This window comes from Felis catus, chromosome D1 (assembly GCF_018350175.1).
Source record: "Felis catus isolate Fca126 chromosome D1, F.catus_Fca126_mat1.0, whole genome shotgun sequence".
In the NCBI taxonomy this organism is placed as follows: Eukaryota; Metazoa; Chordata; class Mammalia; order Carnivora; family Felidae; genus Felis; species Felis catus.
In genome coordinates this window covers 108625381-108740144 of record NC_058377.1, presented here as the reverse complement: position 1 = coordinate 108740144, position 114764 = coordinate 108625381, and the positions used below count along the sequence as shown (strand labels likewise).

The following is a 114764-nucleotide window of genomic DNA, read 5'->3' as shown; positions in this document are numbered from 1 at the left end:
CAGAAATCTGAGCTGTCTCTTGTTTTCTTGCATCCATGCTGGCCTTTCCCGTTTTTGTGCCTTGCTCACGCTGTCACCTGCATTTGGTGTGCCTGAACTTCACCCGCTTTCCTGGCCGAACGCACCTCAGACCTCCCAGCTCATCCTCTTGGATTTCTTCTTCCCCGTTCGTCCGCACCACAGGCTCCCGTCACACCCACCCACCTCTCATCTGTATGTCTGGGGCCCCTCAAGGACAGTGGCCACACTTGATCCCGCAGGGTATCTTCAGTGTCCAGCATAGGACCCGGCCTAGCACAAGTGCCAAATAAATGTTATTGAATAAACGAGCGATTGAACGAAGTCACTCTCTGTCTCTGGGCCTGTTTCTTCATTCTGTTCGTGAGGAGAGCCAGGCACCGTGCGGAGTGTTTCCATACGCCGTCTCATCGAAGTCTCACCTGGCTCCATCGTTATTGCCATTTTTCAGAAGAGGAAACTGAGACCCAGAGACGTTCAGTAATTGGTCCCAGGCTGCAAAGCCATAAGTGTCAGAGCCAAGATTTGAACCCAGGTCGTGCAACTCCAGAGCACCTGATGCGTTGCTGAGCCCCCACGATAGAAAGTGCTGATGTGGTGGGGGGCTACAAGTCCCAGCAAGGACTTGGGATCTGATTTGTAAAGCACACAAGTCGGGGCCTCGCAACTGCTGGAGAGAGAGCCTGGGCCAAGACTAAGATTCCCATTTTACTGGTAGAGAAACTGAGGCCCAGAGAGTACAGTGACTAAGCCTACTTGGGCAGGAAGGATCTCCCAGGCCTGTGGTAAGGACTGCTTCCCTACCAGGCCGGGGGCTCCCCAAGGCCCACCCCCTCAGGCCGACAGGGGATTCTGCCCTGTTTGGGGTAAGGAAGCAGCCCGGGCCCGGGGTGGGCCAGGCTGAGTAAATTTGGAGAAGCCTCCGTGCTCAGCTCTCTTTTACACAACCATGGGAAGGATGACAGAAGAGGGCAAGGAGACTCCCCCTCCCCACCTCCCATTCACCTGTCCCGTGAGCCCCAAACCTCAGGGAGGAGGCTCGAGAGGGATCGGCCAGGGAATGGAGAGACTATCTACCGGACCCCTGATCTCAGCCGGGGGCTAGGGGCTAAACCAGGGAAGACAGGAAATGGCTGAGTTGGGAGAAAGTTTCAGCCAGGGCTTTGGCGAGGTTTTGGGGATTTTCCCAGCAGGGCAACTGCACCCCTCTCCCGCCCTCTGGGAGGGGCCCTGGCAGGGACACAGCTGATTCATCCTGGGAGGGAAACTCCCCACTTCTCTGACGCGCATCCCCCAGACACAGGGGTAAGCTGAGGGCGCCCGGCCCAGAAACCCACTGAACCCATTTTCCCTTGATTTATTGGCTTCCCAGCAGATCATGAAACCCCCCAGGTTGGAAAGACGGACAGAGTCAGGCAGTGGGAATGATCTCAGAGACTAGAGCCAAAGCAATGGCCGGACAAGGGATGCCTCTGGCCCCCTCCCCTCACCCATTTTTTAGATGAGGCCACCGAGGCTCAGATAGTAAGAGCAAAGGGGCGCAAAGACCTGCTCTGTACCAGGCACTGCGCCAAGCAGTTTGCACGCATTAGCTTTTTGGTCCTCGCAGCCCCTGTTTTGCTGAGGAGGAATCTGCAGCCAAAAGAGGTAAAGTCACGGGGCCACAGTCAAGGCTAGAAAGGCTCTGGCAGCTTCCACAACTCCCCAAAGTGCTTGTACACACCCCTGTGGCAGGGAGCTGTGTCCCTCGTCCCGGAGCAGCTCTGGCTCCTGGGACAGACTTGTTACCCACTGGGCCCTAGCTCCTCCCAGGCTAAAAAAGAGAAAGCTAGTCCCGCAAGAATAAAAAAAAAAAAAAAATCAGCCAAACCCCCAGAGGCCAGAAGAGGGCAGAGAAGCATTCCCGCCAAAATTGTCCTCTCTAGGGCTTTGACTCCTTTCCAAACCCCAATCCTTTCCTCCCGAGTCACAGCCTCTGTTTCCGGTCTGCCAGCCTCACTCCCGACGCCACACATTCAAACAGGAACACACGGGCACAGGCGTGCTCACTGGGAGTCCAGCCTCCAGACCCTGTCCCTCGGCGAGGCACGCTGGGGTCCTGCCGGTGTTGGAGGGACCCTGAGAGCTGTGACGTTATGAGGCATGGCCAGCGGCCCTCCGCAGGCAAGCTCTGCCCTATCTGGCTCCCACTCACAGGCTCCATGAGTCACCCCCTTGCCCCCCATGACTCAGTTTACATGGGTGCCCAGAGGACCTCCCAGCGAGGGTGGGGTGGCTTACTGGCCCAGCCCAGGCCCGCCAGCCTTTTATCCCAGGATGAGCGTTTCATCCCCGTCCTGGCCCAGAGCAGGAACTGGCACCCAAGAGCCCAGGGGTGGGGGTAAGCCTCAGGTCTGGGAGGGTCAGGAGAGCTCCAGAACCGGGTGACGAGCCCTAACTGCCCTGGGCTTAGGGCTACAGAGAGCGGGAGCTGCTCCAAGAAACCTCAGGAGAGAGGCTGAGTGGGCAGAGCCATCCTGGGCACTGGCAGCACAGCCCCTGATGCCCTCCATTCAGAGGAAGTTCCACAGGGCACAAAACATCGCAGCAAGAAAATGCTCACTCACACCTACTGAGCTCTTCTTGTACCACTCCTATGCTAAGTGCCATCCACGCCATGTCTCATTTACTCCTCCAACAACCCTGAGAAGCAAGGACAATTGTTATATCATCTTTACAAATGAGGAGACTGAGGCATAGAGGAGTTAAGAGAACGGCCCAGGTCCCACAGTCAGAAAGTGGCTGAGCTGGGACTCGAACCCAAGCCATCTGACTCCAAAACTCATGTTGTTATCCCCTGCTGCTTCTCCAAGCTGTGCTGGTTGGAGCAGGGAGAGGAGCCCAGGGGTCTGCCCTGTGCCCCTCCCCCAGGTGGACCTCCACTGAAATTTCTGGTTTCAGGGGTCGCAGTACGTAAATCGCTCGTCTGTAAGAAGAGAAAACTGAAGCTCCCAGAGGAAAAGGGACTGGCCTGAGGTTGCATCACAGATCAGAGATGCACTGTGGTTGCGGCCATGTCTCTGAGGCTCCCCAGGATGCCCTGGGCTGGAGAGGTGGCTGGTGGGAAAGGGAACCCCAGGACAAGAGCGGGAAGATGATGGCCTTGTCCCCGACTCCCCCTTAACCCAGCCCCTTTCCCTCTCTGGGGCCCCAGGGTCCTCACCTGCCTCATGGGGACAGGACTGCCACGGCAGCAGGGTGGCATGACCCTCAAAGGACAGCAGAGAGGACAGGCACCTGTGCATGCTCAATTGGCGTCTGGGGAATGGGGAGAGAGTGATACCCAGGCCCTGGAAACAGCAGCCCAGCAACCCACCCCCCCCAACACACACACACACACACCTCAACCTCTTCCTCGCCCAGGCCCCACCATATGACTCCCCTGACCTCCAAAGCCTGGATGGCCGGGCCCAGAAGACCGTCCCACAAGGGACCCGGCTCCCTCTTCCCTAGACTCCAGCCTCAGCAAACCGAGCACGGGTTACTTCCCTGTCCAAACGCCACTCAGGGCTCCCTTGTCCCCCAGCCCAAGTCAAGCTCTTCGGCCTGACATTGCAAGACGCCGGCTGAGGCCTCACTCCGTCCACCCCCAGGCCTTTTGTACCCACCGACTTCAACCCCGGGAATGTCTCCCCCCACCTCCAATACTCCTCTGCCAGGAAGGCTGCCCTCCTCCAGTGGGAAAGAATCCTTCCTTCCCGGGGGCTCCTGTAGCGCCCCCCGGTGCCGCGCCTGTCCCCAGCATCGGCGACCTATTGCTTTCTTCAGTGTCTGACGACCTCTCTGCGCTGTGAGCGCCTGGGGGCCAAGAGCAAGTCTTTGATCATCCCTACCTTCTCCACAGCCGGCTCCGTTCCACTTTGTGTTCCGTTAATTCAGGAGGATGGATATAGAAACCGGCCCATCATGCAATGGGATTGGACTCAGCGATCAAAAGGAGTGAACTAGCACTCCGCACATCTGGAAGAGTCTCACAGACATAATGGTGAGAGACAGAAGGCAGACACAAAAGAACACACGCCGTGTGATTCCACTGATGTGAAGTTCCAGAAGGGGAAGAACCGATCTATGGCAATAGAACTGAGACTGAGTGACTGCCTGGGTTGACCGCAAAAGGGCAGGAGGGAACTTGCTGGGCTGATGGAAATGTTCTGTAACTCGATTGGCACGTCGCTCACAGGTGTGTGAAATGGTCAAACACCCGGCCAATAAATCGGATTGAATGTTAAATATACCGCAACGAAGTAGGTTTTTTTTTTTTTAGGTTTATCTACTTACTTTGAGACAGAGTGCAAACAAGGGAGGCGGGGAGAGAGAGAGAGAATCCCAAGCAGGCTCAGTGCAGAGCCCTATGCAGGGCTCGAACTCACAAACCACTGTGAGATCATGACCTGAGCCAAAATCAAGAGTCGGACGCTTAAACCGACTGAGCCACCCAGGCACCCCAGATATTTTTCTTCTTATGAAGCAGAGCTACATGTACTCAGTGGAAGGATTTCCAAGATATAAGGAAAAAAGCAAACAAAGAGAAAACAGGACGTAGCGCAGGCTACCTTCTGGGTAAAAAGATACGCAAGAAACTGGTCACACCATGGAGTGTAGTTTTCACTGCATACCCTTGTGCAGCTGAAGCATGGAAATGCATTACCTGGTAGAAAAAGGAAGGCAATGAAAAATTTTAAAAATAGAAGGCAAAGTAAAAAATAAAGATCATGTTTTGAATTTTTTTAACGTTTATTTTTGAGAGAGAGAGAGAGACAGAGGGCAAGCAGGGGAGAGGCAGAGAGAGAGAGAGGGAGAGAGAAAATCCCAAGCAGGCTCCGGGCTGTCGGCACGGATGGCGGAGCTCCATCTCACGACGGTGAGATCATGACCTGAGCCAAAATCAAGGGTGGGATGTTTCACCAACTGAGCCACTCAGGTGCCCCAAAATGCTCAGAATTTAAAAGATTCCCTCAGGCTGCCAGGTGGGAAATGGACAGGAAAGAGCCAAGCCAGCGGCTGTGGACAGCGTCCAGGAGAGAGAGGATGGGACCAGGACCGGGGGACAGAAATGTTTGTTGAAGCGAACTAAAATGTCACCTCCAGCGGTGGGGCAGCCAGAACTCTTACCCACTGCTGGTGGCATGGAAAAGGGTACAACCCCTTTGAAGGACTGTTGGAGAAAGTCAGAACTTGGGCGCTTCTTCAGGGGAAATGAGTGTGATTGGCCACCGAAGGGTATATCCATTTATACCAAGGTCAAGAACAGGCAAAAATCATCAGTGATGAAAGAAGTCGGGATAATGGCACCTATGGGTGGGGAGTGGTGACTGAGAAGGACACAGGGAGCTTGTGAGCTGCTAGAAACGTCCTGGATCAGCGCAGTTGCTACGTGGGTTTGCATACATGTAACGAGTCATTGAGCTGAGCGTGTTGGATCAATGCACTTCACTAGATGTGTCTTAAACTTCAATTAAGTCAAGAAACTAAATACAAGAATGAAAATTATAAAACAGAAGAAAACATAGGGGTAAACATCCATGACCTGAAGTTTGGCGGTGGATTCTTAGATTTGACGCTGGAAGAATGGGCAACAGAAGAAAAAACCCGAGAAATTGGACTTCATAAAAATTTTAAAATCTTTTGTGCATCGAAGGACGTTATGAAGAAGGGGAAACGACAACCTACAGGATGGGAGAAGATATCTGCAAATCCTATTTTTGATAAGGGTTTGGGAGCCAGAATATATAAAGAACTCATAGAATTCAACCACACACACACACACACACACACACACACACACACACAAAACATCAACTCAATTAAAAATGGGCAAAGAGGGGCGCCTGGGTGGCGCAGTCGGTTAAGCGTCCGACTTCAGCCAGGTCACGATCTCGCGGTCCGTGAGTTCGAGCCCCGCGTCGGGCTCTGGGCTGATGGCTCGGAGCCTGGAGCCTGTTTCCGATTCTGTGTCTCCCTCTCTCTCTGCCCCTCCCCCGTTCATGCTCTGTCTCTCTCTGTCCCAAAAATAAAATAAATAAATAAATAAATAAAAACGTTAAAAAAAAAAATGGGCAAAGAATGGGGCGCCTGGGTGGCTCAGTCGGTTGAGCGTCCAACTTCAGCTCAGGTCATGGTCTTGTGATCTGTGAGTTCGAGCCCTGCTTCGGGCTCTGTACTGACAGCTCAGAGCCTGGAGCCTGCTTCAGGTTCTGTGTCTCCCTCTCTCTCTGACCCTCCCCATTCATGCTCTGTCTCTGTCTCAAAAATAAATAAACATTAAAAAAAATTTTTTTCATTTCCTTTAAAAAAATAAATAAGAAAAATAAGTAAAACATTAAAAAAAATTTTTAAAACGGGCAAAGAACTTGAATTTTGTCCCCAAAATATATACAAATAGCCAACAAGCACATGAAAAGAGTTCACTGATCATTAAGGAACATGACCAGTTATTAAGGAAGTGAAAATTGAAACACGTCACACTCTCTAGGATGTCTTTCATTTCAAAAACAGAAATAATAAGCACTGGAAAGGATGTGGAGAAATGATAACCCTTATACACTGCTAGTAGGAACATAAAATGGCACAACCACTTTGTAAAAACAGTCTGGTAGTTTCTCACAAGGTTAAACAGAGACTTGCTATAATACCCAGAAATTCTACTCTTAGATACATACCCAAGATAAATAGAAATATATGTCCACACAAAAACTTGTACACAAATGTCTGTGAAACATTCCAATGTCCATCAACTGAGGAATAAATAAATTGTGGTATGTCCATACAATAGAATATTATTCAGCAGTAAAAAGGACCTGACTATCAATACATGCTATAACACAAATGAGCCTGGAAAACATCGTGGTAAGTGAAAAGAAACCAGACGCAGAAGACCACGGACTGCAGGATTCCACATATATGAAATGTGCAAAATGGGAAAATCCATAGAGACAGAAAGAAGGTGTGGTTCCCAGGAGATGGGACTGGGAGTGATTTCTTCATGGGAATGGGGTGATTTTCTGGGATAATAAAAAAAAAGAAAAAAAGTCTGGGAAACTAGAGGGAAGTAGTGATTGCACAACTTCGTGAATTCACAAAATTCTATTGAACTCTACACTTTAAAATGGTTTAACTGTGGGGGCGCCTGGCTGGCTCAGTCGGTGGAGGGTGCAGCCCTTGAATCTCAGGGTTGTGCGTTAGAGACCCACGTTGGGTATAGAAATTACTTTAAAAAATTAAATTCTTGGGGCGTCTAGGTGGCTCAGTTGGTTAAGTGTTGGACTTTGGCTCAGATCATGATCTGAGTTTGAGCCCTGAGTTCCTGAGTTTGAGCCCGAGTCGGGCTCTGTGCTGGCAGATCAGTGCCTGGAACATGCTTCACATTTCTGTCTCCGTCTCTCTCTGCCCCTCCCCTGCTCGCACTCTCTCTCTCTCAAAAATAAATAAACATTAAAAGAAATAAAGTAAACCAGTGCTTTCTCAAATATATACAAAAATTAAAATATATAAAAAATTTAAAAATTAGGGGCACCTGGGTGGCTCAGTCAGTTAAGCATGTGACTTTGGCTCAGGTCATGATCTCACGGCTTGTGGGTTCGAGCCCCGGGTCGGGCTCTGTGCTGACAGCTCAGAGCCTGGGGCCTGCTTCAGGTTCTTTGTTTCCCTCTCTCTCTGCCCCTCCTCCACTCTTTCTCTCTCTCTCTTTCTCTCTCTCTCTCTCTCTCTCAAAAATAAGTAAATATTAAATTTTTTTATTTTAAAAATTACAGTCTCTTAAAAAAAAAGTTAAATTGGTGAACTGTATGTTATGTAAATTTCAACCTCATTTTTAAAAATAAATACTTTGGGGCACCTGGGTGGCTCAGTCCGTTCAGCGTCAGACTTTGGCTCAGGTCATGATGTCACAGCTTGCGGGTTCGAGCCCCGTGTCGGTCTCTGTGCTGACAGCTCAGAGCCTGGAGCCTGCTTTGGATTCTGTGTCCCCCTCTATCACTGTCCCTCCCTCGCTCACGCTCTCTCTCTGTCTTTCAAAAATAAATAATAAATCAATGAATAAATACATAAATAAAAATTAACTTTGATTTAAAAAAGCGAGTGAAGGGGCGCCTGGGTGGCGCAGTCGGTTAAGCGTCCGACTTCAGCCAGGTCACGATCTCGCGGTCCGTGAGTTTGAGCCCCGCATCAGGCTCTGGGCTGATGGCTCAGAGCCTGGAGCCTGTTTCCAATTCTGTGTCTCCCTCTCTCTCTGCCCCACCCCCGTTCATGCTCTGTCTCTCTCTGTCCCCCCCAAAAATAAACGTTGAAAAAAAAATTAAAAAAAAAATAAAAAAGCGAGTGAAAAAATGAAATGCATCAACATCACCTCCAGTGTCCTGGGGGCACTGACAGAACGTGTTGGGTGCAAAGCACACCATCGATCGCCTCTTTTTGCTTTGCTGCAGCCCCAGGAGGTGGACATTCTCCGGGGCTCAGAGAGGGAAGTGACCCAGCCAGGCTCACACAGGCTGCCAAGGGACAATGCCCTGGTTCCTCAGACCTCTGGACCCCCAGACTCTTGCAATCACAGTGGCCCTCTGGGATTCTTGCCAGGCCTCCCTGGGTGGGAGCTGGTGAGGTCAGGGGCCAGGAACGTTTCTGCAGCCACGAAGCAGGAGTTGGTGACTGAGGAGCTTGGAATGTGCCTGTCTCTGAAAGGGCCTCCTTGTGGCTCCACCAACGGTTAGAGCAGGAAGGGACTTTCAGAACCATGTAATCACACACATACGCGCACACACATGCACACATTTGAGACCTGAGCCCCTGCTCAGTCGCTGCCCCAGGATGCTGGGGGAGTGGGACAGGGCGGTGTTTCTGGATCAGGCGGATGGATGGACGCAGTCAAGGCTGACCTGTGTCATCCTCGAACGTGCCACCACCTGGCCGCCTTCGGCACCTTGACCCCTCCAACTTGGGCTCAGCCCAAGAGTGCGCATGTCAGCGCGTGCGCCCTGCACGATTGCCTTAGCGTGTGATCAGAACCCCAAGGGCTCCCACCTCCGGAGCTTTTTGTTAACATGTGTATTTATTTTGGCTACTGGTCAAGTTCTTACTGTATGCTGTGCCACACGTGTGATATTATTTCATTTCTATTCTCTAACAACCCTGAGCTGTAATTATCATTATGTTTCCATTTTACAGACGAGGACACAGAGGCTCCGAGACATCGTGTGCCTCACCTAGGCTGGCGAGCCGCCTACCCAGAATTCCAGGATTCAAACTCCAGGACCCAGAGTTGTCTGATTCCAGCATGCGTGTTCTTGTCCATGGATCACACTGCCTCAAAAGCCTCTCTCCCTCTCCCCTCCCCCACCCTACACATCTCTAGTTCTAATTCTGGTGAACCGATGTTGGTTTCTTTTCTTTTCAGAGAAGGACAAGCATGGAGTCGAACAAGGCAAGGGAGAGGCAGCGGGCTGAGTGCACAGCACTTTATAGCTCACAAAGCACTTTCACATTTATGATCTCATTTGATCCTGCGGGAACCCCACGAGGTCAGCACGAGGCTCAGTTGTTCCCACTGGGCCCGGGACTCACAGGGAAGTGACCCACCCAGGGTCACAGAGACAGAAAATGGTAACTCTGGCACCGGAAGCCCAGGCCCAAGCTGGCCTTCTGTCCCTGAGTCCTGAGTGCCCCCACAGACACCTGGCCCAAGGAAGACGGCCCAGGAACCCGCTTCCCTGGAATCTTCCTTCCCTGAGAACAAAACTCGAGCGCATCAAATGGGGGTAGCAGTGGACAACAGGAGAGCCCAGCTGTCTTTCTGTAGTTGTGTGACACTGGTAGCCCCTTACTCTCTCTAGGCCTTAGTTTTCCCATCTGCACAGTGGGAGGAAACAGAGAAGCTTTGGGGTGGTCCTCTCAGCACAGACCTTCTGCACCCGTGAAAACGCGTCCGTGAGCCTTTGAGAGAGCTTGTCTGAGCCTGGAGCTCCCACAGCCCTGGTTTGGCAAGCTGCGTCAGCCACTCGATCAGTGATATTAAGTGCTTCATTTCTTTTTTGTTTTAAATGTTCATTTATTTTTGAGAGAGAGAGAGAGGTGTGCGTGAGCGAGCGGGGGAGGGGCAGAGAGAGAATTTCAAGCAGGCTCCGCACTGTTAGTGCAGAGCCCAGTGTGGGGCCTGAACTCACAAACCATGAGATCATGGCCTGAGCCGAAATCAAGAGTCGGACAAACGCTCAACGGACTGAGACACTCCGGCGCCCCTCGCCACTTCATGTCAACACCTGTTGGCCTCGGTTTCCCCACACGTGAAATGGGGATGCTGATGGTACCTACTCCCCAAGGTTGCTGGCCTTTGGTTGTTGAAATCTGGCCCTGGCCTCACGTTCACACAGACCTTGGACATAATCTCCAAACAAGGCTGGTGACCACACAGTTCCCAAAGAGCAGTGGTAGTATTTAAACAAGATGGCACTGGGGTGCCTGGATGGCTCAGTCCGTTGGGCTTCCGACTTAAGCTCAGGTCATGATCTCGCGGTTCATGGGTTTGAGCTCCGCATTGGCCTCTGTGCGGACAGCTTGGAGCCTGGACCCTGCTCCGGGTTGTGTCTCCCTCTCTTCCCCTCCCCAGCTCATGCTGTCTCTCTCTATCTCAAAACCAAATAAACATTAAAAATGTTTTAATAAAAATTAAAAAAAATGAAAGAAGATTGTATTTGTCAGACCACTGGATAACCGGGGCCCCCCGCGGCCTCTCGCCGTTTAGAGAAGCTCTGAATTAAAACTTGCTCTAAACTTCGGAAATTATCCTGCCAGTGGCACAATTCTATGGCCTTGGTTTTGTGGGCAGTTCAAACCACGAACTTGCTCGTTGTCAGCGTTTGAAGTATATCGCCCTTTCGGTAACCCTGCTCTGTCGTTTATCCGCTGTTTAGTGTGCCTGAACCTTAAAACAAGGCCAGCAGAGGCGCCTCGGGCCACCACCGTGAAGCCTGGGACGCCAGTAGCAACGGTCCCTCGCAAGAAATAAGCGTCCGGTAAGTAAACCCGTAGCAACAAATGTCTCCGGGCCCCTTTCTCATTCTTCACCCCGATCTCCCACGCGCCGCAAGGCAGCCAGGTGATGGTTTCGCCCCATCTGACGGAGGCAAAAACTGAGGCCAGCCCGGGCTTCGCGGCGCGGGCGGCGGGGAGGGCGACTGCGGGCCCGAGTCGGCGGCCCCGGGGCGGGGAGGGGGGTGGGGGGGTGGGGGGGTGGGGGGGCGGGGCGCCCAGCTGCTCGCAGGTGCGTCAATCCGCGGGGGAATCCTCGGCTCCACCTGGGCGCGGCGAGGAAACCGCACCATGTATGGGCAGCTACGTCAGAGAGGGCGGGCCCGCCGCTGCCGCGGGGGACGCCAGGTCCGTCCCTTTCCCCGCACGAAAAGGCGGCCACCGGACGGTAGGAGGCGTCGAAAAGTTCGGGGCGGGCTGGCAAAAGGCGGGGCGTCTGGAGAGGTGGAGCCCCGAGGTGTCCAGCGCCGGAGAAACGCCCGCCCCCCCTTCCCAATTGAAGTGGTTCAGCCCGAGCTCTTTTCATTCATAAAAGAAAAGACTCCGCGAGGAGCAAGTGAGTCAGAACCGAAGCCGCCGACGCGGACCCCACAGAGCAGCCAGCCAGGGCATGTTCCGAGACTTCGGGGAACCCGGACCGAGCTCCGGGGCCGGCGGTGCGTACGGCGGCCCGGCGCAGCCCCCCGCTTCAGGCCAGCAGGTGAGAGGGACCCGACGCTTGGGGATCCCGGGTGGACAGCGCCTGGGACGCTGCGGTCGGCTCCTGCACACTCTGGGATTGGGACCGGGAAGGGGAGTAGGGACTGGATCTGGGGCCGTGGCTGTGGCTGTGGCTGTGGCTGTGGCCGTGGCCGTGGCCGCGGATGCTGCCCGTTCTCCGCGGTCCAGAGGCACATTTCCCCCCCGCAAGCCCAGGGAACGCGCGCGGTGGGCGCAACAAAGATTTACGAGCGTCCCCTCTGTCGCTCACCCCTTTTCCTCCGCTGTCTGCCATCTGTCCCTCCGTCTCTGTTACCTTCCAACTTTTCTCCCGTCCACGCTTAATTTTGTCCTGTCTGCGCCAGAAGGGCGCCCCTTAGTCCGGGATTAGTCCCACCTCGGACTGGATCAGAGGGTCTGATCCATCTCGGACTAAATTCCTGGGAGGCCGAGATGTTCCCACACAGGAGGGAGGCGGGATCCACCGGCAGGCTAACTCCGACAGACTGGGGATCCTCAGCACTGTCCGTGACCGTCTGTGTGTCTCTCCGTTTGTCTGTCCCTCTCTCCCCCCGTCGCCAAGTCCCTGTCCCCTTCTTGACGCAGTGGAATCCGTCGGGCTCCGGGAGACTGGTTTTTGACCCCTTTACAAGCTGGGGCCCGATGGAGACTGCGGGATGCCGGGACGTGCGCGGGGTCATGCAGCGGACAACTCCCGCGCCCCTCGGCTCCCGGCACCAAACGGCGCCCGCTGCAGGCTGGGGGGACATGGGTGGCCGCAGGTGCCCATTTCCTGTCGGCGGGCAGCGCGCACGTGTCGCTCGGCGTCCGTTCCGCCGAGTCACAGCGGCCGAGTCACGGTGGCTGACTCACCCGCGGCGCCCCTCCCTTCCTGGCCCGGAGCGGCCCCGGCCCGGACAACCTCGGGAGAGAGAGATGCCGCCGGCGGTACCTCCGTCCCGGAACTGGGGTCCCTGGGCCACTGGGCCCGCAGAGCTGGGCCGGGGACATCGCTGTCTGGACTTGCCTGGGCTTGTGCGCGCTTCCCGGAGGACCGGGCACCCACACCCAGAGCCCAGCCCCAGGGCTTGAACCCAGTTCTCTTCCCCAAACACTGAGCCCCCATCTCAACCCCTTCCTCAGATTTCTGGTGGAAAGAAAATCTTGGCAGGTAATACAGGCAGAGCAAACAGTGCAGCCAGAACAGCGGTTTCTACCTCATTTACCGTATTTCACAGAATCTAAGATTTCATTGGTTTAAAAACCCATCATTTTGTGCCACTAAATTTTTCTAAAGTTGCCATTGAACTATGATTTCAGAGCTACTAAAGGGCATTTCTTAGCATCAAGGAGATGTCATAATCCTCACCTAGGACAATATTAAAAGACAAGGAGGGGCACCTAGGTGGCTCGGTCGGTTAGGCGGCCAACTTCAGTTCAGGTCATGATCTCACAGTTCATGAGTTCGAGCCCCGCGTCGGGCTCTGCGCTGACAGCTCAGAGCCTGGAACCTGCTTTGCATTCTGTGTCTCCCTCTTTCTCTGCCCCTCCCCCATTCACACTCTGTCTCTCTCACTCTTAAAAAAAGGAATGTTTTTTTTTTTTTTTAATTAAAAAAGGGGCGCCTGGGTGGCGCAGTTGGTTAAGCGTCCGACTTCAGCCAGGTCACGATCTCGCGGTCCAGGAGTTCGAGCCCCACGTCAGGCTCTGGGCTGATGGCTCAGAGCCTGGAGCCTGTTTCCAATTCTGTGTCTCCCTCTCTCTCTGCCCCTCCCCCGTTCATGCTCTGTCTCTCTCTGTCCCAAAAATAAAAAATAAATAAATAAATAAAAAAACAAAAACAAGGAAACTAATGTACATTGAAGTTCAATGACTTGCCCAGAGTCTCGGCCAGTAAGTGGCTGAGCTAAGGAGCTAGCTGGGTCAGCCTAAACCCAGGGTAGTGGTTCTTGCCCACCACAGCCCCTGTTCATTGGGCACCTACCTGCCACTTACCAGGCTCTGTCACACACATTCTTTCATCTGACTCTCACAGCCACCCTTGGAGATAGGAACTGGAATTATCCCCTTTGCGCGGATGAGACTCAGGCAGAGTACAGGAGTAGTTAAGAGCCTGACTGCCTGGGTCCAAACTCCACTTCCCACTTGCCGGCTGTGTGTCTGTGGACAACTGTTTTCCTGTCTGAAAATGAAGACGCTGTTGTGCAAATTATGACTCAGTATTTGTAAAGTGGTTGGGACTGTGCCTAGAATTCATACTTTATTGTAAGTATTAGTTCTGATGGGGAAATGAAGGCACAGCAAGGTTATGAGACCTGCCCCAAGTCACACAGCTCATGAGCAGGGATTTATCGCCAAGTTAGTCTCTCTGACTGCCCAGTTGTGCTCTTTCTGGGCTCTCAGAACCGACAGCTGCATCGAGGGTAGATGGCGGTGTGGCTTCTGTCCAGCGGAAGCCCCTCAATCCACAGAGACCTCATCCTTGGCCCCTCCGTTTCTCACCCCTCAGAAGTTCCACCTCGTGCCGAGCGTCAATGCTGTGAGTGGCAGCCAGGAACTGCAGTGGATAGTACAGCCTCACTTCCTGGGACCCAGCAGCAGCTATCCCAGGCCCCTGGCCTACCCCCAGTACAGCCCCCCCCAGCCCCGGCCAGGAGTCATCAGGGCCCTAGGGCCACCTCCAGGGGTCCGTCGCAGGCCCTGTGAACAGGTAAGTAGCAGAGGCATTGTGGTGCTGGTTCTGATGCCTACCGGGGTGCTGAGGTGCAGAGGACAAGTTCTTCCTTAAAAGAACACAGGCTTAGGCAGGTGGGTGGGGCCGCTGGTGACTATTGGCCAAGGCAGAAAGTGATGGGAGGCCCTGGGGTGATCCAGCAGAGGGCAGAGGTCACCCCTAGATCAGGGAACGCTTTCTGGAACTGGAGGTACAGTAGTGTAGAAGGATGGGTAGAATTTGCATGGATCGAGATGAAGAAAAAGACATTCCCGGGAGAGAGGAAGGGACGAGCAAGAACGGAGGTAGAGGTGAGAATGTGTAAGGGGTTCGTGTGGAAAGGTGTGTGGACGGTAGAGGGGCTCCACCTGCTGACGTATATGGAGAGGCTGAGCTAATGAGTCAGTGTAGCTGGGGAGAGAATGGAAAGAGAGGGTTCTCTGCAGCTACTCTCTGGGTTTCAGCTTCCCCATCCTATTTAATCCTTACAAAAAGCCTCTGGGGAACGCACTCCGGTTTTGTCCAATTTATTGCTAGGGAAATAAACAGAGGTAGTCACTTGCCCCAAATCCCACAAGTAGTGAGTAATGAGACAGGTCTTTTCAATTCTAAAGTCAGATCCTAACCATCAAGCCACACTGTCTCATCCAGAGCGAACAGAGGCTCGAAGCAGAGTGAGCTGGGAACTCTCGGCTCCCCAACCGGGGTTCCTGCCTTTACACTGCTAAGAAAGTCTTTACCAAAATAAATAAGAGAGGGTTATTTATTTGTTTGTTTGTTTATTACTTGTGAGAGAATGAGTGGGTAAGGAGCAGAGAGAGGGGTGGGGAAAGAGAGGATCCCAAGCAGGCTCTGTGCTGACAGCAGAGATCCGGAGGGAGGGCTCGAACTCATGAACTGTGAGATCCTGACCTGGGCCAAAGCTGGACGCCTTAACCGAATGAGTCACCCAGGCGCCCCAGAGACAGAGGGTCTTTGAAGGGAGTGGCCCATTAAAGAGCTTGCCCTGACAGCAGGGTAGAAGATGAGGAGAGAGGTCAGGATCTTGGGAAAGATGTGCAATTAGACAGGGGTGGTTTTCCCAGAAACAGCATGGTTGCCCTTTGTGACCAACTGGAGAAGAAGACCGTGCTGGGCCCCAGAGGCAGGCTGCTGGACTTCCCTCCTTCAGTCCCGTCCTGAGGGTGGCTCCTTGTTCCTGAGTCCTCCTAGACTGGGGCTGTAAGCTCCCCTTTTGGGGGAGGTGGTCTTCATCTGTGGGCCTCTCAACTTTATGTTGAATAAAGTGAGTGGATTTTCATTTCAGCTCTGGGACCATAAACGAGTTATTCATCATCTCCGGGCTTTAGTTCCTTACATGGAAAGTTGGGTTCAGAATCTGTGTGAAGCTCTTAGCTTGTATGTAATAGGCTCCCAATAAATAATTTACTCAGCGGCAACACTCATTAACCCCTCCTAGTGCTTACAGCCCCTGGGGAAGAGCACGCTTGGTTATCAAGAGACTGAAAAGGATGAGGGTCTTTCGAAAAAGAGAGGCTGGGTCCCAGGGGCTCAGAGGAAGAAAGGCCACTTCTGGCCAGGGAATGAGAGAAGGCTTCCTGGAGGCGGGGGTATCTCAGTGGAGTCCTGAGAGATGGGGGAGGAGGTTGAAGGTTTGTGGCGTGTGTGCGTGTGTGGGGGGAGCATTCTGAGAGGGTAATCAGAGGAGGCAAAAGCTGGGTGCGAGGAGGAAGTGTGATTAATTCAAATTTACTAAAGCGTGAATGCGGGGAGCGGGTCGCGGTGCAGTGGTCCCTGAAGCGCAGCCTGGGGGCGCCCCACGCTGCTATGTCCTCCGCTAGGGTCCCAGCACTGGGCCACCTCAAGAGGCGAATGCCGGGCAAACCAGTGGCCCAGGGTCTACCTCACTGATCCTTTTACCCCATCCCCGACCCCACCCCCACCCCAGATCAGCCCGGAGGAGGAGGAGCGCCGTCGAGTGAGGCGCGAGAGGAATAAGCTGGCCGCGGCCAAGTGCAGGAACCGGAGGAAGGAACTGACCGACTTCCTGCAGGCGGTGAGCACTGGCTGGTGCGGAGGGTGTCGAGGCCCGGGCCCACCGAACCTCAGAGGGGCGCGGCTCCCCCGAGCCTGCCCGGCCCCAGGGGGCGCCGGTGTATGAAGTTTCCTCCCCCCGCCCCCCCCCCAGCACCCCGTCGGAGGTGCAGCCCTTCGGAAACAACAATGACGAAAAAGCGATTAAATATTAGTTACAGCGCGTCTCACTCCAGCAGAGCAGAAGAGTTAAAGCTTCGGCCAACCATCTCCTAAAATGCTCCCGGGCCTGATGGGAGTCGTGCCGGATTTCTCCCAAGGCCTCATGGGAGTTGTAGTCCAGACTCGCTGGAGACCCAGCCCCGTAACCGCCCCCCCCCCCCCCCCCCCCGAGGCTACGCGGTATTCCGCCCTCCTCTTCTAACCCCTCTTCCAACCTTCTACAGGAGACTGACAAACTGGAAGACGAGAAATCTGGTCTGCAGCGAGAGATTGAAGAGCTGCAGAAGCAGAAGGAGCGTCTGGAGCTGGTGCTCGAAGCCCACCGTCCCATCTGCAAAATCCCGGAGGGGGCCACGGAGAGGGACACTGGCGACACAGGCGGTACCAGCGGCACCAGCAGCCCACCACCAGCCCCCTCCCGCCCTGTACCATGTATCTCTCTTTCCTCGGGGCCTGTGCTTGAACCTGAAGCATTGCACACTCCCACGCTCATGACCACACCCTCCCTGACTCCTTTCACCCCTAGCCCTGTCTTCACCTACCCCAGCACCCCTGAGCCCTGTGCCTCAGCCCATCGCAGGAGTAGCAGCAGCAGCGGGGACCCATCCTCCGACCCTCTGGGCTCTCCCACCCTCCTTGCCTTATGAGGCAAACTAGCATCCCTACCCACGGGTGCCACCCTAGCCAATGCCTTCCCACCCACTGGTCCAGCTGGTCTGGACCATATCCCATGCCCAAGCCCAGCAGGTTCTTCTCCATGCCTCCAGATGAGACTGAGCATATTTTGCTTCCTAGTAGAGCCAGCTTGGGGCCACCAGCGCTGCCCACGGTTTTTCTAGAGCTGGCTTCTCTAGCAATTTGCACTAAATCAGAGACAAAAGATTTCCTATTTGTTCGCGAGAACTCCTGGCAGCCCAAAAGGACTTTGTGACTCCCTAGAGGTCCTCTAGAGCCCTAACTCCCTCCAGACCACACCTACAGTCTTCATCACCCTCTTCCTGCGATCCACCCAATCCTACTCTGACGGGTGATACTCTACCAGCCTAGAACACTAACTCACCTAGCCCCACACTGCCAGCAGCACCAAGTGATTGAACCAGGGCATTCTGCTGGCCCCTCCTGAATGGCAGGAGGGTGTCAGAGGCTTCTGTGATGAGCTGACCTGCAGCCCCCAGCTCTGAGAAGACTTTAGCTCCAGGGAATCCAAGCCTCCACAACGAAGGCAGCTGCTATTTATTTTCCTACAGAGAGTATTTTTATACAAACCTGCCAACATGGAATAAAAGGCTTGAAGCTCTGGCCTGGTCTCATTGAACCCAGAGGCTAAAGGGAGAATCTTTGAAACCAGAAGCCCTAGGCTCCAGTCTCAGCTCCACGGACTTACTGCATGACTTTGGACAAGCTATTTGATATTTCTAGACCTCAATTGTCTTACCTGACAAAAGAGGTTACATCTGCTCTGCCTCATCTCCAGCATTGAGAGGAGGAACAGAGTGCTGCTGTTGGGTGCAAGCCAAAGGATTATCATCTTCCTCCGGATGCGGGCCCACAGCGCTCCTGCGTGTGCCACAGGAGGGCGCTCTTATGCCCCTTCCAGCCTCAGGGGAGGTCGCTGAGTGGGTTCTAGGCCCCCAACACCTGCTTCCTGCCCCATTGTCTTGGACAGGAAGGAGCCGGGAAGGGAGCTGGAGCCACTTCAGGGGCCAGAATACGGCCTGTTCCGAGGCCTGATGGGGGGAGCCAGTGGTTTACCACGGTCCCACATCCCGTCCCAGGCTTGAGGTAGCGAGGGTCGGCCACGTTAGTTCTGCAGCCCCTCCGGATGGGAATGGTACCCCGTCTCAACGTCCCCGCCCTCGTCCCCACCACGGCGAGTCCCAAAGAGACGCTGCCCAGGCCAAGGGCTCTGCTTCCGTTCCAGTTTATTAGCCCCCACCCCGTCCCCGGCAAGTCCCTTCTCTCCAGCATCCAGTTCCCCTGCCGCCACACCAGCGAGAGCAAGGGGCCCTCCTCAGTGCCAGAGTTTCCAAATCCATGCCAGCGGCCCGTCGTGCGAGGGGGGACGGCGTCTAGGTCCCGAGGTCCACCGCAGTCCCTGCGCTTTGGGAAGCAATCTGGTCGGGCGTCGACAAGAAGGAAGCTGAGCCCTCAGTCATCTGGGGAGCAGGCCAGGGGCAATTGGTCGGGACTACCCACGCTGCCCGTGCTGGAGCTTCCATCGCCCAGGTCGCGGGGCCCGCAGGGGGGCAAAGCGAGCTCGGGTGTCGGCCCGGCGCTTGAGCCCCCCGCGCCGCCGGGGCCGCCCCGGGGGCCCCACTCCTCGCCCAGAGCCAGGCAGAGCTCCTTAAGCGCCAGGTTCTCCCGCAGCAGCTCCTCCTGGCGGCCCTCCAGCTCGGCCAGCTTCTGCCAACAACCGCCCAAGTCCTCGCGCACCGCTCGGGATGCTTGGGTCCCGAAGAGCTGCCACTGGCGCGCGGCACGCCGCCCGCGCTGGCGCTCCGAGTCCAGGAAGCAGCAGAGGTCGCGCAGCTCGCGGTTTTCGGCCTGTAAGCGCCGGTTAAGCTGCTTGAGCTCGCGGATCTCGCCCAGGTGACCCTGCAACTGCCGATTCACCTCCTGCATGAGGCGGCCGCGCTGCACCAGAGCCGCCAGGCGCGCCGCCTCCTCCCGTCGCAGGCGCCGCACCAGCTCCTCTTTGCCCAGCGCCGCCATCTCCTCGTCCGTCAGCTCCTCCAGGCCGCCCGCCTCGGCCTCCATGGCTGCTCAGGCCTCTGGAGCATCGCCTGCCCGCCGCCGCGGCCCAGGAGCCCCACGTCCAGCCCGGCGCGCTGGGGCTTGGGCTCCGGCTCCGCGGGCGGCAGGCTGTGGTCGGGCAAGCGTAGGCTGCACCAGCCGCCCAGGGGTGGGCACGCGGCGGGGCGCGCGCCGGGGCGGGGCCGTGTGACGTTAAGGAAGGACAGCCAATCCAGGAAGCCTCCCCGGAAAGGGGCGGGACTTGACCGCAGAATAGACAGAAAGAGAGAGGGAGACCCTTCTCTGCCCCTTCCGGACCGCGGAACGACTGACCCTCGTGGACACTGGGTCCCAGCGCCACCACCTTCCCCGACAGTCACCCCCAAACTAGGCGCTTTGTACCTCCCACTTCCAAACCTCCTCAAGCCCTAGCCTAGGCCTCTCGGCTCCTCCCCAGGAACCAAGACTCCGGCATGGGCCGTCGACTCTTCGTGTCCACCTCCCGACGGAACCCAAAAGGATCTCGTTTCCATCTTTCCTGGCTTAGTTCATACTCGAGAGTCTTGGCTCACTGAACATCGCTCCCAGCTCTTGGGAACCCTGAGTCCAAATGTGCCTGGCTCACCGATCAGCCTACCCTCTCATGGACCGGTTTCCTGCCTCGGGGGAAGGCACATACAAGGATTCATTTGTTCAATAAACTTTTATTGTGTGCAAAAACTGTGCAGAAATAAACTTGACTGAGAGTCTGATCCTGTCCTCAAACAGGTTGTAATCTAGCAGGGGAGACAGGCTGTGTTAAACAAGAAGCAAACGGGGGAGGTGCATGGTCTGAGGGACCTCCACCCCCCCCCAAAAAAGGTTTTCTCGAAGAGGTGATAATCTGTGGGGCCTTGAAAGATGTATAGGCCTTTGCCAAATAGAGCTATTTCAGGGAGTGGGAAGAGCATGGTGAAAGACATTGGGGGCCAGCTGCTTCGGGAACAGTGACAGTAGCTCGATGTTTTCGAAAGGTACGTGTGTGGAGAAAGTGATAAAGTGAGGGAGAGAAGCAACAAAGGTAGTTGACCGGAGTGTTTCCACAGGCCAGTAAAGATTTTAGGCGGGGGATTAACATTTTAAATAAGTATGCATTGGGGTACCTGGGTGGCTCAGTCTGTTAAGCATCTAACTCTTGATTTCGGCTCAGGTCACGATCTGGGGGTCATGAGACTGACCCTTGCCTCAGGCTACAAGCTGAGCCTGAAGCCTGCTTCAGATTCTCTCTCTCTCTCTCTCTCTCTCTCTCTCTCTCTGCCCCTCCCCTGCACACGCGTGCACTCCCTCCTTCTCAAAAAAAAGTAATTAAACTATAATACGCAATAAAAAATTATTCAGGCTGCTCTGTGTGGGATGGACCTTGGGGAAAGGATGCAGGCAGGGAGATTAGTAAGAACACTGTATCAATGGGAGAGACAGAGCTACGCAGGACTGGACTGGGACAGTGCCAGTGGGGATGGAGAGGACAAAACATCCCAGAAATATTCAGGAGGCAAATCAGCAGAACTAAATGTGAGGAGAGATGAGTCTGGGAGAAAGCTCAGGTTTTGTGGCATGAGAACTGGGTGAATGTTGGGACTTCACTGCGATAGCAACGCAGGAGAGAAACAGATTGGAAAAAGGTCGGTCTGGCTTTTGAGGGGCCTGTAGGGGGGAGACAGCCTGAAAAGACCTGCGGGTAGACGGCCCTCCTGATGTGGACTTCCAGGCAGAGCTCTGAGCTGCAGAGTGAGAGAGGTCATCAGTGGGGGGGGGGGGGGGGGGGGGGGGGGGGGGTTAAAGCCATAGGAAGAAATGGCCCATGCCCGGAAGAGGTGCTCATCGGCAGGTTGGCCTGAGGGACTCCCAGTAAGGGCCCTTGGAAGTCAGGTCAGACCTATTTTTTGCACAGAAAAGATTTAGGAGAGAGACCTGTGAAACCACCACATTTAGGATACGGGTCAAAATAGGGAGGCCCGGAAAAGGGCAGAGAAAGTGGGAGAAAAGCCTGGAGGAAGTGAGAGGGAAGGTTACAGGGGCAAGGGAGACCGGCCGCTGGCCTCGACTCCCAACGTCTTCCTGCAAACTGGGCCAGGATAGGATGGGGGGTTGGGACAGGGGGCGGGGACAAGGGACCTGAGATTGCCCCTCCCGCCGGGGGGAGGAGCCATTCCTCTTCCTTCGCCGCTTCTGCCCCCACCCTCTCTGTCCCGGAAGTGGTCCTTCTCTGGCTCCGGGTGCCGGGAGACGAATCCCCGCGTTCCCGGAAGTAACCCGCCGGCGGCGCGCCCGGCCCGGGGCAGTGCTCGCTCCAGCCGGGGCGCTGCAGCCGCGCCCGGGTCCGGGCGTCGCCATGACCAGCGAACTGGATATCTTCGTGGGGAACACGACGCTCATCGACGAGGACGTGTATCGCCTCTGGCTGGACGGTTACTCGGGTGTGTGGGGGGCCGTCTGCGGAGCGGCCCAGAAGGGGCGGTTGTTTGGGCTGGGAGAGGGGGCGGAGCCAGGACTCGGGCGTCCTATGGGGAGGTGGGCGGAGAGAGTAAGGGATGTGTGGGAGTTGGAGCTGGGATCCCGGGAGGGTCTGTGGGTTCGGCCGAGCCGGTCCTAATGCTAGCTCCGACTCCCTAGTGAGCGACGCGGTGTCCCTGAGGGTGCGCTCAGGAATCTTGGAGCAGACGGGCGCGACGGCAGCGGTGCTTCAGAGTGACACCATGGACCACTACCGGACTTTCCACATGCTCGAGCGCCTGCTGCACGCGCCGCCCAAGCTGTTGCACCAGCTCATCTTCCAGATCCCGCCGTCCCGACAGGCGTTGCTCATCGAGAGGTGTGGACGCCCACCAGTCTGACCCATTTTGCAGGCCGCAACTGAGGCCCGGGCCGGGATGGAAAGTTGAGAGCAGGAGGGGCCAAACCTAGGCCCTGCCAGACCCCCTTTCCCCTCCTATATGGAAAGTCAGTGGTGTCCTCTGCCCCCACGCAGGTACTATGCCTTTGACGAGGCCTTTGTGCGGGAGGTCCTGGGCAAGAAGCTGTCCAAGGGCACCAAGAAAGACCTGGATGACATCAGCACCAAAACAGGCATCACCCTCAAGAGCTGCCGGAGACAAGTGGGCACTGCACCCCCCCTCCCCCGCTCCCTAACACAACATCCATGTCCAGTCTGCCCCTTCACTCCGTCCGTGTGGTCACCGCCCCAGCGCCTTTCTCCTTCCCCACCTCTGGTTGTGGCAAGGGCTTCCTACCCAGTCTCCTCTCGCATCTTTTTGCAACTTCCAAACCATCTCCTACGCTCTGCGGGAGCTGTTCTTTCAGAAGCTCAGATCTGAGCATAGCTTTCCCCTCCTCATAAACTTTAATTGGCTCCCACTCCATCCTGGATAGTGGCCCTACTCTTCGGCCTTGACCTTCTTACTCTGGTGTGATCTGGTCCCTGCCAACCCTTCTTGGCTTACATTTTTCCAGCCGGTGGCTTTCTTGCTCATGGTCCTCCTACTTCCAGGGTACTATTCTTGACCTTGTCTCCCCCTTGAAGTACAAAGCAGGGGGATTAGATGCCGCCTCCTCCACAAGCCTTTCTGGCGGTACAGGGAGAAGTAACCCTTCTTCTGGCCTTTAGTATCTTTTCTCTGTGTCTCTTGTTCACTCCCTCTGTGCAGCTTAGCATTTGTTCATTTTTTTTACTTCCTGGACCTTAGCCAAGGGGGTCAGTTCCAGCACAACTCCTGGAGAACTGGAGAGCATGATGCTAAAATAGGGGGAATTCAGAGGTAGGAGTGAGGAAACATTTATCCAACATCCTGGTTGAATGGACAACAGGTATTAACAATTAATAGTTTACTGAAGAATACCACAGGCTGTGTCGGCCTCCGCTGACTGGATAGATGGACAGATGAGGGAGGGATGTTCAATCAGTTTATTGGGTGACCAGCCTCTGACCAGTCCTCCCTCCTCCCCTAACTGCCCTACAGTTTGACAACTTTAAGCGAGTCTTCAAGGTGGTGGAGGAAATGCGGGGCTCCCTGGTGGACAACATTCAGCAACACTTTCTCCTTTCTGACCGGTTGGCCAGGTGAGGGGCTGGGCAAGGAGCCAGCCGTCTCCCCTTCCTGCACACTCTCCTTGGGCCATGAGGCGGCTCTACCTTCCCCACCCCAACCCACTTGATCTTCTGGCTGTACTGGGGATGATTATCCTACTTTTAGTCTGTGCTTTGGATCAGATTGGCTTGGTTTCAAATCCCAGCCTGGCCACTTACCAGTGGGGTTGTTGTGAGATGCTACATATGAAGTCCATGATGCCACCCCTGGGGCTTAGGGAGTACCCAGTAAATCGCAATTCACCCTCGTGGTCTCCTTCTGTATCCCTTAGCAGACCTGGGCTGAAACTTTCTCTTTAGGCAGGTGAGGAAGCCCAGGGAGAAGGGACTTGAAACTTGTCACATAGTGAGTTGGGGCAGAGATAGGCCAGAACTCCAATGCCCAGCCAGTGTTGCAGGTGGGAGCTGCTTGCTAAAAAGGAATCTCAAACCCTGACAGGCCCCCTCTCCCCTCCCTGCAGGGACTATGCGGCCATTGTCTTCTTTGCCAACAACCGCTTTGAGACGGGGAAGAAAAAACTGCAGTATCTGAGCTTTGGTGACTTTGCCTTCTGTGCTGAGCTCATGATCCAGAACTGGACCCTCGGAGCCGTCGGTGAGGCCCCCACTGAACTTGGTGCCCAGATACCTCCCCACCTTCGCAGGGCCTGGCTCGCCATCAGCAGTTTCTCCTGCAGGCCCCAATCTCCAGCATCCTTTCTCTTCAGTGCCCCCACCGCAGCCACCTCTGGACACAGTCCAGTGTCCCCATGCACACCTTGTCAGCAGACAAAGGGCCTGCTACTTCTCTGTGGCCTGGGACAAATCACTCCACCTTTCTGACACTTCCTCTTTGTGGGGTTCACTGAGGTGGTGGGTGTGGGAGGCTCAGGAGATCCCTGGAGGGGTTTTTACCCCCTGCCCCAACTCCCTTGCTGGGCCTCCTCCAGACTCCCAGGTGGCTGACATGGATGTAGATTTAGACAAGGAGTTTCTCCAAGACTTGAAGGAGCTCAAGATGCTTGTGGCTGACAAAGACCTCCTGGACCTGCATAAGAGGTGACCCTGGGGAGTCCACAGGGTGGGGCCCGAGTGGGGGCCCAGGCGGCTCTGGGCTTACCCTATCTCCCTACAGCCTGGTGTGCACTGCCCTCCGGGGAAAGCTTGGTGTCTTCTCTGAGATGGAAGCCAACTTCAAGGTCTGTGGCCCAATCCAGCCTCTGTCCTTTGGGCATCATCGGCCTCAGTGCCCTGTCCCCATTGGGCAACTCTGCTCATGCCGGACATTGACCGGCAGGTAGTCGGCCGCCCCTTCCACCCACCTGGGAGGGGAAAGTCAGCTCCTAGACATTGGGGAGTTATTTGATTGAGGGAGGTGGATAGATTTGGGAAGGGCCCTACCCCTCCTCTAGCCTCTGGGCTCAGCCTCCAGGCTCTGGGACAGAGGGAAGAACTCCTAGACTCCTTGCCCCGCAGAACCTGTCCCGGGGGCTGGTGAACGTGGCCGCCAAGCTGACCCACAATAAGGACGTCAGAGACCTGTTTGTGGACCTCGTGGAGAAGGTGAGCTGTCCTGCTTGCCGTCCTCTGATTCCCCAACCTGGCCTGTCCCTGGGCTGTACCAATCCTAGATGTTTCCTTGGGCCCACAGTTCGTGGAACCCTGCCGTTCTGACCACTGGCCACTGAATGACGTGCGGCTCTTCCTGAATCAGTATTCGGCATCCGTCCACTCCCTGGATGGTTTCCGGTGAGAGACCCCAGGCCTCCTTTCCAGCTTGTCCTTGCCGTAGCCAGCCTTCTGCCAGGGCCTAGCCCTCCTGCAGACTCAGGGTTCTCTGTTCTGTCCTAGGGGTGGAAGTCTCTCTGTGGGCTCCACCTCTTAGAAGCTGTGACCTGACCTTGGGTAGGTTCCTTAAGCTCTCCATGTCTCCGTTTCCCCCATAGAACCTGGAGATGGTGATGATAACGATCATAAGAATATTATGAGGCGTGAAGGAGCACTTAGGCACAGGCAGCTCTCCGAGCAGTGCTCAGAAGCAGTAGGGATTCAGTAGAAGGCAGCCGTCACTGTTACTTTTATCATTACAGGCACCAGGCCCTCTGGGACCGCTACATGGGCACCCTCCGTGGCTGCCTCCTGCGCCTCTATCATGACTGAGGTCCCCTCCCGCCACCCTGCCCCCGCTGACAATAAAGTTGCCATGACTTCGGAAGAGCCTGTGCATGGGAGTGTGCGTAGGTGAGCACGCATCTGTCTCTAAGGGTCAGGTGAACGAGTACACGGCTGTACGTGTCCGTGGGCCCCACAGAGACTAGGATGGGTCGGCGCACGGTGTCGGTGCCCTCCCCACCCATTTCCGCACCCCAACTGAGTACGCTTGGAAGCCAGGGAGCTTATCTTGGTTTATTCAAGCCGTAGCAAGATTAAGAGGACGGGCAAAAGCCTTGGGTAGGGCTGGCGAGGAGACAGCTGGCATAGCAGGACAGAGCTGAGGGTCAGTCGTGCAGGCTCAGGGAGGGCAGGACACTGGGCGCTTCTTCGCTGGTTGGTCCACACGGGCAGTGAGTGGGTACTTGGTGATGCCACAGGTGTTATTCCCTCGGTACAGCCGGAAATACCCCTAGGAAGTTAAGGGGACCTCAGGGCCAGAAGGTAGGGGGAGGCCTACCCTGCCTCGTCCCCCGAGTAGGTCTCCTTCTCACCTTCTCACCCCATTTGGTGCCCCAGGAGTTCTTCAGGATCCAGAACGGGATTGAGCGGCGAGATTGAGGCTGGGCTCCGGCTGCCCCTGCCCGCCTGTCCGCCACTGACTCGCTCTTCCCAAAGCCCACAAGCAGGACAGAGTGGTCCACGAGGAAAGGGTCACAGGAGGTGGGCGTGGCCTCGATCACACCCTTCTTGTATAGCTGCGGCGGCAGAGGGGCTGAGTCTGAGGCCACCTGCCCTAGATGCCTCTCCCCACCCCCACCCCCATTCCAGATCCTGTCCCACCTTCAGGAGCTTCATATTGATGGTCACGGTGATGGGGCCTTGGGTGGCCAGGTACCAGGCGATTTCTGGGGGTGGAAGGTGCCGTTAGGCCTTGCTTGCTCTGTGCCCTTTGTTCTTGGCCTCCCGTCCCCGCCCTCCACCTCTCTGTCCCTCCATCTCCGTCTGTAGCCCAGTCTGTCTGTCTCTATCCTGGTCCGTCTGTCCCTGTCGTTCTCCCCCGTGCCCGCCCTTGTCTCCCCTCTGCCCGCACTCTGCTCGTTGTCCGGCAGCATGATGAAATCCTGGATCCAGGCCACCTTCGTACGCTTCTTGGCCAGGCACCGGTGGGGTTTGACCTGCCCTTGGAATGGGTAGTCCTTTTCGCTGGCCAGCCCACCTGGAGACGAGCAAGGCCAGGGAGGAGGCTCAGCTCCTGAATGTGGCTCCCCCCTCCCCCCTCCCCCCACCTCCACCGCAGCTGCCCGGAGAGGCAGGGCGCTCACTGTTGTTGAGGACGGTTATGAACGCATCCCAGACGAAGCCACCCCTGCAGCCGTCCCCACAGCGGCCACAGTCGAGCAGCTCTGGTGCAAGAAGAGACAATGGGGGTTGACTGTGCCCTGGCCCCCCGCACCTCCCTCTCCCCCGTCACTTGCCCCACTCTGTCAGCCATACCCTGCACGGAGAGTTCTACGGACTGGCGGTATTTGATGCCCCACAGGGCCTCGATGTTGCCTGCCGCTGCCATGGCCCAGCAACAGCTGCAGCTTTCCTGCACGAGGGGGGCAGCAGAAGAGATTTCTGGGCCTTGCCCCCACCGTCCCTCCACCCCCAGGGCTGGACTAGGCCGGACTGGGGCAGGTACCTGCTTCTTGACGGATGAGATGACTCCATCCAACTTCCGCCAGTCACAGGTTGGGGGCACTGACTCCCCCCACTCTTCGGACCCTACCTCTCTGCCCACTTTGGGAGCCTCTCCATCCATCCTCCGATGCCCGTAGAGCCGGCCAAACTCCTCCTCTGGGGGTATAGACGGGACCACCAGGGTCACAACTTAGACCCCTTCTCCCCCACATCCTGCCTTGCATACTCCACCCGTCCACATCCTCGGTTATTTGAGTCCCCATAATACCCTGGGAGACCGGCGTGGATGTCGAGGCCCGGAGAGCAGCCAGATTTCTTCCTAGGATGCGTCCCCGTGCACTTGCTGCCTTGCCCCTGAACTGGGCTGGGGCCCAGACCTGACCCTGCTCTCTGTGGCTTGGGGCAAGCAACCAGGCCTCTGGCCCTCAGGGTCCCTCTCTGGGAAATGAAAGCTGAACGTCTGCCCCGTCCATCTGCCGGGATCCCTGGAGAAGTCACTGCTTCCCCACCTACCACCTAGGGTCCAGGAAGTGTCCATTACCTGTGAGGTCACTGAATGGAGTCACCCCAAACTCGGCTGTGCCTAAGTCTTCCTCCTCCAGCTGCTGAGCCTGGGCCAGGTTGTGTGCAAAGATGTCCAGGCGACGAGCATACTCTGGACCAAAAGAGAGTTGTCTTAAGCTGCCTCCTAAGCCCCCGGGGGCAGGAAGTGGCCGCTGGCTGGGCATCCTACCACCCACACTCACCCAGGTGAGCGTTCACTCTTCTCTTGTGGCCGCTGCAGGCCAAGGAAGTGGCTCCCCAGCCTGTCTAGGGTTGGGTTTTCCCCGGAGGCAGCAAGGGGGACATCTCTGCCCACCCACGGAGAAGATAAGTGAAGGGTCTGAAGGAAGGCAGAGTGACTCAGAAAGGAAAGGTGGGTGATCAGAGACTGGCTTCCTGCCAGGTTACATTCTCCACCTCCAATTCACACCTCTGATTGCAGGTTCGGAGCCGAAATATGATGAAGGTGGGGAAGGAGTGGGGGTTCAGGCCCATGGCATGGGCAGCTTGGCCAGAGAGGTGTCCACAGACCACTCCCCTGTGGAAGATGAGACCCAGAGAGGGCAGGGACAGGGCTGCGACCTCATGTGCATGGAGAGCGAGTTCCCAGCTTGGTGTTTCTGGGTGAACTCATGGCAGCAGTCAGCCCGCTGCCTGGAGGCAGAGGAAAAGTGGCTGTGGAGGCGAGGGATCCTCTCCGCCCAGGGCAGACCCCCGACAGCTGCTGCCTGCCCTCCAAGTTCATAGCAAGGAATGATTAGGAATGATGGTACGTTTAGGAAACCAGGGAGTGCACCCCCAGCTATGCCACTGTCCTGCTGAGTGCCTTTGGCCAAGCCGATTCCCCACCCTGAATCTTGATTTCCTCATCTATTAAATGGGAGAAGGGGGTTGGGCCGGAGATGTACATGCCCCGTGATACCTTCTGGGTTTGAGTAACTCCGGTTGTACTGGATCTGGAACAGTGTGAAGGCCTGTTTCAGCTCCAGCGGCTGGGGTCCTGGGTCCTAGCAGGGAACCAAGGGGGTGGGGAGTGGGAGGGGAGAGCGGGTGAGGAGTCATTGCTGGGACCCCACCTCACCCCAGCCTTGCAGGGATTGGGCTGGGGATCAGCAGCTTAGCCTGCTCTGTCTCCCTGAGCATGTCAATCACTTTTCCAGCCTTAGTTGCTCCCCCCTGAGAAATGGGAATGAGGCTGTTGTTTCTGAAAGGGTGAAACCCAGGCACGGGATTTGCGGGAGGAAGGGTATGGGAAGCAGGTGGGGGGCACTTACCTGGCTCCTAAGGGAGCTCTTGATGCCTTGAGCCAGGCCGGCCATAGACAGGACCAGGAGGCAGGAAAGGTAGACAGTAATTGCCATGATGCTGCAGACAAGAGTACTGGGAGCAGGAAGCTGTGCAAACCAGGCTGGAGGGGCCGAGGGGGCGGAGCTGGAGAAACCACGAAGGGGAAACCAGGTTGGGAGGGGTGGACCCCTCCACACAGGAGCTACCTCAGACCTTCAGGCTTTTGTCCTATACAGCCCTCTGCCTGCCTGTTGCCCACTCCACCCTTCTTTATTCAGCAGAGGCCCTCTGTCCACCCTGTTCTGGGCAATTCCAGGGATACAGAGGTGGATCTGTCCTTAAGGAAACAGGAATAGACAGATCCTAAGTGAGGAGTGACCGTGTACGGCCATCAGTGTCATGACGGGAAAATCCAGGGGGCTATGGGTGCCACAGGCTCCTGACACCTGGGTCGGGGTGGCGGGCGGTCAGTGCCCCCTGGAGAAGTGCTCTTGCTCATCCTGGGAAGCTCAGTCAGCTCAAGGGTCACCCTCCGAAAAGCCTTCCCTGTTGCCCTTCCTCTGATGTAACCAGCAGCCCCTTGAGCCCCTGCTGTGCCTGTGCCCGGCTCGGCATCTGCCTCCCAGCCTCACAAGAAGCGTCTGATACACCTGTGTCCTCAGCACCCAGCACAGGGCTGGGCACAGAGCAAGCTTTATGGATGTTCGTAGGCCGAACAATTGGTTGTTGGCGGGTTTGGAACAGGAAAGTTCAGGCTCTAGGGTACAGTAAGCGGCAGCTACTGCCTTCTAGTCCTCATTCTTATCACAGTCTGGGGGTGGGGATGAGGGGTCTGGGTGGGCCTGAGGGGCCAGATGGGGTGCAGAAGGGGTGAGGGCAGGGGAAGTCTGTGCCCTGGAGGTCAGGAGAAGCGTTGCAGGGAGGCAACTCCGAGTGGCAGGTGCACTGAGGTCTCAGCACAAAGATGGAGGCTCAAGTCTGGCCGCCTGCGCCCCCAGCCATTCCCCTCTCAGCCTCGGAGCCTCATCTCGCAGTGGCAGCAACAATTCCTTTGAGTGGGATGACCGTGGGGCACCTATGACCCCGGCTGGCACAGAAGAGGTGTTCAAAATGGTGGGCTGTTAATACTCTACTCTGGGGCAAAGAACCCAGAGAGTCTTGGAATCAGAGTGCCTGAGTTCAGATCCTGTCCTTCCCACTCTGGCTGTGCCTCAGCAAATTTCAGCCTCTCTCATCTGTGAAATAGGGTGATACCGGTACCCCTTCCCTGGCTGGGCAGGAGGATTGCATGAAATGCATGCTGGTGCCCAGAAAGGTTATATATCTTAGTAATAACTATTCTTTTTTTTTTTTTTAACGTTTTTTTTTATTTATTTATTTTTGGGACAGAGAGAGACAGAGCATGAACGGGGCAGGGGCAGAGAGAGAGGGAGACACAGAATCGGAAACAGGCTCCAGGCTCCGAGCCATCAGCCCAGAGCCCGACGCGGGGCTCGAACTCACGGACCGCGAGATCGTGACCTGGCTGAAGTCGGACGCTTAACCGACTGCGCCACCCAGGCGCCCCGTATTCTTTTTATTTTTTAATGTTTATTTTTGGGAGAGAGCACAGAGGAGGGGCAGAGAGAGAGAGGGGGACAGAGGATCTGAAGCGGGCTTGGTCCTGACAGCAGCAAGCCCTATGCGGGGCTTGAACTCGTGAACTGTGAGATCGTGCCCTGAGCTGAAGTTGGACACGCAACTGAAAGCCACCCAGGCACCCCATTTTTTTAAGTTTATTTATTTTTTAGATAGACTCAGGAGGGGCAGAGAGAGAGAATTCCAACCAGGATCCGCACCGAGCCCAATGCGGGAACTCACAAACTAAGAGATCGTGACCTGAGCCGAAGTCGGCCACTTAACCGAGCCACCCAGGTGCCCTAAGAACTATTACTTTGGTTATTTTTTAATTACCACTTTATTGAGACATAATTCAGATGCCATAAAATTCACCCTTTTAAAGCGTACAATTCAGTGGTTTTAGTGTATTTGCATAATTGTGCAACCATCACCACCATCTGGTTTCAGAGTATTTTCCTCACCCCAAAAGAAACCCATGTCCATTAGCCCTCCCCTTCCCCTGGCAAACCCTAATTTGTCACCCAGATTTGTCCATTCTGGATGTCATATATATGGGATATGAGGACCTTTGTGTCTGGCTTCTTTCACCTTGTGTAGTATTTTTTCAAGATTTATCCTTGGAGCTCATATCAGCACTTCATTCTTTTTTGTGGCTGAATAACATTCCATCATATTACCACATTTTGTTTATCCATTCATCAATTGATGGGCATTAGATTGTTTCTACATTTTGGTTTTATGAATGGCGTTGCTATGAGTGTTGTGTATAGATCTTTTCCTATGGACACAGGTTTCCAATTCCCTTGGGTATATACATGGGCGTGAAAGTTCCGGGTCATGTGGTAACACTCTGAGGTCCTTCCAAACTTTTTCAAAGAGGACCACAGTGTATGAGGGTTCCAATTCCTTCGTATCCTCGCCAACACTTGTTATTGTCTGCCTTTTTGGTTTCAAAGAGCTATTGTTGTTAGCGTCCTCGCCCCTGTGGCTGGGAAGGGTCTGGGGGGTGGAAGGTACACTCTTCAATGAACCCCAAGGGCTGATATCGGTACCCACGTGCCCCCGTCGGCACACCCTCTCCCTGGGCGGGGCCGCAATGGGGGCGGTCGTGAGGATAAACAAGGGTGGGAAAGGGAAGGGAGGGCTCAACAGTTCCCGCACGTCTTCGGCCCCACGCGGGAGATCCCTGCACTCGCTGCCCTTTCCCGTCTGGCCCCGCCCTGAGACGTGGGCAGGACGAGGCCCCGCCCCTTCCTGGGAGCCAACTCCGCCTAAACTCCTCCCCGAAAGGCGCGCCCTGCTCGGGAGAGGAGGCCGAACCCCGAGGTGGCGGGGGAGGGCGGGGGACGCGTTTGGGTGGGAGGAGGGCCGGTAAGGCACTGGCCCCGGACCCTGGCGTCCTGTGCGCCCAGGTTCAGCCCTGCCCGCCTTCTCAGGGGCTTCCATTCATTCTGGGCCAAAAGGGAACTGCCGCCCCCGCTTCCAAACTGCTGTAGTTTCCCAGATGGATTGTTCGGAGGAGGCGGTCCTGGAGTGAAGGGACCACCTGGCTGACAGCCCTAGAGATGGAGGCGAGAAGGAACAGACGTGAACAGTTCTGGGCCTGGGAACGTCCTCAGGCGAGGGTCTGGGGACCCTGAATGAAATTTTGGTGTTTACAGAGTGACTGTCCGGGTACACGGAATAAAATTCTGGAGGGCGTAGAGGGAGGGTCCGGAAGCCCCGGGATTAGGTGGGGTCCAGGTGCCCAGGATGACTTTCTGGGAGGCGCAGAGTGTGGAGGCCCCGGCATTTAGATGTGGGTGCACAGGATGGAATTCTAGGAGCCCAGATTAGCGTCCAGGTGCACAGGATGACATTCTGGGGTGCGCAAAGTGAGGGCCTGGGGGTTCCCCTGGTTGAGTCTGGGGGCCTGGCATCAAGGCCATGCCCCCAGGATCGGGCGCTAGGGGGACCCTGGCCCTGTGCCGGGAGGCGGCTCCGGGCAGCGCCGCGGGGGACCGGGTGGGGGCCTGCGGCTGGCCGGGGGCGGAGAAGCGGGGGGTCGGGGTCCCTCCCCCTGGCGCGGGCTCAGGAATCCGCCGAGGGGCGGGCGGAGGCGCCGGGGTGGGCCGCGCCGCGGCGGGCGGGCGGGCGGGGGGCGCTTCCTGGGGCCGCGCGTCCAGGGAGCTGCGGCGTCCGCCCGTCCGTCTGCCCGCAGGCACTGCCCGAACCAGCCGAGCCTCCGGAGACCCGGGCCGCGGGGGCGTCGCGGGCTCAAGTGAGTGGCCGTCCGTGGGGGGAGGGCGCGAGCCGGAGTCTCGGCCGAGTCGGCGTCAGCGCAGAGCCGAGAGGCCCGCGCTCCTCGGCCCGCGCCACAGGGGGACCGGGCGGGGGCGGGGTGGCCCCGGGGCGGGTGGGCCCCGAACCCCGGCCTGCGGGAGGAGTGGGCCCGCGGCCCTGGGAAGCTCCGGGGCCCCAAGCACAGTCCCGAGCGGGAGGCGGCTCGGGCCAGGGCTCGGAGTCCCGGCACAGGGAATGGGGGGTGCGTGGCAGAAGTTCCCTAACCACCTCCCACCCCACCCCCTCGCCCACCACCTCCCAGCCCCAGGATGCTCCCCTTCGCCTCCTGCCTCCCCGGCTCTCTACTGCTCTGGGCGCTGCTGCTGTTGCTTTTGGGGGCAGCATCTCCCCAGGATTCGGAGGAGCCGGACAGCTACACGGTGGGGACCGTGGGGCCACTGGCCTGGGATGGGCTGGGTAGGGACACAGAGACCAGGATCCTGGGGTGGCTGCTGCTGGGGACGATTCTCCCCTCCCCTGGTTGGTGAAGCGGCTGGGGGGCCATTGTTTGGAGCAGGCTGGGAGGGTGGCCAGGCTCAGGCCCTGATCTTGGCCTGGTCATTTGAAGGGGACTGGGAAGGACTACTGGCCATCTCTGGTCCCTTTGTAGGAATGCACAGATGGCTATGAGTGGGACCCCGACAGCCAGCACTGCCGGGGTGAGTGCGCCTGGGGGACCCACCCCCAGGAACTGGGAAGGGGATTGCAGCCTCAGGACCCACCCCCAGGAACTGGGAAGGGGATTGCGGCCTCAGGACCCACCCCCAGGAACTGGGAAGGGGATTGCGGCCTCAGCTCCGAGAGCAGCACTGGGAGCCCGATGACCTGTCCTCTGCCCAGCTTGGCTTGGCGGAGGCCAGCTCTGATTCCCTGGGGGCCAGCTCAGTTAGGGGTGGAGAAGCCATGCAGGCCCCTCCCTCTCAGAGAAACTCAGGACACCCTGCCCCCACCCCTCGGTAGGCAGGAGAACAAACAGGGCACTGCCCAGAGGAGTTGGGTCCTGGAACCTCTAATCACTCTTCTATGTAGCTTTGTCCCATCACGTCCTGGGAGGGCAGTGTCTGTGGGGTGGGTGAGGAGGCCTGCACATCACTCTTGGGCTGAGCCAGGGCCAGGGTTTTGGGGAGGGATAGAGACCCTCTTGGGGGAAGAGAATGGGGGTGGGGGGGACTATGGGAACAGCCACCCCGCCCCACCATCAGCCCTGGCAGGCTTGGGGAAGGGTCCTGGGCAAGCACCTTTAGCTTGTTGAATAGAGAGGGAAGGCCTTGCCTGGGTCACACAGCTTATAGAAGGCCAAGCTGGGCTCCTGCCTGCCACCCACCCCACGGCCAGCCCAGGAGACTGGCTGTGCCCAGCAGACCCCTCTCTACAGATGTCAACGAGTGCCTGACCATCCCCGAGGCCTGCAAGGGGGAGATGAAATGCATCAACCACTATGGGGGCTACCTGTGCCTGCCCCGCTCAGCCGCTGTCATCAATGACCTTCACGGCGAGGGACCACCACCACCAGTGCCCCCTGCTGAACATCCCAACCCCTGCCTACCAGGCTATGAACCTGATGAGCAAGAGCGCTGTGTGGGTGAGTGAGGGTCACCCTGACGCAGGGACTTCCAGTCCTCCTACCAGGCATCTGTCACTGCATCTTAAAAACTCAGACCTCAGTTTCTCCCTTGCTCGAAAGCCTCTTCAGGGCTACTGGGATGCCATCCAGATCCTCGCTTTGTGTGGGGCCTGCCACACGTGGCCCCTGCTCCTGTCCCACCGCTCCAGCCAGCATCTGGAGCCCCCTCCCCGATTGCTGGACACACACTGCAAGAGCTCTGCTTCTCAGCTTCTGTCTTCTACCCTCTTCCTGATCTGGACCCCGCTTCTGGGTGCCACGGGCTTTGGAGGAAGGCCCTGGAATCAGTGTTCCTGGGGGTATGGGCAGGGCCTTACTTCCTAATGCCCCTCTGGCATGGGAATGTCACAGGTGAGGGGTGCCCTTCCTGTTGGCTCCCAGGCTGACGGACTGTCGAGTCGAATCCGTGAGCTCCTTTTTTGAGAGTTCTGGTGTTACTCACACACCCCGTGAGTGGTACCTGACCTGTGTCTTCCCGTGTTGAGGTATCTGTCATGTTGGGTGGTGCATGGGCTCCCAAGTGGGGGCTGAGTGGTGTCTCCTGCAGACGTGGACGAGTGTGCCCAGGCCCTGCATGACTGCCGCCCCAGCCAGGAGTGCCATAACCTACCTGGCTCCTACCAGTGCACCTGCCCCGATGGCTACCGAAAGATTGGGCCCGAATGTGTAGGTGAGTCCGGGGAATAGACCCTCTAGTCTCTGCCTTGTGCCCTTGACCTGGCTCTCAACTTGCACCTGTTCTGGCCCACCGTCAGGCTTTGCCCCGGTCCCCCGCCACCTCTGCCTTCCTGTCGCCGGTCACAGGACCGTGACGGTGTATGTCTGAGTCCTGGCTGACCTGGCCCAACCCAGCCCCCCCACCCCGGCCCCAGGCAACACTGTGGGCGGTGAGGGGGTGCCTCGGTGGCTCCGCCGGTTAAGCATCCAACTCTGGCTCAGGTCACGGTCTCACGGTTTGGGAGATCAAGCCCCGCGTCAGGCTGTCAGCACGGAGCCCACTTGGGTTCATCTGCCCCCCTCTCTCTGTCCTTCCCTAACTTGTGCACTCTCTCTCTCAAAAAAAAAAAAAAAAAAAAAAGACTATCAGTGGTGAGTCCTCGAGGCCCGCGTGACTTGTGCCCTCTGCGCTCTTTCCTCTTCCTCCACCGCAGATATCGATGAGTGCCGTTACCGCTACTGCCAGCACCGCTGTGTCAACCTGCCCGGCTCCTTTCGCTGCCAGTGCGAGCCGGGATTCCAGCTGGGGCCCAACAACCGCTCCTGTGTAGGTGAGGCTGGGCCGGGCCGAGCCAGCTCCTGGATCCTGGGCAGGGTGGTACGGGGCGGAGGAGCTCTCTTTCTGAGCGGCCTGGGTAAAGCGGGCTGCTTCCTGGCTTTCGCCCCTCCCATTTTGCCCCGCACTTCCAGATGTGAACGAATGCGACATGGGGGCTCCGTGTGAGCAGCGCTGCTTCAATTCCTACGGGACCTTCCTGTGTCGCTGCCACCAGGGCTACGAGCTGCATCGGGATGGCTTTTCCTGCAATGGTGAGAGCTCCGCATCCACCGCGTGGGCCTCTGTTGCTGTCCCGGGTCCTGTGCCATGCCGCGTTTTCTGCCACACGGCCGGTGGTCCTTTGGACGCCTCCGGGTCACATCCGTCCTGCCCTCGTGGACCTCCTGTGTATTCCACCCTGGGGCTGATTGTAGGGCACCTGCAGACCCGCCCACCAGGACTCCCAGCGGGGGCGGGAAGGCCCAGGGGGGAGCAGCAGGAAGCACGGAAGCTCAAGCTCGGCGGGGAGACCCACAAAGGACGTGGTCCTCCCCTCTTTGCGGGTCAGGTTGCCCTCCATTCGAATCCTGGACTGGGGCAAGCCGCTCTTGTGAGCCCATTACTTCTGTAAAATGGGGTTGTCTCGAGGATTATGTGGGGAGATGACAAGACAGGCTTCATCAAGTTCCAAGCCACAACGTGGTTTTGTTTTGTTTTTTAAGTGTATTTATTCATTTTGAGAGAGACAGAGACAGAGCGAGTTGGGGGAGGGGCGGGGAGAGAGAGAGAGACAGAGAATCCCAAGCAGGCTCTGAACTGGCAGTCCAGAGTCCGACACGGGGCTCGATCCCACGAACCGTGAGATCATGACCTGAGCCGAAACCAAGAGTCGGATGCTTAACTCACTGAGCCCCCCAGGCGCCCCCCCAGGCCACAACGTTTTAAGGCGAACTACCATTTATTGAGAACCTTGCCTGTGCAGTGCATTTCCTGTACATACTTGGCCACATTTAATCCTGCCAACAACCCTTTGATGTAAGTATGAATGTTTCCTTCCTCTGGAAAACGAGCATGGTAACATCTCCCCTGAGCTTTAGTGGGAGGATTGTTAAAAAAAAAAAAAAAAAAAAAGTGAGCATAACATCCTTCAAACAAAGAGAGGTTACGTGACTTGCCCAGGGTCATACAGTTAGGGCAAGATGGCACCAGGGTTCCGCTCCGGACTTCCCACTCCATGTCAGCTGGCCATGTACCCTGTTTATGTTCCGCTTTGCCGCTGTGTAAGGCCCCACTGATACCTGGCTCGGTGCTGGGCATCATGAGGAGAGCCAGAGCAGAAAACCTGGCTCCTGCCTGTGCAGCTCGCAGTTGGCAGCACGGGACTGTATGCTTAGGCTGACTGTGGGTTGCAGGAATTGGGCGAGTTGCCAAACCTATAGATTCCCAGTGCTCTCGTGTAGTATCGCCTTGCAGTGCTGGGGCAGAGAGGCCTGTGGGCTGGGCGGTCTGGGCAGATGTTTCTTTGAATCCTCTGTCCCCTTACTGAGCTTTGCTAGGCTGGTCTCATCCCCCTCTGTCTTTCCACACTGAGCCTGACATCGGGCCGGGGCTCTCTCTGTAACCGTTCGTGGGACCGGATCGAGAGGATTGCCCTTGGCCCAGAGCCCTCCTCCCCACTCTCCCTCAGATATCGATGAGTGCAGCTACTCCAGTTACCTCTGCCAGTACCGCTGTGTCAACGAACCCGGCCGCTTCTCCTGTCATTGCCCGCAGGGCTACCAGCTTCTGGCCACGCGTCTCTGCCAAGGTACGGGTTGCCCCGGTGGGGCGGGCAGGGTGGTATCGGGGGCTGGTGGCCTGACGTCTGGGTTCCAGCCCCTTTCCGCTGACACAGACATTGATGAGTGCGAGTCGGGCACACACCAGTGCTCTGAGGCCCAAACCTGTGTCAACTTCCATGGGGGCTACCGCTGCGTGGACACCAACCGCTGCGTGGAGCCCTACGTCCAGGTGTCGGACAAGTGAGTCCACTCGCACAGCTCCCCCCTACCCCAGAAACTGCAACTCTCAGAGGCCTCTGCTATTCTGCCTGGCTGGTGCCTCAAGGGACGATGGGAGTTGTAGTCCGTCATGGAGTGGGAGCAGGAGTGGGAGGATCCTTTGGGGATCCCTATTTCTTTATTATTATTATTTTTTAATATCTACTTTTGAGACAGAGAGAGCACGCGAGAGCATGAGCGGGGAGGGGCAGAGAGAGAGGGAGACATAGAATCAGAAGCAGGCTCCAGGCTCCGAGCTGTCGGCACAGAGCCCGATGCGGGGCTCGAACTCACAAACCGTGAGATCGTGACCTGAGCTGAAGTCGGACACTTAACCGGCTGAGCCACCCAGGCGCCCCTGGGGATCCCTACTTCTAGGGGTGGGGCCAAACCTGGGGTATGGGCTAGGACCTCATTCATGTCCTCATCTCCGGGTCTCTAGTCGCTGCCTCTGTCCGGCCTCCAACCCCCTGTGCCGGGAGCAGCCCTCGTCCATCGTACACCGCTACATGAGCATCACCTCGGAGCGGAGCGTGCCCGCCGATGTGTTCCAGATCCAAGCGACCTCTGTCTACCCTGGCGCCTACAATGCCTTTCAGATCCGTGCGGGAAACTCGCAGGGGGACTTCTACATTAGGGTAAGGCTTTCCCCTAACTCCACCCTTCAACTGATATGCATAATCCAAAATTGAATTCCAGGAAACCCTAAGTGGGAGACTCGGCTTTATCACCATGTCCCGCCTCTTCTTTCAAAGCCCCGCCCCCTGGGAGGTGCAATTTCTGTAGAAAGGTAGGGGTATTCTAAATTCCCTTGGTACAAACTGCAGGTTGTTAAATACAGTTCTAACGGGGCCTTCGGACGCTGGGGTTTGAGTCCCGGCACCGGCTTCCATATCTGGCCTCAGATTTCTTCACCTTTAGAACAAGGCACTGGCATGAGAGGCCAGCCCAGGTGACAGATGCAGCGGAGTCTGAGGAAGGCAAACCGATGAAGCTGGGCCTTGGAGAGAGAGGCAGTGGGGGGTGGTGCAGGGGCCTGCGGTACAAGAGTCCAGCTCTCTGCCTGGGGAACCGTTAGGAGGGAGGGGTCCAGGTGGGACTGACAACAAGAGGGGTCCAAGGGGTTATCGGGTATCAGTTGTTTTCTCTTTCCGAAACTGAATGCTCTGAAGGGAAGTCGGCCTCCTCCAGGTCACCAAAGGCCCCACCACTCCCAAGAGTCTCCCACCCTCGCCTTGAATCATCAGTTGACCCCGGTTAGACAAAGAACTAGATGGGAAAGGTGGGAAGAATACCAGTGGTGGATCGCTCTCTCTCTCTTTTTTAAGTTTATTTATTTTGAGGGAGACGGTACGAGCAGGGGAAGGGCAGAGAGAGAGAGAGGGAAAGAGAGAGAATCCCAAGCAGGCCCTGCGCTGTCTTCGTGAAGCCCAATGCAGGGCTCGAACCCACGAATCGTGAGTTCACAACTTGAGCCAAAACCAAGAGTCAGACGTTTAAACCACCGAGCCACCCAGGCGCCCCACCAGCAGGAGATCTCTGAGGGCAGGAGTCTGGGGGCACGAGAGAGGAGATGTCACGGGTGTCACAGAGCCAGATGAGGGCCTGGAGTCCCAGCCTGGCTAGGGCTTTCTACTTCAAAGCAAACTGGTTGTGGGTGCAGGAAAAGGGACAGGGAGGGGATGCCAGGGCAGGGTCTTGGCACGTAGGTTGACACAATCTGCATGTCCCCCCACCCACTGTGCCCTGCAGCAAATCAACAATGTCAGCGCCATGCTGGTCCTCGCCCGGCCTGTGACAGGCCCCCGGGAGTACGTGCTGGACCTCGAGATGGTCACCATGAACTCCCTCATGAGCTACCGGGCCAGCTCTGTACTGAGACTCACCGTCTTCGTGGGGGCCTACACTTTCTGAGGTGTGGGGTGGGGAGCCCTCAGGGAGGGAGAGGTTTCCTGTAGCCGAAGAGCCGGGGGCTCAGGGATGACTGTGTTCGGCTAAAAGGGAAGATGCTGTTGTGAAGAGTAGAAAGAGAAAGGCAATAAAGGGAGAAAGAAGGAGTCCTGGTGGCTGAGGGGGGTGGGTCACACTGTAGTGAACCCCAGACCGGGGAAGGGACCAGGCTGTGGGAGGAGGGTCCACCACCCACGGGGGGGGGAGTCTCTGTTCAGGCTGAGGGGGCCCCATGGATAAGAACTGGGAACTGCAGCCCCAAGCCAGGATTGGTCTAGGTACCACGCACATTAGAATCGCTCTGAGAAGGTAGGAGGTAATAAGGCTACAGACTCCAGGACCCAGCCCAGAAATTGGGGTTTGACTGGTCTGCAGGGGGCCTGGGAAACCCCACTGTAGACGATGGAAGCCTTGGGTTTCAATCCCAGCTTGGCCTCAAACTGTCAACTTGGCTTGACCCTCATGGCTTCCCGGGCCTCTGTCTTCCAATCCATAAAATGAGGCAATTAGACTATGAGTGCTTTCCAAACTTTTCTTTTCCAAGCTACAGAACCTCTCATCAAAGGAAATTTTATTTGATCAGGGAAGTCTGATGACCTAGGACTAGATTCCAAGCTGCAGTGCCTTGCTTACTCCCATCTCCCGGGTGGTCTCAGTGCTCCACCAGGGAGCCCTAGGGTCCTGAGGAGCTCGGTTTAAAAGTCACTAGACCTGCCGGTCTCCCCAGTTCCTGCCTGGATATTTCACAAGGCCCCTGGGGCCTGGCACCACCTTCATAATACATAAGGCTGCAAATACTTCTACTTTTCTCGTAGCCCAAGAGATTCCGATTAAAAGGCTGGCTAGCCTGTGAAGGCGGGGGCTGGAGTCGGCCTCGTGGCATGGCTCAGGTCAGGGGGCCGTGGCTGCAGTAGAGCTGGGACAAGGTCCTGCTCAGAGCGGGTCCCAGATTCCTGCACAAAGAGAGAGGCAGGTGAGGCTCAGGCCCCGGGCCGGAGCAACCCAGCCCCAGCCACTCCCTCTGGGTCCTTTTCCTTGCGGTCACCTCTGTAGTTGGCCGCACTTGATGGTGCTCAGCAGCAACTCCTGTTCCTTGGGGGTGGCACAGGCATCATAGGCGGCCAGTAGGCTGGGGGGGGGGGGGGTGGGCACAGGCGTCATAGGCGGCCAGTAGGCTGGGTGGGGGGTGGTGTTTGAGTTTCTAAAGCTTGACAACAGCGGACAGCTGGCCCACTTTGAGTGGTGAGGTCAGCATCACGGGGGACAGGCAGAAGAGGTCAGCATGGGGTAGAGGGGTCAGGACCACTGCTACACTTCCTGAGCCTGGCATTCAAGGCCCTGTTCTATCCAGCTCACACTCCCTTCGTGCTGCTGCAAATGTTCTCCAAGTATGGCCATTCTTGGCCCAGTCTTCATGGCCCAAGCCCTCCTCCAGAAGCCTTCTCTGCTGCACCAGGCAGAATGTCTCCCTCCCTTCCCTCCCTCCTCCCTCCCTCTTAGTGGCTGAGATACTGTCTGGTCCTAGCTGGCTCTGTTTTCCTTACCATCTGACGTCCATTAACTCCTCTCCGTGAACTCAGCCGGGTCTGTCCAGCCCTCGAAGAGCCAGACCCCTCCGCAAAGCACTGGTTGAGCTGAATTCCACACAGGTAGGGCAGAGGCAGAGGACCCCTAAGGGGCTCTGTTGCAGGCCTACCTGGCAGGGGTGCTGTACCGGTCCACTATGGCCGCTGCCTTCTCCCCACTCACACCGCGCACCTGCATCAGCTGTCGGGCGAACACCTCGCGCACTGACTGGGCCTGGGACGGGGGAGGACTGTATCAGGAGTGGTCTGGGGCTGGGCCACCTAAGGAGGCGCTGGGTAGAGGCAGTACCTTGTTCTTGATGGCTCCCGCGTTGAAGTCACTGAAGGTGAGGAGTGAGCAGAGAGGATCTGGAGAGGGCCCAGGCCTCGATTCAGGGTCCCCGGAGGTTCCCCAGGGGCGACTGCGTAGGGTATGGCCCTGAGGGAAGAGGGAACTGAGGCCAGGACAGAGCTCTAGGGGACAGCCCCCCGCCAGTCCTTGCCCGATCCTAGGCCCGAGAAACAGAGGTTTTGCTCCCTCACCTTCCTTGGGGGAAGCCCAGGGCTCAAGGACAAATACACCCGCTCACCTGGTAGAGTCTCTGTAAGCCCCGCGTCATGAGGGCCAGGTAGGCAGCCGACTCCTTAATGTCCGCTGTACGCTTCACAAAGAAGCCGTCGATGACCTGGGGAAGAGGAGGAGCCCACCCAAGAGAAGGAGGGGATCCTGGCGGGAGCCGTGGACCACGGGGTCCCTGCCAGCCTGGCCCTGCCCCCTCGGCTCACCTGAGTGTTGGTGACAGCCTGCAGCAGCGTGCTCTCTGGAAGGCTGAGGTTGTTCGCCGAGCAGTGCTCCTCCACCAGGTATATCTGGTGCCCCAGGCCACAGCGCTTCAGCCGGAACTGAGGAGGCAGACAGACGGGCAGGGTCAGGCCCGGATGCCCACCTGCCAGCTGTCTATCTGTCACGCTCAAAATCGTCACGGGACCCTGGGCCCACCAACCCACCTCCTCACCCTCCCTAGCGTCTCTGCCTGTCTTAGAGCGGCCTCCACCTTTGCTCGCACTGTTCTCGTGGCACGGACACCCCTTCCACCATCTCTGAATGGTGCCCGTTCTTCAAACCTCTGTTGGCCTACACATGGCCTGACTACGCAGTTAGCCCAGCAGCCAGCACCGGAAGCCAGCACCGAGACTGCTTCCGTCCCGCTCCTGGAGTTTTGGGTCCTATTTATCCCGGACTGCAGGGGCCGGCCGCCCGAGGGTACTTGAATACGCTCCTCAGTCCGGTCCAGTCACCCTGAGCCCCTCCCGCGTGCCTGCTTGGGTGCAGGGGCTGCTTGGGTGCACCTCTAGCGGGAACTCTGCTTTGAGGCCACCCGGAAGTGCCCCGGGCTCCTCTGGGCTGAGGAGGAGCCCTAGAGCAGACAGGGAACTGGGAGCACAGCGAGGCCAGTACGGGAACCTTCTGCTCGTGGAAGCGGCCATCCATGATGCTGCTGTTCAGGTCGTCCAGCCGCTTGCGCTCCACGATGTGGTCCAGGACGAGCTCCCCAGGTCTCGCTGCCAGGAAGCCAAGAAGGGTTCTATTGGCTTGCGTTTCCCACCCCCCAACCGGGCCCGGCCTCTGCCACCTGCCCTTCCGTCCATGCCCCTTACCTGGGTCTCCGGGCTCGGTCTCCTGCGCCACCCACACGAAGTCCCCAACATGCAGCTTGCGTACCGTGTGGGTGACACGCAGCCGCTGTAGCTCGAGGAGCAGCTCTTGCCTGTGCCTGGCCCTGGGGTTGCGAGACAAGAGGCCTAGATCGGGACGCCTGATTGTGCCGCCTCCCAGCATCCTCCCCCTCGCTCCCCCCACCCCACTCACCCCTTGGCTTCACCGATGTCCACACACAACAGCACCCTGTACTCTCCAGGCCTGAGCTCCAGTGACAGCTGCTGGGCACTCCCTTCGCTGGCGCCACTACGAGGCGGGGAGGGGGTGTTGGTGTGTCTGAGGCCAGAACACCAGTGGCAGGCAGGTTCCCCCCAACAACCCACAGTGGGTGGGGCAGCTCAGCTAGAGCTGACGGAGACAGGGTTGGCCTCATTTCTGGGACCCCTTTTTCTCCCCTGTTGTCCCCCTCCCCGCTCCTCCTCACAGCTCAGCGGAGGCTGCTCCTGGCTCTTCTGGCTCCGCCCCAGGGGGCTCCTCTGGTCCGAGGCCCACATTCAGTGAGCTCAGGCCCTCTGACTCAGCCAGCTTCTGGGCCAGCTCCAGACCCTCAGGGGTCAATGAGTACCTGGGAGATGGAGGAGAGGAACACAGACCTCCCTTTTTCACCCACACCTGGCAGGCTCTCCCGCCGGCCCCCAGCGAGGCTGGCCTCGCCAGCCTCGGTGACCCTGCACAAACAAGTCCAGTGGCTTCCACGCCCCCATGCTGTGTTCTTGCTCCCCAGATCAGCATCCTGTGGACCTGCCCAGGGATATTTCTCAGTCTGCAACAAGCACATCTCAGACAGACTTTCCCTCTCTCCGGAGCGCCTTTTCTGCGTCTCTCCCCACTACGTTCTGAGACGCGTCAAATGCCGTGTCCTCCGGCAAAGCCTGTCTGCTCTTACAGAAACCTGTGGCACCCTCTCCTCTCGGATCCTGCTGGTACTCCAACAGTGGGGGCTCCCGGGAGTACAGTCTTCCCTCCCCCACCTATCTCAACAGCACGAGGCCTGAGGTTAGCTGGGTGACTGTAGGGCCCCACTTGGAACATCATGCCACATCTCCCCCCCTGCACCTCCTGTAGTTGACCCTACCTGGCTGGCTGGTGTGTCCTGAGAACCAGGTTCCTGTGGAGGAGGGAGCGGAGGGCTGGCCAGGGTCGAGCACTCCCAGGGGCCGCCTGTCCACAGGGGAGGAGACCCTTAGAAAGCTCCTGGTACTACCACACGTCCAGCTCCCTGGGCCCCAAACCACTGCTTGCTCCCAAGAAGAGAAGTCTCTGGTGGACTCGGGGTCTCATCAAGAGCCACTCGGCTCCACCCTTTTCCCATCTCAGTGCTCACCCTGGGAGTTTTCTGGGCACACCTCCGCAGAAGCTCCTCCTTGGTCAGGAAGCCATGACCACTAGGATTCTGGAACCGAGGCAGAAATGTAACCGAGGCGGGTTCAGCACTGGGGCCAGTCCTGTCACTTCCAGGAGCCTCACGCCCCACTGCCCGACTTCCCCTGACTCCTGGGACTACCAAGCGCTCACCAGGTGTTCCCTGTAGAGCAGAAGCAGGACTGCCCGGGCTCCCGAGTGCCGAGTGGGCCGGTAGCTGCCACGGCCTCCTGCTTTGGGCTGGGCCGAAACCTGAAAGATACACAGCGGCTTTGAAGAGGAAAACCAATCAGCCATCAGAGACCGAATCCCTGGCAGGGCTGGGGTTCAGGTTCTAGCTCAGCGCCTGGCTCCAGACAAGCCACGCAAGCTGCCTCTGTTTCCCCATCTGTAAAATGGCTCAGATGATGGGCCGGCCTGTAAAAGCCGCAGTGAAACGGTGGATGGTTGGAGTGGGGGATGGGAGCAGGAGGGGGGTCAGGGGTGGAACTGGCCCGACCCAGCCTCAGTTCTACCATCCACTGCACAACAGAAGTAGTAAGGAAAAGCCAACAATAGCAATGCCCACAACTTACTGGGCTTGGCCCCCTAAATAGCCTGATCGTGGAACTCCTCAACTGACTCTGTTATCATTCGGGATCTCCATCCACAGAGGAGAAAACGAAGTATGAGGATAAATCATTTGCCCAAGGCCAGGCGTCTCTGGTGGGAGATCTGTACCCAGGCCTGATAAGTCCCCCAAGCCACGAAATCTTCCTCCTGCTGTTCCCATTTTCCTTTTCACTACCCTTGCCCACTCCTCACTGGCACGGAAGAGTCCTGGGCTCTGGCAAGTGGCCCTTCTGGGGCTGGACTCTTCTCTCCAGATGGTGAACTTGGAGCATGGTCACCTGCGGGAGCAGAAGACAGTCAACCCCACGGAATCCCACAGGTGGGAAGGTCTGAGACGCTGCCAGCTCACGTGGTAGGTGAGACAGGTGAGGCTCCGTGTGTAAGCCAGCCACTAGCCTGAGGTTAAACAGCAACTTGGACATGAGTCAGGTGCCTGAAGCTAAGGCATACCAGATGATTATGGAGACTGCTCTCGGGGGGAGACTCGGGGACCACCGACTCCTGACCCCAGCGCTCACCGCCTGATGCTCTGTGCTGCTGCAGCCGCTGATCCAGCATACGGCAGAGCCTGTCTCCGAAGTGTTGTAAGATTTTTGCTTCCTTGCCGCTGCTTAGAGGCAGTGGGTACCGCCGGAGGGAGCGCAGCGCCTGGCGGCGGTAGGGGTACGGTACTAGGTCAGGGCGGGCCTGGTGGTCTGGTTCCGCCCGCACCTGTCCCCATTAAGCCGGGACCCACCTTCTGAAACACGAATTGCGTTCGGCGCCCCCTACTGGCTGCCTCGTCCCGCCATTCGGTTAGCCAGCGTATGAAGAGCGGGTTGGGGCAAACCGGCAGCGGGCGTTTCCGGCCCATGCGGACCGGCGCTGCCATGAGCCCCAGGGCGGGTCCTCTGGCGCCTCGCGCCGACGGGAATGGGACGCCGCCAGTTCTGGAGATGGGATTGAACACCTGACTCGAAAGGGTTAGGGCGGAACCTCTCCAATCACGTGGTCCCACGCGGGGCACTAACTAGACGAGCCTCCCGCTGCCCTCCCCGCCCCTGCAGTACTCCAAGTGGTTGGTGCTGAGAGCTTTCTCTATACCCTTTACCCCCTCGCCCCTCCCGGCCCAAACCAGCCTTCGGGACGGGCCCCACCCAGACTCTCGGAGTCTTGACCCGCCCTTTCCTCCATCCCAGATTCAAGAGTGGGGTCCTCTTTGTGCGAGACAGGAAGGCGGACAGCGCCCCCGTGTGGCTGGGAGGGCTGGCTGGGGTGGCGCTTAACACCGAGTAACCTGAGGCTGTCAGTTTCAGTCTCACCTTTGCGGAGGAGGCTGGAGACGGGGTTTTCAGAAACGGAGAGGTGGGGGGGGAGGGGGAGGGAGGGACAAATGAATACAGATATATTTGCAAGAGGGACATCTAGAAAGGGCTCCAGGGATGGAGATACAAAGGTAATGTAGGAGAGATGCTGAAGGACCTCCAAAGAAACGGAGGTCCTGACCTGGGAGGGAGCGGAGCGTGGATACCCAGCAGTGGGGGAGGGGCGCAAAACAGGGGACGTATTAGGAAGGCCAAAGCTAGGAGGACGGAAGGGAACAGAGAACGAGTTGAAAAGGGACAAATAGGAGATGCTAGAACTCAGGGCAGGTGTGTGGAGGGAGTCTGAGATGGGCTTGTGGTTGGATTCAGGGGAATCGACTGGAGGTAAGAGCCCCGACAAGGGTGGAAGGGGAGAACATGTCGTTTTCGTGACTCATTGGAGATGAGAGACCCTCAAGAAGGTTTAGGTTTAGGCTTATGCAAAAGGAACCCAGGTTGAGAGACGAGTACAGCCGAATTCGGCTCAAGGATCTCGCCAGGAAGTTACAGCCTTCCCCAGTTGTTTTACGGAAGTATCGAGGCGCAGGTCTGGGGCCTTCGAGGAGCGGAGAGGAGGGCGCCGGAGCTCCAGGCCCGCCCCTTCAGACTCCGCCCAGCCGCGATTCTGCACGCCCCCCCCCCCCCCCCCCCGCCCCAGCTAGCTCCGAACTCCCGCCTCCCTCCCGAGGCTGCCTTATAAGGAGCCTCCATCGGGCTTTCGGTTTGGCACCACCCCCTCTAGTCTCTTGTCCTAATAAGGACATCTAGGGCATCCCGTGGCTAGGGGCGGGCGGGAGCGCGTCTCCAGGGTAACTTCGAAGTCTCTCTCCCCCTCCTTGTTGCTCTTGGAAACTCCCCGAGGCTTGAGAAAAGTGGAGCCAGCCTCCTTTTCTGGCAGGGTCGTTTACGGGGCTGGGGGTCGAGCGGCAGCCTCCACCTGGGGCTCGAGGCAACTCGGCTGGTGGGCGGTGCAGCAGGATGTCTCTGACTACAATCCCCGGCATGCCCTGCGAGGGGCCCCCACTCCCGGTCGGGAAGACCGGACTTGCAACCCTTCATTTACATCCTTTATTCCAGTGATGGGATCCATGCCCCCAGTTCCCTTGTTTGCGACTCTTTATGTGTTTCTGTAGAGCTTATGGCCATTGTCATTGTTCGAGGCCAGCGAAAACTCCCTTACCCTCATCCGTTTTGTTTGAAACATAGGCCCACACAAAGCTGTGTCTTAATTCTCCCGGGTATTAAGTTAGACGTAAGCCTGGCTATCAACTCGAGAACGAGAGTCAAGTCTGGTTTAATATCTATTTCCCCTTTTCACTGTGTCTAGCACAAAATCTTTGAATTGAATTGATCGCACAAAACCGTGCCTTTCTCCCTTTATTGTTCCGTGAATTTGTCAGACATCTTTAAAAAAAAAAAGGACAAAGCTCTATTTTCAAAGACTTCCTTGTAGCCTTTCCCTGGTGGGTTTTTTTTTTTCTTGTTCTAATTTAATCGAAGTTGCAGATAGCCTTTTCTCAGTATGCAAGTGCCTTTGCACATGAAGGGTGCTCAAGAAATTTTTTATTGAATTGAAGACACCTTACACTTTCTATTCTCCTTGTTCTAGGACTGGATTCCAGGTCAATGAATAAGTTGCTTCAATTCAGAAAAGCAAAATATTAGCTCAAAATTTTCAGACCAGAAAGTGCCAAGATGGATCTTAGGAAACAGTTTCGCTGCGGATAAAGAGCGGCGAGGTCGACAACTCATTTTCGGGTCCCATTACCTAGAGCCGGGGCCCTTTGCTCAGCTGAGCGTTTCCTGGAAAATTGGGCCAATGGGCGCGCTCTCCGTGCCATGGCCCCGCCCCTCTTGGCTGCCTCGGACTACGTTTCCCAGCATGCAATGTGGCGCTGGGAGCCCTGCTGGCGAAAAAGACTCCGTTACCCAGCGAGCCCGAGAACGGCGCAGGACCCTTGGACTTCACTTCCCGTCGGCCCGTGGGGAGGGCGCCGGAAGCCCGCCCCGCCCCTCATTGTGCGGCTCATACTAAACGGAAGGGGCCGGGAGAGGCCGCGTTCAGTCGGATCCCGGCAGCAGCTGCAGCGGCTCTCGTCTTTTCTGACTCTCCTTGCTATCTCCCTTTCGCTTCCGGAAACATGGTGAGCAGCAGGCCATGGCGACTGAGGGGTGGTGGCTGCGAGTCGGTCTGCGCGCGGGGGAGGGAAAGGGGGAGCGACGTCGGCACCCCCTCCCCCAGCGCCCCGGGCGGGATGAGGGTCTCGGACTGAGGGGCGGGCGGCGTTGGGACGCGCGTGCGCGCCCGCGGGCGCTGGGGAGGGCTGCCTCGGACGACGCTCGCGCGCCCCCTGGACTCCCTTCCCCTCCCCCACCGCGCTGCTGCGCTCGCGCGGACACCGACTGTGGGGGAGGGGTCCGTGGCGCGCGCGCGCCCGCCCCTCGCGGAGCAGCCGGGGACGCGCGCCGAGGCAAGTCGGTTCACGGGGGCGCGCGTTCGACAGGAGCATGCGGCATCGGAACTCGGCCCGGGGGGCGGCGAAGGAAAAGCGCGCGAGCGGTCTTGGCGCGCGCACCCCACCCAAGGGCTGTTCCTGTCTCCGCGTCACCCTCCCTCGACTGGCGGGTCTGTCTCGAGAGCAGGTGGCAAGGATGTCTGCACCCAGGAGGGGCGGGGGCGTTGGGCCAATGGAGATGCGAGGGCGTCGGGGTCCAGGCACTGGCGATTGGAATTAGGGGCTTGCACCGCGCGACACGGAGCCGCGGGTTTGCACCGCGGAGATCACCGTTCTGATCGGTAGCGAGGGAGCCCACAAAGCGATCAGGGTTGTGTGCTCCGTACATCCGGCAAAGGCTGGAACGGCGCAGTCGGCCGGCGCGTGCGCATACGCTCAGGCCCCTCCGCTGGGCCCGAAGCCCTGGACCAGCGGGGCCTTCGGCTCTCCCGGATGGGGCCTGAGGGTGGAGCCGAGTTTGGGGAAGTGACCCAGGCGGGCACCGCCCGGAAACCACCCCGCCTGCTCCATGTTCGGCCCCAGGGCTACGAGAACTGAAGGTTGTGTAACTTGCCCAAGGCTCCAGCCGGCAGCGGACGGGGCTGATAACGCCGGTCGGTAAAAGCGATTCCTTGGGGTTGAGGCCCTGGGGGTGCTACTGCCTCCGGGCACAGCTTTCTCGCCCGGACGGGCCGGGCCCTGGCGAGCACTTTTCTCCGCCTACTCCGGAAGCGGCGGAGTCACGTGGCCGGCTTCTGCAGTTCCGGGAGTGGGGGGCACAGCTGATTTCACTGTGGGCGGTAGACCCTCTCTTGTTGAGGGTGTCCCCCAGGATGGCCCAAAATAGACGTTTAAGAAGCTTTCGGGGTCCGTGGGCACTTGGGTTTGGCCTGCTAACTTCTATCAGCGATCTTGGGGTCCTGCATTTTTCCGGGAGGACAGGGAGGTTATGGGGTAGGGCCTTAATAAGGGATTGTGATTTCTGCTTTGGTTGAAGAAGATCTCGGCAAGAAAGAGGATGGTTTGTGTAACAACTGCATTGAGTAGTTCTGAAAGACTTAGCGAGGGTTGTTGAACTCATTGGTGTCTCACCTGCCATTGTGGTTCTGTTTGCAGAAGAGATGGCTATCTATGACTTGAGTACCTGGGTCCCCTTTCCCTACGTGTGAAGTTTTGAGTCAGCACTTTTATCCGGGAACTGAGATTGAGTACTTTAAGAAACGAGTCAGTAGTTTGTGGGTTCTTTTAATCCTGGGCTCACATCAAAGCCAAGGTTCTGGTCTTCACAGGTCTGCAGTTTCTAAGATGTTCGGTGGGGGAGGATGATGTTGAATTCGATGATTAGAGGTCTCTTCTGTGATTGCCATTCTGGGGTTGTGTCCTGTCTAGTTCTTGGACAGTGGCTTGGGTGGGAAAATGGTGACATCTTGGGAAGGGGATTGATGAGCTCTTGGGGCTGAGGACCATATTTGTTGGCATCTATACAGATCTCCTAAGATTGCAAAGAAGGGACTTTACAGGGAGTCCCAGAAATCTTTCGTTTGTAAAGTATATGTGGCTCATTCTCCAGGCCTCTGGTGTGGCAGTCTCTGATGGTGTCATCAAAGTGTTCAATGACATGAAGGTTCGTAAGTCCTCAACACCAGAGGAGGTGAAGAAGCGCAAGAAGGCGGTACTCTTCTGCCTGAGTGAGGACAAGAAGAACATCATCCTGGAGGAGGGCAAGGAGATCCTGGTGGGTGATGTGGGCCAGACTGTAGACGACCCCTACGCCACCTTTGTCAAGATGCTGCCAGACAAGGACTGCCGCTATGCCCTCTATGATGCCACCTACGAGACCAAGGAGAGCAAGAAGGAGGACCTGGTGTTTATCTTCTGGTGAGACCCTCATGCAGGCACTCCCTCCTGTCACCTGCCCCAGCCCTGCCCCACTCTTCCTTCTCAGTATTGAACTTCTGTGGCTCCTGGTTAACCCAGAGGTGTGTGTTTGGGGGCAGGGTGTTGGAACGAAACACTGGTCAGAGAGGAACTTGGTAAAAGCTTGAAAGCTGAGGACCAGTTCAGGGGGTTCTTGAGGTCCTCTCCCACTTGAGGGCACTTGCTAGACTCCAAGAGGGAATTTTGTCGCATGTTCTCTGACTCTGTTTCCCTCCAGGGCACCTGAATGTGCACCCCTCAAGAGCAAAATGATTTATGCCAGCTCCAAGGACGCCATCAAGAAGAAGCTGACGGGTAAGGGCCGGCATTGGTGCCATGTGCCTCTTCACTCAGGCTTTGGCTGCAGGTGGGGGGTGAATGGCATGGTATACAAGATACCTCCCCCTCCCCTCCCCTGCCTGCTGGAACGTAACCTTGTCCCTACCATCTGTTCTGATTGGCTCCTTCCCAGCCCCGACTTCCCCTCCCCCAGTGCATCCTGCTCACAGATGCTCTCATTCTTCCTCACAGGGATCAAGCATGAATTACAAGCAAACTGCTACGAGGAGGTCAAGGACCGCTGCACCCTGGCCGAGAAACTGGGGGGCAGCGCCGTCATCTCCCTGGAGGGCAAGCCTTTGTGAGCCCCCTCCAGCCCCCTGCCTGGAGCATCTGGCAGCCCCAGACCTGCCCGTGGGGGTTGCAGGCTGCCCCCTTCCTGCCAGACCGGAGGGGCTGGGGGGATCCCAGCAGGGGGAGGGCAATCCCTTCGCCCCAGTTGCCAAACAGCCCCCTCACCCCCTGGACCTTCCTCCTCCCTCCATCCCTGACGGTTCTGGCGTTCCCAAACTGCTTTTGATCTTCTGATTCCTCTTGGGTTGAAGCAGACCAAGTTCCCCCCAGGCACCCCAGTTTGGGGGGGGCCTGTATTTTTTTTAACGATGCCCCAATTCCCCACCTGTTCCTCCCTTTTCCCATGCTGCCAACTTCTAACCGCAATAGTGACTCTGTGCTTGTCTGTTTAGTTCTGTGTATAAATGGAATGTTGTGGAGATGACCCCTCCTCGCGCCGCTGGTTCCCCTCCCTTTTGCCCCTGGTCTTCGCCACTCATGGAGGCAGGACCAGTAAGGGACCTTCAATTAAAAAAAAAACAAACACACACACGACAATAAAAAGCCTCACTAATGGGATGTTTGTTTCAGGGTTGGGGCCCCAGGGACCTTGGGGCGGGGGGGGGGGGGGGGGGGGGGGGGGGAGGTGTGCTGAGATAATGAGTAGCATCTCTTTTCTATACCGGAGCTCCACCCACCCCCTCCTCACTTGGCCCCAGCAACTGGCAGAGCCTCCCTCTGACACTCCTAGGTGGTGCCACAGCTGGTGCCGAACTGGCTGTTGAGGTGGCTGAGCCAGGGCGCACCTGCTGCCAGTCCCAGGAGTCCCTTGAGCAGAAGGGGCTTCGTGCCTGAGCTCTTAAGCCCATAGCATTTGCACAGGTGGGTCCCTGGTCGCCGAGACCCATTCCCTGACTCCCCGCTCAGTCCTGCCTAATGGAGGCTAGGAGCTTGCAAGTTACAAATTGCCTCTTGAGCTGTTTAGTCTGTCTGTGAGGTTTCTTCGGTTTTTCTCTACCTTCTTTCATGGATGGCTGATTCATCTGTGAGGGCTGGGTGCAGTGGCTGCTGTGAGTCAGAAGCCAAGTTAAGCCTTTGGCCTGCAGATGTGACTGAAGTCCAGGGTGGGGCTGAGCCAGGTAGAGCCCAGGACTTCAGACCCAAGTGTCTTGGGTCCCACCTCCCTGTGTTTAATCAAGAGGGTGTTGGCTGTGGCCCTGAGCCTTCTGCCAATATTGCTGCTGGCTCTCCAACCTGTACTTTGGGTTTTCACCTGCCTAGGAGGTAAAAGTATCCTAGAAGTTGTACCCTAAGGGTGTGGATGCAGGATTATAGTTCCCCACTCCCAGTCACCTGAACTGGAGGGAAAAAAGCCTCTTGGTGTTAAAGCTGGTCCCTTAGTTCCTTGGAGCTTGCCAGTATCCAAGAGGGAAGCAGAAAGGAGTAGTTCCCTTTGAGGACACTAGGGTTACCCAGGGTCTGGTCTCCATAGTACCCTGGTGAATCTGGGCCCTGGAGCTGTGGGAAGTGAGGACAAACAGGCCTCCTTGTAGCAAGAACCAAGTTCTTTATTTGTGAACAGGATGGGGACAAATGAACTCTGGGGGTGGGGTGGGGGACAAGGTGTGGGGGCTGCCCCTTGGCCCCCAGGAGAGGAGGGAGGTCCAGGTCCCAGGCCTCCCCAAAGCTGGGGTTCTGCTTACCTGTGACCAAGGATGGTACTCATGCTGCCCTATCTTCCTTTTGTAGGACCTGACACCTTTGGGTGGGAGTAGGGCTTGGGCTTGCCCTTGCCCTGGGAGGTCATGGGGCCTGGCTAGTGGCTGCTGTGGGGGTGGCATCTTGTTGGGGTGAGGAGGTGGGGGGGCTCTTGCCACTAAAAGGCCCCAGAGCAGGCTCTGGCTGCTCTAAGGCTCCCCCTTGAGCGCGACAAGGGTGTTCCGGAGAAGGAGGGTGCTGGCCTGCGTAGGAGAGAGGTCCTTGATGCCCCCACCCCCACCCCCTGCCACCCTGCTCCCTGCTTCAGGGTGCTCCTCTTCCCACACCTCCTGTCCCTTCCGTCCTTGCATTCTTACTCTCAGCAATAACGGCCACCATTTGTTGAGGGCTTACTGCTGATGGTGATAAGGGAAGGGGTCCTGGTGGAAGAGGAAACCTGGCCCTGAACCTCAACTGGGGCTGCTCAAGGTCCACCTCCCCCTTGACACATACTTGCAAGCATTCGGTAAGAATCTAGAGGTCTGGGAGTGGATGGCAGAGGGACAGCAAGACGGCACGGAGGCTGGAGGGCTCACCTTAGCGTGTTTGAGCTCCAGCTCTGCCAACTCGATGAGATTCTTGCGGAAGGAGGACACACGGCGGGACTTGAAATCCATGAGCTCTGGGGAGGAGGGGGGAGAAGTGGGGACCCTGGCAGGGTAGGCTGCCCAGTGGCAGGGGTTGCGGAGCCATGGGGTTTTACCCTGCTTGGCCGAGTCAGAGAGGCGTTCGAAGCGTCGGCAGCACAGTTGCTGGTTGCTCTCCGCGGTCCGCACCTCCCGGTTCCTAGTACGTGCCTTGTCCAGTGCCTTGTTGGCGTTCTCGTAGTCGGCCAGCGCCCGCAGCCGCCGGTACAGCAGGTCCTGGGGTCAGCAGGGGCACGGGATCACTGGTGCCCACGGCCTCGCCTGCCTGCCCTCCCCTGTTGCTCCTGCTGTTCTCCAACCCTGAGGTTTGCTCCGGGGCCACGTCTCACCTTGGCCGCCTGTGAGTCTCGCATGTAGTATCTCAGCATGTCTGACAGCTTGAGGTCCTCGTCAGAGGCCACTCGGCCTTCCAGCTTCTGAATCAGGAAGTTTGGAGGCTGGGGAGGGAGCTTACAGAGGGGCAGCTAAGGGCTGGGGTACTGCTGCTCATCTTCATATCAGAGAGTCACTGGATAACCACTCTAGGTCAAACCCTGATATTCAGGGGAGCAGGCCAAGGAAAACCACTAAAGAGTGGCATCTGATCTGGATCTTGGGAAGGAATTAGACAACAGCCAAAGGCGCTGCAGGTGTGCAAGCCTAGTATGTGTTCATGAGTTTAGTGGGGGCACTTGGACGGTGGTGGTTGGATCCTGAAAGGCCTAAAATGCAAGCTAAGAACTTCGGGCTTTGTATTTGGGGCAGTTTCTGGAAGCGGCGTGGTCACTGAAGGGCCTTGAGCAGGGAAGAGATGTGATCCAACACATTTTAGAAAGACTGGCACGCTGCAGTGACTCTTGGAGAAGAGGAAGTGTGTGTCTGGGGCAGGATGTTGGCGATGCAGTGCAGCCTGCTAGAGGCACGTGGCACGTCCTTGTAAATGCCTTGGCAACCCTGGTGCCCACCCCCTCCCCTAACACCACACACACGCACTTGAGGCTGGATCCCTGTCCCCACTCCCCCTCAATAGGGTTTAACTAACGGTGAGTCCAGGGTACCGCTGGATCCAAGTCATCACTGAACATTCCAAAATGACCCTGGAGCTTTCTCCATTTTCAGGACTCTTTGGTCCCCTGCAAAGGATCGTTGGGTGCCCTTCCAATACAGGAAGCAGTACTCACCCTTAGTCGTTCAAAGAGTTCCGCCAATTTGAGGAAGCTCCTAGGAGGCAGTGGGGAAGAGTTAGGGCAGAGATCTTGAGGGGGTGTTGCTTAAAGCCTCCCACCTTAAAGCCTCCCTTAGCACTCGCACCCCCCACCCCGCCCTTGGGGAAATCTCCCTCACTTCTCCCAAATCCCAGCAGGAAGGAACTTCTGCACCTCCCACCTACAGCCCATAGTAGGTTTCCACAGTGACCCCTAGTGGGTAGACACAGTATTACAGGCATAGAGAGAGGGCAGGAGGGGTGAGAGGGAGTCCTCACGTCTTTAGCTGGTTGACTTCCTGTGTTCCCAGACTGCTCAGTGCAGCAGACATAGGGATATAATCATCTGCCAGGCCTGTTGGGGAACAACCCTCCATCAGAGTCCCTTGGTCTGCACATCAAGCCCCACCCCTGGTGTTTGTGGTCATAGTGAGACCCGGGGCATTCCCTGCTCTCTTTTCTCCCTGCAGGGAGTAGGAATGCCGGGGAGAGGGGGCGGAGAACCCAGAATCCCTTGGGCCCTGCATACACTTGTGGGACTGCATGACACGGTCTGCCCGCAGGCAGGCATCCCGGATCCGGGTGTGGTACTCCAGCAGGAAGGTCCTCTCATGCTCAAAGAAGTCATCCACCTCCTAAGGGAGCCAGACAGGAGCCCCTTATACTGAGTCAGCAGGAGCACGGCACCCATGGACATGCAAGGGTAGCACAATCTCCTTCTAGGCCATGCCCCCACCAATGGTTTCCCTCCCACAGCCACCCTAGGCCTCAATCTTTGCTGTGGACTTGAGGGCCTGGGTGGAATCTGCAGAGGGCCCCCACGGGTCACCTTGAGCCCTGACATGCTGGTGATGAGGGCTTCATCTGCAGACTTCACAATATTCCTCAGAAATCCCCCAAGGAGCTCCTTCCTGTTCTTTCCTCGGACACTGAGCTGAAGCACACATGGGGAGAGTGTGATGTTGGGGAGGGCATTTGCACTTCCCACCCCAGGCACATGCCACTTGTGGAGCTGATGAGACAGAGGCTTGAGCCCACCTAGCATCGTGCCCCCTGCCCCCGAGGGTGACCCCAGGGCTCTGGCCCAGCTCACATCCTGGCCATATTCCAAAAAGACAAAGAAGTTGTGGTCTCGACGCAGGGTGGGGTGGGCCGCCAGGCGTTGCAGAAAGACCTCATGCATTGCAACTGTCTTCTTGAAGATTGCCAGGTACTCCCTGCGGAAAATGGCAGGAAGCTCAAGGCCCTGCGAGGCTCTGCTGGGTCTCCTGCCCCTCAGAAGCCCTGGGGTCAGAGGTCAGGGTCTCCATCCACAGGTGATGAAATCCTAGGACTCTCAGGAAGGGGGTGGGCCTGGGGCTCCGTCATAGACAAGGAAAGGCCGTGACACTCACGCTTCCAGCTCCTGCTTCATTTTGGCAAACTCTTCCCGCGTGATGGAGCTGTCCCCCTCGCCCAACTTCTGCAGCTTTTCCCTCGAAGCCTCAAAGTCTGGCCTTGGAGGGGCTGGGGGGATCTGCTCAAGGGAGGGACAGAGCTGGGAGGTTCTCTCATTGCTGAGAAGGCCATCCCCAGCACGGGGAAGCGTGGCCCGGTCTATCCCCATCCAAGCACCCGGGCCTGCCCCTCACAACCCCAGCCCGCCCTGCCCCTCCTCACAATGAGGCCGGCGTACTCCTCATTTTCCACGTAGGCATCGTGGAGCCAGATGAACTCCTCGTGCTGCCGCACAACTGAGAATTCCGTTTGGGCGAAGTGAGGGAGGCAGCTCTGGAAGCCGAGAAGCCTGTCTGAGGTGTCTCTCCTCCCCTCCCAAACCCTGCACCCATCAGGCATCCTGGGCACCCACTTTTGGGCTTCCCCAATCCCACATCCCAGGTGAGGCCCAAGGTGGGCCTTGGTGGCTTAGCCGTCCATGATGTCACTCGAGATGATGGACGGGGGGGAGGGTTAGGACTTGGGGCCAGAGGCAAACGGCCAGCTGGAGACTAGACAAGATGCTTGCTTTCTCGGAGGGGCAGGGGGCAGGGGGCAGGGGCCAGGTCGAGGAACAGGGCCCGAAGTCTCTGTCGGCATCTGCCCACCACCCCCTGGGGCAAGCAAAGGCTGGGGGCAGCAGGCTCCTCAGGCAGGCATCCGAACTGCCCTCTTGCTCCCCGGGCAGCCTCACCTTGGTTTGAACAGTGAATTTCACCTTGTCCCGCTCACTCACTGCATCAGAGATCTCCACCTGTAAGGAGCTGTCTCCCTGCGGGTCCACTGATGTGGAGGAGGGCTGCCGGGGAGGGGAGGTTTCGGACATGACTGACCACAGCCCCTTACCCGCATCCTCACCTCTGACTTCAGGTCCTCCTGCAAAGCCCACCTCAGCAGCACTGCTTCTCCAATGCCCTGGGGTCACCAGCTACCCCTAGAGGGATCCTGATAAGTCACTGCTCGGGGCCTTACAATTACTACAACACTTTCCCACACTTCCAACCTCAGAAGCAGCCAGAATGCTCCCCATTTCGTAGATACGGAAGCAGACCACCAGAGAGGTGAAATAACTTTTCTGAAATCACACAGCTGCAAAGTGGCAGGGCCAGATGTGAACCCAGTTTCTCAATTCCAGACCCCCAAATCCTTTCTTAGCTACCAGCTTACCTCTTCCCCGGCCGGTTACTTCAGGTCCCCTTTCATCAGGGCCTAAAGAGAGTTAGACAAGATGTTCTCGCCCCCTTTTGAGGGGTTCCTGAGACCATTCACCACTTTTAGTCCCAAGAGGCATTGGCTTGTGGGCAAAGCGGGTGCATTTCTCTAAAGGAAAAGATCCGCGAGGCATGAAACTACTAGTTAATTCTTGCACTGAGCTTTTCAACACACATTTATTGAACACCTACTATGTCTACACCACTGTGCCAAGTGAAGGGGAAGAGGCCATTCTACCTTCAAGAATTGCTCGCCAGCATATATATATACATATACATATACGTATACGTATACATATACGTATACGTATACGTGTGTGTGTGTGTGTGTGTGTGTGTGTGTGTGTGTGTGTGTAAACTGGCACCTTCCCACCTCTCACATCCAGGGGTCTCATTCTCTCCTCTCACAGGCTTTGGCACATATTTGGCACATACTATGGACGACTGACTTTTACCACCCTAGATTATTTTGCCCTGGCCTTAAACTTCACGTAAATGAAGTAGACACCATTGTTTCCATGTTCCTTCATGACATCCATCTATGTTGCTGAGTGCAGTAGTAATTCTTTGACTGCTGTGTAGTATTCCATATGAGTATATCAGAGTTTACGTATTTATTCTCCTTGAGTATAGATACTCAAGGCTCTCCTTGAGTATAGATACTCTCCTGTGAGTAAGGCTTCCATGAACAGTCTTGCGTATGTCTTTTGAGGAACCTAAGTACTCATTTCTGCTGGGTGTGAGAATTGTTTGGTCACAGGGTAGGCGTGTGTTTATTAAATGCTATCACAGGGGCGCCTGGGTGGCGCAGTCGGTTAAGCGTCCGACTTCAGCCAGGTCACGATCTCACGGTCCGTGGGTTCGAGCCCCGCGTCGGGCTCTGGGCTGATGGCTCAGAGCCTGGAGCCTGTTTCCGATTCTGTGTCTCCCTCTCTCTCTGCCCCTCCCCCGTTCATGCTCTGTCTCGCTCTGTCCCAAAAATAAATAAAAAACGTTGAAAAAAAAATGCTATCACAGATACTGCCAGTTTTTCAAGGTGATCATACAAATTTATACTCCTGCCAGCACTGTTTGGAAGTCCCGGTCGCACAACACCCCTGCCAATACTTAGAGTTGTTAGTCCTTTTCATATTAGCTATACTGGTGGAGGTATGGTAATCGTGCCTTGTGGTTTTAACCTGTATTTCCTGATGAGGAATGATGATGAACATCATTTTATGTACCTACTGGCCATTTGGACATCTTTTGTCAAGTGCCTATTCAAGTCTTTTGCTTCATCCCTACCCTCTTCTTTTAAAAATCAGATTGTCTTTTTTTAATTATTAATTTGTAGGAACTCTTTATATACTCTGGAGACAAGCCCTTTGTCAGTTATATGTGTTGTCAATATGTGTTGTCAATAGTATATCTCCTATCCTTTGGTTTCCTTTTTACTCTCTTAATGGCTTATAATTCTACGAGCTCCAATATGTCAGTCTTTTCTTTTATGATTAAGGGTTTTTGTGTACTCTTGAAGAGACTTTTGCCTACCCCCAGGTCATAAAGATAAAGATATTCTCCTATTTTTTCTTCTTCTAGAAATTAATAGTTTTAGTTTTTACATTTATGTCTATGATCCACTTTCAATTCATTTTGTATACAGTGTAAGGTATGGGTTGTGACTCATTTTTGCCATATAAATAGCCAGCCATTTTAGCACTATTTGTTTAAAAAAAGACTATTTTGGGGCGCCTGGGTGGCTCAGTCGGTTAAGCGTCCGACTTCGGCTCAGGTCATGATCTCACGGTCCGTGAGTTCGAGCCCCGCGTCAGGCTCTGTGCTGACAGCTCAGAGCCTGGAGCCCGTTTCAGATTCTGTGTCTCCCTCTCTCTCTGCCCCTCCCCTGTTCATGCTCTGTCTCTCTCTGTCTCAAAAATAAATAAACGTCAAAAAAGTTTTTTTAAAAATAAAAAAAGATTTTTTTAAGTTTATTTAAGTAATCTCTACACCCAACATGGGGCTTGGACTCATGACCTCGAGATCAAGAGCCGCATGCTCTTCTGAGTGTGCCAGTCAGGCGGCCTAGAAAGACTATCTTTTGATTGATTTGCTTTGGTGCACGTCTTGGTAGAAAATAAATGGACTTCCTAAATGTTATCAGTTCTGTACTCTACATGTCTGTACTTCGGATATCATACTGTCTTGATGATTGTAATTGACAGACAAACTTGAAATCAAATAGAATTTACTTTCTTCATTTTCAAAATCATTTTGGCGATTATAGGTCTTTGCATTTATGCATAAATTGTAGAACCAGCTTTGTTAATTTCCACCCAAAAAACCTGCTGGGATTTTGATTGAGATTAAATTGAATCTATAGATCAATTTAGGAAGGATATACATTTTTACAATGTTGATTCTTCCAACCCATCAACATGAAATAGCCTTCCAATTATTTAGGTCTTCTTTAATTTTTCTCAGTAATGTTTTGGAGTGTTCCCTGTAAAGGTTTTGCACATCTTTTGTTAGATTCATTCCTAGGTGTTTTATGATTTATTATTTTTTTACATTTTAAAATATTTATTGGTTTTTGAGAGACAGTAACACAGAGCATGAGCAGGGGAGGGGCAGAGAGGAGGAGACACAGGATCTGAGGCAGGTTCCAGGCTCTGAGCTGTCAGCACAGAGCCCAACGCGGGACTTGAACTCACGAACCGTGAGATCATGACCTGAGCCAAAGTTGGAGGCTTAACTGACTGATCCACCCAGGTGCCCCATGATTTTTTATTATTGTTGCTATTTTAAATGCGATTTTTAAAAATTTCATTTCCTAATTATTTGTTGCTAGTATGTAGAAACACACAATTGATTTTTATATTCTTTGTGTCCAAAAACCTTGCTAAATTTACATACTACTTTTAATAGCTTATAGATTATTTTGGATTTCGTCCCTATACAAGCCTACGATATAAAATAATGATAGTTTTAGTTTCTCCTTTCCAACCTTTATACCTTTTCTTTCTTTTTCTTGCCTTATTGCACTTGCTAGAACCTCTAGTACAACGCAGAAGTGGTGACCTGGTGAAAAAGGAAATCCTTGACTTGTTTCTGATCTCAGAGGGAACGCATTCAAAATATAAGCTTGAAGATGTTTTCAGATGCCCTATCAGATCAGTGAGACTCCCTTCTATGCCTAGTTTGGTAAGAGTGTTGATTTTTATCAATGTTTCCTCCCTTTACTGAGATATCATATGGGTTCTCCTGTTAGTCTGTGTATGTGCTTAATTTCACTGATTAATTTTCAATTATTAAGCCACCCTGCATTCCTGGAATAAAGCCTTCATCATGAAGTATTATGTTTTTATATATTGCTTATTCAACTTGATAATATTTTGTGATTTTTCCATTTATGTTCACAAGAGATGTTAACCTATATTTTTCCTTTCTTTTAATGATGTCAACAGGTATTTTTGTGTGTGTGTGGTAAAATACACATAACACAGAAGATTCATTTTGACCATTTTTAAGCAGTTTATTGGTATTAAGTATATTCACAGTGTTGTGCAACCATCACCACCACCCGCCTCCTCTTGACAGGTTTTTGTATCAAGGTTATGTTATTCTTCCAAAATAAGTTGGAATTGTGCCTTCTATTTCTGCTTTTGGAATAATTTATATAAGAATGGTATTAGTTTTTCTTTAATGTTTCAAAAGAATTCACATGTGAAATGATATGAGCTTAGAGAGGTATTTTTGAACACTTTTAAATGATAGATTTACTTCCTATAATAGACATAGGACTATTCAGATTTTAATGTTTATTATTTTTGAAGGAGAGAGAGAGAGAGAGAGAGAGAATGCAAGTGGAGGAGGGGCAGAGAGCAAGAAGGGACACAGAATCTGAAACAGGCTCCAGGCTCTGAGCTGTCAGCACAGAGCCCAACACGGGGCTCAAACTCAGGAATGAGTGAGATCATGACCTGAGCCAAAATCAGATGCTTAACTGACTAAGCCACCCAGGTACCCCAGGGACTATTCAGACTTTCTAATTTTGGTTTCAGGTTTGGTAAGTTGCACTTTTCAAGTAGTTTGTCCATTTTATTTGAATTCTCTCATTTGTTGGCATAAACTTGTTCTTAAAAACTCTATCTTTTTAATGTCTGAAACATCTCTATCAATGTGCACTTTATCACTCCTGGTTTTGGTAATTAATATTTTCTCTGTTCCTTCCTCTCAGTCTCCCTCTTGCTCTGTCTCTATCACTCTTGCTACAAGTTTATCAATTTTTTTAGTTTATTTATTTATTTATTTTGAGAGAGAGAGACGGGGGAGAGAGAGATTGTGGGATTCTATCTCACGTTTGAATCTCATGAACCATTAGATCATGACCTGAATCAAAATCAAGAGTCAAATGCTTAACCGACTGAGCCACGCAGGCACCCCAGAAGTTTATCATTAAAAAAAAAGTTTAGGGGCGCCTGGGTGGCTTGGTCGGCTAAGCGTCCGACTTCAGCTCAGGTCATGATCTCACGGTCCGTGAGTTTGAGCCCCGCGTCGGGCTCTGGGCTGACAGCTCAGAGCCTGGAGCCTGTTTCAGATTCTGTGTCTCCCTCTCTCTCTGCCCCTCCCCTGTTCATGCTCTGTCTCTCTCTGTCTCAAAAATAAATAAACGTTAAAAAAAATTAAAAAAATTTTATTTATTTATTGTGTGTGTGAGAGAGAGAGCATGAGGAGGGAAGGGGCAGAGAGAGAGAGGGAGAGAGAGAGAATCCCAAGTGGGCTCTGCACTGTCAGTGTGGAGCCTGAGGTGGGATTTGAACTCACAATCTATGAGATTGTGACTTAGCTGAAACCAAGAATTGGACACTTAACTGACTGACCCACCCAGGCGCTCCTGGAAGTGTATCAATTTATATTAGTATTTTCAAAAAACTATTTTTGGCATTATTGAGTTTCTATATTTGTATATTTATCATCTATTAATTGATTTCTGCTCTTTATTATTTCCTTCCTTTTTCTTTCTTGGGGTTTCAATTGCTCTTCTCTTTCTAGTTTCTTGAGATTGAAATTTAGGTCATTGACTTTTCAACCTTTATTCTTTTCTAACATATGCATTTGGCGGTATAAATTTCCCTCTGGATACTGCTTTAGCTATATCTCATAAGTTTTGATATATCATATTTTCAAGACAATTTCTTTAAGAAACTAATGTTAATTATAATTTCTTCTTTGACCTGTGAATTATTTAGAAGCATGATGCTTACTTTCCAAATATTTTGGAATCTTTTGATTCTTTAATCCTACTGGGACAGAGATCTCATTCTGTATGATTTCAATGTTTCAAACCTTGTTGATACTTGCTTTATAGCCAAACATATAATGTATTTTGGTAAATGTTTCAGGTGCACTTGAGAAGAATTGTTTTCTGCGGTTGTTGGGTACAGAGCTCTACATAAACCAATTAGATCAAGTAGATTAATCATGGTATTTTAAATCCTCAAATCCTTACATATTTTTTTTTGTTTTTTTGTTCTAACACTTGAGAGAGTTGTGTTAAACCTATAATTGTAATTGTGGGTTTGTCTATTTCTCCTTTTAATTCAATAATCTTTTACTTTGCGTATTTTGAAATGATGTTATTAGTTGCATATAAATTTAGGACCGTTTTATCTTCCTGTTGACTTGACTCCTTAATCATTATAAAATGTCCCTCTTTATTTCTAGTAATACTTTTTGTCTTAGAATCTACTTTGTCTGAAATTAATATAGCCATGCCAGCGTTCTTTTGGTTAGCATTCTTTTTGTATCCTTATAAAGTATGTCTTTTTTAACTGAGTATAGTTGTCTTTAAAAAGTCCAGTCTGGGGTGGCTGGGTAGCTCAGTTGGTTGAGCATCTGATTCTTGATTTCAGCTCAGGTCATGATCACAAGGTCTTGGGATCGAGCCCCGCATTGGGCTCTGTAATGAATGTGGAGCCTGCTTGGGATTCTCTCTCTCTCTCTGTCTCTCTCTCTGTCTCTCTCTCTCTCTCCCACTCCCCCACTCATGCTCTCTCTATAAATAAATAAATAAATAAATAAATATTTTAAATATTTATTATTTTGAGAGAGACAGACAGACAGAATGTGAGTGGGGGAGGGACAGAGAGAAAGGGAAATACAGAATCCAAAGCAGGCTCCAGCCACAGGGCCAGATGTGGGGCTCAAACCCATGGACCATGAGATCATGACTTTGGCTGAAGTTGGCTGCTTAACTGACTGAGCCATCTAGGCACCCCAATAAATAAATAAACGAATAACAAAAATAAATATCCAATCTGAAAAAAATCCAATCTGAATTTTTTTATTTTAATGTTTATTTATTTTTGAAGGAGAGAGAGAGAGAGAGCATGAGTGGGAGGGGGGAGCTGAGAGAGAGACAGAAGGGGGGAGAGGCAAGAGAGAGGGAGAGAGAGAATCCCAAGCAGGCTCTGCACTGTCAGCATAGAGCCCAATGTGGGGCTTGATCCCACAATACTGAAATCATGACCTGAGCTGAAATCAAGTCAGACGCTTAACCCACTGAGACATCCAGGTGCCTCTGATTTTTTTTTTAAAGTAACCTACGGCACCTGCGTGGCTCAGTCGGTCAAATTTCCACCTTCGGCTCAGGTCATGATGTCACAGTTCGTGGGCTCAAGCCCTGCATTGCGCTCTGTGCTGACAGCTCAGAGCCTGGAACCTGCTTCAGATCCTGTATCTCCCTCTCTCTCTCTGCCCCTCCCCTGCTGTCTCTCTCTCAAAAATAAATAAACATAAAGTAACCTTACACTCAAGGTAGGGTGCAAACTCACAACCCCGAGACCAAGAGTCACATGCTCTACCGATTAAGCCAGCCAGGCACCCCCTGAATATGTTTTTAATGGAGTGTTTGGTCTATTTATAATTATTGTAATTACTGATATAGGCTACTAACTTGCTATCTTGCCTTTTGGGTGGGGTTTTTTTTTTTTCTTTTTTTGGCTCATCTATTTTTTGTTCCTTTATCCTTTCTTTCTTGCCTTCTGTTAGATTAGTCAAGTATTTTTGCATTATTTCATTTTATCTTCTATTATATTTTTATTTACATCTTCATTTAGTATTCTTTTCGTCTCTGTTTAAAGGAGAACCTTAGAGAAGGCAATGCTTACTCTAGAGGACATGATCTAATAGAGGACATTCAGAGAGTCTGGCACTTACAAAGTTTGAGGATGCACCCATCAGTTTGATAGCCCAGTACACATCCCATATAATAACAGTTATAACAACAACGATAACAATAGCTAACACTTATACTTGAGCTTCCTATATGCCAGGCACTGATCTAAGCGTCTTACATATATTAATTAATTTAACCATGAATACAAACATAGATAAACACTGAAACACATATTTTCTCCTCCATACTTTGTCTCTCTCAGGCCTTCTCACCTCTACGAACTCCACTTGAACCCCACTCCTCACTTTCTGGCTTCTACAACGTCCCCAGGGCAGGCTCCTTTTGTGTCCAACCGCGATCCCCCCAACACACACAATCTGGCTCAGTGGTACAATGGGCCCCTAAGTCTCCTGTATCCCCCCTGCTGCCTTAGTATCTCTGTTCTAACCTGTACTGTTTGGTAACTGCTTGAGGGAGAGGGGACTTCAGGGATGGACCACAGCTACTCCATCCTTGTCCTCAGCCACAGCCCACCAGGCACATACCTCCAACTCTCAAAAGTGTGCACCCCCGTGAGCCCAAGGATGCTCAACAACTATTTGTTGAACGAAATCAAGAGGAAAGGGTGAAGAATTCATGATCTTATGTTACATGAACACGAATACACAAGTGAAGCCATTAGTGTTGAACCAGATTCCTTCCTGGGCAAAGAAGTGTACTCCATTCCCTTCTCAATCCCTAACATCCCTCCTTCCTCTCCTTCCCCGGTAAGCCAGAACCTGGGGAGGGAGGAGAGGAGTGGCAGTGCCGGTCCCTTTCCACCTGGCAGGGCAAAGGTAAACCCTGCCTCCTTTGGCCCCATGCAGGTGCCACAGACGCGCCCCACCCCCTTGCTCAGGTCTCTCCTCTAGCTCACGCGTGCGCGTGAACACACGCACACACGCCCCACTCCCTGATTGGGCATCATTGGGTATCATGGAGTGAGGTGGAGGTTGGGAGGGGATTTGCGTTTTCCTTTACCTTGTTCTCCTTCCCAGCCTCTTGACGCCCTTCCATCACCCTCCTTCGTGGCTGCAGCACACAACTATTCCGCGGCTGGCCACTGTCCGCGCGCTCCCGCAGCTTCGTCCCCGATTACTCGCCGGTTGCACGGGACTCGATCAGCTGACGGAGACACGTTCCCCTCCCTGCCCGGAGTCACCTGGAGTCCGGCGTGCTTCCCACCCGTTCCCTAGCAGCCGCGCCTTTTGATTGGGTGTCAGGTTCACCGTGAGCGACATCATTGGCTGCAACGCCTGTCGTTCCTGTGCTTGGCCCCAGCTTTTAAGGGGGCAGCGCGGGACCGAGAGGGCCGGGAATCGGCGACGGCGTGGGGGCCGGGGTCGGGGGTTCTGGGGTTGCAGAGGCCTCGTGCCACGTCAGCCCCCGCCCCCAGGCTGGCAGTGAGCCGCGCGCCGCAGCTCCGGGCCGCGGCGCCAACGGCCTCGCGCGATCTGCGCGTGCGCACTAGCTCAGTCGCGCGCCCTCCAGGCGGTGGGCAAGGCGGCGGGCTAGTGGGCAAGGGTGGTAGGGTGGCAGGGTGGGAGGGTGGGGGAGGGCTGGGTGGGAGGGTGGGAGGGTGGGGGAGGGCTGGGGGAGGGAATGGGGAGCAGGGGTGGGTGGTGGGCCAGGGACGAGGGTGAGGGGTAATGTCTGTGGAGAAAGGGGTTCCGTTAGACTATTCGCTCTGGGGTATGAGGGATGTGCGGGGTAAGCAGCCCAGAGCAGTGAGGGGACGCGGCAAGGCCCGAGGCCAGGCCCGGGGTCACGGGCGGTCGCACCTGGAGCCAGGAAGCAGAGGGGCGCAGATTCAGCGAGAAACATTGTGGGTGCCCTGGAACGGGCTCATTGTGATCGGGAAGAGAATGGAGCTCCTGGGTAGAAATACACAAAAGCCTAGGATGTGGGGCCCCAAGCTTGACTCTGAGAACTGGAGACTGGACGGTGTGGAAAAGAGGGCCTTGAAAGAGAAGTCAGGCCAGAGTCAGGAAAGGATGGATGTGAAGCTACTGCCCAATGTAGCAGGTGCATCACAGGCTTCAGCAGGTTTGGGGGAAAACAGCCCAAGGGAGATGTGGGGAAAGCAAGAACTCAGAGGCAAAATAGGCGCTGAATCTGAAGGTGCAGGCACTACAGCAGGGTCTAGGATGGGGTCTGGTTTTAAAGACAGGTTGAAGGTTACTGGGGTACGGACCAGCGGAGAGGACTTGAGATCCAGGGGATATACACTAGGGCAGAATGAGGAGGAGCTGAGGTCCGGTGGCGAGAAGTTGAGGTCAAGTAGAGAGAGGCTGAGGTCAAGTGGAGGGAAGCTGAGTCTGACTGGAGGGAAGCTGGGGTCAAGTGGAGAGAACCAGGGATCCCGGGGAGAGAAGCTGGGAACTAGTGGGGAGGATTTGAGATCCACTGGAGATAAACTGCAGTCAAGTGCAGAAAAGCTGGGGCCTAGTGGAGAGAAGCTGGAGGATTCAGGAATGGGGAGCATAAATGAAGAGAGTATTGAAAGGTTGGTAGAAGTTACTGGTGCCGAGATGGAAATTCCTGTTGAAAGAGTGGAAGGGAGTGATGAGCTCGAAGGGGCTAAGGAGGCGGGAATTGAGGAGGATGTCTTGGATGGGGTGAGTGATATTGCTGATGAATCTGTTTCCGCGGAAGAGAAAGAGGTTATAGGTGAAGGTAGTGGTGAAGGAGGCAGATGAAGGACTGAGGCTAAAGAAAGGGAAGCAGATAGCGGAAGTGTTGCAAGTCAAAAAGGAGACATTAGAGCCACGCAGAGCATTATTGACCCTGAAGAAGTAAACCCGAGAGAGGGAAGGAGATCACGGGAATGAAGAGCTTCTGGGGTTGAAGGTGGAGGCCAGGGCCAATGGAAACAAAGAAGGGTGAGAGAAAGGGAAATGGGAACATTTTGAGGAGAAAGGAAAGATCTGAAAATGTGTTGATAAGTAGAGGACAAGTGGAGACTGGGTTCTTGGAGAAGAGCCGTGACTTGTAGGGAAATGTTTGAGAAGGGGATTTGGGACGGGCTAGAAGATTGCGTTTAATGTGTGATTGGGTTTACGAGATCCAGAAGAATGCGTCGTGAGAAAAATGGAAAATTACGGAAGGACAAAGGATAGGTAATGGAGGTTGTGAAGGAAGAAGCAAGCTGGAGCGAGCAAAGAAAACTTCTCAAAGAGGATCCTGAAGAAGAATGAGGGGCTCCAAAGTGACCAAGGCAAGAGCAAAGAAAATGAGGGAAGGAAAAAAAAAAGTAAGAAGTCAAATCCCATCATAATGATTATGTTTGTTGGGTCTGAAAGTTATTTCCTTTACTCTTTCTGTAATGTATGCCCTCCCATGTAAGCCAATTTTGCAATGTAATGGGACAGGCCAGGCCTCTTGCAGGGCCCCGTACATCTGGACCAAGCTCATCCTCATGGATCTTCCGTCTAACTAGCCCCCAAATGTATCCAGAATAATTGCTGGCCTCCACTATTTCAGTCACTTCACCATGATCACCATTTCCATGGGTTTCCCTCCCCTTCGCACATCAAATTCGAGTTGCTCATACTCAATTTGAAGTTACCTCAACTATTTGTGTTATTATTGTTTCCATTTTTGACCCATGTTATATATATATAATACACATTATATATGTGTATATACATTATATATGACATATACGCATTGTATGTATATACAGATATATAATGATATACATTATATATCATGTATATCATATATATTTATGTATAAATATATATATATATATATTTTTTTTTTAAGAGAGAGAGAGAGAGGGAGAGAGAAAGTGCAAGTGGGGGGTGGGGAGAGGGGCAGAGGGAAACAGAGAATCCCAGGCAGGCTCCACACTCAATGTGGAGCCCAACTCGGGGCTTGATCCCACAACCCTGGGATCATGACCTGAGCTAAAATCAAGAGCCGGACACTCCACCAACCGAACCATCCAGGCGCCACTCCCATCTTTGGCTTTTATTTGCTCATCTAATCACGTGGACTTTTCCTCTTGTGTCAGTCTCCTTTGGGGCTTTCTTTTATGACTTCCACATGCCGTCCGTCATCCACTGTCATCCCAGGGAAGAGAGGACCCCCCGAGTGCCTGCTGTCACGACATCAGCGTCAAAACTTAGGTTCTTAGGTCCTGTTTTTCTCTTGGATAGGGATGTAAGGAGATGACAGAAAGCAGCCATGGAGTGTTAGGATGAAAGAAATATTTCACCCTTTTCCTCCATATACTTTTATTCATTCATTTACTTACTTATCTTTAATGTAATTTTTTGAAGTTTCTTTATTTTTTTGACAGAGATAGAGGGTGAGCGGGGAGGTGCAGAGAGAGGGGGGAGACAGAGAATCCAAAGCAGGCTCCAGGCACTGAGTTGTCAGCACAGAGCCAGAAGCCCGACGCGGGGCTCGAACTCACAAACCGTGAGATGAACAGAGCCAAAGTTGGACACTTGACCGACTGAGCCACCCAGGTACCCCTAAATTGTTCATTTTTTACATACCCTTTGCTAATTTTCTGCCAAGTTTCCAAAAGATCTGTAAAGCCCATGTCAGAGTTTTGTTCAGATAGTCAAACCTAATAGATAATTTATTAATTTCACTTTTTTTTTTTTCCTTCTTTGAGTCCTTTGTCGTCTGGGTCTGAGGCAGAGTGGCTCTGTTCCAGGCTTCCTCCACAGCTACTTTCCTGGACTTCTTAACCCTTCTCTCTGTTCTTCTGTGTTGGATCTCCTACTGCCTGGATCTTAGATCTTCTCCCTCTCTCTTGTTTTACAGACTTATTTTGGTCAACCACATCCTCTAATAGCTTCCAGAGATGGATATGACCTGTTTTTCTTCCGTATGTGAATTACCTGTTTTCTACCACTCTGACAGGTCAGCCTGCCCTCTCGTCTCATTGTCTGTACTTCTACTATAGGACATTGGAGCCCGGTTAGGGCTCTTATCTTTTTTTCTATTTTTGTCCCTCTTTTTTTATTCTACTCTCTGGACAGTGTCATTAACTTTACCTTCTTATCCTTTCTATTGAGGATTTTGTTTTTTTTTTAATTTCGATTCTCTTGTTCACTGATTGTTTCTTTTTTTATATAGCATTTCTGTTTTTATTTCAGGTACATGTTCTCTTAGCTCTCCAAGGAAGAACTTTCCTGTTTCTAATTGTTCTGTTTTTCTTATTGTTTCCTTTGAATTCTTCTCCCCCCACCACCTTTTCTGGTGTGTGTGTGTGTGTGTGTGTGTGTGTGTGTGTGTGTGTGTGAAGTTTTCCTCAAATGTTTGATCTTATTCCGTGTGCACAGATGGGGCTTGTTAATTGACGGTCTTCATTCTTTATGGTTTTTACTGTATTTATCCCTTTATTTTCATCTTGGTGAGGTTTGGAGTTAAACATTGTGTGTTCAGTCTGCCGTGTTTGACAAAAAGTCTCCTCCAATACATTTTGAGTATTTTTTTTTAATTTTATTTTTTTTATTTTTATTTTTTAATTTACATCCAAATTAGTTAGCATATAGTGCAACAATGATTTCAGGAGTAGGTTCCTTAGTGCCCCTGACCCATTTAGCCCATCCCCCCTCCCACAACCCCTCCAGTAACCCTCTGTTCTCCATATTTATGAGTCTCTTATGCTTTGTCCCCCTCCCTGTTTTTAAATTATTTTTGTTTCCCTTCCCTGATGTTCATCTGTTTTGTCTCTTAAAGTCCTCATATGAGTGAAGTCATATGATTTTTGTCTTTCTCTGACTGACTAATTTCACTTAGCATAATACCCTCCAGTTCCATCCACATAGTTGCAAATGGCAAGGTTTCATTCTTTTTGACTGCCGAGTGATACTCGATTGTATATACGTACGACATCTTCTTTATCCATTCATCCATCGATGGACATTTGGGCTCTTTCCATGCTTTGGCCATTGTCGATAGCGCTGCTATAAACATTGGGATGCATGTGTCCCTTGGAAACAGCACACCTGTATCCCTTGGATAAATACCTCGTAGTGCAATTGCTGGGTCATAGGGTAGTTCTATTTTTCGTTTTTTGAGGAACCTCCACACTGTTTTCTAGAGTGGCTGCACCAGCTTGCATTCCCATACATTTTGATTATTCTTAATTGAATTTTCAAGTGTAACCCTGATTTTCATCTTGAAGGTAACTTACTGTTTCCTTTATGAATTTTCCTGGGTCAAAGTGACTAACATAGTGAACAAATAAACCTCAGCACACAGCAAAGTACTAGATCAGTTATTATAAACATGCTGTAATTGCTCTCATCTTAAAAAAACAACAATGCATCTTAAACCTGTTATCTCATCTTTAAAACAACACAAAACCTCTCTTGACCACACACATATTCCCCTCTGGCTACCGCCCCATTTTCCTGGTTCCCTGTGGTAGGCACAAAAGTGGCCCCTCAAAGATATACTCACTTCCTGATCCCAGGAACCTGTGCATATGGCCTCATATGACAGAAGGGTGAATATTAGTTGACATGGCAAAAGATATGATTAAGTTACAGATCCTGAAAGGGGGAGCTTATGCTAGATCATCTGGGTGAGCCCTAAATGCCATCACAAGCATCCTTATAAGAAAGAGACAAAGGAGATCAGACACAGAGAAGAGGAGGCGGCCATGTGAGCCCAAAGCCAGAGGCAGGAATGATTCGGCCACCAGCAGTTGGAACAGCAAAGAATGGATTCTCCCTCAGAGCCTCTGGAGAGTGTGTGGCCCTTGCCAAGGCCTTGATTTTGGACTTTTGGCCTCCAGAACTCTAGTCTCCAGAGGGAATAAATTTCTGTTCTTCTAAGCCATGCAGCTTGCGGTAATTTTTTACAGCAGCTCTAGGAAACTAATACATTCCCTTCACAGCAGGATTCCTCCAAATAGTTGTTTGCCCTTTTTCTAATCTTCTCCCTTCCTTTTTATCCAGCTGTTTATATTGGACTTTTAAAAATATACAGAAAAGTTGAAAGTTTAGAGCAACTAACTATTCTTTGCCTGGATTTAACAGTTGGTAATAGTTTGCCCTGTTGTGCTTTGTCAGTACCTCACGGATCTCCTAAGAATGAAGACATTCTCCTCCAGGGGCACCTGGGGGGCTCAGTCAGTTAAGCGTGGACCTGTTGATTTCAGCTCAGGTCATGATCTCACTGTTCATCGTGAGTTTGAGCCTGATGCTGCTCTCTGAGCTGACGGCACAGAGCCTGCTTGGGATTCTCTCCCTCTCTCTCTGCCCCTCCCCAACTTGAGGTCTCTCTCTCTCTCTCTCTCTCTCTCTCTCTCTCTCTCTCCCCTCAAGATAAATAAATAAGGGTGCCTGGGTGGCTCAGTCGGTTAAGCCTCTGACTTCAGCTCAGGTCATGATCTTGCGGTTTGTGGGTTTGAGCCCCGTGTCGGGCTCTGTGCTGACAGCTTAGAGACTGGAGCCTGCTTCAGATTCTGTGCCTCTCTCTCTCTCTCTCTCTCTCAAAAATAAATAAACATTAAAAAAAATTTTTAAGATAAGTAAATAAACTTTAAAAGTTAAACAAAGACATTTTCCTCCATATCCACAACACCTAAGTAAATTAAAACATTTTAAATTTAATAAATTAAAAATTAAGAATAATTCTCTAAAAGCATCTAATATTCAATCTATATTTAAATTTCCTTCCAAATAAAATAAAATAAAATAAAATAAAATAAAATAAAATAAAAATGTCCTTCCTTGTCCCCAAAAGATCTTTTATAACCTTTTTTCCTTGACCCAGCATGCATTCAGGGCTAATGTATTGAATGTGTTTGTTAACTCGTTTTAATGTACATTAATTTCCTCTAATTTTGTTTTTAACAGCTTTGACTTTTTAAAGAATTTAAGCCTGTTTTCTTAGATGTCTAGCATTCTGGATTTGTCTAGTTGTGTCCAGATGGTATCATTTAGTTCATTCTTCTATCCACTGTAGTTCTCATGTACTAGAAGTTGGAGCCATAGGCCCTGGTTTCTTTCTCTGTAGCACTTATCACCTCTGACTCAGAATTTTCCTTCTGTCCTTTTTTTTATTATCATCTCTCCCCAGTAGAATATAAGCCCCATGAGGGAATCAATGTGTGCCTGCTGGGTTCCCTGTTCTAGTCTGCTGTCTAACCAACACATAGTAGGCACTCGGCATGTGTTTGTGATATGAACTAAAGTCATATTAAGTGACTTTACCTGTGTCAATACTATTTAACATCTAATGGGAAATTGCTAGAATAATTTACCCTGTTCCTTAGAACAAATCACATTTTTTGAGGCCTCAAATGCCTGAAAATATCTTTTTTCCAAATTTGAGGTTTGTCTAGGTATAGAATTTTCCCTCGGCAGTTTGAAGACATGCCCCTTTGTGTTCTTCCTTCACTCATGGCCATTGAGAGTCCACATCCATTTTCGTGCTTGAGCCATTGCACACGAGCAGGCGATCTGTATATGTGGTGTTTTCTTCTCCTTGCCTCTGTTATTTCTGCTAATTTACTGTCACACGTTTATAGCTTGCTTATCCTTCTATTCTCTAGGAACTCTGATCCCATAGTTGGACAATAAAATAGACATAGTTGGTGTGGGCAGAATTGTAAAGATAAGCTACAGAAGGCTCAGCCCTAGAAGTAGGATCTTTTTGCAAGTGGTGACAGCTAACATTTCCTGAATTCTTCTGATAATCTGAATAATTTCATAGGCACCATGCTAAGCACTGTACATGCTCCCTGTCATTTCATCCTTCCAACAACTAACTCTCTGAGACGGGAACTGTTACCGTGTCAACTCCACTGGGTAGAAACTGCCAGGGCCATGCCCTGAGCCCACAGCTGCACTGGAAGCCACCCTGATGAACTACCCCCTCTGTTCCTACCAGACAAGGCCTGCTACTGGGTTTCCAAGCCCGCCAAAGCAGGGTCTGCGACCCTGCCCTGGGGGCGGGGAATGAGGCGGGACCGCAACCGGTCCAGCTCTTCAGTGAGGCGTGTTGAACGAGGGCTTCGGTGGCAAGTTTTAAAGAACACAAATGCCAAAAAGCAGTGATGTTTATTTTCTTTCCCAGATCTCTGCCTTCCCAAGATCATCTGCTCCTAGCCTCGTCTGGTGATTCTCTGAGCACCGACCGAGAAGTTGTTGCCTCTCTTAAAGGAGGCCCACACAGGCACGAGGTCAGGACAGTTTTGTGGGGCGCTCCAACTGCACGGCACAATATGTAAATGACGAAGGAAATAATCAGGCCTGTTCTTTGGATGGATTACATTTTCTCCTGGGACACCAGATGCATTCCACTGAGGCCACAGAAAGGAAAAGGATTGAGACACCACGACAAACGGAAGCCACCTTGTAAGTGCCGATATTTTCAATCATCTAGATAGCTGGAACTTTATAGATATGATATCCTTTAAAATTAACCAAAATGCACACATTTGAGGGCATCGAGGCTCTCGAGTGATTTTATGTATCTCTATTATGCTGTTCTTTCTTTGCATATTTGCCAAAGATCCTGTTTCTTGCAACGGGATGTGTTAAAAATGACTTTATGAAAAAGAAAATGACTTTATGGTTTGGCTTGTGTTTAAATGCCCCCCTTTGCCGGTCCCACTAATTCATTCGGCAAACACTGAACACCTACTGTGTGCCAGCTGGGAATGCAACAAATGTGAAGGACCAGGTTCTTGCCCTTGGCCACCTGTCTCTGTTGACACAGACCTCTCAACACGCAGATGTCCGTGCACTGTGAGGCGGGCGAGGAGGGCGCTATGTGCTAAGAGTGGTGTGACTGCAGAAGGGGGAGGGCCTGGCCTTGCGGCTGGTGGCGGGAGGCAATCAGAGAAGCCTTCCTCGTGGAGGTGACCACTTGGGGCTGGAATTAGACGGGTGAGAAGGGGTCCACACTGGGTGAGGAGAGGACAAGCAAACATTCTCAGAAAGAAGATTGCTGAGGACAGTGACTGGGGACTGCATGGCTCAGTCAGGAGAGGAGAACAGTCATTTGGTGCAGCCGGAGCAGAGAGAGTATTATAGAGACTGGCACACTCTGGAAAACAGCATGGGAGGTTCCTCAAAAAATCAAAACTAGAACTACCCTACGACCCAGCAATGGCACTGCTAGGTATTCATCCAAGGGATACAGGTGCTAGGTACCTAGAAATGGCGCTAGGTATTTATCCAAAGGATACAGGTGCTAGGTACCTAGAAATGGCGCTAGGTATTTATCCAAAGGATACAGGTGTGCTGTTTCGAAGGGACACATGCACCCCCATGTTCATAGCAGCACTATCGACAACAGCCAAAGTATGGAAAGAGCCCAAATGTCCACCGATGGATGAGTGGATAAAGATGTGGTATATCTATACAATGGAGTATTACTCGGCAATCAAAAAGAATGATATCTTGCCATTTGCAACTACATGGATGGAACTGGAGGGTATTACGCTAAGGGAAATTAGTCAGAGAGAAATATCATATGACTTCACTCATATGAAGACTTTAAGAGACAAAACAGATGAACATCAGGGAAGGGCAACAAAAATAATATAAAAACAGGGAGGGGGACGAGACAGAAGAGACTCATAAATATGGAGAACAAACTGAGGGTTACTGGAGGGGTTGTGGGAGGGGGGAGGGGCTCAATGGGTCAGGGGCATTAAGGAATCTACTCTTGAAATCACTGTTGCACTATATGCTAACTAACTTGGAGGTAAATTTAAAAAAATAAATGATGATGATAGAGACTGGCAGGATGTGAGCTTGGCATAGCCTGGGGACAGCCTTGAATGCAGGGTTAAGGAAGTTAGCCTTTGCTCTGTAGGCGACAGGGAGAATGACACCATGAGATCTTTGCTTTACATGGCTTACCAAGCTGAGAGATGTAATCAACAGGGTGCAGCATCAGGGGGGCTCAGAGTGGAGCACTGAGTAGGTGCTCAATAAAGCGGGAGATACGATTATTAGATCATTAGAATGAACAGTTCAAGGGGCACCTGGAGCATCTGACTTAGCTCAGGTCATGATCTTCCGGTTCATGGGTTTGAGCCCCACGTCAGGTTCTATTGCTGACAGCTCAGAGCCTAGAGCCTGCTTCGGATTCTGTGTCTCCCTCTCCCTGCCCCTCCCCTGCTCATGCTCTGTCTCTCTCTCTCTCTCTCTCAAAAATAAACCTTGGTGTGCCTGGGTGGCTCAGCCGGTTAAGCATCCAACTTCGCTCAGGTCATGATCTCACAGTTTGTGAGTTCAAGCCCCACGTCAGGCTCTGTGCTGACAGCTCAGAGCCTGGAGCTTGTGTGTCTCCCTCTCTCTCTGCCCCTTCCCCGCTCGTGCTGTCTCTCTCTCTCAAAAATAAGCAAACATTAAAAAAATAATAAAATAAAATAAATAAACCTTAAAAAATATTTAAAAAAAAAAAAAGAATGAACAGTTCGAGGTAGAGAGGTCAAGGCTATGAACTAAAGCAGAGAAAGTGGGGACAAAAACCAGAGGATAGATTGGAGAGGGTTTTAGAAGTCCTGTTGAACAGGATTGCTAATTAATTGTGAATGGCTGGTGAGGAGGGAGGCACCACACTTAGGGATAGCAGCAGCTGACGCGTATCATCCGTGCTTACTCTGTAGTTAGGCACTTTGCCCTAACTCATTTCATTTAATCCCATAATAGCCGTAATAGCCCTATTAGAGGGATTGTATTACTATTCGCATTTTATTTGTTTATTTTTAAAAATTTTTTTTTCAATGTTTTTTATTTATTTTTGGGACAGAGAGAGACAGAGCATGAACGGGGGAGGGGCAGAGAGAGAGGGAGACACAGAATCGGAAACAGGCTCCAGGCTCCAAGCCATCAGCCCGGAGCCCCATGCGGGGCTCGAACTCGGGGACCGCGAGATCGTGACCTGGCTGAAGTCGGACGCTTAACCGACTGCGCCACCCAGGTGCCCCCTATTCGCATTTTATAGGAGAGGAAGTTGGAGCCTGGAGTGTTCCACCAAGGCGACAAGGCAGGTATAGTGTGGGTAGTGGTTAGGATTTGAACCCAAGAGAATCGGCGCCCTTAGCTGCTACGCAGCATCAGCAGCTGACTGAATTTCGGGACCAACCGATTGGGATGTGAAGTGACCACTTCAGAAAGCAATTACGCAAGGGGCAGATTAGGGCCTAGAGCCCGCTGAACCCACCTTCTGCCCCCCCCCAGAGCTCACAAACAGGCCGCTGGGTACCCCATCAGGCCATAGCCGTGTTGTGTTTGTCTTACAGAATATTTTTAAAAACATTTTTAGAACTGATTGCTAATGTTAAAAAAAATCTAGAGAGTCACATTAAAGCCTGCTGGATTATTTTTATTATTATTATTAATTTAAATATTTTATTTTATTTGTTTTTTAAGTTTTTTTTTTTAACATTTATTCATTTTTGAGAATGAGACAGAGCATGAATGGGGGAGGGTCAGAGGGAGAGGGAGACCCAGAATCGGAAGCAGGCTCCAGGCTCCGAGCTGTCAGCACAGCACCCGACGCGGGGCTTGAACTCACAGACTCCGAGATCATGACCTGAGCTGAAGTCGGACGCTTAACCGACTGAGCCACTCAGGCACCCATTTTGTTTATTTTAGAGAGAGAGAGAGAGGGTGCAAGTAGGGGAGAGGGGCAGAAGGAGAGAGAGAGAATCTTAAGCAGGCTCCATGCTCAGCGCAGAGTCCGAAGCAGAGCTCAGTCCCACGACCCTGGGATCATGTCCTCGGCCGGAATCGAGAGCCGGCTGCTCAACCGACTGAGCCAGCCAGGGTCCCCAGCCTTGATTATCTTGAAAAGTGAGAAAATCTGGCCATACTGGGCCCATATAGCAACCCTTGCTGCCTATTCTGTGTCTCCTTCAGCTGGGACCTGTGCTCTCCCGTTGGCCAGAGCTCACCGGCCTGGGGTCCCTGCCCACCTCCACGGGTGCTGGAGTTTGCATCCCTCGGCCACAAGCTGGTCCAGTCTGATGCGAGGCTGTTTTTGTGCATTTCATCCTGTGTCAAGCCCAGGCCTCCACTGACGGTTAAATACTCCTTTTGAACTTCAGGGAATATAAGATAAAAACAAACAACACGTTTTGCTTTGTTTGTTTTTTCCCTTCATGCTGTGGGAATTGAGAAAAAATAATTACCCATCCACACTTGGATGCCCACAGGAGGAGGGCCACGAACAGGCAGTGCGGGACAAAAGTGAACGGTCACAGTTCCTGAAACCGGCACCAGGTGAAAGGAAATCTCAGTCGTGCCGTGGAAAACAGCAGATGTAATGGCAGCTCTACAAATCATGCCGTGACTTCTTTCTGTTGAATGTGTTCGGAACTTAATAATTTGCCTGAGTTTCGAACTGGCTTCTTTGGGCATGTTACAAGGAAGCTTTGGAGGAAAATACGTGTGCACGTATGCATGTGTGTGAGGCGTGCGTGGGCCATAGCTTACACTCCGTAGCTTGGGATTCTCTGCAGAAGTTGGATTTCAAAATTTTATTTTAAAATTTTTATGGTTTATTCAAGATTTGAAAAGATGTTTCTGTACCACTAAGTTAAAATGTGAGGCACAGGGCGGCAAACATGTTCCCATATTAAATATTTTTTTAAATTTTTTTTTAATGTTTACTTATTTTTGAGACAGAGAGAGACAGAGCATGAACGGGGGAGGGGCAGAGAGAGAGGGAGACACAGAATCGGAAACAGGTTCCAGGCTCTGAGCCATCAGCCCAGAGCCTGACGCGGGGCTCGAACTCGGGGACCACGAGATCGTGACCTGAGCTGAAGTCGGACGCTTAACTGACTGAGCCACCCAGGTCCCCCCCCCCATATTAAATATTTTGTTGCACCAAAGGTGTAACCATTCCCGCAGCAGCGGTCACCTTGGATACATGATGGATTTTATGCTTGTGTGGTTGTCTGCAAGTCATAAGCTGCACTCGGAGACGCGGGTTCAAATGAGAAATAGAGCTGACGTCAGAGTTGTAGGAGTTTGACTCCTAATCTGTGTTGTTTGTAGTGACACCAGGCAGTTTCCCCTCACGCCACCTGATTCAGGAACTGGAAGCAGGCAGCCGCTGCGGCTGGGCTGGAATGTCTCAGGCCACCGAGCACCATTCTGGGAGGGCCCCTGGGTCTCAGAGTTCACTGTCCATCTCAAAAGGGTCATCTGTTCTGTTAGACCACACACCCCCCCCCCCCACTCTCGAGAGGCCAGCCCCGCAAGCTTTCCCCCGGGGGGTTAGACGTGAGTGCGCAGGTTCGAGGTGCAGATCAATCCGGTCTCTGGAGCCGTTCCTACACAGATTACACCGGCTCCTGAGGTCACACTGCTGTGCCTTGGACTCTGACCCCTGCCTAGAACATTCTTCTTCCTCCTCTCCTCCCTCCTCAGAGACTCGCTACGCCTGAGGTGCACACCCAGGGTGGGACCCGGGCGCGTGCGTTGCGGCCAATTCTTCCGTTTGACCAGTTCTTCCATTCTTATCTGCGTCACTCGGAATCCGCTGTTCCTTATCATGTCGGTACTAGGTACTCAGCACCATGCTGACAGCCAGGGACACAACAGACGGGTGCTCCTGGGGACAAGAGGAGCATGCGGGGACTCGCTCGTGAGCAAGGTGGCACTTGTCACAGGACTCGAACAACTGGTGTTTTATCTCAGCCACATTATAAGTTCATTTCTGCGGTGAGGCCTAAAAAGCCTAGGCGCCCCAGAAGATCAGCCAGGCGCGTGGTAAAATTCTACTTCTCCCTTCATTTACCAAATATTTGCTAAACACCCATTACTTGTCAGGCGCTGTGCGGGATGTCAGGATTATGACAGAGGACAGAACTGACACATTTGTCACTTGGAACTTGCGCTGTCACAGAAGGTGACAGAAAAAAAAACAAAAAAAACTGTGTCCGTATGTAACCCGAGCTAAGAATTTTGGAGAAAAACCAAGCAGGGCAAGGGAGAGAGAATGACCTGAGGCAGCAGTGAGGGGCCTGCGCTTTTAGACACAGTATGTAGGAAGGCCTTTCCGATGAGGTGACTCCTGAAGCAGGGCCCAGAAGGGGGGGAGGGAGAAGCAGCTGTTTGGAGGAAGTCCTTCCCCGGGTGAGGGGGGTGGGGGCGCGGGGAGGACTCCCCAGTGGCAAGTGGCCTGGCCTTTTGGAGAAATCAGAAGTCACCAGCTGAACTCCTGCCCCCGCCGTTTCCTCGTCCGCGAGTCCGTGGGCTTGTGGGGAGGAACAGACAAAATCACTTACGGAAATATCTATGTCAACCGTCAGGCACTGTGTAAAAAGTTACTGTCTTTGTGTTGACTTTACCCGGCGTTTGTCGAGTGTCTAAATCGTCAGGATTGTAATTATTATATTACAGTTCTGCCCTTTCATTTTTTGTATTATCGTGGTGACATTCACCTAACATGTAATTATCCCTCATAAAGCGTGTACTCCAGTGGCATTTAGTCCGTTCGTTCTGCGTGCACCCACCATCTCTGACTACTTTCAGACTTTTTCATCATCCTGCTCTTAAGATTTTCAGATTCGTTTATGCAGCCCCTCTTGAAAAAAGCCTTTCCCCCCATATCTGACTTTGTCCGTTCCGGTTCTGGCTGGCCTTCCCCGGTTCCTATGACTCCTCCGTGTGTTTATTCAACAGCTATTTATCGAGTAGCTACTATGCAACGGGCACCAGGCTAGGTCGGTACTAAGGATATAGCGGGGACAAAGGACACACAGGCCTTCACTTAGGGGACTCGTAATCTAGTGGGGATTTAGGCTGTGAACATGTAATTACCAGGAAATTGATTTTTTTTTTCAACGTTTATTTATTTTTGGGACAGAGAGAGACAGAGCATGAACAGGGGAGGGGCAGAGAGAGAGGGAGACACAGAATCGGAAACAGGCTCCAGGCTCTGAGCCATCAGCCCAGAGCCTGACGCGGGGCTCGAACTCACGGACCGCGAGATCGTGACCTGAGCTGAAGTCGGACGCTTAACTGACTGCGCCACCCAGGCGCCCCAGGAAATTGATTTAAATTGGATAAATGCTTATAAGAAAAGAGTGCTTTGAAAATTGTGTTGAAAACATTTGTGGAGTTATAAAAGCTACTAGAAGTGAGAAGTTTAATAGCTACTAGCTACTAAAGCTCAGGCTAGCATGACCATATTGTTCTTAGTTCAGAGACACTGGAAAGAAAGATCACCTCCGGGAAGTGACCTGGATTGTGTTAGCACAGAGTGGGAAGGCAGGGGCTGAGGTCAGAGCGGTGACGTCTCATTCATTTCCTCCTGCTATCAGTCTGTTGAGATACTCGGCGACAGATAGTGTTATCATTGCTCCCCTTTTGTAGACGTGGAAACTGAGGCGTAGAAGGTCGTGCCTTGCCTCGTGCCACCTGGTGGGGATTTTATTTCACTTTAGCCCTCCGTCTGGTAGAGCTGAAAAGCATTTTGTCCAATAGGGGTCAGTGCTGCACCTGACTGGGTTTAAGACCTGCTCTGTTGGTCAGGATCCGCCCAGCCCACTTGGTGTGCTCCCAGCCTTCCAGGAGAGGGCACTGCTAGGCTGGCCTTGGAGTCACCTCACCAGAGCTCCTGGGTCCTGCCCTCCAGCGCCCCCGCCCCCAGACTCATGACCCAGCAAGCTCTCAGCCCCCCCAGGCCTTTTCTTGCACGCTCATGTGTGCGTCTGTGTTTTCCCAGATGATTGTTTCTTAATCACGCTACGGAATAACAAATCAGGGCTAGTAACCCAAGTTACCTCGAGTGACGAGCCAGGGAACACCAAAACGTAGGTACAGCCCCCTGGGCGGGGAGCCACAAAAACTGCTGGCGTGGTCCTCGTAGCCACGTGGTCCAGCAGAGCCACGGCAGTGCCCACACTGCACGTCCGTCATGTAGGCGCAATCGTCGAATTTCTTTAGGCAAGGTGACCTGGCAGCGTTTCCACCCCACCCACAGCTAGTTTCGCTTTCCTAATGTTGTTAAAAAGTCCCTCCTAACTGAAGTAGGGTGGTTGAACCCGTTCCAACATTTTACTTCATTTTCGAATGTGACCACTTGTTGGAGATCTCTTCCTTCTAGTGGGTCTCTTCCCTTTCTTCTCGGGAAGATGCCCGCGACTGTCCTCTTTGGCGTTTGTCCAAAGTCCAGTTTCTAGTAGCTTTGGGGCTGTGGTTTAATTTTAACCATAAGAGCTTCTTTTAGAGTAATTACTTTTTAATCTGGAAAGAGCCAGTTTGTTACAGAACAATAACACCTCCTTCCTGGAACCAGTAGACAGAGTTATGTTCATTTACTGCTGATATGTCTTTTTTTTTTATTTTATTTTTTAAACATTTATTCATTTTTGAGAGACAGAGCGCAAGTGGGGGTGGGGCAGAGAGAGAGGGAGACACGGAATCTGAAGCAGGCTCCAGCCTCTGAGCTGTCAGCACAGAGCCTGACACGGGGCTCGAACTCACGAACCATGAGATCATGACCTGAGCCAAAGTCAGATGCTTAATCGGCTGAGCCACCCAGGCGCCCCTGATATATTTCTTTTTAAACGGGGAGACTGATTTGAAAAGGGAGAAATGAAAACTGTGGATAGGGCAGTTTGAAGGACTGTTTGAATGTCTGCTCTAATCAAGGCTGTAAACACCGGGTGTCTTGACAGTGGGCTTGGGAGAGCACCCAGGGACCAAATGATTTAGAGGCCCCTGAGCAGGCCCTGGAAGGAATGCAGCAGAAAACGGCTTTTGAGAGCTGTCCTGTGGGCAGCCTTGTGGCGTTCGGTTTTCTGGGACAATCTCCGTTTCTGAGACCGAAGATACACTGGCCGTTCGCCAGGTCATGCATCAGATGGCCACCAATTCTTGGTTCTGAAATGTGGTCACCAGAGAGGCCTGTGAGCCGTGACAGGCGTTATCTCCTTAGCAATGACCTTACCCAGGCAGTGAAGCAGAGCTGGGATCCCCAGGGCACCGGTGAGGGTAATTCCAATTCCTCTTTCACCTATGATGCAGGTCCTTTGGTAATAATGACTTGTATCTGTAGGACATTACAGATTTTGAGGCAGAAAGACAGGAATTGGTAATCAACCCTTTTGCGGTTTAGGTGGCAAACCTCTTCTTTGGAAATTCAAAAAAAAAAAAAAAAAACAAACCCACAAAGATGAAAAGAATATAGAATATGCAACGGAGGCCAGTTCTAGGAAAAATTCTTTATGCCATTCTGAGCTAAGGCAAACAAATTTGGGAAGACTTCCTCGTTTTACAGAAAGAGTTTTTTCACTTCACCAGAGATTCACACTGGGATTTATTTAAATATGAAGCTCTTCTAGAGCATTTGAGTAGGAGGGAGGACAGACACACTGGAGGCTAACTTTCAAAAGCTGTTACCAGTGGGAGATGAGTCTTAAATGAAAAAGTGTCTGATTGCCCAGTGAGTCAGTAAGGGCTGAGGCTTCCACTTAGAAAAACCTGACCTTGCACAGACTCTTTCAAGGGCAGGAGCGGAAAGCCAGGAACGGCCGTGCTGGCCCGATTGGTCCCACAGCAGCTCCTGAAGGCAGAGGCTGTGGCTTTCATAACTCCTCACTGCTGGGGCCCCTGGTTCAGAACACTCAGTGAATATCCGACCAACACATTTATTGGTTAGATTTGACGCTTGTAAGGAGAAAGATCTTGCGATCTGATCCAGCACAGAATCGGAGCCGGGTGCTTCCCACTTCTCTTGCCTCTGCATGGGTCCTGAAGAAGAAGAGGAAAAGTGCAAAAGTTTCATGTGCCCAGAGGAAAAAATTCATACAGAGATGAATTGGAAAAAAAAAAAAAAAAAAAAAAGGAAAAGAAATAAAGCCGAGCTAATCTGGGAGTTTGATCACTACTGAGAAGGAGTTTTTGTTTCGTCATTCAGTTTCTAGCACGGCCTCCAGCTCAGACCTGTGCAGCCAAGTCTCACGAAGCTCCTTCCCTGCTCGGGCCTTCTCCCTGCCCCCTGGGCTCAGTTACTCATTTGGACCTGGGCTGCTACACCCCAAGGCACCCCTCTTTCCTGAATCCTCCCCCACGCACCTACCAAAGGCGGAGGGGCTAGGGTGGCACTCTCAGGGAGGTGCTAGGCTTCCCGAATGGTGCCATCACCCCCTAGGAAGGACTTCTACTTGGTGATGCCCTGGAGGAGCCCTGGGAGGTAACCGGTTGGGCACTGATTCAGTTGGAAGAGAGCTCAGAGGAAGATGCTTAACTGGAGGAAATACGGGCGCCTGGGTGGCTCAGTCGGTTGAGCGTCCGACTTCAACTCAGGTCACGATCTCACGGTCCGTGGGTTTGAGCCCCGCGTCGGGCTCTGGGCTGATGGCTCAGAGCCTGGAGCCTGCTTCGGATTCTGTGTCTCCCTCTCTCTCTGCCCCTCCCCCGTTCATGCTCTGTCTCTCTCTGTCTCAAAAATAAATAAATGTTAAAAAAAAAATAACTGGAGGAAATAAGTCAGCCCAGGGAAGCATGGGTCTGTGTCTCCCACTGGTTTGGGGGTAGGAGGGTAGAATCAGGAACTTTTGCACCATGAATTCCTAGAATGTTATGATGATTTTTCTAAGATTCTCTTATCTTTTTATTATTTATTTATTATTATTTTTTAAATGTTTATTATTTTTTGAGAGAGACAGAGACAGAGCTTGAGCAGGGGAGGGGCAGAGAGAGAGGAAGATACAGAATCTGAAGCAGGCTCCAGGCTCTGAGCTGTCAGCACAGAGCCCGACGCGGGGCTCGAACTCACGGACCATGAGACCGTGACCTGAGCCGAAGTCAGACACCCAACCGACGGAGCCACCCAGGCGCCCCAGTTATTATTTATTTTTGAGAGAGAGAGCGCAAGTGAGGGAGGGGCAGAGAGAGAGAGGGGACAGAGGATCTGAAGCAGGCTCTGTGCTGATAGCAGAGAGCCTGATGTGGCGCTCGAACTCATGAACCGTGAGATCCTGACCTGAGCTGAAGTCGGGCAGTTAACCAACTGAGCCACCCAAGCACCCCCAAGATTCCCTTATCTTAAGGTTTGTACTCCTTCAGCCAGCACACATGGGGTTGGGACTTTCCTTTTGTCTTGATTATAGCCTCAGAATCACAGGAAAATCCATGAGAATGAGGGTCTGAAAAACGAAAACTCTCACAGAGAAGGCTCAGTGTATTGAGGTAGATGTCAGAAGTCATGAGATATGTTATTGGTCAGTGAGAAATTTCCCCTAAATAATCTTTCAGAGAAAGGAATGGGTGGCTAGTTGGTTAAGCATCTGACCCCTGATTCTGGCTCAGGTCATGATCTCATCGTTCATGAGATCGAGCCCCACGCTGGCACTGACAGCACGGGGCCTGCTTGGGATTCTCTCTCTCCCTCTGTCTCTGCCCCTTCCCTTCTCTGGCTCGCTCTCTCTCTCTCTCTCTCTCTCTCTCTCTTTCTTTCTCTCTCTCTGTGTCCCTCAAAATAAATAAACATTAAAAAAAAAAAAAGAAAGGAATGGAGTCAAGGGCTTAAGTTGGAATATATGTGGTTGACCTAGTTATAAGGTTGGCTGTCTGTTTAATTAATAGATACTTCCATGGTGTGGGACAGCAAGGTCACACGTAGCCCTGGATAGTCACAATGCTGTCCTGGGGCTCTGGAAAAAATGGTGACAAAGGATTCAGCTTCAGGCTTATTTGATCTTAGTCTCCAGGCTGGCATGGGTCAGAAGTAGCATAAAATATTGAAGTGGCATCCCAAATATTAGTTCTAAAGAACAAACTGAATGGAGAGGGAGAGCGTCTTAGATCCAGCCAGGGCAGCCAAGCCCCTGGCGAGTGACGTCACTCACGTGTGCCTCGAGGGAGCACCTGCGGCGGTTTGGGATTTGTAGTCCGCTGTGGGACCACAGTGCTGAGAGGGTTCTTCCCCGAGTTCGACTTACCCTGTCAGCAAGACACGGTTTTTAGGATTTGTTCGCCACGTCGTGGCACATTAGGCACAATCTCTTTTAAGTTCAATTAAATTAATGTTTAGAAATACTGTAGATCGAAAGGGCTAGAAAGCACTCTAGCAAGCAGTATTACTGGAATTAAAATGCTTTGAGGGGTGCCTGGGTGGCGCCGTCGGTTAAGCGTCCGACTTCAGCCAGGTCACGATCTCGCGGTCCAGGAGTTCGAGCCCCGCGTCAGGCTCTGGGCTGATGGCTCAGAGCCTGGAGCCTGTTTCCGATTCTGTGTCTCCCTCTCTCTCTGCCCCTCCCCCGTTCATGCTCTGCCTCTCTCTGTCCCCAAAATAAAAAAAGTAAATAAATAAACGTGGAAAAAAAAATGCTTTGAGTTGGAGCCTTAGAGAAACTTACAAATTTGTAGGAGTTAACTGGGATGAGTTCCAGCTCTCACAAGACACATCTAAGTTCCTGAGGGATATCAGCACCGTGTAGTGTGCTAAACTGAGGTGACCTTGCTGCCCCACACCATGGAAGTATCTATTAATTTCAGGAGGTATTTCAGGTGGCTGGGGGCAGAACAAGGAGGGACAGCAGGAGATAAGAAAGGTCATAAAGCATCTTGAAGCACCAGACGTTATCTCCCTCTATGAAACACTGGGGACTGAATCGTTTGGGTCGGTTGCCTGTTTGGGTAGAAAGGTAAACTGAGGCAGGCGTCCCCGGAGCCGACTCGGGAGGAAATGTTCAGGGACAAACACCCTGTAGCTACCTCTTTGATGTCAAAGGTGAAGTAGGTGAACCCCAGACCTCACTATAAGATATGAAGAGTCACTCCAAATTAATAAGCTCGTTAAACTCGTATGTTTGACTGTCTACACATCGGCTTTAGAGAAAACACATGGAATGCTTCCAGCCACACCTTCTCAAACCACTTAGCTGACAGTTTTTTCTGCTAATTACTCTGGTGAGCGTCTCTGTCATTTACAAAGTTTGAGGCAGGCAGGGTGGTGGTGGGGGGGGATGTTTGTCCCTTGGTTCCCTTTTTAGCACCTAGGGATCAAATTCTGCCATCTTTTGAAATCAGTCTGATCTGTCAGATTACCAGAGGCCGCCAGAGTAGAGGACCCGAACCACACACAAACACACACACGCACACGCACACGATCACCTGTCTGATTTGCTGTGGCCGCAGGGCCAGGGTCTGTGTTTTTAGGTTTCTATGTGCTTCTTCGTTGTCTTTAAATTTTTTTTTAATGTTTATTTATTTTTGAGAGACAGAGAGGGAGACAGAGCAGGAGCAAGGGAGGGGCAGAGAGAGAGAGAGAGGGAGACAGAATCCAAAGCAGGCTCTGGGCTCCAGGCTCCGAGCTGTCAGCACAGAGCCCGACGCGGAGCTCGAACTCGTGACCTGTGAGATCGTGACCTGAGCTGAAGTTGGACGCTTCACTGACTGAGCCACCCAGGTGCCCCCTTCATTGTATTTTTGGGTGAATATCGGCTCATTCACCTAAAGGCTCCTCCTCCACGTTCACTTTGTTTTGATGAAATGAGACGGCTTCTGCCCTTTTCCTTGTTTCTTTCCTTCCTTGGACGTTAGTAAGATCAATGGGATAAAGCTCATAAAGGATGCTGAATTACTTCAAGAGGAGTTCAGGCTGACTCACTTCACATACCCCACAGTCCAGGGCTTCTGACATCTGCTTCCCTGGGGATGCTGCCCGAGAGGAAGCAGCTGGGGCTATGGACCCAGTGCCACATGGTACTCTTGGTTGGAGCCGCTCACTCCTGACCTTAGCCTCAACACTCTTATCTCCAGAAATAGGATAAACGGCAGTTCAGCCACTTGTGACTCCTCATCATGGGGGCCTTCGGTCACCTCCAGCATGACTTACCAGACTAGATAGTTAGTTCCAGCCCCGGAATGTTCCAGGAACCACTCGAAGGTAGACTCAAAGGGGAACAAGGTGGAACGTAGGAACCTAGGAGGTACCCTCACCAGCTGTTTTCAAAGACGAGGCCGCAGGGAGACGGCGAGCCCCGCTCCTTTGTGTGTCGAGATGTCTGAACTCAGCTGGCAGGGCACAGTGAAGCCCCCCGCCCCTTCCCGAGAGTTCTTGCTCAGGACAGCCGGGTGACCAGGGCTCAGGGAACATCACAGTAGCTGCAAGCCCCGTCACCTAGATGTCGTTGAACTTCTTAGGCTGTCAATGCTGTGACCTGCTGTAGATCGTGTGGTCGAAGCGCGGACGTGGCTTGGGCAGGCGGCCCCTTCCAGACTCCTCGTTGGGTAGTGGCTTTTCGCTAAACCTGTGCTACTTAGGGACTCTCAGGCCTCCCCTTTACCCTGAACCACCTTCCCTCATGGGTGGTAAAGGAGTTCGATTTCTTAGGTCCGTGTGCCCCGGAGGAGGGGGAGCCACTATACTCCTAAGAGTTATTCACCCACAGGAGAGCCTCAAGGACTAAGCTAACTAAAAGGGAATATGGCATTCATTTGGTTGCCGAAAGCTATTATGAGAAGAAAAAAAAAAATGTGTCAAATCCTGCACCGGGGATGGACGAAGGCTTGGTAGCCAAGGTCTTGGAAAGGACAGAGACAGCCAGCCTTGCAGCTATAAATGGGTCATTTCTGTGTTTCCGTCACCAAAATTTGCCCCTTGATGTCAAGTGACTCTTAGTGTTTGCACGTGCACGTTTATGCTATTAGATGGTCTTCTGAACAATTCTGAGCTTTACGAAAACACTGGCGAAGTCAACACCCAACATTTCCAGGAGCCTGGGTTCCACCCAAGCCTTGCTCAGGGAAGACGGGGCCCTTCCTCATTCCATTCACCATGTGGCTCTCCTGTCATCCTTCTGCCTGGACACTTGCCCTTCCTCAGGAGAGCTGGGCTCCTGCCCAGGCATCTGTGCATGTGTGCGTGCGTGTGTGTGTGTGTGTGCGCGTGTGCATGGGGGGCGGGAGAGGAGGGAGAGGGGATTCTGCTCCTCTTGGTGATTCCACCAGTCACTGGAAGGCTCTGAGCGGAGGCAAGGTGAAGCGACAGTGACACCAAGTGCCAAGAGTGGGAGCTTTGCTGTGGCAGCCAGTGTGGTTTTCTCTTCTCAAATTATAGGAGCGGGAAGGCCTAGTTGCTGTCCGCGGCACTCCCCTCGAGGAGAGGGTCACAAGAGCCTCTAGAGGCTGACTTAAGGTCCATATTCCACTCCGCTCGTTTAGATGAAGGGATTGGCTCTCTGGGAATTCGATACAGAATGGGGGCTTCGAATAGATTTTTAAAATAAAAATCACGGTGAGATGTCTTGGCTAGAGCACGACACAGAGGTCCGGGTTGCCATTTCGGCCCCAAACTGGTCCTTCAGCCTCTTCTGGAGAATAAGCGTGGCCCGTGGATAGGACCACAGGTGACCCCTCCTTGCTGGTGACAGAGAGCTGTCAGGTTACCAGGGCCAACCTTTGCATACAGGGAATAACCTGCTTCGCTTGTTTAAAACAACAACAACAACAACAACAAAACAACCACTGACCCACTTCTCTGTGTTTGCCCCAGAGGCCGCTCCTGACTCAGGGTCCCTGTGGCCAGAACTCCACCTTGTTAAGTCATGGGTCGGGGACTAAGATGCATATTCTTTTTTTTTTTTTTTAATTTTTTTTTTTCAACGTTTATTTATTTTTGGGACAGAGAGAGACAGAGCATGAACGGGGGAGGGGCAGACAGAGAGGGAGACACAGAATCGGAAGCAGGCTCCAGGCTCCGAGCCATCAGCCCAGAGCCTGACGAGGGGCTCGAACTCACGGACCGCGAGATCGTGACCTGGCTGAAGTCGGACGCTTAACCGACTGCGCCACCCAGGCGCCCCCTAAGATGCATATTCTTATGAAATGGCCCCTGAGAGGGACTGGGCACCTCGGGGGGCAGAGAACTCTGTGGGCTGCTGAGAGGGGCTCTCCCCCAGTGCCGCTGGACCTACTCTGACAGCTCTTCCTCAGACGTCTCCCCAGGGGAGGAATATGGCCAGGTTGGTATTTGCCTTCTGGCCAGTGCTTGTCCTCAACTTGGCTGAGACTTCTTCCTTCACGGGAGATAAGGAGGGAATAGATCTGTTTGTCCAGGTGCCACCAATCCAATGACTGTCTCAGGCACATGAGTGTCTTCAGGGTGTAGGATCAGACCTAGTCCTCCCCCGCCCCTCCCCCTTCCCCCTCCCTTCCCCCGTGACATCTCTATTTCTGATCTGGATGTGCCGTAAACAACAGGTTGATTCAAAACCAGGAGGCATTGGGAAACCCTTTGGGTAGGAGATTTCGAAATGAGATTTAGATTAGAAAAAATATAGTGGGGTGAGGCTCTAAGGAATAAAAGAGACCAAAAAAAACCTCCCCTCCCGCCCCCCCCAATCTCTCAGCTGGATAGCGGGGATAAACTGAAGAGCCCTGAAGAGCCTAGAGTGGGGGAGAGGGGACAGCCAACGCGAGCACAAGGCTGTCCCCACCTCTGCCCATCACCAACAAGGAGGCGAAGCCACACCTGGAACGTGTTTCCAGTCTAGGACGCGTCAGCTTCAGCGAGGTGTAGATGGATCAGAGGCCCCCGCAGAAGAGAGAGGGGCCTGGGGTGGGGGCAGGGAGCCAGGTTGGCAGGTTGGCAGGAGGATTAGGAAAAAACTTCATTACAAAAAGATTTGAAAAGTCTTGTTGGGTAATTTAGGAGGGGACGAGGTGCAGCGAGGAGTAAGGGAGCCTCAGCGACCCCGGCAGAAGGGGCAGCCTCTCACTGCAGACCGGTGGGCTTTAGCTCAGGACACCCTGGCATCGGGTGGCTCCAAGTGGCAGGTGCCTCTGACGTGAAGGGCACGGGGGAAGATGCTGGCTGGATCCAGAACTGCAGGAGGTGGCCGTGAGGAGAAGGAGAGGGAAACTGAGGAACAGGGAGAGGAAGATCAATGAGACCAACTCTGAAGAAGGAAAGGAGGTAAACAGAAGGAAAGGCAGGAGGGGCGTCCTAGAAGGAGCAGAAAAGGGAGAAAAGGAGAGCGGAGATTATGCCCCTCATTCGAAGGCCTTGGAGCGGAGCAGCCGAGACTGAGTCTCCAAAGGTGGTCGGTACTCAGAAAGCTTGTCGTCTGACCGGCAAATCCCTCTCGTCCGGTGGGACCAAGAAAGTGGTGCTCTTCGAGGGTGTACGTTTAGCACCATACTGCGTAGAAACCGTGAGCGGCGCTGCAAGAACCAGCTAACCAGTCGCGAACGAGAGGGGTTTATGATTCATGAGCGCGCCAACCGCCCCCACACAGAAGCCATGACTTCCCTGTCTCGTGCGGGGTGGGGACCCACCTAACCGGAACCGCCACCCAGCCTCTCCCAGTCTCCTTAGATGACGAGCTATGGCATCCTCGGTCCACCCAACTCAGCCCCCAAGCATCTTGCCGGAACATCAGTAAACAAGTACAGGTGAAGGGAGTCACAGACCTCTGCGCTTGGTGCCGTTTTCTCCCAGGGCCCAGCACGTGACCGACCCGGGGTTTCTCATCACAGGCTACGTATTCTTTCCTTAAACAGTAGTCAGAAGGTCTCCAAACACCTCCCTCTGAGCTCAGAGTAAGTTTATTTTCTGTTTCTTTTTATGTTCTCTTACCGTGGCCCAGGAAATCTAACAGTTTGCCCGAACCCCGTGGGAACATCATCTTTCCCCTCCGGCATTTCCAGCATTCTCAACAGCCAGCGCAAACTTGACCGTAGCAGTGGGCCAGCCTTCCTGCTCAAGATGAACCAGAGATTAATGTTATTCACCACAACATCCAACATTTGTTTAGGGATTTACACCTCACAGAGCAAATAATTATCTTATTTAATCCTCACAAGAATCCTGTGTTACTGTTACTTCCTGAGTTTCAGAAAGATAACGCATCTTCCTTGGTGCCAACTCGAAGACATAAGAGTCACTCACATCCTCTGACTGCAAATCCTCTGCGCTGTCTTTCTTTCTTTCTTTTTTCTTCCTAACGTTTATTTTGAGAGAGAGACAGAGCACAAGCAGGAGAGGGGCAGAGAGAGGAGACACAGAATCCGAAGCAGCCTCCAGGCTCTGCGCCGTCAGCACAGAGCCGGACGTGGGGCTCGAGCTCCGACCATGAGATAATGACCCGAGCTGAAGTCGGATGCTTGACCGACTGAGCCACCCAGGCGCCCCAAATCCTCTGGGCTTCCCATACAAGGTCGTGGGCCCCGTAGCGATTCCAGAGTAACGTCAGGGTTGTGATTCTGGGATCTCTTTCCTGGCCCCAGCTCTGCACCCTGGGTGACCTCCGACATCAGCCTTCCTCCCACCCATTCTTATGCTACCCCTACTTCCGTGATCACCAAGTGGGAGGAGAATCTCCACGTCTTGGAGAAGAGTGTATACATGCAAATGTATATACAGCAAATGGTTCTTACATTTCCTGTTCCAAAAACTCTTAATCAAAGTCACCGTAAAGGTTTCTTCTCATTACAAAACGAATGTGGGATCATTGGAGGACAAGTACGAAGTGTAGATAAACAAACAAGACAGTAAAATCCGAATTCCACCACTGAGTAATAACTTAGTATTATGAACGCCATGGTGTTTAGTCTTCCATGATTTTTATGGTGTGCACGTGGACTTGTTTGTGTATACCGGAATATAAAATGTGCCTGCCCATAACACTGTTTTGGAATCTGCTTTCTAAGCTTAACATATTGTAAACATTTTCCTGTTAGTAAATATTTTTGTGATATCATATTTATTAGATATATAATATTTCATTATAATTTTTAACGGTAGTCTAGAATTAAATATCTAGATTGTTCCTAGTTTTCATTATTATGACCAGTTTTATGATAGACTTCTAGGTCTGATTTTAATTTTCATTTCCTTGATTATGAACGAAGCTGAATTTTTTCATACGATTTTTGTCATTTGGAGCTCATTCACAAATAGCCCATCCATACTATTAACAGTTTTCAGTGGTGTGTATTTTCTTTTTTTTTAATTGGTATGTAAGGACTCTCTATGTGAAAGCTAAAATTTACATTGCACTTGAAAAAAAATTTTTTTTAATGTTTATTTTGAGAGAGAGAGAGAGTGAGCAGGGAGGGGCAGAGAGAGAGAGGGAGAGAGAGGATCCGAAGCAGGCTCTGTGCTGACAGCAGCGAGCCCCATGTGGGGGTCGAACTCATGAACCGTGAGATCATGACCTGAGCCGAAGTTGGACACTCAACCGACTGGGCCACCCAGGCGCCCCTACGTTGCATTTTAATGCACCATTTTGAATTTGGGTACATACCGATTTCCCCCCACCCAACTCTCCCAAATGGACCATAGATGCTTGGCTCTTTTTCCTCTACGTTTTCTTTAACAAATTCCACCCTCCCTCCCCCCAATAAAGCCAACTTTGTAAAGCTCTCCTCCCCCAGTGCTCACCCCAGAAGCACTCTGGCCTCCTTGGGGAACACCATTCCTCCCTGTGTAGGCACCAATCCCGGTAAGGATGGCTTCCATCCCTTCTGCCCCGACTTCCAAAACCTCACTGCCTCCTCCCCTTATACCGGCCTCTGGCTGGGGGTGGTGGTGGACCCCCAGAGGCTCTTGCATAATGCTTCAGAAAACTCCGACACGCGCCTCTCAGAACCCCTCTAGAACAGTGGAAGAGAACGATCGAGCAGGCGTCTTGTGGGGGAGGCGGTACTAGTCAGGTCTGTCAGGGCAGGAATGTAGAGAACCCCACTCTCGGAGGGCCCATCTTGCTTCCGAGCAGGGTCCTAATGGCAGGGGTGCGCTGGCAGAGATCCTGCGGTCCTCCTCCTGAGTCCCAGGCGGTCCGTTCCTTTGCCCTGTTATTACCGCTGGCAGGTTTGTTTGTGCCTCTGGCAAAAGGGACACAAGTCCTACCAGTTCTCCTGGTGTCCTTCAGCAACTGGCCCGCCCTGCGCCCTGCGCCCTGCCCTGTGCCTGTGTGTGCGCATGGGGAGGAGGAGGTGCCCAGGCCTGTTACCTGGAGCACCCCCCCCCCCCCGCCAGAGGTGGGGGAGGCCAGGAGGGGGCTGAGCAGGAGCCGGCCGGACGAGCCTAGGTGGTGAGGACGGGATGAGTTTCTTCCCCACCAAGATCACTACCTTGGAAAACTGGGACCGTAGGGAGGAGGTCAGGGTACACTGCGGGTGGGTGTTGGGAGTTCACTTCGGCGCTCCTGTGGGTTTGGAACGCCGTGACCTGCTCTCACTCCCCTAAGTGTCTCCCCTCCCGCCCTTTCTCCAGGGTTGGCCTGTTTGGAAGATAGCTGTGGCTGTGACTTTAGCAGGGACAAGCCACCTGGCATTTCTGTGGGAGGAGCTAGACTCTGACACCCTGGCCCCCTTGGTCTCTGCAGCTGGGCTTAGGAGTTTCCAGAACTACCTTTTCTTTTTTCCTTTTCCCACACACTTTCTGGGAAGGCAGTGTGATGCTCTACGGTGAGAGCCTAGGGATCTGGCCAGGAGTCAGGTGGCTATGATGACCTTGACAGTATGTGACCTCTTTAGGCTTCACTTTCCTCTTCTGGACAGAAAACAGTGCCGACCTTGGGGCTGGTAGGTGGGCGCTCAACCTTGTCCGGGTTTCTCCCTCCTTTTCCTTTTCTCAACCCTATTGACATGGGGGGCACTGGGGAGCTTCAGAGATCTGTGCTCCAGGGTGGGGCTCCGAGGCAGCCCTTTCCTGCTGTCCTCAGTGCTCACCCACTAGTGCGGCTGTCCCTCCCTACCCGCCCCCCCCCCGCCCCCCCCCCCCCGCACGGACTGGGCCACCTCCGTGGCCCAGAAGGTGACCTTATTCATCTTTGCAAAGCCAATGTGTCAGCACAGTGCTTGACACAGAGTGGGTGCTCAGGGTCCAGAGAAGTAGTAGAGAATGGGAAGGAAAACCCCTCCCGTTTCATAAACATGGAGAATTTGAGAGACAAGAAAGCACCCTAGCTTGAGAGTCCAACCAACCTCAGGCTAGAGCCCGGCCTCATCGCTTGCTGTCCATGTGACCTTGAGCAACATATTTAATCTCCTTGAGCCTCAATTTCTTTGTCTAAAAATAGGAACAGTAATAGCTACCTCCTGGCGTCACTGTGGGGATTAGTGATGACGTCAGAGGGAAGCGAAGCTCGAAGCTGCCTAGCGCATAGTAAGAGCTCACTGGATGGAAGCAGTGGTTAGCTGCTGTGCAAGGACTGTTTACGCGTGTGCCTGAAGTGAACGCCTACTCCGAGAATTCTGGGGTCAGCAGGGAGTGAGTGACACCCGGCCTTTCCAGGTGCCCTCGGAGCCTCTCTCGTTTGGTCTCCCACCCGGAATGCTGCGGTCCCTCTGCTCTCAAGGATGAGATGGCCGCTGTTGATGCCGACGGGCAGTGTGGCCCAGCAGCCTGGCACAGAGCAGTCCACCCTGTGGCACTTGCTGTCTGCCCCGGGGCAGCCCCGCCCGGGGTTTCTGCTCTGCAGGGCGGGGGGTGGCCACCCCTTAAGCTTGAAGTCAGAGCTGAAGTCTAAGGGCTGGCGGTGCCCCCGTTTGAGATCCAGGCAGGTTACACAGGGCGGCTGGCTCCCCGGCCCTCTCCTCTGAGCACATCGGTAGTTACCTGGTTGGTATTTTATTCTACTTTGAAACGTCGATCAGGGTAGAAGTTCTCAGCCCATTTACACAGAGAGAACAAGGGAAGAACAGAGGAAATCTGTCACTTGATGTCCAGCTCTTATATTCAGGAAACAGAACCTGGAAGATCTAATTCTCTATGTACGTCCCTTGCCCAAGACCAGAATCTGCACATCTGCCAGCCTCCCCTGGGGGATGGGGGATGGGGGATGGAACATCAAAACAGACTGTGGAAACTCGGGAAGGGGGCTGTGCGTGAGGAACGGAGGAGGGCACGTTGGTCTTGGACGCGAGGAGGGCAGGACATCATGGAGTCAGGTGTCCCGAGGGAGTGGCCTGGTTCTGGGTGGCCCTAGGGGATGGGCGAGGGCCAGAGGCAGTGAGAAGGGGTCTGCTTCCCCCAGCAAGTCCAGGTCCCCATCACCTCAATCCCAGAGTATGAGACAGCCGCCCCCAGCTGGTCTCTTCCCAGTGTTTTCTGTCCCATTCTATGCTGTTCACTGGCGTTCCACCCTGGCTCTGCCTTCCTGGGAATGGTGAACAGGTTTGGAACTCATGACCGCTGTACCTTGGCCCCCCACCTTTTAGAATGTCATGGGTAGAGTCCTGAGGATTGTGTTGTCCAGCCTTCAGTCCCATGATGCAGTCCTGTTAGGAATTCCTTACAAATGGCTTCCCGGCCCTCCAGCGACAGTGTCTGGGGCTCCCCTCCGCTGCCACCCCCCCCACCCCATGCGGCCACCTCATGGCTAAGCCGTGCCGGGGCTTGGAAGTCTTGCCCTCCCTGCAGTGGGGTCTGCCCCCGCCTAATCCTCACATCTTGGCCCAGGTTCTGCCAGCTGGAACCACCCGGGGAAGCCCTCCCTCTGCCCCAAGCCAGTAGCTGTGTTGCCGGTCTTTGCCGGCCGCCGAGCGGCTTCTCACCCCTTCTGGCCTCCTCGTCTCCACTGCAGTTTGTGAGTTTTTTCAAAGACTTTATCGAGATGGGGGCCTAGAGACACAGAGTCTTTCTACCAGAATGGGACTCTCGAACTTAGGAACCCACCTCCCTTTAAAGATGAGGAGGCTGAGAGGCGAGGTCACTTGCCCAGGGCTGCGCAGACAGCACGAGACAGGGCCGGGCCTCAGACCCCCCGACCGGTGAGCAGCCCAAAGTGGAGGGAGGCCGTTCTGGTTGTTGACGCCACACTTGTGACCTTGTCCGAGATCACATTCGCTTTTTTGGGGAGGGCAGCCCCGTCTCCCCATGGATGTGTTGAACTTTGTGGCAGCAAAAACCCCTAGTTTACAACGTTATCTTCTTCTGGTTATAAACGTAAGATATGCTCATTGTAAAAAAAAAAAAAAAAAAAAATAGAAAACACATAAAAAGGTATAAACCTTCCTAGCACTTCCGGTTGTTAGAAAGTCTTCCCACCCCACACTCGTCTGCTTTGTTTTCAGCTCTGACCAGAGGACTCCACTTCCATCCTCGACGAGGCCATCTCCCTGGGCCCCGGGCAGCTCTCCTGTCGGAATCTCACCTTCTCATCAGCTCTTACTGGCACCTGGGGAGGGGTTAGAACCTGCCTGTGGTGCTGCTGAGGACAAAGCAAGCATCCAGATTGCTGACGGAAATAGAGAGACCCTCTGCCCACCCCACGGCCCACACCTCTTCCCTTCTGGGTGAGACCCCCACTCTTCCCTCCCCCCAAGCACCTTCCCCCCCCTCTTTTGTCCTCTGCAGATCCCCGTTTTTCCAGCCCAGCCGGGGCTCCACTTCTTCCAAGAAGTCTTTACTCTTTCAGATGCAAAAGACTCGTTTTGGGGTTTCCCGGCATTTGTAGTCTGGCCACACGTGTGTCCCTGGTTATATATTGACTCCCACTCGTCTCTTCTCCCTGCCTGACTGGGGCCCGTTTCCCAGTCAGCGGAGGCCCCCTACTTTTCCTTGCAGAGTCTGGAGATCATCATGGGCCCTCGAACTGGGACTGCCTGGCCTGATACTGCTACGGAAGGGCTCATCTGAGAGGTGTCCCACCCTTGAGTTCTTCAAAGGAGTGGGAGAGAAAGTAAAGGCTGGCAGGGGGCCCCAGGAACATTCCCCCACCCCCATCCCTGGCTTCCTAGAAGCTTATCCCCAGCTCCTCCTAAAGTTGACACAACAATTATTCATCTGGGTTCCCAACAATGGGTTCTTGCTCATCTCGGGACAGGGAGAAATGGGATTTGGTTGGCCTTTCACGTTTGGAGGTTTCTAGAGATAAAAACCCTCTGTGCCTGGCTATGGAAAGAGCCACAGGGAGGGTTAGGGGCCCTTCCGATCCTCTGGGCTTCTCCCAGGGAGCCTTACGCGTCGGACCCACGTTTTCCTTTCTCTTCACAGCACCGAGGTGCTCTTTTCCCACCTCCTGGAACATCACGTCAAAGGCCCACGCCTGGCAGCCGCCCCCTCCTCGTTGTCCATCTAGCAGGGAAGGGACAGGATGGAAGAACACTGAACTGGGACTCAGGGACCAGGTCCCCAGAGTGATCGTGTCTCCGCAAGCGATCTTGGGTAGGTGACGGGAAGGGCCCCTTCATCTCAAAGTCCCGGTCTCATTTGGATTGCCTAGAGGCGCACGCTGCCTCCTGGTCTCCGTCACAGCAGAGTGCACCGTGCTTCCGAGCACAGCCCGAGCCAGGCTGTCTGCTCCCAGCCCAGACCCACTCGTCGGTCAGGAAACCTTGGGCCACCACCTACCTTCCCTGCCAGTGGTGGTAACAGCACCTTCCAGACGGTGGCCGAAAGATCAAGTGAGCGCGTGTGCGTGAAACACAAGTGTGCCCCGCACAGAACAAGCGCTGTGCAAATGTGGCCGTCCCTATAGCTAGGTGTCTGAGCCGGAAGATGACATGACCTTTGTGCCCTGTCATTTGGGATCACGGTTTTCCTTCCGTGGTCCTGGCAGGGAACTGGGAAGAGAAGCCGAAACGGGACCCCGAGTGACTGCACTGGCCTGGCGGAGACCCACGTCAGGATGTGGGAGTCAGGCAGGTGAGGCGAGCTGAGAGGAAGCCCGGCTGCCACAGCCGAGAGCAGAGTCTCAGCCCAAGGGTCGCAGGCCTTGACTGCCGAGACCACGGGCAGGCCACCTAATCTATCCAGGCCACCTAGATTCCTGTCTTGACTCGAGGCCTACTGGTAACCATATAAGGGTAGATCTTTGAATAGAATGCGACAATTGTTTTGATTAATTTCCCTGCAGGTGGAAAAAGAGGTCCATGGGACAAAAAAGCAGAAATGCAGAAGACGAGAATACTTTGATTTTAATAGTTGGGGGAAAGTTATAAAATAAAAGACAACACAGAGCGTTAGGACTCCCCCAGATTGCAATAGCACAGGGACACAGAAATACAGACGAAACAGGGCTTCCAGATAATGTTATCTCACACTATTTAACTTCCAGAATACAGCAGTTCCCAGACACTCTAAACTAAAGCAGTCTCCTGAAACGATCTGTACACATTTGGAGGGAAGTCAGGGCAGCCCGCCTCCCGTCGGCAGCCAACGCTGGTGCTGCCTACGGTGTGGCTGCGCTGGGCGGCCCAGCCCGCCGTGTTCCGCGGACCTCTTTCGAGTCTGCCTTCCCGTTCTTCTGCAGGCTGGCTCCACTCCTGCCCCTCTCTCCCTTTTGACCCACGCCCCTTTCCTGTTTTCAGCAGGAGGCACAGCCAAGCCGATAGAGCCTGGCTGATACCCTCGATGGAGCCAAGCAGCCCCAGGACGGCTCTGTCCTTACATGCTCACAACCCAGCCTAGCCACATGAAAAACAGTCAGAAAATCGGCTACAAATATAACTTGATAGCCATCTAATACTGTCCTCCTGAGAGGTTTCTGATGTGTCTGGTTATTATTCTCTGTCCCCCCCCCCCTTTTTTTTTTTTTTTTTTTGCTGCCGTCCTAGGGTTTTTCACTCAACCAGGAAAAAGGCAGGCCTTGCAGCCTGGCCCCATAGTCTTCTCAGTGTCTCAGACAGTGGACCCGGCGCATCAAAGACTCCTCGCTTCCGCCGGGCTTCCTCCTCGAGCCGCAGCTGGGCTAACTCGGCCTTCGCCATGGTGACTATCGTTCCACAAAAGGAGGTCTGTTAGTAGGAGGCAAGCAGGCTCTCGGGACCCCCCAGGCTTGCCTTGAAAGGATGTGGGAGGGAGGCAGGGTCTCGGGGGGGAAGGGAAGAGCCAGTGTGATGCGCTACCCCAGCCCAAGGGGAAGAACAGAGCGCAGCGCATTCCCCAGGCAGGGCCGGAGGAAAGTCTCAGGTTAAACGTCTCGGGAGAACCAAGGCACAGAGGAGGTGTGAAATGTCCAGGATAAATAGAACCGCATGGGGAGGGAGAAAAGCCAGCTCCGTCCTCTCTTAAAAACAGCCGCCATCGGCACCAAAAATATATTAATATCTGTACATGTGTCATCTTTAAAAAAAGGAAATAAAACTTCCTTGGCACCTTGTAGTGGATTTCCTAAAAATGAGGTGATATGTGGAAAGGCCTCCTGTGTGCACACGCGGGTTTGCAGCTCCGTGTGGGGAGGGCAGAGCCCCCCACCGCGGCCCTGAGCGTTAGATCCCCCCCCCCCCCCCACCAGGCAGCTGCCAGTTGTGCAGGGAGCTCTTTACTCTGCGGTCCTCGCCCGGCGGGCCCCGCCGCTGCCCTCCAGAGGGCAGAAAGGGGATCCTCCGCGCCTCCTCTGGGGGAGGGAAGTCCCGCCTCTAGGTGTGCCCTCCTTCAACCTGAAGGCAGCCTTGGCCTCACGGCCGCCCCGGACTCACACGCGTCTGCCCAGGCTCGGCCCGGCCTCTGCCCGGAAGACAGAGACGCAGCCGCGAGCAGAGCTCACTCGATGTGGCGCCTGAGTGAGCCCGTGTGCCGGGGGGCTCCGGTGGGCCCCATCGCCGCGTCCGGCAAGGGGTGGCGGCGGGAGGACCGGGCCAGGCGGCGGGGAGGGGGGCCCAGGCCGGGCGGCACCGCTCACAGGTGGTGGTTGCTCTGTAGCAGGGAGGTGACGGTGCTCTGCAGGGCCACGGCCACCTTCTTGGAGGTCTTGCGCAGCAGCGGGCTGTCGGGGTGGTGCTCCTTCAGGTGCAGGACGTGGCCCTCCTGGCTCTCGGACGTGCAGCCACACTCCTCACACACGTACAGCTTGGCCCGCCGCTCCTTGTATGCGTACTTCTGCTGCACGCCGTGGATCTTCTTGAGATGAGACTCCAGGGAGCAGCGCTGCGTGAAGGCCTTGTCGCACAGGCTGCATTTGTAGGGCCTCACGCCTGCAGGGACGGGGCGGGGGGGGCCGGTGTCAGGGTCCCGACAAGGAGCCCGCCGGCAGCTTCCCTGACTCAGGAAGGCCGGGCCACCTGACACCGGGGAAGAGGAACAGAGGAGGCCCGTCCGCCTCCGGCTCCCCGAGTGGCCTCACCGATGGGCTGAGGAGGACCTGGGGCCCGAGCTCCGGGGCGCCCCTCCGAGGCCGCCCCGTCGCCGAGGCGAGCGGGCATCGCCACGGTCCCCCGCGTGGCCCTGGCCGGGCAGAGTCTGGGTGTGCTCGCTCCCGGCCGAGGGGCTCCTCTTACCAGTGTGGGTGCGGACGTGTCTCTTCAGGTCGAATGTGTCATTGAAGCCCTTCCCACAGTAGGTGCAGAGGTGCCTCTTGACGTCATTGTGACACTTCATGTGGCGATTCAGCATGCGCTGGTAGGTGAAGGCCTTCTGGCAGATGTGGCAGGTGAAGAGGTCACCGCCGGCACTGTCCCCGAGGGTCACCTGCAGGCGAGGACGGTGTTGGTGACAGGTGACCGGGAGCCGTGGCTGCAGTCCACACAGCAGGAGGACACAAAGCCACCCCCGCCTCCCGGGGGAAGCCGCGCTCCACACCTCTGGGCCCCCGGGCCCGCCGTGGTGGGGCTGGAGGGCACCTTGGGGTCAACGGTCGGGCCTCCTGTCCGGTTCCCAAATCCCCTTTCGCGGTTGCCGCGCGGCCCCTTTACCTCCTCGAGGGACGGGCAACTGACTACCTGTACAAACAGCTGGTTCGCCATCACCTGGTAGAAAGGTGAGCTCCGATCTGCGGCTCTCCACCTCTGCCCTCTGACCTCACTCTCCGAGGGGATGTCCGCCGCGCGGGCCCTACGGCAGCCCCCCTCGGCCCAGCCTGGAGGCCCCCGGCTTTGACCCGAGCCGGGCCCACCACAGCATGACTCGAGTCCCTCTGCCTCCTCACGACTCTCTTGCTTATAAACCCTTTCCTTTTTCTTTTTTTTGTGATTACGGAAAACCTCACACCTCCGGTGTGGAGACGAGTGCCTTAACTGTCACGTAGGGCCGGTCTTGCTTTATCCTTCCCTCCCAGCCTCCCCCCACTGCCCTGGATCATTGGGAAGAAAACCCCGGCCACCCTCTGCTCCCCGGGCACCTGGCCAGCACCTTGGCCAGCACGGGGAGACGTGGTCTCCACCCTCCGCCTCGGTTACCGTCCGGAGGCTGGTCGTGCTTTGCGGGCGGCCCGGTTGCCGGCACCCCCTCCTGAGCTCCCCGGGCACCGGGTCACCCCGTCACCCCGCACCTCCTCCTCCACCGCTTCTGGCACTGGGGCGATGCCGCCTGTTGCTAGCTAGTCGAGACCTTTTGGGTCAGGACTCGCTCCTCCGGCACATCTGCCATCCTGGGCCCTCTGCTCTCTCTGCACCGCCTCCCTACCCACCAGGATGCAAGGGATGGGAGGGAGGCCCGCGAGGGCTCAGGGGCACCGCACCGGCTCTCTGGCCAAGCACCCAGGACACGTGTGGCTGGTGTCCCTCTAGTTACACACACTTGGCCCCCGCAGGGAAGAGAGGAAGGACCAGCATTGCACTGCCAGCTTTCTTCGGCCCTTTGGCACAGAGAAAAGGGCTACCAGAACCCCGCCACTACATCACCGCTGGCGGGTGCTTCCGGATCCTAGAACTTTCAGGAACGCGGGCCTAGCCAGGGACAGCCCTGCTGTCTGCGCGCTCCTCGAAAGCAGGGGCCCACGCTCCTCACGGCCCCCGCTGCTGAGCACAGCTCCCCAGCTCTCGCCCCAGACACCGGGCCTCATGCGGAGGGGGCCGGAAGTGGCACACCCGGGGAAGGTGGGGGCCGCCGGGCACAGGCCTCAAGAGACAGTTAACCACCAGGTGGACTCCAGAGCTCACTCCGGATGCGGCCCGGATGGGAACCCAGGAAGGAGAAGGCGCTGAGCCGGGCTCACGTCTCCATGGGACTCGCTTTTCCTGGGACTCGCAAAGGGGCGGCTCCCCTTGAGGCCAGAAACAAAAGGAAACAACCCCTGGAATGGCCTCCAGAGGGTGGGATGTCTCTTGCACCCCGCTGCTCCTTCTCAACGTATGACACTGTCCCATCTGTGCCTTGCTGGGTTCACTTCTCTACGGGACCCTGGACCCAGATGCAAGGCCAGCTACTGCCTAGGTCTCATTTGTGCCACGTCTTGTGGGCCGGACACAGGACTATAGACAACGCTCCTGGTCCTTGGAGACAGTGTGAGGGTCGGTACCTTCATTTTGGTGCGCAGGAAGCCGTGGTCTCTGCTCTGGGGGTCTGCCAAACGACTCATGTCATCAGAGGGCAGCTGGGCTACCACGCAGGGCCCAGGGGCCACACTATAGCTGGAGTCCCGAAGGCTCATGTCCAAAACCAGGGGGCAAGACGGGGGTTCAGCCACTGACGGCTCTGGCTCCCGGTAGGGCTGCGGTGGGCAGAAGCCCAGACTGACTGCAGAGAGAAGAAATGCCAGGTGAGGGGCTTGGTGGGGAAAACAGGACCCTGTGGGATTTCAGGAAGGTTGCCTGGCAGCGGGCTGCCCCTTGCAGGCAAACGGCAGAGCAGGGCTGCCCCCGGCCCATACATGCTGCGCCTCCCTCCCGCCCCATTAAGGTAATTACAGGGGACGCCGGCCAAGCACCACAGCCCACAGGCCTGCCCGCTGAGTAATTTGTGTCTTAGCGGAACTGGGAGGACCCGACCTGCCCTGCCAATTATCCCTCCAGAGTTGCCTGCCTGCCCCACCTGGGCCAGTCCCTCTGGATTCCGGGCCTCATCCACGCTCCTGCGTGGACAAGGGGCACCACTGGAGGCCCTGGGCCCAGGGGTCCACCCCTGCCCCTGAAGGGTCCCTGGTGGCCTGAGCCACTCTGGGCTGCTTCTTTGGGCTGCTGGCCTGGGGCGGCGGGGGGTGGGGGGTGGGGGTGTTGAGTGGTCCTCCAGGCTGGCGGGTGTCGCTGTTGCCAGCCATCAGGGTTCTAGGCTCCCCACTCCCACTGGCCAAGCTCGGCAGGCAAACAGGCCAGGTGAGGTGGGGCAGGGAGGAGGTCAGGGAGCAGCAGGTGGATGCGGTGTAACAGTCTCCTGGGCGGCCTGCCCGGCGGTTGCGCAACCCTCCCCTACAGCAGGGACCGCTTGCTTGCTCGTGGCACAGCGAGGGCTGGGCTCCCAACCTCCGCCCTCCGAGGCGCCGATACCTGGCAGTCCTTTGACGCGGCCGCTCCCCACGGCAGACACCTCACACTAAACGGGGCCAGAGAGGCTTGGCTCCAGTGCGGAGTAGAGAAGACGAACGGCTGCCTCAGTGACACACAGGGTACGGGTCTCAGAGCCGACAGAGCTGGGGCAAACGAGCTCATGTTTTCACTTATCGGTATCTTTCCTCCCAAAAGGCTAAACTCTATTATACAGTTGACCCTTTAACAGTGCAGGGGATAGGGGCCCTGACTGCCACCCCCCCCCCATACGGTCAAAAGTCCGAATAGAACTTTTGACTCCCCCAAAACTTAACCACTCATAGCCCGGAAGCCTTAGCGATAAGAGATACAGTTGACTAACACACATTCTGTAGGTTACATGTATTATAACAATAAAGTAAGCCAGAGGAAAAAAGTGTTAGTAAGAAAACGGTAAGAAAGGGAAAATGCAGGGGCGCCCGGGTGGCTCAGTCGGTTGAGTCCGACTTCAGGTCAGGTCACGATCTCGCGGTCCATGAGTTCGAGCCCCGCGTCGTGCGCTGTGCTGACAGCTCGGAGCCTGGAGTCTGCTTCGAACTCTGTGTCTCCTTCTCTCTCTCTGCCCCTCCCCCATTCATGCTCTGTCTCTCTCACTCTTAAAAATGAATAAATGTTAAAAAAAAAAATTTAAAGAAAGGGAAAATGCATTCACTGTACTGTATTTATCAGAAAAAAATCCACATAGAGGTGGGCCCGTGCAGTTCAAACCACATTGTTGTTCAAGGGTCAGCTCTGCTTAAAAAGCCCAAAAGCTAGGAACATTTTCCAAGCTTCAAAAGGAAAGGTCAAGAAGGGTAAAGGAAGGAAAGGATGAAGGTCTTCAGGGAGAAGGACTCAGGAGGCTGAGTCAAGGTCTCAGACATGAACAAGGCCCTCAGCACCCCCTGCCCCAGAGCTGGTGAGACAGAGAGGACCAGGACCCAGGGAGGGAGGGGTGGTCCCAGGGCAGGAGGGCCACTGCCCTCCCTCCTTCTCCCGGGACACCGCAGGCAAGGCTGGAGGTGGAAGGCAGAGGAACGTACTGATGGAGGCAGGGTGAATATGAAAGCACCCAAGTTTCGGGAGAGGCCCCGGCTCTCGCCCCCTCAAAACACAACAAAGGTCTGACAAGGGCAGAATGTGCCCGCCTGCCGCCCAGAACCCGTTCTGCTGGCACTGGCGTCTGCCTGTCCAGGGGACTTTGATGAGCCACCTCATTCCGGGAGTTGATTCACCAGTACCTGGCCCTGGCCTGGCCTCTGAGCTGGCGTGGCGCCTCTCTCTGGACGCCGGGAGGCTGGACATCAGGCCCGAGCTCTTGGGGTCCCTCCGGCCTGCCCACAGCGCTGGCTGGCTGTCTGTGTGCACAGGAGGGGGGGCTGGGGGAGGGCAGGGGTGTGTCTACCCCTCCCCTTCTGATGCCGGTTTACCAGCCACCGGAGATCTTGGCCAAGAACTCAAAGCTGAATGACAATTTCCATTTCTCAATCCAGGTAGAGACAAACAGAAACCTCTACCCTCTTCTGTCTCTCGGTATCGCATAGCCTGAGCGAGGCTCCTGAAAGCTGGAGCCCGGCCACACCGCCTGCACAAGGAGTGGCCGAGGGAGGAGTGACGGCAGGTGAGGGCTAACCAGTTTGTTCGTGCTCAAAGTGAGTTGTCACTCTGGCTCCCTTGCTCCACCGAGGGGGTGGCGGTGAGGTGTTCACGGCTAGGGTTCCGAGGGTCCAGGCCGGTTTGGGAGAACACCCGCTTCCTGCCCCCGCCTCTTCCGTTCCACAGAAGCCTGGCAATGCTGGTGCCGGGGAACTGGGGACAGGGAGCGAGCCTGCCCGGTCTGGCCTCGGAGCTGCCTCTACCCTGAGCCAGGGGCAGGGGAGGCCGGACGCACCGCCACTCGGCTGCCAGGGTGGGGACGTTTGCCTCATCCCATCCACCCCGCCAAACCTGTCTTCCCGCCACCCCCGGGAGCATGGCCCTGCCGCGGCCGCACGCACAGGGCGTGCTCAGGGCATGCCGCTCCTGTCACTGGGTGTCACTGGGTGGCCGGAGACAGGAAGCAGAACTGGTCGGGCCCTGCTTGTGCTGCTCTCTGTCCCCTAATTAGACGTTTCCGGCAAGGCGGCGGCTGTGGCTACTCATCGCCCGCCCACAGCCGTGGAGAATGGCGAGGCCGCACCAGCCTGGCCCTCTCCCTACTCCTTCAGGGGTTCGCGGGTTCCCCTCGTGTTGGCCCAGCTCGCCTCCACTGGATGATGCCCAGGGCCGGGCCGGGAGCAGCTTGCCACCCGAGGCCCTTCTCCTCCTTCCCCCGGCAAGCCCCGCCTCCCTCAGACTGAGAGCTGCTGGCCAAATACTGGACAGAGGGCCAGGTCCTACCCCTACCCAGCAAGGCCTCAGGTCGGGGCCGGGCACGGGGCCCGGTGCCGGCTCCCCAGGGAGAGCAGGTAAAGCAGATGTGAGGACCCAGCCTCTGACCACACGGGGGCCGGTGCTCGTGCTGACCCGGGGTGTGGTTAAGTCAGCTCTGAACGGGCAGGGACAGTGTATCAGCACGGCCCAGGTTGGTGTTATCAGGGAAGACAGGAGTCCCCCGTGCCCCTCTCCCCCGGCCCCAGCAGGTCAGCTCTCGATGCCCGAAAGGCAGCTAGTGCCAGCCAGGTGGCAGAGGCGGGCGGCCCTGGAAACGCAACGGGCCGGTTGCTCAGGCCACTGTGCCCACTCTGAATGCCAAGTTTTTCTCTCGGGCGGTATCTTTTCCCCCTTTCCCAACTGCCTGTCGTGCCGTGGCCACAGCGACGCTAACACGGAGCACCCGAGCCCTCACACCAGGGCGGATGGCCCCGACCGGCCGCGAACTGTGCTCCCCTGCGCGTCCTTGCCGCCCTTCTGGCCACCACAGGGCCGCGCGCCCCTGTGGGACACCACCCTTGTCAGAAGCAACCATCGGCAGCGGCCACCCTCCGCTCTAGTCCTCCCTGCGCCCGGAGGCCTTGCCCTCACCTGCTTTCTTTCTGGGACAAATGGTCTGGCGGGAGTCTGCCTCGGGTCACCCCGGCCTGGAGCGGTTTGGCAGCTTTGGGAGACGGCGCCCCATGGGACAGCCAGGAGCCCCATCTAGGCCACCGCCCGGGCCCAAGTTGCTCTTCTGTCTCCATCCACGTCTGGCTTTCTATGCTCTCTGCCTCGCTCCCTGGAGAGTGTGGCAGACATGTCCTTCGCTGCCAGCACTTCCCAGGAATGACAAGAATGATCCTCATTGGAGGCCTAATTTCCCCCCACCCACACACATATACTCTGGGGCCCGAAGATGACCAAGAGGCCTGTCCACCGCGGCCGGCCAAAAAGCGGCTCCCTGGGACAGGCATGTGCTGGCGAACTGGCAAGATAGACAAGAGAGGCCCCAATGCGGAGAAGGGGGTGCCTGGAAGAGGCCCTGGGACACCCACATCTGGGAGCACCTCATTACAGCTGCTAGGCTGTTTCCGGGCTCATCTCTCTACCCTCAAGTACCTTCCTGGCTTTTCGTTGGTCCTCAGCAGGGGCTTGGCGTGCGGGGTTTCCCCAGCATCCCCTTCAGTGCAAGACATGGAATTCGGGCCCTGGGTACAGGTGCTTGGGCTTCTCCTCAAGAAACCAGCATTAGTCCCAGCACATTAATACTGACACTACAAAGGAGAAACGCTGGGGCCGGGGGAAGTGAAGGGCTCAAGGCCAAGCTCTTGGGCCCAAATAGGTAGCTGTTAATCTCCCTTCCACTATGACCGTTTAGCCCCATGTGCCCACTTCTGGGCTTTTTCCTCAGCTTTGGAAGGAGAGTGAGGCCAGGGAAAGGTTCTGCCCTGGGGGTGGGAACTTCTAGAATTGTGTCTCAGGGAGAGAGGCTGGAGTGCTGGTCAGACTGGAGCCTTGGGCCTTCAGTCGGTAAAAGTGCCTCCTTCCAGGCGCTCTCTGATGTTTTAAGGGTCTCAGAGGGCCCTGGCAGGAAGGTCAGACCTCAAGTATTTCACTATTCCCCAGCGTCAGCCCCCCCTCCCCCAGTGCCTCTCACAGTGGGAATGGGGTCAATGCTTAGCTGGTCACAACGTGCTGAGTCTGTGAGGTGGGGTGAAGGAAACGTGCCCAGCCGGCTCCTGGGGTCATGGTCGGCTAGTGATGGAATGGCTCAGCCAGAGGACAGGCCACCACAAAACACACTCCCCACTCTCCAGCCAGCTGAGGCACCCAAGCGTGGCCCGAGAACATTCCCTCTCTCATTTCCAAAACCTGTGGGAAAACTCTCCAGTGGGCCACATGGCCTTTAGAGGCTAAATTAAGTGCTTTGCCTTCTACCCTTGGCCTCACCCCACAGGACTCTCCCTCCCCAAGACAATGAGAGCAGATTGTCACCTGTGCCCTCCAGGTTTCGACCCCCTACCCAACATCTGGGCCAATCCCCTCGATCCTGTGTGAGAGGCCTGCACATCTCCCCTCACCTGGACAGCAGCAGCGGGGGAGGGGGGGGCGGAGGGGGGCACAGACCACCCAGAAGCCTTCCTCATCACCCGCTGGGACAGCCCCTGGGGAGAAGCCTCCCCCACCACTCCCACTATGGCCACCAGGACCGTGGTGGGGAAAGGTGGGGAAAATCACCAGGATGCAAGGAAGTCAATGATTTGAACGAACGGAATTTCTTTGTCCTTTGTAAAAGTCAACACATGATCTGTTACTGATTGGGATGTGAAATAAAACTAAAAATAACAGCACACCGAGTCTCCTGCAAGGCTCAGCTCACCTTTCACACAGTCCAAGTTCAGTTTATCAGATCCGAAGGAGCAGCTAAGCAGCAATGCAAACACAGGTGAGGGAGGAGGCAGGAGCGAAGAAGGGGGCTCCGATCCTCTCCCCTCCCGGCCCTTTGGGGGTGGAACAGCCACCAGGCCAGGGAACTTGGGCAGGCAGGAAGCTATAAACAGCATCCGGGGCCCACACCCTAATCCACCTCAGGTGAGCCGGCAGCTCACTTGCCTTTTGTCTCAGTTTCCCCTCGTTTTAAGGAGGCCATAGAAGCAGCTTTAAGATAAGGTTAAGCTGGGAAACATCCCCAGCGCCACAGGCCATTGGATCCTGGCAGATCAGGCCACAGAAGTCTCATCACTACACCCACTGTCTCCACCAATTTCCTCAGGAGAGAAACTGAGGCAAGAGCCCTTCCAGGGCCCCTCACCGCCCTCATTTCACCACTTTCCTACAAGGCCTGGGGCGGTGCCAGGGAGCCTGCAGATCAAGGGTCAAAGTCGGTTGGTTAATTACAACCTCTCCCCCCACCCCCTTGGAGGCTCCGGGCAGGGTGTGGGGAGGGGGAGCTCGGAAGGAAGCTGGCTTTGTCCTGACCAAGGGGGGTGGAGGAGGACAGAAGGCACGAAATTGTTCTCAAGGCTTCCAGAGGAAGATGCCATTCGAGAAACAACTCGGCTTACTCATTCAAAGTTGACTCCGACGCTGTCAAGGCGTCTTCCAAAAACAAGCTGGGTGCACCAGCTCCCCCCACCCCGCCCCCGCCCCGGGGCCTGGTCCCTCGGCTGTGGGATGGGCTCCTTGCCACTCACACTTGCCACTCAAGTGTGTCCTCCGCGAGGCTGAAGGAGGCGCGTTTCTAATAGCGGTGGGACCGGATCCCACCTTGGTCTTCAGGACAAGCGGGGTGCGGCCGGGCGCCTGCCCCACGGTCTCCGCGAACTCTGCGGGGCAGCTAGCCGGGAGCCCCCCTCGGCTGCCCGACCCTCACCGCGACCTTCCGGCCCGCAGAGGACGAGAGGCGGCTTAAACTGCGCCTTGTCTTACATTTCGCACAAATTTCGGCAGAAACTCCAACTCGCTCCCTGCCCCCCCCCCCCGAAGTGGCATCGCTCCAGTGCCCTCCTCCCGCCTCATAAAAGTCCCGGCTTTGCGGATTTACGACGTGAGAGTGGAGGGTCGCCTGAACGGTGACACACCCCGTTGCCTCCCCTGCGCCTCGGCTCGGGCCGGTGGAGGGGAGGGCGGCACCGCGCGGGGCCGCGCGCCTCGGACCCGCCCGCCCCCGGGCCAGTGGCGGGGCCTGGGAACGGCTCTCGCCCCCTCCCGGCGGCCCCCGCCCCCACCCGGCGCCTCCGCCGCCGCCCTGCCCTCCCCTCCCCTCCCCTCCCCTCCCCTCCCCCTGAGCCGCGGGCTAACGGGGCCGCGGCCGCTTAAACATTAAATCGGGCGCCCCGGCTGCGCCGGCCCCCGGGCGCCGCGTCGCTGCGCCCCGCACGCCCGCCGCCCGGACGGGCCTCCCGGCTCCCAGCCCCTCGGGCGCCCCGGGCTCCAGGGCAGCGGAGGGCTCGGGGCCGCGGAGCGGCGCCTCACCTGGCACGTAGATCTCGCCGCGCTCCTCGTCGGGGAGCTCGCTCCAGTTCCTCTTGCACGTGGAGACGCACGGCTTCTTCACCAGAAACGCGCGGGGCATTTTCGAACCCTGCTCGCCCGGCACCGTCCGCTTCCGTAACCAGAGCCGGGAGCCGTCCCACCTTTCCCGGGCCGAGCCGGAGGCGGGGGAGGGGAGGGGGCAATTCAGGGAAGGAGTGGCCCAAGTGCCCCGGCGTTCCTCGGGGAGACCGTGCCCGGGACGGCGCGCGCCGGTTTCCAACTCCGCGGGGCCGTCGCCGCCCTCCCTCGAACGGAGGCCCTCGCGGCCAGGTGCACCGGGCGGCGGGGACAGCGGCAGGTAAGCGTCTCCCGGATCGACTGGCGTCCCCCGCGGCCGCTCGGGAAGTCTTAAAGTGCGAGCCGGACGGACGGGTTCACGCTTTATTGGCTCGCGGCGGTGTGTGTTGGTGGCTGGGGCGGGGTGGGGGTGGGGGGGTTGATCTGAGCTAATTAGCTTGGAGTATCCCGGCGAGCGACGGCGCATGCGTTGGGAAATAACGGTGACAACCACCTATTTGTTACCTGTCGAACCGGTTTCCATTCCGCTGCGGGTGAGGTGGCCTCGCGGCCTGGGCGGGGTGGCCGGGCGGGGGCGGAGGGGGGGGGGGCGGCGCAGGGCACCCAGCACCCGGCTGCCCCGCCGGCCGCGCCGCCGCCCTCCAGGGACCTCCCAGCCGGGAATGCTGGCGTTCGCAGACGGAAGCTTCGGAGTTTCGGAGGGAGCAGAGGATAGGAGGGGGCAACGTTATTTGCACCGGCGCTCGCACGCTCCGCGGGTGATGAAATGGAACTCGCCCAACGGGGCCCGGGCCCGGCCCGGCGCGTCCCGGCGCCTGGGGAGGCGCGAAGCCGTCGGGGCGGGAACGCGCGGCCCCGCCCACACTTGTTGAACCGGGCCTGGGCCCAGGCGGCCCGGTTCCCGAAGGGCTGGCTGAGCAATTCGTGCTTCAGCCTAGAGGTAATCGCCGGGCTCCGGCTCCGTGCGGGAAGGCACGCGAGGCCCGAGTAGCGTGGGGGAGGACGCGGCCGCGGTGCAAAGCGGAGAGTGCCCTCGGAGAGAGCAGATCGGCTCATCACTGCCCAGAGCCCGCTTTCTGGCCAGGGAAGTGCGGAAGGCTTCGTGGAGGAAAGGGCGTTTGAACCGCTCTGAGTCCACCGAGATCCCGAAGGACCCCAGCGCCTTAGTCACTGGGGCTTACACACCAGCAGACACCCTCATCCTGGTCCCAACTGGCCAGATTTCAGTGCAGCCAGGCCGAGGCCCAGGCCCTCTGGAATCAGACCCAGTCTGCTTTGCCTGGTTGCAGCCACTGCAGGCAGGGAGCTCCTGTCTGCTTCCCCCCCCCCCCCCCCCATAGCCCACCCTGGGCGGAGGTTCAGCGTGGGACACACACCCTCCCCCTCACCCCCCAACCATTCATCATGCCCAGGCTTAGCTGGAGGGAGGCCCACCCTCAGAGCCCTTGTTGGCTTGTCGCCTTCGGTGTTAACTGTGGCGCTTTGGCCCCGGGCCATGGCTGGGCTTCTCTTATCACTAAGGTCAGGAATGGGACCCCTTCCTCTTTTTAGCTCTCCTCCTACCCCCCTGTAAAATAAACATTTCAGAATCTCTACCACACATACACCTTTCTCACGTATTAAATGTTTGCTGGAACAGGTTAAGAGGAAATGAGTCTGATAAATGAATTCACTCTATTCAAAAGCCAGAAGTCCAAGAGGAGCAGACCGCTGATGTCCGACTTCCGGGCAGGCCCTGTACATTGCCCCGCCCCCACTCCGAGGACTTTCTGGGAGCACCCCCTAGGTGAGCGGGGAGAGTGTGGACTTCAGGAGCAGATAGGCCCCCTCCCTCCCTCCCTCGTGGGGCCTGTGAGCTTGGCCAAGGGGCTTTCCTCTCCCCGCCTGTTTCCTAATGTCTATCACCTGAGAATCCTGTCACCTGCCTCCTGGGGTCACTGGCCTCTGGCAGGCGGTACTCTTAGCGCCTTCGCCCTCCTCTCCCAGGGCTCTGCCTTCTTGCAGCCCAAAGGTACTTTGATAGTCCTCCCCTCTTACCTGCACCCTTGGGTTCAAGTGACATGACTTGAGTGCCGGCCGCGGACTTAAGCCTTTGAGTAAATCCTGGAGAAACATCATTGACCAACCCTGCCTAGGAGGTAAATTCAGCTAATGAACTCAACAAACACTTACTGAGCATTTCGGTTGTTGCCAGACCCTTACAGGGGCTCGTCACCCAGTAGGTGCTTCGTGGAAACTATGACGAAGTCTTCACCGATGACCCTGGACACGAGAAGCATAGTCTTTCTCGTGGAAGGCGGGGCGGGGCGGGGGGCAGTGAGGAACAACTCAAATGTCTCCACTTGTGAAAAGAATGTTACACAGTGTTTGGAATGTGGCCCCGGGAGGGAGGGATATTCATCCATGGTTTCCGCTGCCCTTTCTACAACTGTTGCTGGCACATAGTGGATTATCAATAAATATTTGTTGAATGAACGAATATCTGGTTTTCTTGACTCGTGGGACCCATTCAGCCTTTCGCGTTCCAACTCTTGGTAGAGGCACGGATACAGAGCAAATTTATCATAAGGAAAGCGATGGGGCAGGTTCAGTGATAAAAGGCTGTCAGGGAGAGAGAGAGGGTGGTGGGGACCATGGAGAATGTGCCTCTCGGAAGGGTGTAGTAGCAATCATGTCATTTGAGCAGAGAAACCCGCTGTGGCCACATCTGTCCATTTTGGGAAAAGAAGCCCCCCACCCCCACCCCCAAATATCCAGATTTGTACGTGAAATATACCAATGTTTAAAAGCTGGCTCAATTTTTTTAAAACCACGGAACGAGTCAAACACAATACCTCTGTAGGGCCGATGGGAGCCATAGACTGCTGGCGTGTGGCCTGTGGTTTGCGAGCAGCCCTGGAACCAGACGGCGTGTGTGAACTTGGACGAACACCAGGCTGACCTGCGAGCTCCATGAGGGCAGGCACCTTCTGCTCTGTTCACACGGCATCCGTTCGATATCATCCGTTCAGTCCTTAAGCCAGTCAACAGATACTTCTCGAACACCCACCATGGGCTGGGCACTGGTGATTCTATGACGCGAGGCAGACGGAATACTAAGGAAACTTTTAGCGCGGTGCACGGCTTCGGTGATGGGATAGTGACGGGCCGGGGGTGCTGAGATCTACCCAGGAGCTGTGCAGAGCAGGGAAGAGCCTGACGGCTGGTGCAAAGACCCCAGAGCGGGAGTGGAGTGAGCCGAGTGTGCGTGAGATGCACACAAAGACCAGGCAGCGATATTGTCAAGGGGATGGGAGGGTGTCGGAGCCGAGGTTGAAGAGTCAGGTGAGCCGTGTCATGTGAGGCTCAGAGTGGTGGGAAAGCCTTGGGGTCGGCTAAGGGGAACGGAGTATGTGTGTCCGGGGGAGGGTGATGAGGGTGGCCGTAGGGAGACCAGTAAGGAGGCTGCTGCAGTTGTCCAAGCAGGAGGTGGCCTGGGCCATCTGCTAACGGAGCCGTGAGCTCTGATTCTAGGCATTCTGAGTGGACATCTCTTGTTGGGGTGGCGGACAGGGGTGTAAAGGAAGCCAGAGCCCCAGCAAGCAAGCAAGGACCATGCTCCCCAAAAAGTAGTGGCCGGCTCCCGCCTTTGGTGCCCTGAGAAGCCCAGGGAGGGCCGAGGCAGAGTTGGATGGAGAAGGCTTGGAACAGCCCCTTCCTGTTCTCAGAGAAAGCTTAGCAGGGGAGCCGGGACGGGGTGCAGGGAGGGGGCAGGGCTGGGAAGCACAGAGGCTGAAGGCAGAGGGCTTCTGGGAGATGAGATGTGCTGGGAGGAGAAGCAGGAAAGGGCCGGGAGTTGGGCTGCCCCAGACTTTTAGCCTCCGGGACTCAAGCCAAGCCACCTAACCTGGCAGGGCCTCAGTTTCCACATCTGTAAAGTGGGGCTCCTGGTTCCAGCTCTGTTCCTCCGAGCGGTCAAGAGACGCTGTTGATTTGTTTTTGAGCAGCCTCTAAGAATGGACCCAGCCTTAGAGCAGGCCGATGGGGCCCTGGCCACCAAGGCCTCTGCTCAAAAGGTGGCCTTTCCGGTCCCATCTAGCAATGGCCTCGGGGAG

At 54.5% G+C, this 114764-nt stretch overlaps 11 protein-coding genes and 1 long non-coding RNA gene across 29 annotated transcripts; 7 read left to right on the top strand and 5 right to left on the bottom strand.

The window, feature by feature from the left end:
• Positions 1-11575: 11575 nt before the first annotated feature.
• Positions 11576-18041, top strand: FOSL1 (FOS like 1, AP-1 transcription factor subunit). Its single transcript, XM_003993649.6, has 4 exons — positions 11576-11776; positions 14285-14485; positions 16437-16544; positions 16969-18041. The coding sequence occupies exons 1-4, from the start codon at positions 11687-11689 to the stop codon at positions 17389-17391; spliced, it is 822 nt and encodes a 273-aa protein (XP_003993698.1). The 5' UTR covers positions 11576-11686; the 3' UTR covers positions 17392-18041.
• A 608-nt stretch (positions 18042-18649) lies between these two features.
• Positions 18650-20135, bottom strand: CCDC85B (coiled-coil domain containing 85B). Its single transcript, XM_023240079.2, has one exon. It carries the CDS (start codon positions 19499-19501, stop codon positions 18893-18895), a length of 609 nt encoding a protein of 202 aa, XP_023095847.1. The 5' UTR covers positions 19502-20135; the 3' UTR covers positions 18650-18892.
• Positions 20136-21743: 1608 nt separating this feature from the next.
• FIBP (FGF1 intracellular binding protein) lies at positions 21744-25794 on the top strand. Its single transcript, XM_003993647.6, has 10 exons — positions 21744-21933; positions 22130-22328; positions 22485-22611; positions 23473-23573; positions 24062-24195; positions 24530-24638; positions 24715-24778; positions 25056-25142; positions 25231-25328; positions 25670-25794. The coding sequence occupies exons 1-10, from the start codon at positions 21849-21851 to the stop codon at positions 25737-25739; spliced, it is 1074 nt and encodes a 357-aa protein (XP_003993696.1). The 5' UTR covers positions 21744-21848; the 3' UTR covers positions 25740-25794.
• A 171-nt stretch (positions 25795-25965) lies between these two features.
• Positions 25966-30061, bottom strand: CTSW (cathepsin W). 6 transcript variants are annotated; one of them, XM_006937524.4, is made up of 10 exons: positions 29234-30056; positions 28882-28966; positions 27958-28071; positions 27418-27572; positions 27228-27324; positions 27056-27136; positions 26824-26949; positions 26574-26638; positions 26285-26488; positions 25966-26202 (listed from the first exon to the last, which is right to left on the bottom strand). In XM_006937524.4, the coding sequence occupies exons 1-10, from the start codon at positions 29318-29320 to the stop codon at positions 26092-26094; spliced, it is 1125 nt and encodes a 374-aa protein (XP_006937586.2). In that variant the 5' UTR covers positions 29321-30056; the 3' UTR covers positions 25966-26091.
• A 2877-nt stretch (positions 30062-32938) lies between these two features.
• On the top strand, positions 32939-40163 carry EFEMP2 (EGF containing fibulin extracellular matrix protein 2). The gene is made up of 11 exons (XM_023240078.2): positions 32939-33126; positions 33451-33568; positions 33799-33847; positions 34564-34770; positions 35360-35482; positions 35964-36080; positions 36220-36339; positions 37755-37874; positions 37962-38088; positions 38549-38744; positions 39859-40163. Exons 2-11 carry the CDS (start codon positions 33458-33460, stop codon positions 40018-40020), a joined length of 1332 nt encoding a protein of 443 aa, XP_023095846.1. The 5' UTR covers positions 32939-33126; positions 33451-33457; the 3' UTR covers positions 40021-40163.
• Positions 40164-40574: 411 nt separating this feature from the next.
• On the bottom strand, positions 40575-46461 carry MUS81 (MUS81 structure-specific endonuclease subunit). Of its 3 annotated transcripts, none has more exons than XM_003993646.6 (16): positions 46052-46458; positions 45834-45963; positions 45508-45593; positions 44857-44955; positions 44666-44734; positions 44417-44502; positions 43766-43906; positions 43492-43587; positions 43281-43402; positions 43087-43184; positions 42408-42524; positions 42212-42307; positions 41932-42060; positions 41753-41856; positions 41102-41185; positions 40575-41009 (listed from the first exon to the last, which is right to left on the bottom strand). In XM_003993646.6, the coding sequence occupies exons 1-16, from the start codon at positions 46184-46186 to the stop codon at positions 40943-40945; spliced, it is 1659 nt and encodes a 552-aa protein (XP_003993695.1). In that variant the 5' UTR covers positions 46187-46458; the 3' UTR covers positions 40575-40942. The 3 variants fall into 3 exon arrangements, 2 of the variants coding, with proteins under 2 accessions (XP_003993695.1, XP_006937599.1); XR_006586708.1 differs by having other exon boundaries at positions 41102-41231; positions 46052-46460; XM_006937537.5 differs by lacking the exon at positions 41102-41185 and having other exon boundaries at positions 46052-46461.
• Positions 46462-48646: 2185 nt separating this feature from the next.
• CFL1 (cofilin 1) lies at positions 48647-52261 on the top strand. Of its 2 annotated transcripts, none has more exons than XM_003993644.5 (4): positions 48647-48802; positions 50724-51031; positions 51309-51385; positions 51602-52261. In XM_003993644.5, exons 1-4 carry the CDS (start codon positions 48800-48802, stop codon positions 51712-51714), a joined length of 501 nt encoding a protein of 166 aa, XP_003993693.1. In that variant the 5' UTR covers positions 48647-48799; the 3' UTR covers positions 51715-52261. The 2 variants fall into 2 exon arrangements, with proteins under 2 accessions (XP_003993693.1, XP_023095845.1); XM_023240077.2 differs by lacking the exon at positions 48647-48802 and adding an exon at positions 49152-49301.
• Positions 52262-53232: 971 nt separating this feature from the next.
• On the bottom strand, positions 53233-66506 carry SNX32 (sorting nexin 32). Of its 2 annotated transcripts, XM_003993723.5 has the most exons (13): positions 66134-66505; positions 57441-57545; positions 56930-57040; positions 56665-56786; positions 56364-56487; positions 56100-56204; positions 55800-55905; positions 55550-55625; positions 55248-55287; positions 54417-54503; positions 54144-54303; positions 53977-54062; positions 53233-53643 (listed from the first exon to the last, which is right to left on the bottom strand). In XM_003993723.5, the coding sequence occupies exons 1-13, from the start codon at positions 66167-66169 to the stop codon at positions 53590-53592; spliced, it is 1212 nt and encodes a 403-aa protein (XP_003993772.1). In that variant the 5' UTR covers positions 66170-66505; the 3' UTR covers positions 53233-53589. The 2 variants fall into 2 exon arrangements, with proteins under 2 accessions (XP_003993772.1, XP_019668253.1); XM_019812694.3 differs by lacking the exon at positions 57441-57545 and having other exon boundaries at positions 66134-66506.
• Positions 66507-66783: 277 nt separating this feature from the next.
• LOC102901440 lies at positions 66784-100168 on the top strand. 6 transcript variants are annotated; one of them, XM_023240075.2, is made up of 7 exons: positions 66784-68405; positions 74207-74487; positions 96524-96650; positions 97138-97359; positions 97631-97745; positions 98060-98230; positions 99622-100168. In XM_023240075.2, the coding sequence occupies exon 1, from the start codon at positions 66802-66804 to the stop codon at positions 67849-67851; it is 1050 nt and encodes a 349-aa protein (XP_023095843.1). In that variant the 5' UTR covers positions 66784-66801; the 3' UTR covers positions 67852-68405; positions 74207-74487; positions 96524-96650; positions 97138-97359; positions 97631-97745; positions 98060-98230; positions 99622-100168. The 6 variants fall into 6 exon arrangements, with proteins under 6 accessions (XP_023095843.1, XP_044895500.1, XP_023095841.1 ...); XM_045039565.1 differs by lacking the exon at positions 96524-96650 and adding an exon at positions 68943-68945; XM_023240073.2 differs by lacking the exon at positions 96524-96650 and having other exon boundaries at positions 97631-97705.
• Positions 98958-111244, bottom strand: OVOL1 (ovo like transcriptional repressor 1). 4 transcript variants are annotated; one of them, XM_023240070.2, is made up of 4 exons: positions 110593-110722; positions 103242-103459; positions 101284-101473; positions 98958-100980 (listed from the first exon to the last, which is right to left on the bottom strand). In XM_023240070.2, exons 1-4 carry the CDS (start codon positions 110690-110692, stop codon positions 100685-100687), a joined length of 804 nt encoding a protein of 267 aa, XP_023095838.1. In that variant the 5' UTR covers positions 110693-110722; the 3' UTR covers positions 98958-100684. The 4 variants fall into 4 exon arrangements, with proteins under 4 accessions (XP_023095838.1, XP_006937595.3, XP_044895497.1 ...); XM_006937533.5 differs by lacking the exon at positions 110593-110722 and adding an exon at positions 108998-109749; XM_045039562.1 differs by lacking the exons at positions 98958-100980; positions 101284-101473 and having other exon boundaries at positions 103146-103459; positions 110593-111236.
• LOC123380652 lies at positions 104195-108968 on the top strand. The gene is made up of 2 exons (XM_045039566.1): positions 104195-104324; positions 105717-108968. The coding sequence occupies exon 2, from the start codon at positions 106388-106390 to the stop codon at positions 107342-107344; it is 957 nt and encodes a 318-aa protein (XP_044895501.1). The 5' UTR covers positions 104195-104324; positions 105717-106387; the 3' UTR covers positions 107345-108968.
• Positions 110814-113145, top strand: LOC109492205. The gene is made up of 3 exons (XR_002146016.3): positions 110814-110950; positions 112310-112456; positions 112865-113145. It is a non-coding gene; the product is annotated as an uncharacterized LOC109492205 (long non-coding RNA).
• The last annotated feature ends 1619 nt before the right edge of the window (positions 113146-114764 follow it).

What these genes read in the sequence shown, in the direction of transcription:
- FOSL1 (XM_003993649.6), top strand. Translation starts at nt 11,687, where the DNA reads ATGTTCCGAGACTTCGGGGAACCCGGACCGAGCTCCGGGGCCGGCGGT. An exon ending in CCCCCGCTTCAGGCCAGCAG is followed by an intron (nt 11,777 to 14,284) that starts GTGAGAGGGACC and finishes CTCACCCCTCAG; the next exon opens with AAGTTCCACCTCGTGCCGAG. An exon ending in TGACCGACTTCCTGCAGGCG is followed by an intron (nt 16,545 to 16,968) that starts GTGAGCACTGGC and finishes AACCTTCTACAG; the next exon opens with GAGACTGACAAACTGGAAGA.
- CCDC85B (XM_023240079.2), bottom strand. Translation starts at nt 19,501, where the DNA reads ATGGAGGCCGAGGCGGGCGGCCTGGAGGAGCTGACGGACGAGGAGATG.
- FIBP (XM_003993647.6), top strand. Translation starts at nt 21,849, where the DNA reads ATGACCAGCGAACTGGATATCTTCGTGGGGAACACGACGCTCATCGAC. An exon ending in CTTTCTGACCGGTTGGCCAG is followed by an intron (nt 23,574 to 24,061) that starts GTGAGGGGCTGG and finishes CCCTCCCTGCAG; the next exon opens with GGACTATGCGGCCATTGTCT. An exon ending in AGATGGAAGCCAACTTCAAG is followed by an intron (nt 24,779 to 25,055) that starts GTCTGTGGCCCA and finishes CTTGCCCCGCAG; the next exon opens with AACCTGTCCCGGGGGCTGGT.
- CTSW (XM_006937522.4), bottom strand. Translation starts at nt 29,320, where the DNA reads ATGGCAATTACTGTCTACCTTTCCTGCCTCCTGGTCCTGTCTATGGCC. An exon ending in TCCATTCAGTGACCTCACAG is followed by an intron (nt 27,573 to 27,957) that starts GTAATGGACACT and finishes CTATACCCCCAG; the next exon opens with AGGAGGAGTTTGGCCGGCTC. An exon ending in GCTGCCGGACAACGAGCAGA is followed by an intron (nt 26,639 to 26,823) that starts GTGCGGGCAGAG and finishes TTCCACCCCCAG; the next exon opens with AAATCGCCTGGTACCTGGCC.
- EFEMP2 (XM_023240078.2), top strand. Translation starts at nt 33,458, where the DNA reads ATGCTCCCCTTCGCCTCCTGCCTCCCCGGCTCTCTACTGCTCTGGGCG. An exon ending in AGGAGCCGGACAGCTACACG is followed by an intron (nt 33,569 to 33,798) that starts GTGGGGACCGTG and finishes GTCCCTTTGTAG; the next exon opens with GAATGCACAGATGGCTATGA. An exon ending in AGGGGGACTTCTACATTAGG is followed by an intron (nt 38,745 to 39,858) that starts GTAAGGCTTTCC and finishes TGTGCCCTGCAG; the next exon opens with CAAATCAACAATGTCAGCGC.
- MUS81 (XM_003993646.6), bottom strand. Translation starts at nt 46,186, where the DNA reads ATGGCAGCGCCGGTCCGCATGGGCCGGAAACGCCCGCTGCCGGTTTGC. An exon ending in GTGCCCAGAAAACTCCCAGG is followed by an intron (nt 44,503 to 44,665) that starts GTGAGCACTGAG and finishes CCCTGTGGACAG; the next exon opens with GCGGCCCCTGGGAGTGCTCG. An exon ending in CGGTACAGCACCCCTGCCAG is followed by an intron (nt 41,186 to 41,752) that starts GTAGGCCTGCAA and finishes CCCCCCCCCCAG; the next exon opens with CCTACTGGCCGCCTATGATG.
- CFL1 (XM_023240077.2), top strand. Translation starts at nt 49,167, where the DNA reads ATGCGGCATCGGAACTCGGCCCGGGGGGCGGCGAAGGAAAAGCGCGCG. An exon ending in CGGGTCTGTCTCGAGAGCAG is followed by an intron (nt 49,302 to 50,723) that starts GTGGCAAGGATG and finishes CTCATTCTCCAG; the next exon opens with GCCTCTGGTGTGGCAGTCTC. An exon ending in GACCTGGTGTTTATCTTCTG is followed by an intron (nt 51,032 to 51,308) that starts GTGAGACCCTCA and finishes GTTTCCCTCCAG; the next exon opens with GGCACCTGAATGTGCACCCC.
- SNX32 (XM_003993723.5), bottom strand. Translation starts at nt 66,169, where the DNA reads ATGGAAGGGCGTCAAGAGGCTGGGAAGGAGAACAAG. An exon ending in AATTCACTGTTCAAACCAAG is followed by an intron (nt 57,041 to 57,440) that starts GTGAGGCTGCCC and finishes CTCGGCTTCCAG; the next exon opens with AGCTGCCTCCCTCACTTCGC. An exon ending in CCAGCATGTCAGGGCTCAAG is followed by an intron (nt 55,906 to 56,099) that starts GTGACCCGTGGG and finishes TGGCTCCCTTAG; the next exon opens with GAGGTGGATGACTTCTTTGA.
- LOC102901440 (XM_023240076.2), top strand. Translation starts at nt 66,802, where the DNA reads ATGTCTGTGGAGAAAGGGGTTCCGTTAGACTATTCGCTCTGGGGTATG.
- LOC123380652 (XM_045039566.1), top strand. Translation starts at nt 106,388, where the DNA reads ATGGCGAGGCCGCACCAGCCTGGCCCTCTCCCTACTCCTTCAGGGGTT.
- OVOL1 (XM_006937533.5), bottom strand. Translation starts at nt 109,181, where the DNA reads ATGCTGTTTATAGCTTCCTGCCTGCCCAAGTTCCCTGGCCTGGTGGCT. An exon ending in TCCTGCGCACCAAAATGAAG is followed by an intron (nt 101,474 to 103,241) that starts GTACCGACCCTC and finishes CCTCGCCTGCAG; the next exon opens with GTGACCCTCGGGGACAGTGC. An exon ending in ACACGTCCGCACCCACACTG is followed by an intron (nt 100,981 to 101,283) that starts GTAAGAGGAGCC and finishes CCGTCCCTGCAG; the next exon opens with GCGTGAGGCCCTACAAATGC.